The sequence below is a fragment of the Amblyomma mixtum genome, chromosome 10 (genome assembly GCF_055824585.1).
Source record: "Amblyomma mixtum isolate Tamu chromosome 10, ASM5582458v1, whole genome shotgun sequence".
NCBI classification, from domain to species: domain Eukaryota; kingdom Metazoa; phylum Arthropoda; class Arachnida; order Ixodida; family Ixodidae; genus Amblyomma; species Amblyomma mixtum.
The window spans coordinates 94,718,092-94,862,270 of record NC_143021.1 but is presented as its reverse complement, the minus strand read 5'-3'; the positions used below and the strand labels follow the sequence as shown (position 1 = coordinate 94,862,270).

The following is a 144,179-nucleotide window of genomic DNA, read 5'->3' as shown; positions in this document are numbered from 1 at the left end:
AGCATTCCCAAGGCTTACTAGCTATCCAGCGCCTCACCGACACCCGGTCAGTCGCGTCACCCGACTCAGGCCTTCGCTGTTCTCGGCTAGCCGCGCTGTCCTTGGCTATTCCTCATCTTCAATGCCCCCCCCCCCCCCCCCCCCCCCCCCCCCCTGGGTCAACGGCGCCCTGACACCGTTGCGTGCGGCAGTGCCTAACCTTCAGGAGGTCCGCCGACCTTTCGAACCAGACGTTCGTCGCGAGTTTGTGCCTCTTCTGGTTTCCGTTAAGACGAGGGTTTTAAGGTGAGGGGGGGGGGGAGGGGTGTCGTCGTGTGGCGGCTCCTCAGCCCCATAGCTGTCACCGCTCTTCTGCCTAGCCGGCGCGAATCGGCCCCGCGGGGCGAGGGACACCCTTAACTTCGCGCGCGGCCGCGTTCCGAGAAAGGCGACACAAAGGTCGAGCGCACCCAGCCGCCCCCCCTCACGGGGGAAGGGGGGGGGGGGGTCATTGAAGATGGCAGTGGCGGGGTGCTGAGAAAGAATTAACGGTACTAATGACCCCGCACGCACTACCGATCCCTTACAGTCCCCATCTATGTGTGTCGTATTCTCACACGCGGACCAGTAAAAAAGGTTAGCTATAGGCCAGCGTCCATTAAATCTTCTCTTATCCATCGTTCACCACGCCTCATTCTTCGGCTCGCCGTCACGTTACAATATGAAGAACTATAATTATTAAATAGTGCTCTTCTTTTTTGGCATGTGTCAAACAGCGGCATAAAAAATTAATTTTTATTATATGTCTAAAACGCGTTTACGTGCCTTAGAATGGTTACACAATTTAGAATGGTTCTTCTTATTTCATGTCGGGATTTCACTTGTTTCACATAGAGGCTGACTATGGGAGACGTCTTGTATACACCGCATGAGAGGCGGAGGCTTGAGTTATGCACTGTATCTTAATCTTTTCAGCTGCGACGGTCTTGCTGAGCCGGGCACAATGCTCAGGAGCTTAAAGAACATTTTCGGTTTACTTTGTGAGCACGGAGGTCACTCACTCTTCCACACGCGGCTCCATGGGATTGTAGCGCGCTGCGACGCTGTAAAGCGGAGGCGCTAACATCGGCGCTCCCAGCCGGCAAAAGAAAGTAAAGTTGAACGGCGCGTGCTCGGTGCGCAAGCAAGGCACGGGCTGTTCGGTTGGAGAAGCCTGCCATGCTGGACCTCATGTTCTGGTGCTCCGCTGCGGCCCCATAAATTCTTAAAGGTGCAGTGAAGAGGAATATGAACTCGTCTTTTTGCCGCGGGAACTTAATCTACATGTTTCAAGCATTCTTAGAAATTTCAATTTATTTCCCTGTGTAGTCGGTTTCCCTTATCAAATGCAATTAACGTCCGCCTCCCGCCTTTCTTTTTAATTCTTCCCGTACGGTGGGCGGAGTCGACCAACGCGTGGAGTGCCTTTCACTCAGTCCCGTGGCGGCCTGCCGCTCTGCCATCCGCGGAGTAATACGTAGTAATCCGTAGTAGCAAATAGTCCACGCGCCTTTCTATTTGTGCGGGTTTATTTTGCGTCTATATTATCTGCGAATTGAACTACTTATTCACGGAAACCTAAAAAAACAAAATAAAGCGAAAGCAAAGCCTCCAGGGAGCTGGCTGAAATGCACTCCACGTGTTGGTCGACTCCGCCCACCGTACGGGGAGAATTAAAAAAATAAAGGCGGGAGCAGGACGTTAATTCGATTTAATTACGGAAATCGGCCACACAGGGCAATACGTCGCAGTTTCTAAGTATGCTCGGAACGTGTAGATCGACTTGCCGCGGCAAAAAGAGGAGTTCAGATTCCTCTTCACTGCTCCTTTAACAGTGTTGACCCGGACGTAATGAGGTGACCGACGCCTCCAACCTACCGCCCTCAGGCGCCCTTCCTCCTGAAGCTAACTTGCGCCCACGGGGCGTCGCAGCTATCCAGATCCACCTGTTGACATTGAAAAGGCTGCGGAGAGGAAGACGAGGACTAAAGAGGATAGTAAAAAAACAAGTGCCCAGGCAATCGCGAGATTGACGTCATTCCACGTGCAGTACAACAGACGCTGAAACAGTCAGAAAAGAAAAGAGCCGCCACTTCCCCACCGTTCATGCACTGCAAGTGCGTTCTGGCCCCCAAACCAGAGCAGACTTCCTCGTCCAAGTTCCCGGAAGAAGCCAGCACGAGCCTGGCATCATCACAGCGCTCCTACGCAAAGCAAGGCCCCGGCAGGCCTCCAGACATAACGCCCACTAGCACCCGTCTAGGCCTCGCTCTTCCGGCGCCCGTCAGAGGATTCCTCACCTCGCTGATAGTGGTGAAGCTGCGACGGGGAGCTGCTTCAATGCGATCGGTACCGCATCCCATTTTAATGCTTTTGAGTGCTACTCCGTCCGAACCAGCTGGAGGAAGACCTGCGAACGTTGCCCGGTACACCATGCACCGGACACGACGTACCTCACCGAAACCGACGAATTTCAAGCTCAGCCCTTACACCGTCAATCGAGGAAAACTCAGGAAGCTACATTTTCCCTGGGATCTTGCGTGACATCCGCTTGCCAGTCTCCAAGGATTAGACCCGACATCTACGGTTAGACCGAAAGTACAGCCGTTGTCAAAAGTAACCAGGCTGCACGTTTTTCTTAAGAGACGTATATTCAAGCTATTATGCGAGCCCTTAACCTCTATATCTCTCTATGGTAAGAAGAACCCCTCTTCTCACCTTCAAGGAACTTTTTGATCTTTAGGGAGTCGTGAGGGTTCTGTTATACAGCATGAGAAGCAAACCATGGAGCCTGGTTACTTTTGACAAATACTGTACCTATCGGTGCGGTCGCCAGCGGAGCCGTGCTCGCTGCTCGACCACGTGGCGCAGTCCGCTCGCAAGGTGTTGCCATCGAGATGCTTGTTCCGTCTGAAGTTCTGTGCACGACGCGTGGCCTCGGTGACCGCCATCTCCTTGTCGTGCCTAAAGGGGTACCCAGCCATCAGGAGACCCAACCAGGGCGCTCGTGACGGGAGATCCAAGTCGATGCCATAGAAAATTCAAGCACAAAGACGAAGAATGCGCTTATTCTGAGTTTTTCCACGCTTCCGTACGACATGACTGCATCGTTGCACCTGGAACAGTATGCCTGGAACAGTATGCCGAAAGCGACCGGCTGGTCGACAGTGGCGCTTCCTGAAGGCATCTGCTGGGACGTGCTGGCGCGTGCATCGCCCGAAGCGGACTTGCGTCCTGCATATAGTGCACAAACAACAGGATATGTTGAATCCACGCCCATGCCTTCCCCGAGGTCATGTTGGTAGCACGCCCATATCTCCCTGGCAAATGTGACGGTAGGTCTTTGGCGATAGGTAGTATAGGACTCACACTTCTTCTCAAAGTTCGGTGACCAAGAAGGATGCTGCCTTGAAGCGTTTGCCAGCTGCTCAACTATAGTCTTCCAGGCAAAACTTTGCTGTGTCCACTTTTTGCAAGCATTTGCTCAACGCAGATTGCACTGTATTGGTCGTAAAATCACTGAGTTTTTTCATTAAGCTTTCATTTTCTGCGCGAAGTTTTCGAATTGATTTATTTTTCCTAAAAAGCTGCATCCTCAACCGCTTTAGTTCTCTTACATCTGAATGTTTACGGGGGACAATATCATCCCTTGTATGAGTGGCACATTCAACTATTGAAGTAGCTGGGCGATGATTTTCAAATTCCTGATGATTAGCCTGAAGAACGCAAATCAGTATTTGGCTGTTTACAGCAGGTAAGAGCAGATGGCTGCTTTCTTCATGGCCCTCGGTTATTTTCGAATTTTTCTCTCTAATGCAGTTTATTCGACTGAAAGCATCATTTTTTTGAGGAACTGCGCAAGATGGTTGCTTCCGCCCCACGCCCCAACTTTCGCCGTTTTTTTGCTATCTGCGGCTGCATATAGCTTGGGTATAAAGGAAAAATACTGGGACAGCCGTCCGCTTAAGACGCCCGATCTTTACAGATTCAGAACGGTAGTCATTGCTCGAGAAGTGCAACGAGCAGACGACACTACTCGCGCACATATCAGCCGGAGTAAAATCTTTCCTCGCTATAGCTTTCAGCCATCGTGCCGGCGAGTTTCATCAAATGGCAATTCGTGGAAGCTTAAGCCAAGCATTTTTTTGTGCTGAATTTGCAGCATGGCACGCAGCAATGTGCCATCTGCCTGAAAATACAAGAAATTATTCATGACTCCAAAGTCCCTGATTACCAAAATAATGTTTTGTCTGAATCGAAGTGATTTGAACAACGCGATAATACATAACACATGAGTGAAAGTAGCAGAGCCCTTCAGAAACGGCACTTGAGGACTGGGAAGCCTAGTCTCAACACCACTCATGTTCGCTTGCAGGTACGAAATGTAAAAAAAAGAAAAGCCATGCGTGGAAGGGCCTCGAGTATATAATTTGTCCAGTACGAGGCTAGACAAAATGCACCTCAAAAGAAAGACCCAGAAGACGGTCAGGGGCCACGTTTAAAGGTAGGCTCTGAAACAGTATTTTTTTTTTTCAAGGGAAAAGAAAAAGAGAGATAAAAAAAAGGAAAGCGAGCTAGGGGCAACGTTTAGGCACAGCGGCAGTGCACCCGCCAGAGAAGATATTTCAAGACACGTGCAATGCGGCACATGAAGTCACCGGCTGCGGTGGCTCAGTGGTAAGGCGCTCGTCTACCGAGCCGGAGTACCCGGGTTCGAAGCCGACCGCGGCGGCCGCGTTTCGATGGAGGCGGAACGCAAAAGGCGCCCGTGTGCTGTGCCATGTCAGTGCACGTTAAAGATCCCCAGGTGGTCGAAATTATTCCGAAGCCCTCCACTACGGCACCTCTTTCTCTTTCTCTTTCACTCCCACCTTCCTCCCTTCCGTTACGGCGCGGTTTAGGTGTCCGCCGAGATATGTGAGACAGATACTGCGCCATTTCCTTTCCTCAAAAACCAATTTCCCAAATGTAGTCATGCATCAACGAAGCCTTAGCTGCGTCTCGATCGTATTATGGTACAAAAAAACAACGTGAACTCCGTAAACCTGATTTAAGGATGTACAGCGACGAACCTTGATTTTCTTGCGGTTTCCTCTGGCTGCAAACACATTTTACAGCGAAGCTGACGTCTGATTGTACACGTGCACCTTCCGATGTATGCCCTTCTCCAAGCCATGCCGCCAAGCCGTCGGCAGGAGTGGGAACTTTTCCCATTACGCCTTCAGAATGGGGTGCGCGCTAGATGGGACGGCCGGATGTCATAATATATAGTTCAACATTCTCGTTAAATTATGCCGATACTTAGCACCCGCTCGTGCTGTCGCCACCGTCATTAGTGCTCCATCGGAGAGGAAAATGTTTGCTTAATATCAAGCACTAGGTGCACCTCTAGCATGCAGTTCCAGTTGCAATGCGGACTTAATCCTTCCTGCCGGCCACAAAGCACCCACAAAAAAAGGCTTTGTTGTCACCTGCATGGTGGTCCGCCATTTGCGTCAACAAATTATTGTTGTGAGTTCAACTGAGTCGCAGGGCCAATAGGAAACAAACTTCGCGATCTGGCGCATATTTACGCGCATTTTAGTCTATCTGGTGGATAAAAACATATTTCCGCTTAATTTATCAAAGCTTTAATAAATACTAGCACAGAAGGAAGCTTTCACGAATATTGGGGCCCGTAGTCGCGTCTATTTTATCGGAAGCTCTCGGCGCGTGTGACATTGTCGCGTAGCCCATTGGCCAAGTGCCATAGAATGTAATAAAACCATGTATATCTTGCTGTGATTCAGGCAGCTACCAACAGCAGAAAGGTACCACTGTCAGCCCTTTACCCCGCGATCTTTTTGACATGCGTGTGCAAAATAACAACTTAAATTGGCAGCGGTCATGCTTACATTCCTGTGCACGGAATGTGTTGAATGGGAACAAAAGCAAGCGCACGCATGGATGGTGAAGACGTGCTGCTCATCGAGGACACGCGCCTCGCCTGCAGGACCTTCAGTCTGCAGCTGGTCGATCCGCTTGCACATCGCTGCACCATCCAGTTAAACCAATAAATATACCTTCTTATTCCAAAATTATTGCAGATGCTAGCGCACGTTAAAGTCGGCAACAAACGACACCCCAGCACAGAAATCTGCTAAGTACCGTTTCCAGTCGGCACCCTAACCTGGTTGACTACTGTCGTATATAATCTTAGCGGGCAACAATTCGCGTCAGATAACCGCAGTACAGTTTGGTAGAGGGAAAATGACTGTAGTGATGCACAGCACACACCTACATACGTTAGGTGATGGAGCGCTTCAATGACGGAAGCAAAGGACTCGTAAAGACGTCTCCTACACCAGGCGCTGGCGTGACCTGCAGTCCACCGCGCCGCTCTTGTCGGCAGATGGCGACTGGTGTCGAGAGTTGAAGCGCGCTCGCGGCCTTCGTGCGAGGGTAAAAGAATCTTGTCCTAATCTTTTATCCTCGCACACAGACTGCAGCCGCGCTGCTACTCTCGACACCAGGCACCATCTCTCGGCGTGGGCTGCGGAGCTGCCATCCAGGGGACTGTGAGTGTTAATTTCTGCGTGCCGTTTGACCGGGTCGTTAATGAGTGGTTCGTGTGAGTAGCAACGATGTACAACAACAAATGGCCGGGGAAGCACTGCGCCGTCGTTGGCTGAGAGAACAACCGACGTAAACGCAAGCATCTGATGCATGAAAACTGCGCCGCGCATCATTGCAAGAGATGTGCGTGTATGTGCAGCGTGTACTTGTTGCAAAGATTTCCAGCTGTGCCTGAGAAGTGTGGGGAATGGAAATCGCCCTTAACTGCCCTTAACTGCAAGAACATCATGGCCAAGAAACTTTGCATGTATAAGTGTGCTCTCACTTGTGGCAGGGGACACTTCCTCATAGACACCGTGCCGCTGATGCCGTTGCGCGTTTTCTTCGTTAATTACAGGTCACGTTTGGTTGAAGCGATATGACATGTGCATTTGTAAATATGTGTTACAACATTTTCGAATATGCATTCAATAAATCTCCTTCCTCCTTACCCTCTGATGCAGGTTCTAAGGCGTCCTTCGGAGAAGGGACTGCAGCTCGTTCTTCCGGAGAGTAAGCTCTCTCCCTTACACTCAGTGCAGATATCTCAGAGGCCTATACAGGTGGTATTGGACCCAGGTTTCCTCGGCAGCCAGCTGCCGCACTTTCACTGGGTGCACACTGTGAAGAGCTCGATAGAGGCAGGACAGTTTGGGAATCCTCCATTAAGCCTCCGCCCTTAACAAGAGTTTTTGAGAAGGGAGAATTTCGAAGCAATCTTCGGAGTCTGCTTACTGTTTCGTCTTCGCTCAGTGAAACCAGTGAAACTGTTGACAAGGAAATGGAAACATGTAGTTTATGATCAGAATTAATGAACTTGCCTTCGGTGAGCACTGACACGGACGAGCAGGACGGAGAAATTGGAGATGTTGAGCCGTATTTGGTGACCATTACTTCCCCTTCTAATTCACACGGTGAGGTAGCAACCAAGATGGCGTCACAGATCTGCTCACGGAACCTTCACAGTGACCAAGCACTGTTTAAAGTGGACTGTAAATGTCTTTTCCCTCTGTTCTGCGCTTAGCTGTTGTACTGAGTTGCCCGACAATGAAGGAGTCAGCGGCCCCGGATCTGACCGGTGTGAGTTGAAATTCGGTGTATGCTAAGAAGCTGCGTTTCAAGAATTAATACAATTGGCTCTTTATCTTTAGTTGTTGCAGCCGGCACAGCAGCTTGTGCATCAGCACCCTCAGGAAGGCCAGGTGACGTACGCGCGCCTGCAGTACGCGGCCGCGGATGCATTGGATGCTGTTTTCTGAGAACTAATTTCTCGGGTTCATGTCCATCAGATCTAAAAGGTACTCTAGCACCTGTACGTTCGTGGCGTCGGGCGTCTTGCCGATTCTTCTTCTCGAGCACATGCCCTGGAATCATCTGAATCAGCTGCTGCAGTCGATTTAGCATCTTGTAAATAAACATCTTGGAATTCGTAACCTACTTCACATGCGCCTAGAGTAGGTGCCAACATGAACTCTTGAAGAATAATTGCTGTTGTCGTCCCGCAAAGGTCGTCTTTAAAACCAGAGATTACGTTGCCAACGCCCTTGATTTCGTCCACTACAGCATCTAGCTGTTCGGCTTCTCTATCAATGTCACAAGCATTATCACTTTTCTGTTCAAAGACCTCAGAATCCAATTTATTGAAAATGTTCTCATCAGATACTAGAAAGTAGCGCACACAGGTCTGGAGTAGTAGGTGTTGGAGATCCCGGTGGGTTTGCTCCATCAGTATATGTATTGCACTGATTTTCATCAACGGCCTCTCTGGCTTCTTACGTGTCAGTGACGTGGAAGACTTCCCACAGGTCTCCCGTGTCGGCAGTAGGGGCCAAATATTGAAACTGGAATAACTCGCCTTGCTCCTTGCAGATATCATGCACGACAGAGGAACTCAAGGTTGCAGCGCGCTTAATTTTTCCCTGAGCAGAAACTGAAGGTTGTGCTATTCTGGCCGCCTGAGACATATTTGACGCGGCTTACAAAAAGCTCCGAATCCATTTAATTTGAAAAATATTCCATATTTACAGACCTCAGTAAGCGCACTCGCACCTGTACTCGGGGGCGACAGATGTCTACGAGATCTTGCTTCACGCAGAAATGTATCGTCTTCAGCGTCATGAGCTGCCGCAGCCGGTGAAGTGTATTGCGCGTTAGAATCCTAAGAGACGCCAATGAGTGCACGCGCATTTGTGCCAAGTGACAACTTGGACTCAGAGGTGACTGTTGTCTTCGGGTAAATGTCATTCTAGGCCACGGAGCTCAAGAGTGAACCATGTTTTTTTTTTTTTCATTTTCCATAAAAAGTAGAGGTTCAGCAGTATTGTGAAAGCCACAAATATTTTAAGGGTGGTAAATAAAAGCGCAAATTCTATTTCAGCAAATTGATTGTCATAGCTGCTGGTATCCGGAAAAGATACTGATTGGTTTGTTGTCTCCCAGGTGACTGCTTTCTTTCATTTGGTTAGCGTGGCACGTCGCACACTTCCGATTTATGTCAAAGGCTACCTTCGTTACGGTCGTGCGAACGGCTGCGAAGAATGCCTTCTACAGGCGCACGCACTTTCGCACCTCTACCGTAAGTGCCCAGGTCGGACATCCCTAGGCTATGCTTGGCATTTCGACTACCAGACCATGTGGTGGCACCTGATAGCAGCATCGCAGTGTTTTGAGCGAGTTGGTTGCTCATAGTGGCTGGAAATTTTTCACACAACAATTATGGACAAGAAAAATGTCACAAACAGGCGCACAGACAAACAAATAGAAAAGTGTCCGATTTATTAGAAATATAATTTATCACCGCTGCGTTTCGAGTGGGTTCGTTGCTCATAGCGCTAAAAATTTCGCGCAGACAACAAACAATAATAAGAACGGAGAGACACACAGGCGCGAAGATAAGCACATGAAAAAGGCCCGATTCATTAACGATGTAGTACAGCATCGCTGCGTTTTGGCGGTGTTTGTCACTCATAGTGGCTGGAAATGTTGCACACAAAACAAACATGGGCAAGATAGGGGACACACACACAGGCGCAAGGATAGACACATGGAAAATGGCCCGATGCATTCGATATGTACTTGAGCAGCGGCTGGCCTGGAAGAGTTAGGGCGTTAAAGTCAAGTGCCTGGGCTGGCATGCTGCACGCTAGGAATGGTAAATTGGGCATCTGTTGCGAGACTGTTCGCTTCAACAACGAAACAAGCTTCATCGTCACTGCTATCAATTGTTATCGGGGATGCATCATAAACCTGGGGCGTCCGCGGTTCCTCACTACAATTTCGAACGCCGAGTGCATCTTTTATATCACCAGTGCCGTTATTAGGCCGACCAGAAACTCCATACTCAGTGTCCTGGTGAGAGCGCTCATTTACCTCCTCTTGGCACTGGCTGTTGCCTGCACGGGTCACACCATTTCTGTCGCGTGAAGCCCCAGCTGAACGATCTGATATTTTCACAGAAACCAAATGGCTGCACCTCTCAGGATCACTCCTGAATTCCAAACAGTCTGGCCAAAACAGGGTTCGATCCTCCGAGTTGCGGAAATGAGAAACAACGCACCCGGGCTCCTGCAGGGTTTGCGGTGCGCTCGTTTCAAAGGAAATGCCATAAAAAGAACTGCTGTCACAGAATGAATTCTCTTCGGGGTTGTCTATAATCTGCTGCGGACTGCGCACCGGAGATGTTGAGGGCGTCCTTCTTGCAGAAAATTCATCAAATATAGAAATAAATGTCTTGTCGCCGCTTTCTACTGCCGCCTCAGGCTCGTCGCTATTGCTAGACTGAGCATTTCCACTGGCCACTCCGAGCCCCTGCAAGCGTTGCGGTACGATGTCTTCAAATTCAAGGCCATAAAAATAACTTCTCTCACAGGATGCATCCTCTTCTGGGCTGTTTATATTTTGCGGCGGAGTCGGTGCAGCAGAAGGCGAGGTCTTCCGCCTTGCAGAATATCCATCTAGGCTAGCTAGTAATGTCTCGTGGTCGCTTTCTGCTGCCACCCCAGGGGCTTCGCTGTTGCAAGACTGAGCACTTCCACGGGCCACTCTCCGGTATTGTACAACACGGGTCATGTTTGAGGTTTCCGAGCTAGGCGTGTTCGGAGTCTTCAAGTGCTGTCGCTCTCCGCCTGTCGAAACGAAAGTAAACAAAAACAAGCAAGTTCTTGTTAGCACAAAAACTCTAAGGACACTAAATCTGCTTACGTGGAGGAATGCAAAATCATGTTTTTGGGAAAGGAAAGATTTTTGAGGAAAGGGTGCAGTAGCTCTAAAATTTCGACATCGCGATGGAGACCTTACCCGCGCCTTAAAGCATGCAACTGAAGGTACTTAAGTCCGCTCTGAACCCCTGTTGAAAGCTAGAATCCAACGTCACACCTCGACATGTCGGTGGACACCTAAACCGCACAGTAAGAAAAAAAATGTCTCGGAAAGCATGCAATTGATGGTGCTTAAATCATTCGACGGAACATCTGTCGCAAGCTAGCCTCCAGATTGATTAAAATATTGAACCTATATACAAAGAGAAACGCAAAGATACCACCCGGAATGCTGTATGACGAATGCTTCGTCAAACTTTCGGTGAATGTATTCGGGAATACTGCCACCCCATTGAGGTCAACCAGTGATGACATCACCTGGATTTCTTCTGCCGCTAGGTAGAATACAGCTGGCATATCTTTTTCTCCTGAGGGATGCTGCCAAATTTGCATTCATGATCTTAGAGAACCAGCCTAACCCGCTCAGCCCCTTTCTTATCCTACTTAGTCAATTCTCATGGTCCGGATGTGCGGTCACTACCTGCCTTAAGTAGACGGACCGACGCTTTCTGCCGTCTCCAGGCCAACCGCCGTGCTCGGGAAGACTGGGATGGCAACTGCCACTCCATCCGGTCTGTCCGGCAGTGGGCAACAGCCTGGCGCTTTCTGCGGTCCCTGCTTCAGGTCGGCACCAACCGGAGCGCGGAGCGGCCATCGACTGAGGAGTGCATTATCGGGCACTGGCGGAGCAGCTGGCCGACCACTTCTCCAAGGCAGCCAAACCGGGCCGTAGCCTCTCGCTGCCCCCCTCCCCCCATACCCAGACAACACAATGCTGCCCTCCCGTGCCTCCACGCTCTGTATGTGCGACCACGCTGTGCAACGAACCGATCACCAACAACGAGCTCTACAGGACCCTCAACCGGTCCAAAAAGAAGAGCGCTCCTGTGGCAGACGGGCTCACGTTGCAGATGTTTCGGAACCTGGATGCCCCAGAAAAAAACATTCGCTGTGGCTTAGCTTGGTTAAGCCCGGTATTTGCGAAAGCAATATCCGTACCTATGCCATGGTGCAGCTGGTAGTTTAGCTGGTGGTGGTGCTTATGGTTAGACTTGTGGTGATGCATCGGTTATACAATCCAATCCTATCCAATCCAATCCATTCCAATACAAACCAATCCAATCCCATCCAATACAATCCACTCCAATCCAATCCACTTCAATCCAAGCCAATGCAATGTAATGCTATCCAAGGCAATTCAATCCAAACCAATCCAATCCAATGCAATTCAATGCAATCCCCCACAATCCAATCTACTCCAATCCAATGCAATCCAATCCAATCCAATTCAATACAATCCAATGCAATCCAATGTAATGTAATCCAAACCAATGCAATCCAATCCAATCCAATCCATTTCAATCAAATCTAATCTAATCTAATCCAATCCAATCCAATCCAATCTAATTCAATCTAATCCAATATCATGCAATCAAGGTGAAATGAAGGTCAATGGTGGTCACCGCCGCGGCACGATGGTGGTCACCGGCCGCGGCACGGCAAAAGCGTGAAAGTACAAGTAGTATTGCTTTCGCAATAAAAGCTCGCCTGCTGGTCGTGTTCAACGACATCTGGACAGGTGGCACCTTACCGACGTGTTGTATCACAGCCTCATGGCCCTCATGCTCAAGCCCAGCTAGCCATCCAGGGAGCTCTCTTGCTACGGACCATCTCGCTGACCTCCGCCGCCTGTAAGACAACAGAGTGGGTGGCCCTCTAGCGGCTGACCTGGATCGCAGAGGTCGCCAGTTTCCTCCCCGAGAACCAGACAGGGTTTTGGAGGCATCAATGCACAGCATACTCTATCGCGGATGTGAAGGCCTCCCGCTCGGAGACGAAGCATCATGGAGACGTCCTCTTGGACGCCCAGTCGGCATTCGATTGTCTGCTTTACAGCATCATCGACACGGAACTGGACGAGCCGGGGGTGACGGGAAACCTACGACGCTTCATTACCTCCTTTTTATTCGATGGTTTTTTGCAGGTACGGGTAGGGGCCACCATAGCACTTTCCACCTCATCACCTCCGGGGTACCTCAAGGGATCGGTCCTCAGCCCCTTGCTGTTCAACCTGGTCACGGCAGGCCTCCCCATCTCCATCCAGCAAGGTAACTGCCACAAGGTTCTCTGCTCTGTATGCGCGGACGATGTGGTTCTCTGGGTTCGAGAACGGAGGAGGAAGATCACCTCAGCTAGACAGCTGCTCCAGCGTGCTCTCAGTGGGATGCAGAAGTTCCTGGTGACCAAGGGGCTGTCAATCTCAGCCACCAAGTGCAAGGCCCTGTTCGTCAATCTGAGGGGAGCACGAGCCACGGCTCAGATTGCTACAGTCAACATCAATTGGACTGACCTCCCTTGGAAATCCTAGGTGAAGTTCCTCGGCCTCACTACCGACCATTGGCTCACCTGGATCCCTGCTGGCAAGGCCCTCCTGGCCAACTGGATTGTGTTGACCGAGCAGCGCAACGCCTCCTCGCCCGATACAACGGCTGCACCCCACCTGGGCCATCCGACTGTTTCAGGCAACGCCCACATCAGCCATCCAGCATGTATTGCCTCTTGTCCCCCTCCGGCCTACCCGCCCTAATCACGTGACTCTCCCGCAGTAGATGAATTCATCGCCCACAGTGATCGCAGGCACTGGCCATCCTGGCAGATGCGGGCGTCCATGCGCTGAGCTCCCTGCTGCTCCAAAGAGGCCTGATGCACATGGACCCGCTCTCCCACGTTCCAGACGGTGGGGCCCTCCGTTAGCGTCTGCAAAGCAACCCCAACTCCAGGATGGGGAAGCTGTCTACATCCCATGTGGAGACACTTGGCACTCCCTCGGGGCGCCCGATCCTCCCTTCCCTGCTGAATATCCTGGGCCTTGATGGAGTGACCAAACGCCGCTCGCCTCCTACCGCACTCCGCTATAGCACCGCAATCTTCTCGAATGAGTGCAGATGTTCAACCCTCTTCTAAACCGACAGCTCGGTTCACCGCTGTGCACGGGGCAGTGACTCTGACGGTGCCCCACTCGGAGCAGACCCGGACATGCAGGCTCTCCTTCTCGGGCAGCTCCACAGAAGGTTATAGACCTTCCTGGCCCCGTTATTGACCTGTGTGATTCTCGACGAGCCCTCGAGCTCCTGAGCAAGCCCAACATCTCCCAGACCTCGACCCGCGTCCTTCGTTCCCAGCTTCACGCCCTTGATGTCGCCAGACGTCTCTCCACTGGCTACCTGCCCATGCCGGCTATCAAGGCTACAAGGATGCCGACACTTTTGTGCAGAGCAGCCCACAGCAACAGGCTGTCTGTGACTACGAAATAACCGCCACGACTTTACCCGTCCGCTACTCGAGCAGGTGGTTAAGCCACCCCGACAGGTGCATCGCTGCATACCGGCCCTTCCACCGACTTTCCGACAAGATCCCTCGCCGGGAACGAGCCCTTCTGCTGCGACTCTGCATCGGCTGCTCCTGGACGCCAAAGAGCAAGTTCGTCTTGGGCCTGACACCCTCCCCTGCTTGCGCATCGTGCGGTGATGCAGGCACTTTGGGACACTTCCTGTGTGCATGCCCAACATTTGATCTGCACCGTCGCCGTCTCTAGCAGGTTACCGGGCTTTCGGACTGTCAGCCGACACGGAGGACCAGCTCCTGTTCCCGGCTCGAACCCACCTCCCCGTCCACCTCGTCCTATTGGTATACCTCGAGGAGACCGGCATCAACGCCCAGCTCTAGGCCTACGCCCCCCCCCCTCCCCGCCTGGATCTGTGCCCCCCTAGACCTGCGGCCCCCTAGAGCTGTGAATCCTAGGACCTGGACCATGACAGCAGCAAGCAGCAACGAAGTCGACGCTGGCTGCACCCCCCTCTCAACAACCCCTCCACATCTCCTTTCCCCCTCCCCTAGATGACAAGAGGGATCCTACAACCGAGGGTAGCATAACCCGCGTCCAGTATACTCTCCCAAGAATACCCCTAAAGGCGTAGATATAGTCCGACGTAACGCGCGCGCGCGCGCGCGTCAGTCTCCGCGACGTTACGCTGGCGAAAAGCCGACGTCTATACTTCAACGCAACGACGCAGTGGACGTAACCAGCGCCACCCGGCGCAGACCAACGTCGCCGACGCGGAAATAGCCTCTCGGCTATTTCTCGCCGACCACGCCAGGCAGCGTCCGCAACGTATCCCAGCATTCTCTGCGCGCAGAGGCAATGGCGGCGTGCAGCTACAGCGGAAGCGGCGAGCCCTCGTGTATCGAGAATACAATGGACAGCGCCGAGCCGTCAAGTAGTGTTGTGGAGCGGCTACTGGAGGGTATCCGCGCACATCCCTGCGTCTACGATACGAAACGATTAGATTACAGGGATGTGGAGAGGAAAGCAAATGCGTGGGAGGCGATCCGCAAGCTATGCGGCCTCGACACAGGTGAGTGTCTCATTGACTCGACATTTGCAGTGCATACTGTGCACTGCCTGTCTTAATGCACGGATCGAAGACGTGCAATGCCTTTATTGTTTCCCTTATGCGTGCTGCTTTCAGTGGCCGATTGCCACAAACTGTGGAAGCGCCTGCGGGACAGGTACACGAGGGAGGCGAAGGCAATCGACTTGGCGACGCGGAGCGGCAGCGGCTTCGTGTCGAGGAGCACCTGGGAATTCTCCGCGGCGATGGAATTCTACAGAAATTGCGGCCGTCCAAGAAAGTGAGCCTTCTAGCGGGTGCTTAACGCAGTGGGGGAAATGACCGAACGCCTTGTCTTGTAGCTAGATTAGTTGATCAGAGTGCGAGATCGAGAAAAACACCTGCTAAGTCGTGCACCGTATGTCTGAATGTGCGATAACGAGAAATAGCTCGATTACCACTTTATTTATGTACTGGAACGCGGTGCCTAGATTTACTTTAACAGTTTCGCGACCCGCACGGAACATGGAAAGAATTTAAAAATGTTTGGGAATGCAAGCGAAAAAAAGAAATACTCACAAAAAGCGCACTCGATCTGGATCACGCTTTTATAGTTTTCAGTTGAAGTTAGAAAGTGTGCAAAAATTACTAAGCTCCACTGCTGTGCTGTATATGTTGTTTAGGTCTTGTTACTGGTGTGCATTACAGAAAAAAATGTGATTTTCAGTAAAATTTATAGCATTCACTCTTGGTTGCACGTTTGTGTTGTGGAAGAAGCAAGTTTTTCAGGTTCAGAATGGAATGCTATGCATGTATCATTTGAAAAGTTTGCCATGCTAACTGGACCTCACTAGGTGCACCACTTTTCGAGGTAATCAAAGGAAGTAGCTTGGGAAGTGCACGGCAGCTTATGTCACTTGTCTTTCTCTCCCGAAGAATTATTTGGTGGTCCCATCACTTCTCGACATATCTTCTGTCTGCCTGCGTTTTTAACGTGTTTTTCTTTGCTCGCATGGAGTCTATAGCTTGTCAGGGTTGGGAAGGAAAGCTGACTTGCCACTAAGCACAGCATTAGAAAGTTTTGTTTTAATTGCAGGCAGTGCATTTTTCTTTTTCATCCTAAAACATGGTGTCGAATTAGTGACATGTATATTTGTTCCTTTGTTGCAGAACTGTGTGCAACCTCCAAAAGCCCCCGGCAGTGGCAGGAGGGGACATAGATACCTCACCAGAGGTTATCTTCAATGAGATAATGCACGGCAGAGCATCGCCTGCTGAGAGCATGCCAGATGTGCCCGCAGCACCTGTGCCCGCAGAGCCGCCTAATCCCGAGGATGAGCCTGCTCCTGGCCGGATGGCACCACCCCTCTCCCAGCCAACTAGGGAGCCATCAGCAAAAAAAAGAAAAGGGGGTACTGATGCCTTCGAACAGCAGGTACTGTCCCACCTGCAGCACCAAATTTCAGAGACTGAGGCATTTGGCCTATCAGTTGGGCTGACATTACAAAGGATGGGGAGACAGGCCGCAGCCAGGTGCAAGGTGCGGATCATGGAGATACTGGAGGAATGCGACGGCTGATAAATCATAGCAGCTTTTTTTTTGTTGTTGTTGTCGGGTAACACACGTTAGCGTGCTCCATGTTGAAGATGTAAAAAACAGCGCAGCGACGACGGACAAGACAGCAGGAAGAAGGAAAAGCGGTGACTAACAACGGAGGTTTATTGAAAAACCATCTATTAATACCCTCCAAAAAAACCACCTGGACGCGTGCTACCCCACAGTCAGTTCTAATCATAGGAATCAAGATGCTTAATCTCACAGTCATGGAGAAGCACCGAGGCAGTGCTTACACACGTGTCACCATTCACGTGGATTTGATATGCGGCACACAGTTCCCTTGTTAATTTATCTCTATGCCTGCAAACAACTGTCGTCTCACAGAAAAGAGGACTGCACATTTTCTTATCGGGGAAAACCGGGATATCATTATTCAGGGGCAGTCTCTGTTATGTAACGCAAGGTTGGACGATGGGGGACCTTTTAGCGAGGTATGATGCTGGCGTAGGCGGGTGTTCACACAATTTCCGGTTTGGCCGATGTATTTCTTGCCACACGAAAACTCAACGTCATAGACTACCCTTTCAGCACATGGCACAAACTTATTTTGGTGTTTTATCTTGCAGGCTCTACTACCGGTTATTTTTTGTTTTTTAGCCTTTGCTTTCCTATCTACTATGGCACATATTTTTCCAAGTTTTTTCGGGGCTGAGAACAGCACTTGAATGCCATATCTGAGGCCTACACTCTTTAGTATATGGGACAAAAGATGAACATATGGTATAATCGCATGCCTCTTCATACCGGTCTGCTCAGATGGATGGTAATTCTTAAAAGACTGTGGTTTCCTCAGAAGTTTATTGCATGCAGGCAAGATTATCTCTTCTGGAAAGGCTGCTGATTGTAATCTCCTAACCTGCTGACGAAAAGTATTTGCCATTCCATGCACACAAGACTTTGAAAGTGCTGATCCTAAACATGCAACGGCTATTCCACATTTAACTTGCTTGCATGCACTTGGTTGCATGCAATAAAATTCTGAGGAAACTAAAGTCTTTTAAGAACTGCCATCCATCTGAGCGGACCAGCATGAAGAGGCATGCGGTTATACCGTATGTTCATCTTTCTTCATAAAGAGTGTAGGCGCCAAATATGGCATTCAAGTGCTGTTCTCAGCCCCGGAAAAACTTGGAAAAATATGTGCCATAGTAGATAGGAAAGCAAAGGATAAAAAACAAAAAACAACCGGTAGTAGAGCCTGCAAGATAAAACACCAAAATAGGTTCGTGTCATGTGCTGAAAGGGTAGTCTATGACGTTGAGTTTTCGTGTGGCAAGAAATACATCGGCCAAACCGGAAATTGTGTGAACACCCGCCTATGCCAGCATAATACCTTGTTAAGGAGGGATGAGGGTCTTAAAAGTGACCTTTTTATTTGTGGCTAGAATCTGATGAAATTTTGCACACAGATGTGTTTCTCTCTTCTGATTTCAAAAATGTAGTGATAATGGTGGTCTTAGATCAAAAGTTATCTTAAATTCTAGAGTGTAATTAGGTAATTTCTTATGCAGCTTTAATGAACTTTCTCATTGCATTTTGTTGCTTTTAATTACATGAACTGATAGCCAGCAAATTCCCATACCCGATGACATTCTTACTTTTTTTGTTTAGGCCAGGTATAAATAGCAATTTACAATTAGCTTAACGAGTTGCAGTGTAAAATACTGCAACCCTCGACATAGTATATCAGGATGACATGCCTTTAGAGAAAAACGAAGAATGTCATCGGGTATGAGAACTCTCTGGCTATCAATTCATGTGAATAAAACAACAGAATGCGACGACAAAGTTCATTAAAGCTGTGTAAGAAATAACTAATTACATTCTAGAGTTTGTAAGATCTAAGACCACCAGCTCAATTATTTATTTATTTATTCAATAAACCCCTAAAGGCCCTCAATCGAGGGTATTACATAGGGGGGAACAATGACACACAACGCAAAATAAGAATGAGCAAGCACCAAGGTGCAATACATAAATACAAAAAGCACATGTAGAAAACACAACAAGAAACAAACAAAAACCTGTAGTATACATTGTGATTTACACGAAAAAAGAACAGATAGCGTTTTAGAGGCAATAACAATTGCAGGAACAAAACAAAATAATAAAACAGCTCAATGTAGCAAGTGGTACAATCAATTAGTAAAGCTAGACAGACATTTGGGTTAGAAGGTCCTGAAACTTGTTAAGATCCCTTTCAGAAGCGATGTGTGATGGTAGATTATTCCAGTCGACTATAGTACGAGGTACGAAACAGTTAGCAAAAGAAGAAGTGTGGCATGATATGCGTTTAACTTTCAGCGGGTGTTCGCGACGTGGAAAAAGAGATTCAGGTGATTGAAAAAAATCGTTATGGAGCAGAACAGGATGATAAAGTTTATGGAAAAGGGTCAAGCGTACATATTTGGAATCATAAGAGAATAATGCATCTGTGTGCAAAATTTTATGCGATTCTAGCCATAAATAAAAAAGTTCGTTTTAAGACCCTCGTCCCTCCTTAAAAGGTCCCCCATCGTCCAACCTTGCGTTACATAACAGAGACTGCCCCTGAATAATGATATCCCGGTTTGCCCCGATAAGAAAATGTGCAGTCCTCTTTTCTGTGAGACGACAGTTGTTTGCAGGCATAGAGATAAATTAACAAGGGAACTGTGTGCCGCATATCAAATCCACGTGAATGGTGACACGTGTGTAAGCACTGCCTCGGTGCTTCTCCATGACTGTGAGATTAAGCATCTTGATTCCTATGATTAGAACTGACTGTGGGGTAGCACGCGTCCAGGTGGTTTTTTTGGAGGGTATTAATAGATGGTTTTTCAATAAACCTCCGTTGTTAGTCACCGCTTGTCCTTCTTCCTGCTGTCTTGTCCGTCGTCGCTGCGCTGTTTTTTACATCTTCAACATGCACCAACTCGCTCAGTTTTCGGTTCTTCTGCATATTCCATGTTTTATTTCGCTTCTGATATGGAACTGCTCCAGTTCTGTGATTTAAATGTGATAGCATGTTTCATATTTTATTTCGCTCATGATATGGAACTGCTCTAGTTCTGTGATTTTAAATGTGATAGCATGTTCCTATTTTTAGTTTGCTTGACCTGTGCCATCTCTGCTCACTAATTATACTGTGCTTAGTCCAGTTACAACACTGATGGGATACACAGTGCTTGTGCAGATTTAAAGGGACACTGAGGAGAAATTGAAGTTGGCTTGTATCGACAGAATACCAGCTCCTGATTACAAAAACGCCACTCACACTGACAACAAAGCTCTTGTAACGTAGAAAAGAGCGAGAACCAAAATACAGGTATCGCCGCCACAGGCCAAACTCGCAAGTACAAGCGTGATGTCGTCATAGGACAAAGCAGTGTTGCTAGAACCATTCTAGGACCCGAGAAGCCACAAATCCCTGAGGCGCAGCCAATGCATGCGCAAATGTCCTTGACCTCGCCAGATGGCGCCATGTGCCCGGCAACTACGCGCGCTCCTGAAGCATCGGGACCAATCAGCGCCTGTTTTCCGGCGGTAGACGGGCTCCCGGTATTCCGCTAGCGGTAACAAGGTACACGGTATGCTAAAGGTGTCTATTTGCGAGAACTTCGTTGCCGACTTCGAGAACGAGATCCATCGTAACGCTGGCAAAACGCCACTGCAAACGTAATCGAAGCGACTGTAGCGACGGCCGCAATAGCCGATAGATGCCTTCAACGTGCGGCCGGCGGTAGCTTTCTTTTCGGCTGCTGCTAGGCCGCACTATGCTAGCCACCATAGCCGCACTGCTGGCTGCCAGAAATCACGGAGTCTGCTTTACGTCATGCGCACGTCATGTTTCACGTCACTTAGTCCTGTGTCGTCATAGGAGAATCCCAAGTTTGAATCAGAGCGGCGGGAAAAACTTTTTCAACTTCGAATCCAAATTTCTTAGAAATACATGAATATTTCGCTGCCAGCCAAGTGGCAACAAAGCCATGACATGCCGAACTATCGGATTTTACTATAAAAAAAATATTAATAGTGCTCTCCTCAGTGTCCCTTTAAAGGATGGTTTTTATTGCAACCCATTGCTGCTACATCTAGTACCTGATTGTGTTTTACAGGTTTAATATTTGATTGGTAGCTGTTGTTCAGCTACATTACTTTGCTGCAGTGTAAACCCAGATGCGCATTTTAGCTACTGCTATTGGCATAGTAATATAATTTCTGAATCAACTGTGATGTTAGCTATGAATGTATAAAATATGCATCATACCACTTTTTCATTTCAATGCAAGAAGACTGGCCGCAACATGCTTCAAGTGCTTCTGATATGGAACTGCTCCAGTTCTGTGATTTCAAATGTGATAGCATGTTTCATATTTTATTTCGCTCATGATATTGCCACGTATCATTGTAGTGTTTGTATGCGAGACTAGCAGCTGCTGGGCTCTCTCCTTTTGCACGACGTTCGTGAAGGTCTTTAGAAGCTGCTCCTTGAAGGTTTCCCAGTTCGTGAGGTTAGCTTCCTCATTCTCAAACCAGACTTTTGCTGGTCCCTCCAAGGCGAAGAAGACGTACCTAAGTTTTGTGGCATCGTCCCAGTTGTTGAAGATAGCCACACGGTCGAACTGCTCCAGCCATTCTTCGGGGTCGGCGCCAGGCGAAGCGTCGAAGGTTGGTGGCACCCGGGGCTGGTGAAGAATGATTGGAGTCGTCGTCTGGGGCAAGCTCATGGTAGACGTTGCGGCTGGCTTCCGCTTCCGGGTAGGGTCCGGCAGATTCCCGAACTCTGGTGCGTCCCCTTGCAGGCGTCGGCTAGCGCGGTGGACTGGACTCAGGTCCTGCGGTTGATGACTCAGAGGGCTGGCATCACGGCTTGTAGGGGGTGTCCGGTACATGGAAGGCTACCCAGCACCTCCACCAGATGTCACGTTGTAGTGACGGCAGTCCAGCGGTCAGGAAGACACCAGAAATACTTGCAAACAAAGCTCTTTATTTGGGCTGACTTGCGCCCGCAAAAGAACTGACTCACTCGGTGGCGGCGTAAGCAACAAGCGTGCTCGTCAATCGTCGAACTACGAATGCCCGCAGCTCGCGGCATCGCTGAATTTAAAGCCGGCAAAGAAACTTCCAGATAGCAGGACAAGATCATCTACAGTAATCTGGAAAAACCTAGATGCAGCCTTTCGTGGCTGCGATCAATCGAGATTAGACTGGTCGCTTCTCGCGTCACGAACAAAAATGATAACAGCCCTTTCCTGCAGCCTTGAGCGTGAACGAACAAACACTACAATGATACGTGGCAATATGGAACTGCTCTAGTTCTGTGATTTTAAATGTGATAGCATGTTCCTATTTTTAGTTTGCTTGACCTGTGCCATCTCTGCTCACTAATTATACTGTGCTTAGTCCAGTTACAACACTGATGGGATACACAGTGCTTGTGCAGATTTAAAGGATGGTTTTTATTGCAACCCATTGCTGCTACATCTAGTACCTGATTGCCTTTTACAGGTTTAATATTTGATTGGTAGCTGTTGTTCAGCTACATTACTTTGCTGCAGTGTAAACCCAGATGCGCATTTTAGCTACTGCTATTGGCATAGTAATATAATTTCTGAATCAACTGTGATGTTAGCTATGAATGTATAAAATATGCATCATACCACTTTTTCATTTCAATGCAAGAAGACTGGCCGCAACATGCTTCAAGTGCTTGTGATATGGAACTGCTCCAGTTCTGTGATTTTAAATGTGATAGCATGTTTCATATTTTATTTCGCTCATGATATGGAACTGCTCTAGTTCTGTGATTTTAAATGTGATAGCATGTTCCTATTTTTAGTTTGCTTGACCTGTGCCATCTCTGCTCACTAATTATACTGTGCTTAGTCCAGTTGCAACACTGATGGGATACACAGTGCTTGTGCAGATTTAAAGGATGGTTTTTATTGCAACCCATTGCTGCTACATCTAGTACCTGATTGCGTTTTACAGGTTTAATATTTGATTGGTAGCTGTTGTTCAGCTACATTACTTTGCTGCAGTGTAAACCCAGATGCGCATTTTAGCTACTGCTATTGGCATAGTAATATAATTTCTGAATCAACTGTGATGTTAGCTATGAATGTATAAAATATGCATCATACCACTTTTTCATTTCAATGCAAGAAGACTGGCCGCAACATGCTTCAAGTGCTTGTGATATGGAACTGCTCCAGTTCTGTGATTTTAAATGTGATAGCATGTTTCATATTTTATTTCGCTCATGATATGGAACTGCTCTAGTTCTGTGATTTTAAATGTGATAGCATGTTCCTATTTTTAGTTTGCTTGACCTGTGCCATTTCTGCTCACTAATTATACTGTGCTTAGTCCAGTTGCAACACTGATGGGATACACAGTGCTTGTGCAGATTTAAAGGATGGTTTTTATTGCAACCCATTGCTGCTACATCTAGTACCTGATTGCGTTTTACAGGTTTAATATTTGATTGGTAGCTGTTGTTCAGCTACATTACTTTGCTGCAGTGTAAACCCAGATGCGCATTTTAGCTACTGCTATTGGCATAGTAATATAATTTCTGAATCAACTGTGATGTTAGCTATGAATGTATAAAATATGCATCATACCACTTTTTCATTTCAATGCAAGAAGACTGGCCGCAACATGCTTCAAGTGCTTGTGATATGGAACTGCTCCAGTTCTGTGATTTTAAATGTGATAGCATGTTTCATATTTTATTTCGCTCATGATATGGAACTGCTCTAGTTCTGTGATTTTAAATGTGATAGCATGTTCCTATTTTTAGTTTGCTTGACCTGTGCCATCTCTGCTCACTAATTATACTGTGCTTAGTCCAGTTGCAACACTGATGGGATACACAGTGCTTGTGCAGATTTAAAGGATGGTTTTTATTGCAACCCATTGCTGCTACATCTAGTACCTGATTGCGTTTTACAGGTTTAATATTTGATTGGTAGCTGTTGTTCAGCTACATTACTTTGCTGCAGTGTAAACCCAGATGCGCATTTTAGCTACTGCTATTGGCATAGTAATATAATTTCTGAATCAACTGTGATGTTAGCTATGAATGTATAAAATATGCATCATACCACTTTTTCATTTCAATGCAAGAAGACTGGCCGCAACATGCTTCAAGTGCTTGTGATATGGAACTGCTCCAGTTCTGTGATTTTAAATGTGATAGCATGTTTCATATTTTATTTCGCTCATGATATGGAACTGCTCTAGTTCTGTGATTTTAAATGTGATAGCATGTTCCTATTTTTAGTTTGCTTGACCTGTGCCATTTCTGCTCACTAATTATACTGTGCTTAGTCCAGTTGCAACACTGATGGGATACACAGTGCTTGTGCAGATTTAAAGGATGGTTTTTATTGCAACCCATTGCTGCTACATCTAGTACCTGATTGCGTTTTACAGGTTTAATATTTGATTGGTAGCTGTTGTTCAGCTACATTACTTTGCTGCAGTGTAAACCCAGATGCGCATTTTAGCTACTGCTATTGGCATAGTAATATAATTTCTGAATCAACTGTGATGTTAGCTATGAATGTATAAAATATGCATCATACCACTTTTTCATTTCAATGCAAGAAGACTGGCCGCAACATGCTTCAAGTGCTTGTGATATGGAACTGCTCCAGTTCTGTGATTTTAAATGTGATAGCATGTTTCATATTTTATTTCGCTCATGATATGGAACTGCTCTAGTTCTGTGATTTTAAATGTGATAGCATGCTCCTATTTTTAGTTTGCTTGACCTGTGCCATCTCTGCTCACTAATTATACTGTGCTTAGTCCAGTTACAGCACTGATGGGATACACAGTGCTTGTGCAGATTTAAAGGATGGTTTTTATTGCAACCCATTGCTGCTACATCTAGTACCTGATTGCGTTTTACAGGTTTAATATTTGATTGGTAGCTGTTGTTCAGCTACATTACTTTGCTGCAGTGTAAACCCAGATGCGCATTTTAGCTACTGCTATAGGCATAGTAATATAATTTCTGAATCAACTGTGATGTTAGCTCCAACAATGCTTGTGCATATCTCAATGTTTTTATTGCAGACCTTTATTACTTCTGCTTTTAGCTGATTCTTGATTTTTAAGAGTTTTATATTTCATTGGCAGCTGTTGTTCGCGTGCACTACTTTCTTATTTCTTGACTTGAGGTGTGTATTTTTTATGCTATGTGCCAAATGAAGTGATTTTAAGTCAAACATGATGTTAGTGATGGAACACCAGTGTTCAATTGCTGTACCATATGGATACTCAGTAGCCTGCAATATTTTTTCACTTGTACGGGTATACAAATAAAGGGAGACTGTGAGGAACCGACTTTGTAATTTGTACATAATAAAGCAGTATCTTATTGATGCACCTCATTGCATAAAAATATTTATTTAATGTCATTTTATTTTGGTGGTGTTACACTGCAAAATTAACCATTCAATCTTTCAAAAAATCCAATTAACTGGAAGGTTGTTAAGCATGTAATTTGGAAATGACCAACACGCCAGTACATCAAAAAGGCCCAGGTTTAGTGCCAGTGCTTGCTGAAGACTGTTAAAGCTTTTTCCATTGGAAAGAAGGAAACAAAAGAACACTAGTCTTTAAACCCCACAAGTAGACCAAAATAAACCATGTGCTACTTCCACCTAGAATAAACTTTCTGTTACCTGCATGACATGAAAGTATGAAGTGCACTTGTAGAAACAAGTGATGCAAATAAATTGTGAAGTCAAAACAAAATGTCAGTCATGTTTAATAGCACGTTTGAAAAACAGACAGCATTTAAGGAATAGAACAGGCTTAGCAACACTTGACAACAAAATGAGTTATTATTACTACTAAAAGACATGGAAAACAAGCTGGGAAGTGATGCGCTCGAACAGAACGAAGTCTGTCTGGTGCTTACACAAAATGAACGGTATAAAACTGCAGTAAGGCTACATTACTTTCGCTGTTTAAGAAAGATTCACAAGATGGTTGCTCATGCAACGTCGTGTAAAGGTTTAGGCTACTTTTTAGCTCCTCCGAACGACATTCAGCTGCCAAGGAAGGGAGCCTGCTGGAGATATGAAATATTCAGCGATTTCATCCCTCAAGGCCATGGCCGTTGAAGTCGACCGATTACTTGTTACTGTAGAGTGGTTGCTGCTGCTACCTACTTCCATAACTGTTCTGCGCCAATCACCATCTTGCACATTTTCTCCACACACACTATCACTATAGCCAGATGGGCAGTATGCAGAGTCCTGCATTAACAAATTATGTAAGCACACTGCTGCTTTAACCATATTGGTTAGGAGTTCAGGGTCTCCATCCACAGTGGAAAGAAAGGAGCGCCACCGTGCAACCAAAATGCCAAAGGCATTTTCAACGCACCTCCGTGCCCTAGACAACCGATAGTTGAAGACTTTTTTTTTCTCTTCTAAGTTTTTCCCAGGGTAAGGCCTAAGTAAGTACGTCTTCAGAGGGAACGCTGCGTCACCCACGATACACAGAGGCCACCTGGACGTTGAAGAAGGTAGACCCAGTGTTCCGTCTTCAAGCTGGTCTTTGATGGTGCTCTCTCTAAAAATAGCACCATCTGGAAATCGTCCTTCAGCTCCGATGTCAACCAGCACGAATCGATAATCGGCATCTACAACTCCAAGAAGCACAATTGAGAAAAATCCCTTGTAGTTGTGGTAATCAGAGCCAGTGTTGTCCGGACATCTCATGGCAAAGTGCTTCCCGTCTATGCTGCCAACACAGTTGGGAAAATTCCATTTCGTGCTGTAAGCTTGTTGGATGTTCTGCCACTGTGCTGATGTTGGGCACTTCAAGACAACTGGTGACAGGCAGTCCCATATCGCTGGCAAAGTTTCCCTTAATATTTGCGACACTGTTGAAGTGTGCATGCAGTACGACATTCCAATGTCTTGTATGCTGCAGCCTGAGGCAAGGAACCTGTAAGCATTTAGCAGTCATAAAATAAATGTTCAGCAATCATAAAATCGATATGATGAGCATAGTTTCGCAGAAAATGAATTTTGACTTGTTTTAGTAGCTGTTTGACTTTGTGACAGGCTCACAGCAATACAAAATGTGCGAACCAAGGCAAGCAGAGCAAATTTTTTTCACCTCAAGCAGTGATGACCTCGTGAGTTCTGGTTGTAACATGCCGTTCAAAATACACAGCCTTAATTTCAGCACCACACTCACCTCAGTGTAACAGCCAGCCTTTCACCTGGAGATATCGGTCTGCGGTGGTTGGGAGGATGCAAAATTTTGAAGTATATGAGGTCCAGCAGGCGGTCGAAAGATGCTTTGGTCATTCTGCATGAACAGACAAACTGTACTGAAAATCTACCTTACCGGTTTGCAGTGGCAATTACACACAGCCCGTGTTGCTTCAATTTGCGTCAGACCATATAAGTCGTTTCGATTATGGCAGAAGAGCGCTACAGCGCGCTCAGTAACTTTGGTACCTGAGCACTAGGTATACCACAAAAAAAAAAAGAAATGAATAAAGCTACTTGCGACGCACGCCACGGGTACGAACGAAAAACTCAGTGCTGAAGTGTCGCTACACATCACCTTGCCTCGAAACCCGATAAAGTAAATATAACACGTGGAACTTTTAGAAAACGCTACTGTATCGCGGGACAGGAGAGCAAGCTGCAGGACTAGTTGGTGATGCATGTCGTGAAGAAGTCAGCGCAAAAAACGGACGAGAGAGAGAAGAGATGACACAGTAGCACTCATGAACTTGATATGTATCTTCTCTGTCCCTCGTTTGTTGCGTTGACGTCTTCACGACATGTATTGCGGGAGCACTATAAAATTGTTTATGTTACCTGAAATACTTGAAATGGTACTCCGGGTCCACTCGCCGGAGCTCCTGTACCAGGTGGTGGTACTCGCCAAGGTCTGGCCTCTTGTCGAATATCTCTCTGATGTACATTGATCGCCTACGTTTGCGCCGAAGACGCTGCACTAGCAGTGCTAGTGCAAGTTTCTTTTTCGCCTCGTGCGTCAACGGCATACTGCGCGAATAAATTTGCGCGTTCTGCAAGTAGTGAAATTTGCGCGGTAGCAGCAGAAAAACAACGTGCTCGCCTGGCCGCGGTGAGCGCGAAAAAGGAAAAACCTGTTCTCCGCAGGCGCTGAGGCGCTGGGCACGTCAGACGCGCCAGACTCAAGACAGGCCGGTTTCCCGACGCGCCCGTCGTAGCCGGCGTAACGTAGCCGACGTCGCCCGCCGGCGCGCGCGCGCGCGTTACGTTGGACTATATCTACGCCTTAAATAACCGCCACCACCACAACGTCGGACTTCAAGCAGTGCAGAAAGTTGGGCGAGTTGGTAATACATTTTAAACTTAGCAAAGTGCAATTTAAAGACACGGATATAAAAGAAGAAGCACAGAGGACAAACGCTTGTGTCCTGTGTGCTTCTTCTATCTCCCTGTCTTTTATTTGCGCTTTTCTAAGTTTAACACAATGTCGGGCAGCCACGAATGTGGCATGTGACGCCGGATCTGGAATTCCGAGTAGGTGTTGTATCGGTCTGTCCTTTCGGTGTCTCGACTCCCTCTCCCTGGTCGCCACGCTAGCTCTTTACTCTTCCTCTCACAACGCTCCTCTCTTTCCCGATCAGCTGACCGTACTCTTCCTCTCCTTCCCTGCTCCTCTCCGACTACTCCGCCCAGATATTGCCATTTTCTCTTCCTCTTCCTCCACCCCAAATCACCGCTTCTCTCCACATCTCAGTTGTGAGGCTTAAGCAGGAGTGCGCCAACGCCAAACATTTTTAGAGCGCAGCTCTTTGGCGTCCGTTCCTGGGTTTCGCGTCGTCGTCGGCGTCGGCGTCGGCCTCGTAACCAGCTCCGCCCCCAATGTCATGCTTTTCAATTGGTCGAAATGCTCGTGACGTCACAGTGCGCGAATTTCAAATGGGGCCAATTGTACTTTGGCTAGTAACCATGCAACCAATCAAAGGGATCGTATAGTGATGCTGCAACTAAGTTGGACTGAGTTTAGTTAATTGCTTAATTAATCAATTAGCCTAATTAATATAGAGGAGAATGAAGAGGTCAGAAGAAAAGAAAAGAAAGACGCGCGCCGCAGCGACAACAGCGTCCGCGGAAGGAGACGCTGCTGAAAAAAAAAACAGATAAGTACGAAGCCGCGTTCCCACCACCACCACGCACTTCCCCACTCAGTAAGTGTTGTTGTTGTTGTTGTAACTGAGAGAAGGATGAAAAAAATTACCGACGATTACGTTACTTCCTAATGCGAAATTTGAGCGCAGCAAATAAGCTGTTTCACCTTTTCGATAGATTGAGGCAAAGAAATCGAGCAACACATGTATGCGCTATCACAGAGTTTTTTTTTTATTTTTCACACGTATTCCTTTAACAAAGATTCCACTAACAGTTCTTGACAGTCATGAAGGAAGCTTTGTGGTCGGAGAAATAGACTGATATATGTTCGACTTGGTACACCAATGCTTGATTCTCAAAGACGAGATCTATACAAGTGCCTCGCGAGGTTGTCACAGCCGTGGGACGCGTTACGAGCGAGAGGAACGGGATGTTCTCCCGCATAAGTGTTAGGAAATTGCTGTTTGTCTTTATGTCAACATTAAAGTCCCCCACTACTAACATCGGTGTGGATCGATGGACGGTTAATGCGAGTTGCAGGAAGTGCACGACGTCTTTCGTGAGTGCGGTAGGGGCGAAGTAGGCAGCTACTACCAGCAAGCCGTTGGGCAACTTTGCGGCGCACAGTTCGCCAAGTTCATGTGACGTGCCAAACATTTCGACTGGTATTGCAGAGAGACCTGTGCGCAAGTAGATAGCGACTCCCGCCGCTCTGTTGTGGTCTCTGCGAGCACCACAGCAGTATAGGAAATCTATGATTTCGAGAGGCTCTTCGGGATCCATCCAGGTTTCAGCAAAGCAAAGTACAGAGGAATGGCGCAGAATGTGATCGTGGTGTACGTCCTTGGCATGTGCGGCAAGGGAGCGTACGTTAAGAATGTGGTTGTGAATGATGAATCAAGTGCTGCCAACGAATGACGCGTCCATTGGCTGTCTGCGTGTGTTACTGATGTGTGGTTAACATGTTAAGCTTCGCCTGTAAGAGTGGAACGCGACAGCGTCTTGCAACGCTGCCAGGGAGTCCACAGAACGCCATCGCCAATTCGGCTGTACGCCTTGCTGGACGGTAAATTTATTTTTTGAGGAAAGGAAATGTATCTCTCTCGCATATCTGGGTGGACACCTGCACATCGCCGTAAGGGAAAGGGGGAAGATGGGAGTGAACGAAGACGCCGTATTAGCTAGACGCGCCTTTATTCATTCCAAACCATTCAGCTGGCATTACGGAGTGGCTAGCGTGCTCGTATCGCACTCCGGAGACCCTGGTTCGATTCCCCAACTCGACCAATTTCGTTCTCGGTTTTATTGATTTATGCGGTCTAACTAGAAAGGTTAATTAGGCTATTTCGTATTTATATTATTGTATTTCTATCCATCGTGTTCTGTCATTAACCTGTCAATTGTTGGAACTGTCTAGGATGTTCGACGCAACGTATATGAAACGAGCAACGTCTTACTGAGTGGGGAAGTGCTGGTGGTGGAGGGAACGCGGCTTCGTATCTGTTTTTTCCCAGCAGCGTCTCCTTCCGCGGACGCTGTTGTCGCTCCGGCGCGCGTCTTTCTTTTCTTTTCTTTTGACATCTTCATTCTCCTCTATATTAATTAGGCTAATTGATTAATTAAGCAATTAACTAAACTCAGTCCAACTTAGTTGCAGCATCACTAACGATCCCTTTGATTGGTTGCATGGTTACTAGCCAAAGTACAATTGGCCCCATTTGAAATTCGCGCACTGTGACGTCACGAGCATTTCGACCAATTGAAAAGCGTGACATTGGGGGCGGAGCTGGTTACGAGGCCGACGCCGACGCCGACGCGAAACCCAGGAACGGACGCCAAAGAGCTGCGCTCTAAAAGAAATTGCACGGGCCTGCTACTGGCTCTAGCCAAGCCACCACCGCTGCCAACGTGCAGATAGAGGAGAGGTAAGAGATCAGAGGAAAGAGAAAAGGCAAGAAAAGACGCGCGTCGCAGCAACAACTGCGTCCGCCGGAGCGGACGCTCCTGAAAAAGTCAGATAAGCGGCCGAAGCCGCGCTCGCCAAAGCGAGATCAGATCCACTCAGTAAGACGTTGCTCGTTTGACGTTGCTCGTTTCATATACGTTGTGTCGAACATCCTAGACAGTTCCAACAATTGACAGGTTAATGACAGAACACGATGGATAGAAATGCAATAATGTAAATATGAAATAGCCTAATTAACCTTTCTAGTTACACCGCATAAATCTATACAACCGAGAACGAAATTGGTCGAGTTGGGGAATCGAACCAGGGTCTCCGGAGTGCGATACGAGCACGCTAGCCACTCCGTAATGCCAGCTGAATGGTTTGGAATGAACAAAGGCGCGTCTAGCTAATACGGCGTCTTCGTTCACTCCCATCTTCACCCTTCCCCTTACGGCGAGGTGCAGGTGTCCACCCAGATATGCGAGAGAGATACATTTCCTTTCCTCAAAAAATAAATTTACCGTCCAGCAAGGCGTACAGCCGAATTGGCGATGGCGTTCTGTGGACCCCCTGGCAGCGTTGCAAGACGCTGTCGCGTTCCACTCTTACAGGCGAAGCTTAACATGTTAACCACACATCAGTAACACACGCAGACAGCCAATGGACGCGTCATTCGCTGGCAGCACTTGATTCATCATTCACAACCACATTCTTAACGTACGCTCCCTTGCCGCACATGCCAAGGACGTACACCACGATCACATTCTGCGCCATTCCTCTGTACTTTGCTTTGCTGAAACCTGGATGGATCCCGAAGAGCCTCTCGAAATCATAGATTTCCTATACTCCTGTGGTGCTCGCAGAGACCACAACAGAGCGGCGGGAGTCGCTATCTACTTGCGCACAGGTCTCTCTGCAATACCAGTCGAAATGTTTGGCACGTCACATGAACTTGGCGAACTGTGCGCCGCAAAGTTGCCCAACGGCTTGCTGGTAGTAGCTGCCTACTTCGCCCCTACCGCACTCACGAAAGACGTCGTGCACTTCCTGCAACTCGCATTAACCGTCCATCCATCCACACCGATGTTAGTAGTGGGGGACTTTAATGTTGACATAAAGACAAACAGCAATTTTCTAACATTTATGCGGGAGAAGATCCCGTTCCTCTCGCTCGTAACGCGTCCCACGGCTGTGACAACCTCGCGAGGCACTTGTATAGATCTCGTTTTTGAGAATCAAGCATTGGTGTACCAAGTCGAACATATATCAGTCTATTTCTCCGACCACAAAGCTTCATTCATGACTGTCAAGAACTGTTAGTGGAATCTTTATTAAAGGAATACGTGTGAAAAATAGAAAAAAACTCTGTGATAGCGCATACATGTGTTGCTCGATTTCTTTGCCTCAATCTATCGAAAAGGTGAAACAGCTTTTTGCTGCGCTCAAATTTCGCATTAGGAAGTAACGTAATCGTCGGTAACTTTTTTCAGCCAGCGTCCGCTTCGGCGGACGCGGTTTTTGCTGCGACGCGCGTCTTTTCTTTTCTTTTCCTCTTTCCTCTGATGTTTTAACTCTCTCCTCTATCTGCACGTGGCAGCGGCGTTGGCTCGGCTGGAGCCGGTTGGAATGCCCGTGCACTTTCCTTTTCATCCTTCTCTCAGTCGCAAAAACAGCAACATCTGTCCGAAATTGCGGCAGTCGGCTTGCTGTGTGCCTCCTACGGCTGCTTTATGTAAACAACGCTAACTGGGCAGGCATACTACGGAAAAGAACTTCAACAAACGTGTGGCTTTTGCTATGTTCCCTAGGGAATGCTATTACGGAAATGAATGAATCTGGAAGCTCCTCTAGCTCTCGTTCTCAAACATTTATACTCGGAATGGCGATAAAGAGTTGGTTTACTCACCAAAACGGGCGCAGGCGTACTAATTCTCGCGTCTTCGTATCTCTTCGGTGGCTCCCGGGAGCTCCACGACGACTGCCTTTCAGTGAACGTTCGCAGAGTCACGTTGATGATGATGATGATGATGTCCTCGGGCTGAATGGCACATACCCACGGCGGGGGATTGGCCAGGGTGCATAGCCAATCCCCCGCCGTGGGTATGTGCCATTCAGCCCGAGGACATCATCATCATCACGTTCAAATCGCCAAGGTCATCATCTTCTTCCTTCAGTGAGTGGACTTGTTCCAACTAGTGGACTCGTCTTCAAAAGCGTGGCGGATACACAAACAGAACAAAGAAGCGATCGAAAAACGGGTAAAAAGTCCTAAACGAATTTTTGGTGGGGTTGGGCTCACCAAATACTACCAAGACTCAATAAGTCACTTTCTAGGTGACGCTGCACCGTGGCGCCACCAGTGTTGGTTAGTTCGGCGGCGTTGGTTGGGCCGCCCGTTTTAAAATGCCCATTTCACGTCTGTCTGCTCCTCTGTCATTGGTCACTCAGAAATACTCGCGGATTTCAAAAGTCTGTAGAAAGTGACCCCGCCATCGGGTAGTTGACGACCAGAACCCACCATTGGCTGGCATTGGCTGCGATATGCAGCCACTGGTGAGCAACATCGCCGTTAGCTGTGAGAGCTGTGTCCCCAGCAGGCGAGCGGACCTGCCCGCTGGCATGACTGCGATGTGCAGCCAACGCTGAGGTCCGGTCGCTTCTACCCAGTGGCCGGGTAGCTTTCCACGGACGCTTGAAAGCCGCTGTTATATTTGAGTTACCAATAACGGAGGACCAGACTGACGTGAAATGGTCGTCTTAAGATGGTCAGCTTCTGGAATACGCCCCAGGTGCATCGTTTGCGTACACGTTCAACCTGAATCCCCTCACACTTCGTAAAGTAATGCCAGCCTTTGAATAATTGCGCCCCGCACACACCTTTCTGTCTACTCTCACCCACGCTGGGTGCGGCCGTCAGGCGCCTAAACGTGCACCTCGCCAGGCATGCGTTGCACGCTATTTTTGGTGCATAAATAGACGTTTCTGCATCAAAATGAGAGGGGGAAGCGGAGGAAGGGAGGCGATGTGTCACTACTTTGCCAAATTATAGGGGCATTTTTTCAACCCATCGTTGAGCGGTGGCGTCGGTGTATATGCTGTACCAGGCGAGCCACCTATTTTTAGACAAAGGTTAAAAATATCTCTAGGCAAGATAGGTGAAGAAAATACAACCAATTTTATCTTGCTGCTAAAGTGTTCTTGAACTTCATTCAACCGAATAATCGTGTTTTCAGCTGCAGTGTTCCCGGCGAGAATTCTGGTGCTAAAACATAGAGCGTCCGAAAAACGGACCTCTAATTCTTCACTTTGTGTATGTTATACGATTAAAAGCCTTATTTATTTTTCGTGCTGTGTGCTCTAGGTGAGTTTTGCTTGCGTTAAAAAAAGTACGTGAACACCCGCGAACATGCGTTCGCGTGTCACGACAGCAGCGCTCTCAAACGCAGAATTCCTGAACGTGGCCCCGTTCGAAGATGCCGCGAATGTGACTGGGCAAAAACAATGAAGTGAGCGCTGGCGGCAATGTTGAAAGTCACCTGTGACTTGGCGGCGTTCAGTGCGGAAAAAAATTGGCGGGGGCTTAGCTTTGGTTAAGCCTGGTAGGTTGCGAAAGCGCGCAGCGCCTCCAACTGAAGGAACGCAGAGCGCCGCGTCTACAGGTCACGCGTGGCTACCGGCTTTTTGAGGAAAGGAAATGGCGCAGTAATTTTCTGTCATCTCGGTGGACACCCTAACCGAACCGTAAAGGAAGGGAGGAACGCACCACCCGTTCGGCGGGATGCCTTGTTGTTGCGACTGAAAGAAAAAATTACCGACGATTACGTTACTTCCTAATGCGAAATTTGAGTGCAGCAAATAAGCTGTTTCAACTTTTCGATAGATTGAGGCAAAGAAATCGAGCAACACATGTATGCGCTATCACAGAATTTTTTTTTTAGCAGACGGAGGACTTCCATCGGTCGTCTCGCTCATGGCTCAGAAAGAACTGGCAGATAATTTAGCAGTGGCGAACGGCAGCGGCAATTTCGGCTCGGACGGTGCACATATACAGATCCGCCGCCACCGATCTGGCTCTCTGATTGCCACCGCACAGGGCGAACGGCAGCGGCAATTTCGGCTCGGGCGGTGCACATATACAGATCCGCCGCCACCGATCTGGCTCTCTGATTGCCACCGCACAGGGGTTGCATTGGAGGAGGAGCGAAGAAGGGAATTAAGTTCGAGCCGGCGCTTTGACAACCGGAGACTAGCAGGAAGAGGGGGGAGGGGGGCGGCGTGTACACCCAGCGGCAAACGATGGGGGCAGAAGCGCGCGCAGCAAGCGGACAACACGATAAAGGGAGGAGGGAAGCGATAGCAGCGACTGACTGATGCCGCTGACGCCGATAGTGAGTCAACCCCAGCTGCGGATGAAAGGGGGGCGGAGCTGGTTACGAGGCCGACGCCGACGACGACGCGAAACCCAGGAACGGACGCCAAAGAGCTGCGCTCTAAAAAACTTGTAGAACGCCGCCGGGCTCTGCGGCATAGGCGCGTTGCTTAGGCAACCGCTCTTGCCTTTCTCTTTCTTCATCTGCCTCCTCGGCACGGCGCCGGCGTCTGCGCACAGCACGTCGCTCCAGCGACGCCTTGTGAAACTCCTCAGACGTGACTAAGCGGAGCGCGCCTGCGGCGCCCAATGTATCCTCTCCTAGCGAGCGCCCTCACGCGGCGGGCCGAGGAGGCCGTCACGTGGTAGCCGCCGCGCCGAGCGAAGGAACGACTACGGCCGAAGAGACGAATTGGGGCACCTGCTCTCCTCTGGTCGTGAGGTCACACAGTCACGTGGTCGTGCCACGTGACAGCGAAGGAACGACCTCCGCCGACGGGAGAAAAGTACTAGCAATATTGCTTTCGCAATAAAACAACAGGAGTGCTAGTTCCCAGTTCCAGTCAGCAGGTAGCGTTCAGGGTCTGACTTCTCACATATGGCGTCTTTTAATTGCGACGAAAGGCCTTCAGTATGAAACTGGCGCTTTTTCTCCGGCCCGGTAGACGGAACGCCCGACCAAATGCCTAAATTTATTCAAAGCGCAGCTTCCAACTAGATTTCGAAGAAAAGGGATCGCCTTTCCTAGTTTCCAGCCGGAAGGAATGCCAGCCTGTTTGACAGTATAGTTTACCTGGTCTAATAAGGAGGCAGGAGGTTCCTCAAATAGAATCTTGCGCACTTTCGAAGGGATGCCATCGGGGCCGGGGAAGCAGACGCAACGTCAGTACAGCTTTACTAAGCACGGATAGATTAACGAGAGAGTCGTTATTGATTGGCGTCACTGGAGCGAACACCATTGCTCTCAGTTGCAGTAGAGCCGCGAAGTGCTTTTGCAATACATTGACAATTGATTAAACCCTCTTGATAGCTTCCCTTTGTGTCAAAACTAATGAGAGTAAATTTCGACAGGCCGTGAGCTTTCTCCCAAGGCCTTACAAAACCGAATAGCACACGTCGGTTTCCCGAATTTTAAAGGTAATCGGGATGATTATATCACATTTATCTTTCTCACCGGAAATTGCGCGTTTAAAGTGGCTGCGATGAGCTGATAGTAATTCTAGTTTTTTGGCATTGCTTGTGGAGAAGCTTGAAAACAACTAGAATTATTCCTTTTCGATGGCCGCTACACACAGGGCGACTTTTACGGCATTCCTCTATAGCCAGGGATATGCAAGATGGTTGGTGCTGCTCGGAGATATTTGGAAATGACGCAAGGGCACAGCGGAAAGTTCTGAAATCGGTCTTAAATCACATGTGACCGCAACTAAGAAGTCCTAAGAATGAAACCACAGTGTATCAAATACTTCAAGCTCTATGTTTACTACAAGTGCCGCAATTAACAGTCCACCAATTCCAGGACAGGCTATTAGATGTGACACAGATTGAGTCTCACAATTGTTAGGGACAAGTCCCGAGACCTGTTGTTTCTGTTTCGCCATGCACAGGGAGCACAAAACAGACACAAAACTATGAACTGCAAAGGCATTTAGTATTCGCTTCAGTGTATCACTGCCCTCTTCTCAGCCGCAAGTTTTGCACTTAGATTGTGCTAGCTGAACTTAAAAATGAAGCATCAGAAGGCCGTCCAGGCCTCGCTATGTAAGGCCCCAGCCCGCCTAGTGTCCGCGGTTTGAAGAACGAGTCTATTAAAACCCAGTGCAGGGCGAGACACCACGGAAACGCGTATTTTACGGCCCTGTATGACCTCAGGGGCGGAGCTGTCCGAGTTTTGGTTTAGGACGGAGCTTCCCGCCTGCATAACAGGTTTTTCTTGAAACTCCGCACAACTTCTTTTTATTCCTTTCAAAAACTGCTGAATTTGGATTGTTTTGATGGATCTCATTGGAGGTCCATTCACTTCTGGCTGTCCGTGTCTTTATTTCAGGGCCACTATGCTCCGTTTCATACATCAGGTGCAACGCTGTCAAAGCTAGCGCTCTTTTTTGCGCAGCCTGCATCCGTGACAGAAAATAGTGCGTTGCCTGTGGTGAGAGAAAAATAAGAAATGCATTGCCGACAGGCTTCGTGGATAATACATTTGTCATCAGCGTGACAGAAAACGATGTTATTGCGAGCGAATCGGTCGAGATCTGTGATTTTGTATTTTGCGTTTGTCGTCTTTTTCCATTTCACGTTTTCGCTGTCCCCGCTGGCCGCCGTGTTTACTCTTTCCGTCCGCCTCCCTTTCACTTTTGAGAAAATGGCGTCCAGCTGAGCGGCCGCGGCGAGCTCTCCTGTACGCATTTTCCCGAAGTTTCGTGCACGCCAAGCAAGTAATTGCGAATGTGTTCGGCCGCACCAAGATCCGTTTTCTGGAGAAGTCTGTTCGGGAAGTACTGTGTGCTCTGAGCGAGGACAACGGAGTATCTCCCCGTAGCGTTGCCAAAATCAAGCCGGAGCGTCTGTGCGGGCTTGTGGCGTCTCCGAATAAAAGATCTCGCTACGTGAAGATTTCAAGGTCACGAATAGTTAAGAATGACAGCTTCACAGTCCATGCCATCCGTCTGAAAGTGCACAGTATGTACGCGAAGAGGGAAGTCCCAACACTGGGCAGTGTGCTAAAGGCTGGCATTGAGGACGACGACCTGCCGAACTTCAAGAAAACAACGTTGTGGAGGTTGATGAAGGACATCGGATTCACATTTCATAAAAGAAAACGGAATCTTGCACAGATAGAGCGAAGTGACATCATTGCCTGGCGTCGCAGATACCTGCGGGCGATCAAGGCATTCCGAGGACAGGGCAAGTACATGTCGTTCCGTGCTTATTTTCTTACGCAGCACGTTTACACTGGCTTCAAATAGAGCTTGATGTTAGCTTTGCAACCTCGTAGTCGGAACAGTGAGTGTTTCTTCAGGATAACACGTTTAGAAGAAATCGCCCTAACCACGTTGCTCTTGCCGACCTTTTGCGTAGTGGTGATGTTTCACGACCAGTTTTGCGCTACGTTTCGGTGGGGCACGTGTCTGCATGGGTCAGATTAAATCGCTAAATCCCAATTGGTGCGCCAAGCAAAACCAGCAAAACTGCCAAAAATGCAGCACTGCAATGGGTAGTGCCATCTCGTCGTCGCCGTAGGAACGAATGGACATCCACTGTACACTGCCAGTTGCTCCGGTGGTGCGAGTTACTGGCGCTACTGCTGCGAACGTTGTCAATTTTTGTTCGCAGTCGTCGCGAGGGAAGAGATTTCAAACGTTGCCGAATTAGTCAAGTGCCCCATGCAAACATACAGTGAATATAAACTGGCTACCAAATGCCGCATGGGCGTGAAATATAAGCCCGAACAAGGGAGCAATCAAGCTGAGATAATTCTTTTTCTCGAGTGTCCTTGAGCGGCTGTTTGTGAGACAGGGGTCAGCAGTGCGTTTGTTGCAGTGCATTGCCTACTTACATGCTGCAACGTGTTTGTTTACTTACAAGCATTGACTCGTGTACTCGGTTGTTTTGCATTTACAGGTGCATCGTCTACCTAGATGAAACCTGGGTCAACGCAGGGCACACAAAAGAATACGTCTGGCAGGACAAGACTGTAAAGTCATCTCAGGATGCCTTCCTGAAAGGTTTAACAACAAGTTTGGCTGCGCCTTCGAACAAATGGGCCCGTTTGATTCTTTTACATGGTGGGAGCCAACAGGATTCGTTGAAGACACTGCTGACTTCTTCAGAGCAAAAAAGGAAAACCACGCTGACTACCACTCTGAGATGGATGGCAACTACTTTGAGAAGTGGTTCACCGACAAGTTTTTGCCAAACATTCTGGCCAATAGCATTGTCGTCATGGGCAATGTTACATATTGTAGCGTGCAACGCCAAAAAGAACACCCGCGCAGAGACGAAAAACCTGCGGCGGTCACCCAGTGGTTCGAGCGCGCGCGAGAGAGCCAACTAACTTCTTCCTCTTCTAGCGCATGCACTACTTCTGTCTCTTCTTCGAATACATGTATCACTGCCCCCCTCTTCTGCAGCATCGACACGATGCGGCTAGGAGAGAAAAGTCAGCGAAAGGGTAGAACACAGCTGCAGTGGACCGCAGTTCAGTCAGGTAGCCGGTCGTGGTAAGGCTTCATGCGAACAACGTGTACGACTTCAGTTCGGTGCGACCGGCGCGATGAACAAGCTGTCGGGGCGGGAGCAACTGCATAAGTCACATCACTGATGCGGCGCACTACTTCGTAAGGGCCGAAGTATCGGCGCAGCAGCTTTTCAGAGAGCCCGCGGCGACGAACAGGTATCCAAATCCACACAAGGTCGCCGGAAGCATAACTGACGAAACGGCGTCCACAGTTGTACTTAGTGGCGGCAGCCTCCTGTTGACGGTGGATGCGCAGGCGGGCCAGTTGACGCGCTTCCTCAGCACGCTGAACGAAGGTATCTACGTCGATGTCAGCGTCAGAGTCGCAGTAAGGGTCGACGGGCAACATAGCATCCAACGGAGTGGTCACCTGGCGACCGAAGACAAGCTGAAAGGGGGTCAGTCGGGTTGTTTCCTGCAGGGCGGTGTTGTACGCAAACGTTACGTACGGCAGAATGGCGTCCCAAGTTCGATGCTCGACGTCAACGTACATTGATAGCATGTCGGCTAGTGTGCGGTTGAGTCGCTCTACCAACCCGTTTGTCTGCGGGTGATACGCCGTAGCACGTCGGTGGCTCGTGTGCGTCAGAGTCATCACGGACTGGGTTAAGCGGGCCGTGAAAGCAGTTCCCCGGTCAGTAACAACAACGGCGGGTGCTCCATGACGCAAGACAATGTTGTGGACGAAGAACTGCGCCAATTCAGCAGCAGTGCCTTTGGCAAGAGACGTGGTCTCAGCGTACCGTGTGAGGTAGTCAGTCGCAACGACTATCCAACGCTTTCCAGACGAAGACTTCGGAAATGGGCCAAGGAGGTCCATGCCCACTTGATGGAAAGGGGTCTTCGGTGGATCGACGGGGTGAAGAAATCCAGCCGGTTTCAATGGAGGAGTCTTCCGACGTTGGCATTCACGGCATGTTTTGACGTAGGCCCGCACCGATGGGAGTAACCTGGGCCAATAATACTTTTGTCTAATCCGCGCGAGTGTACGGCTGACTCCAAGGTGGCCGGCGGATGGTGCATCATGACAGGCACTCAAGATCTCAGACCGCAGCTGTGATGGTACGACAAGTAGGAACACTTCTTCGCTGTTGGCAAAGTTGCGCTTGTAGAGAACACCAGACCGTAAAGTGAAGGTGTGAAGCCCTCGAAGAAAAACACGCGGAATGGGAGCTTCACTGCCTTCGAGGTAATCGATGAGCGGCGCCAACTCCGTGTCCGCCCTCTGAAGCTGCGCCATTTGGGTGGTACTAACAGAGCCCAGGAAAGGAAAATCATCGGTGGTTTCTTCGGTATTGATTGGGATAGGCGCGCGCGACAGACAATCCGCATCCTGATGCTTGCGGCCAGACTTGTAAACTACTGTCAAGTGGTATTCTTGCAAGCGTAAGCTCCATCTAGCCAAGCGTCCTGAGGGGTCTTTGAGGCTCGCCAGCCAGCATAAGGAGTGGTGGTCGCTTACCACACGGAAGGGGCGTCCGTAGAGGTACGGTCGGAACTTGCAGATGGCCCATATCACTGCAAGACATTCTTTCTCCGTCGTAGAATAATTGGTCTCGGAGCGCGTAAGTGTCCGACTAGCATAACTGATGACCCGTTCTGCACCGTCTTGCCACTGGATCAGTACTGCACCAAGGCCAACATTGCTGGCGTCAGTGTGGATGTCCGTGGCAGCATGCTCGTCGAAATGGCCGAGTATCGGAGTGCTTTGCAGACGGCTGCGAAGCTCGACAAATGCAGCCTCTTCGTCGGTCCCCCACAGGAAGGGCGTGTCGTCACGGGTCAGTACGTTCAGTGGTTCCGCGATTTTCGAGAAATCTTGAATAAGAAGAAGAAGAAGAAGAAGAAGAAGTTTATTCACATCACATTACATGATGCAGGAATAAAGCGCTTGAATAAAGCGCCTATAATAGGAGCACAGGCCTAAAAACCGGCGAACGGCCTTCTTGTCAGTTGGGCGTGGAAAACCTGAGACGGCAGCAGTCTTGTCAGGGTCCGGGCGAACACCTTGTGCGCTGACAACGTGACCAAGAAAGCGAAGTTCCTCAAAGCCAAAATGGCATTTCTCGGCTTTGATGATGAGTTGCGCGGATTTGAGCGCTTGTAGCACAATGCGCAACCGCTCCAAGTGTTGGTCAAAGGTGGGCGAAAATATAACGACATCGTCCAGGTACACCAGGCAGGACTGCCATTTCAAGCCGGAGAGGACAGTGTCCATCATGCGTTGGAAAGTAGCCGGTGCTGAGCACAGACCAAATGGGAGCACTTTAAACTCATAGAGGCCGTCAGGCGTCACGAAAGCCGTCTTCTCCCGGTCTCTCTCGTCCACTTCGATTTGCCAGTACCCGCTTTTAAGATCCAATGACGAGAAGTATCTGCCGTTCCGCAATCGGTCGAGCACGTCATCTATCCTGGGCAGCGGGTAAACGTCCTTTTTGGTCACGCTGTTAAGTTTCCTGTAGTCCACGCAGAAACGCAGAGTATTGTCCTTCTTTTTGACAAGAACCACAGGCGATGCCCACGGACTGGTGGACGGCTGAATGACATCGTCTGCAAGCATCTCGGCAACCTGATTCTGAATGGCTTCTCTCTCCACCGGGGAAACACGATATGGGCGCTGGCAGACGGGTCGCGTAGTCTCGTCAGTGATGATACGATGCTTGGCGAGTGGAGTTCGGCCGACCTTCGAGCACGTAGCGAAACAGTCCGCAAATTCTGCCAAGAGGGCCGACAGAAGATCCCTCTGAACCGACGGCAAGGCAGGATTTATTCTGACTGACTGAAGAACGTGATGTGGGCCAGCATACTCCGGAGAGGGTCCTCCCACGGTGCACAAACCTGGAACCTCAGCAACGTCGTGGAGGAAGGCAATAGCCATGCCTTTGGCCAGGTGCTGATATTCGTTGGCAAAGTTAGTCAGGAGGACGTGGGTGCGGCCGTCACGTAGTTGGACGAGACCTCTTGCAACGGCAAGTCCCCGCTTAAGCAGCAGTGGACTATGGCTGTCCGCTAGGCCCTCGTAGTCATGAAAGAGGTCGTTCTGCACGAGCACCAGAACACTGCACCGCGGCGGCACCGTGACGTCGTTCTCGACAATGCGCAGAGCGTTGCTGCAGGGATCGCGGGAGTCAAAGCGCGCCACGGCCTGTTTGGTCGAGAACGTGACACGTGCCTCCTGAAAGTCAATCACAGCGCCGTTCGACTGCAGGAAGTAGATCCCCAGAATCAAGTCTCTGGAACACTCGGGGAGTACGACAAATTCACCAACGTACGTAAAACCACTAATCCCAACTCTAGCCGTGCACTTGCCCACAGGGGAAATTAGGTGGCCACCAGCGGTGCGAATGTGGGTCCCCGTCCACGGTGTCAGAACCTTCTTAAGTTCTCCAGCGAAGGCACGGCTCATAACAGAGTAATCAGCACCGGTATCGAGCAGCGCGGTAATGTCAGTGCCATCAATTGTCACACGCAAATCGGATGCAGCGTATCTGATACTGTCGCTGCCTATCTCTGTCCGGGTATCGTCGGCTCGAGGGTTCCGCGATGGAGGATCTTGACACGTCCCGACGTCAGCGGCCTTGCCTCCAGAGGTCGCTGGTGTTAGTTTTCCCGACGCGGACTCGGCGAGCGACGGCCAGCAGAGCTACTCTGGCGGCCAGGGCTGGAAGAGCGATAACGGAGAGGCGAAGGGGAACGGGACTCGCGCCTTCCAGAGTAGGCAGGGTTCTGGCGTGCCCAGAGATGCTGTGCAATCTCATGCGGTCGTTCGCCGTTCTGAGGGCAGGGTGCGTCGGGATGGAAACCGCGAAGACCCACTTGGCGGTACGGACAGGCGCGGTAGAGGTGACCAGGCTCCCCACAGTGGTAGCAGAGAGGCCTGCGGTCCGGTGTACGCCACAAATCCGACTTGCGAGGGCGTGGCCCAGCTGTAGCAGATGCGGTTGCAGAATACGTGGCGATGTTACTCACGGAGGTCGACGGGGTCACACCGTAGCCAGGCACGCTTGCGTGACATGTGCCGATGTTGCTCACGCCAGGCGTTGGGGCAATGGGACCGTAGCCTGTCGTGCGACGTACAACAGATGCGTACGTGGGTCGGTCATCGAACCGGGATGGCGCTTCGGGGACAGGAGGTGCCTGCGCAGCCTGTCGTACCTCGTCCCTGACAACTTCGGACAGCGCTGCCAGCGGCGCAGGTGCAACCTGAGGCAGATGGATCCGTTGCAGTTCCTCCCGGACAACGGAGCGAATTAGTTCACGCAAGGTGTCTGCACTGCCGCCGAGACACGACGAAAAGCCTTCGGGCACCATGCAGTTGATGTCCCAGTTGTACTGGCGGGCCCGTTGTTGCAGCGTCGTCTCCATCGTGGTCGCCTCGGTTAGAAATTCCGCCACCGTGCGGGGTGGGCTGCGCACGAGGCCCGCGAACAGCTCCTGCTTAACCCCACGCATGAGATGGCGCAGCTTCTTCTCCTCTGTCATGTTGGGGTCGGCGCGCTTGAAAAGACGGGCCATGTCTTCGGTGTACATGCGCACGCTTTCGTTCGTGCGCTGATTTCGGGAGGCAGCGCAGCTTCAGCCTTCTCCCGGCGGTCAGCGTTGGGGAACGTAGCCAGGAGACTCCGGCCAAACGTCTCCCAGGTGGGAAGTGTAGCCTCGTGGTTTTCAAACCACGTCCGAGCAGACTCTTCCAGGGCAAAGTAGACGTTATTCAGCTTGCGCTCGTCGCACCAGCCGTTGTAGCGTGCGACCCGCTCGAACGTCTCCAGCCAGTCCTCAGCGTCTTCGAACACGTCACCGTGAAAAGATGGCGGTGTTCGCGGTGGGTGGCAAAGGATCGGCGCCAGGGGCCTGGTGTCAGCGGCCATGGCAGTTGGACTCGACGGTAGAGGCTGGATCGGCGGCTGGGTCCTGGTGTCAGTGGCCATGTCAGTTGGACTCGGCGGTCGAGGCTGCGTCGTCCTTGTTGGCGGGGGAAGGGGCCCAAATTCAGGCGACTCTCCGCAGAGATGGCGGCTGGGTCGCTGGTGAACCGGTGTGAGGTCCGTAGTGACGCTGTACGGAGTTTGCAGGTCGGGAAGCGTACCCCGCACCTCCACCAAACTGTAGCGTGCAACGCCAAAAAGAACACCCGCGCAGAGACGAAAAACCTGCGGCGGTCACCCAGTGGTTCGAGCGCGCGCGAGAGAGCCAACTAACTTCTTCCTTTTCTAGCGCATGCACTACTTCTGTCTCTTCTTCGAATACATGTATCAATATCATAGTGTGGCTCTTGAAAAAGCACCACTGGTTGTTTCCAGAATAAACAGTTTCTCACAAACACTGCAGGGTCAGCATTTTTTATTGTCCTGTCTCATTTATTGTTTGCTCTTTCGAAATATTTTTACCTAGCGTTGTACAACTTTTTCTGCATTCTTACTTGACGCTCCCACAGCTTGGAACTCTTTTACCTGACTGCATGAAAATCCTGCCTGACCAGCATCTGCTCTTCTAGGAGAGTAGAGAACTCGAGACAAGCTTTCTTGCCTCTGTATTGCCTTCATGTACATTTGCGCACGACAACGAATCTGACTCTTGAGGCAGTACTATTTTCTCTCACTGTGTGAATCAGCACTACGTTCTAAATTTAACACTTAACACGGGAAAACAGGCCATATCGAGGTGGTGTGTGTAAGAATAATTTGACCCGAAAGTTACAGACGGCCACTTGTTATTCGGGCCACGGCGGAGCACTCAGCACTGTGCTAATTAATTAAACCCGACGAATGAACGTCATATTTCGCAGAAACCTCGCTTGCATCTAAAAAGTATAGTCACAATGCTGCAGAATCGGGAAGAAAACCGCTACTGGTGACCAAAACCCGGTGCGAGCTCATTGACAACGAATTTCGGACGGCTCACATTAACGCGGTATGCATAAAATGAACAGATGCGTGCAGTTCATTTCAGAACACGCCATAATACTCAAGCGATTCTGAACAAAACGAGTTTTCTCATTCAAGTCACGCGATATTCAACTTGCGATGAAAAAAAAAATGTGCGAAAAAAAAAGTTTCACCACCGGGGATTTGAACCCACGCACCCCCACTGCCTGGCGACTCCCCGGAGCAACGCGTTAGACCACACGGCCACAAAACAACGCGGAGTGATACACTTCTCTTTATTTTTTTCTGTGGACTACTTCCGTAGCCTTCACAGCGTTGCACATGATGTATGAAACGGAGTATAAGAAGTTCAGGTTCGTGATCTTGATTTGGCAGTGGAAGAGCGTTTTTCAGACCTCAGAACTGACGTAACATCCCAGCAACGCAGTGAGCATTTCGAAAACTTGCAGATCAATGGAGGGAAAATCGAAGCTTGGGATCTTTAAGAAGAGCCATGCGTGGCACCGCATTCGTCTGACTTCAGCCGGCTGTACGCACGGTATTCTGTGGCTCCGTCTGGACGCCGGCATAGAAGCATTCTCTTCCGCAAGACCTGTTTTAAGCCCACTGCCCGGCGGCTGAGGCTGACCTCCTCCCTTCTCCCCGTATGGCTCCTGCCCAAGAAAATACCGTGTCACCCCCGAACAGAAGTACGCCGGCGACGAACGCCCCCCTCGTCGTTAAAGGCAAAACAAAAGTTCGTCGGTGGTATAGTGGTTAGCACAGCTGCCTTCCAAGCAGTTGACCCGGGTTCGATTCCCGGCCGACTCAGTTTTTTCCTGTTGCGCTTGTGTTTCGGTCTAGCTGCCCAAAAGTTTCTTTTCCTTTTCAATCCTATGCTTTTCCTATGACATGTTTCCAATGATCCATTCATAGATACGATCTAAACGTTTGTAAACTCCGGCATTTTATTTGATCGCTAAAATTGCTGCTAGTACACTCAGCCTTAGTTAATACTCTGTCGCGCCACTGCACATACAAACGCGCCTAACAAAGCGAGGAGCTGAATTTACTGTTTTCTTTCAGGACAACTATGAGTTAGTGTTGCCTTTCTTGAAGTCGGCTCTCTCATAGGTTGCTTTGCGCTGCGATCATGCAGTGTTAGGAAGTGTAGTTCAAACCTCCCGCTGCTCTATCACTTGAAACATGCTCGTCAGATGGGGCTTCCATGCGCCATTTTTTTTTTTGCTGTTACCACTAAACGGGCCACGCGTTAGAAACTGGGCTCGCATATATATGAAGTGCCCGCGTTTTGTGGCAATCAGACTGACTTTGCGCACGGATTGAAGTTAACTTCTAATCCACAGCTCGAGGAGATGGCAGTTTAACACCCTGGATGTTTCTCTGCGTGTAATGCCCCGGCCAACGTAACGCAACGGTTGCAGGTTGCAGCTATAACTTTTCAAAGTTCCCGCTACTATTTTGACACCACACGTCCTCGAGCAATCAGCGATATTTATCACGAATCGTTGCAGACATTTCTGCGATGTGACTTTTCTTGCTATCGTATTTATACACCGCAGATTCTACATGTTAATACACATCGCAATTGTACACAGCGCACAGTGCAGTTGATTTCATCAATGGCAAAGTGTAAGTCTGAATACTACTTCTGGCAATGTTTTTATATGGCACAAGACTAACAACCAATCAATTCGCTGCATTTCTAGTCTTCTTTCATTGAATGAAATATTTAAAAAATCCGCAAAAATTTGCACCCCATTGCTGCCGCGGTAACTCCATGGCGTAAGGCACCCACATCTGCGAGTACAGCAGAGAGCACAAAGAAAACTACTCATTACACAAAGATGAAAAAGCACTGGGCAGCATCGAAGAATGCTCTCTACTAACACTACAGATAGTGACAACACGCACAAACAACCACTAACAATTTCTGCAGCGGCTCTTATTGGGTCCTTCCTTCTCTTGCATCCTGCGGAAAAGACGATGAGAAACATTTTACCGTTCTCTGCTTACGCAGCCCCACATTCGTGTTATGTATTTTAGAAAGGAGTCAGTGAGCTGCAGGTTTACATTCAAAAAAGGAAGCTGTCTCTTTCAAGCTATTTATCAACTTTTGTGGCCCAAGCATTTTTTAGAGCCCGCAACTTTTCATGCTGGCCTACAGGTAAACAGTTATCACACAGTGATGAGGTTCACACGACTCAGCCTCAAACCTATCAGGAGTATAAGGCTATCAGAATATAAAGAAGGCCTAAATGCCAGCTTGGTCACCATAAGTAAACACCAGAGAACAGCACGCATTATTCATTATCAAAGCATAAAGCTCTAATATGTTTATAAACATCCTAACAAGAAAAATATCATTGTCTATTAACCAGTTCTGAAGTAGCAGGACTTTCAGTCGCCGATAATCAAAATACCCACTCGCTAGTAACGAAGACAAGTTAAAAACGAGAGAGCAACACAATGACATCAGATGGAGAACAGCGAATAGCCAATGAACTCTAACTGTAGCGAATGTTGCAAAGCTCATTGTAATTGCCCCAATGCCACTACTGATCACCGCTTATCAACGGTGAAAACATTGCGAAGAGCATGACCTGCATAACGAGGACTGTTTTATTCATGATAAAAGTGAGCGACGGTTTGCAACTACTGTGGAACTGCTCACGAACACACAAGGGTAAATCAGAGGTACTGTCCTGTGATGCGAGAAGCCATCTTATGTTTAATGGCAAAACACTCCCAAAATTCTGCAAGTGGCACAGTAAGCGGAAAACTCCAACAGCCAAAAGAATACAAAATTTTTTTTACAGCGTCTACATTCCAGAAAGTAATAAATACGCGCGTTCGCCTCATTGCAATAGGTTGCTGCATATCATCAACACGCATGCTGGCGACTATGAAAATAAACTCGGCTGTAAGAGTTTTACGTTTCGTGAAACTGCGAATGTATGGTTGCGCTCTCAAAAACGTATAGTATTTTTAGCAGTTTTCGGTACACGCATCAGTAATGTAGTGTTTTGGACAAAAATACCGGTAAGGAATGCCGTTGGTGTCCATCTTGTAAAAGAGCTAATTTTGCGCATGCGCACTGCATTTCGTTACACCTGCCACACTTCACAGATGCCTCATAACTGCTCAACCAGCTCAACAATTCCCTTTCGTAATCAGGAACTGTTGTACCTGGGAGAAGAAAAGTGCTCACTACGGTCACAAACGAAACACAAAGATGAGAAGTAGAATGGCACGGAAGACTAAGGAGTCCTCGTAAACATGAAAAATAACAATGCGAAAATAATCTGAAGGTCTCCTCTTCAGGTAGGTCCAAGGACGTGATCGGAACTTTGAAATGCTGTGGTTGAATTTCTCCCGATATCGGGCCAGGTGAACTCTGTGGCAAGCCGATGCTGTGGGCCGCACTTGAACGCTCGCCGGAAACGCTGCACCGCTGGAAGAGCGACGTTGCAGATGGCAATCTGGGAGGAGGAAAGGCGAGAGAATAACACAGGGGTTCGTCATAGATATCAAGAACATATCATGAATATGTTATGTGATGCCGCCACTCTGCCAAAATAAGGGATTGTGGATCCGTCAAGCTGTCCAAGGACAGCTTTTTTTCTACAATCCCCCCATCTGTATTTGATGGAAAATAAAGATTTCATTTCATTTCAAAATGTCCACTAAGTACATCTTTCTGAACAACGGTTACCAACCAAAACCAATTTTTACTTTTTACGAAAGGACGCGGGGAAAATCTTGGTCCCGTTTCGGCGAATGCAGAGCGAGCGCTGAAGGCATCCCCGTGCTGTGCGCAGTGCGCTTTAGAGAATGCAAGGTGGTGGAAATTATTCTGCTGCCCTCCACTACAACGCAACTTTCTCTTCCAATTTCTTACGCTCCTTTTCCTCGCTCCTATTTTTTCAGCGCATTAACACTTAGGCTGACATGAAATTTCCGATCTCTCCGTAAACAAAGCCTGTTATTTTGGGTGGCGTGACCATTATGAAGTCACCAAAATTGTATAACCCAGAGTGAGAGCAGTCGGAGAACAGAACAAATTTTGAAATTACCTGATTGGTCATTTGAGAGATGACGTCATCAGGGTCACCTGACCTCAAAGGAAGCAGATAGCTTCGACAAATTTCAATGTTTGAATGATTTGTCGAGAGATCTCATGACCTTGCGACGTCGGCACAACCTGGCCAGCATGGCACGTCGTAGCCTGCCCACGGCTTTGTGAACTACCGATGCCCTGTATCATATGCAAATGGAATCAATTCAAATACAGTCAGTGTAGTTGCCACCTGCCCACCCTGGCGTTTCCCATGAGCCTTACCGCAGCTCGGGGAAAGAAATGCTGCGCGACACGAGAACTGCGAGTTTAGGTGCTTCAAAGGCCACCTGCCGGGGAAGTGGGGGAGCTATGAAAGCCTGCACCACTGCGCCAGTAGTGTTATAAGGACCGCGGATTCACAGCGATCTATGAATGCGATTGAGATAGTTGCTACATCAGTAACACCACCTGATCGCCGCTACGCGAATCATAGTGCGCCGCAAACTTTCAAAATTTGCAAATGAACGCACCCGCGAAAGTACCAAGAAACCGCCAAATATTTCAGAATATTTTAAAACTGCGCGAACAAAAACAAGGACCGAGCAAGAACACAGTAACACACACAAGCGCAGTGTGTTCTTGCTCGGTGCTTGTTTTTGTTCGCGCAGTTTTAAACGATTCAGACCACCAGAAGATACTTTTGAACTATATTTCGAAGGCCAGCCCAGAAGATAGATTAAGGTGAATCAGCGTGAATTAGTTGCTGCATTATGGTGGAGTCGTTAATCAGATTAATGCAATCCCAGATGGTAACTTATGAAAGGTAAGGGAATGATCTAAGAAAGGTGTGACTCATGCATACCATATAAGGACCAAGAAACCGGTTCCTACAGGTTTTAGGCGGGGGAAATCGAGATAACATTAGACACTCCTTTTAAGCATCAGAGCAGGCAATCTAAATGCTCTCGCATTTGCTTTATAACAATGCGGTTAAGACGCCTCACTTAATTCACGGCGCGCATAGTCTCCATCGAGAGCTTCATAGATGTCATGCGTCAGTTGAAGCACTGCACACGAACTCATAGAGGTCCACAGAGAAGCAGAATACACTCGCCTAGCAACCGACCCCAAATTACCACGAATCGCCCGCCTCGTACACACACAGCTGCTGGTAAAACTCCTCCATCGGAAAAACCATGCCACCGTTCACTCTGCCCGCCGCATAGCCCATGCAAAGCTCTCTACAAACGCTGCAGTTCGGAAGTCGACGTCTTATGGTTAAAGCAGCCGGCACAAATGAATACTCGGCAAAGGCAGTCGCTAGAACTAGTTACTCAACCCATTGCCACTCTTCACGGAACACCCACACCACGTATCGTTCGCTCGGCACGGCTCATAGCCCGTGCAAAAGCTCTCCACAAATACTGCAGGTTCTAAGTGAACGCCGTATTGGTGGACGCAGCCTGCACAAGCGAAGACTCGGCAGTGGCAGTCGCTAGAACTACACACTCCAACCCATCGCCACAATTCACGGAACATCCACTGCACCCATCGCTCGACCCGCCTTAGCCCGTGCAAAAGCGCCCCCCAAATACTACAGTTCGGAAGCCGACGCAGTACAGGTGGATGTAGCCTGCTTAAGCGAAGACGCGGCACTTACAGTCATTAACTGCACACTCCAACCCATCGCCACTTTCCGCCTTCATGCCTCCACCACGGAATCCTCCGGAGAAGCAGCACTAGCGCTTGTGCTTACACTAATGCCTGGTGTGTCCTTACCGATTCAAAATCTCCACTCTTTACATTTTGCACGAGAGCGCGTCCGTGAGATCGCATTCCGCAGCCTTAATCTCGCCCCTTTAATGTATCCGCCCCCATGTGGAGCTGATATGGGTGCCTGCTCACTCTGGGAACCAAGGCAACAAAGCGGCCAATGACCACGCCCGAGGTCTTAACCGGGAGGGGGAGATGAAGACAGTTATGTAACCACAGGGAAAGGTGTTGGGGATCATGACCAGAAGGGTCAAGTCCTTACAACAACCAGGTGGGATGCCTATTCAGGCACCCCATTGGTGGTTTCCGCAGCCCGGGCGCGCTGTGTTAAGGCCCTTTAGGCCTCGAGGGCACAGCGGCTGTGCAGGCGCCTCCCAGTCCTCTCAGATGTGGTTTGGGATGGCGGATAGTGATTGGCTCTGCTGGAAGGCCCACACTATGGGGTAGGTCTCAGACAACTCCCCACAGTGGGAGCACCGCCCGTCGAATTGGGGATCGAAATGCTTCAGAGATGCCAGGCACAGCATCGTGTAAACGAGCAGGCGCAGGAGTTCCCGCTCGTTGGCCTTCCTGAACCCTTTGCACGGGCTGGGAAGATTTTGGTGCGTGCATTGATAATAATCGCATATTTATTTAAAAGTGTAAACTAGATTTAAATCGGAGTCCTGGTCAGCATCGGGTCCCTTGGGCATTCTCCGGAGGGAGAGAGCACGGGTGGCGCCTACTGCCTTTTTTCAGTGCAAGCCTTGGTGACCTGGAGCCCAAACGAGAGATCGGTGCGCGGGATCCGACCCTCGGCAACAATTTTAGCAGATGCGATAAACCAGACGAGTAGCCTACACTTGCTCGACGTTTCAACCAGCCCCTCACTATCCGGTGATTATGTATTTGGAGGAGGAGTCAGAGGCTACCAGGGCGATGGCAACCACTTCTACGTCAATTGCTGACTGGGCCTTGAAAGTAAGGGCATTTACTGTTCTGCCCCCGTTGAATATCGCTGTCGTGTGCCGTCCCCTGGGCTCTGGGACCGAGGCGTCCATGTAGAATACTCCTGGTTTGCTCCCAAAGCGACGGTCTAAGGCTTCCGACCACGCCAGGTGCCTGCCCATGTGGTCCTTTTTGGACATGTTGGTGGGGAGGGGTAGCACGTGGAGGGCGCGTCTCCAGTGTACAGGAAGGCAACACCTCTCCTCTGTGAATTAGGTGGGCTGGATGTAATGTCGGGCTAGATGGCGGCGATCGGACCCTGTCTTTGTGAGACGAGTGTATTGGTTGTTTAGGTGGGATTCCTGAAACTCCGTAAAAGTGTTCACCACCCCCAGTTCCATTAGCTGGCTGGTAGAGGTAGAGACCGCGAGGGCCAGCGCTCGTTTCATGATTTTGTTTTCGCATGCGGATGTAGGAAGTCGAATACAAGATTCGACTGGTCACGAATGTCTTCGTCAGCCGCAAGGTGTCTTTGCATCGAAACCCATCGCGCTTGTTGGAAACCCGGTGGACCATGCGGGAAGCCTGGTCCCTCACCTGCGGGAGCTTGGCGAGTGTTGTGTCGCAGCGTCGTTGGTTGTGCGTGAAGAGTCCGACTACTCTAATTCATTTGGATACGTGAACGAGGCTGCTTTGCAAGGAGAGATGGCGAATTAAAAATCGGGCTCTTCTTGGGAGTGCTAGCATTCCTTCAGCGAGCTGACTGAGGCAGATCGCGCCGAGCGCCAGCGATATCCCCCATCCCATTAATTCCTTGACAATTACCACGAAATATTATGGCACCACCTTCAGACCTTCACCCTTCCCTCCTCCTCTTTGCTCTTCCGCATCCAGGCGGGGGCATACACCTCATCCCTTACCCAGTGCACCTACCTCCACACTACACTTACAAACACTAACCCGCATTTGAAGTTTATTTTACCGCAAAGCAAAAATTGATGCATGAGACGTGGTAGGGAAGGTAGGAAAAAAGGTACACATTAGTAGCTTGGCTAGCCCCACCTCCCGATAACTGACAGCGGACGCTTTGACAAAGGTAGGTAGCACAGATGAAGGCAACAAATATCCCGACTGCGAAGTTAGGTTGCAAACAATAGACATCAAATGCAAACAAATCGATTACATAAGAAATTGGAATTAACAGAGAAGTATTGGCAAGCATTATACAAAAAGTGAATGCAAGTGAAGTTTAAAAAGTGAGCGTAATTTCCTGATTGTGAGGTGGTATTTATTTAAAATCTGTGGAATGCTAAACTGAACCATCTGAAATCCATAATTTGTGCGAGATCTTTGAAAATTCCACAGTTCTGTGTGCCGCATTAAGCGCAAATATATGTTACTTTTCAAATTTCCCAATGTTGTGAGGGTATGAGTGCCTTTACGTATTTCCGATTTAAATGTTGACCGTAGCTTAAAGTCATACAGGTTCTGTAATTTCACGATTTTGAGTTTAGTGAATAATGGAGATGAGTGAGCATCACAAGGCTGGTATGAAATCACTTGCAGAGCTTTTTTCAATTATTATTTCTTTATACATTGCCTTCATGCTTCCATTTCCCCAGACAAAATGGCAGTAGCGCAAATGTGATTCAAACAGGGCTACATATATTAGACGGTTTTGGTGGATCGGGAGAAAAAACATACACTTCATTAGCATACCTAAAGCCTTCCACAATTTAGTGCGTAGGTAGTCAGTGTGATGGTCCCAAAGCATAAATTTATTAAATATCATTCCCAGGGATTTAGCATCAGGAGAAGTTTCAATACCAGAGTCATTTATGTGCAGCATCTTATCAAAGGTACGTGGGACAGTTTTTGGACGGAATAAGACAACTTTTATTTTAGAACAATTTATTATAAATGAATTAAAGAGTGACCATGCACTAAGTTTACTCAGAATAATGTTTCAACGCTTTATTATGTCATTAGCGTCTGTTCCTGTTAAAAAGATTCTTGTGTCATCTGCATACATAATATAATTCGCGGTGTTTTTAATGTTTGGAAGATCTTTTATATATATATATAATGAAGAAGAGCAGCCCCAGGGTACTGCCTTGGGGAACGCCACATTTATTATCGCGGACAGTTGATTATTCTCGGTCAACGCAAACGGATTGATACCTTCCTCATAAATAGCTCCTTAACAAATCAGCTGTTATACCTCGAATTTCATAACAAAAGAGTTTTTCTAACATATTAGTGTGATTTATTAGGAAAGGCTTTAGAGAAATCGATAAAAATACCTAGAGTTAGCAGCTTATTCTCAATGATGCGTAGTATTAATTCCTTTTGGTGTAACATAGCTACCTCCGTTGATAAACCAGCTCTGAAGCCATACTCAGCTCAATTAGTAAGGGAATGCCTATCGAGGAAAGTGAGCAGCCTGGAGTGAATGATTTTTTTCCAACGGTTTCCAAAAAAACGGCAAAATAGATATAGGCCTATAGTTATCTAAATTATTTTTGTCACCGCTTTTGAACAAGACTATTACTTTTGCTATCTTCATTTTTCTCTGAATGCCCTGCGGACTCTCCTCCGTGGGCCCTGGAGCCTGCGACCCGTCGGGAAAAGTGGGAGGTCCTACTGCGCTCTGTGGACCCGGCCATGCAGCAGATCGCCACCGGCCGGGTCGCCCACGTTATGAAGCACCATGAACTCAAAACGTATAGAACAGTGGGGTCTTGCGGGGACATCCGTGTCCCAAATCCTTTTTGTCAATAAAGTTATCTCGCTCTCTCCATCGAGAAGTCTTAAAATTTCCTTTTCCCACAACCCTTATTTTGGCAAGGTAGTGGTGGTGAAAAACATTTGTTTGATATTATTTGCATGTGTGAGAAAAGAGGGTGCAAGCCTTAAAGGCCAGCCCCTTAGAAAAGGCTAGGAGATGTCCCAGGTCCGACACACCTGTGCTTCCTTGGGCCCCAGCCATGAGAACGCATTGGCTCTATAAGGTAGAGCAGCCGAACAGGGCAGCCTGGCAGCTTTCTCGGGTAGGTGAAGGGAAAGGGGGTTGGCGGGATCAGAGGAGCAAGCCCACATCATATAGTACGCTTGCGAAGAGGCGCACCCGCAGTGCGGGCCTTCTCCGTTAAAAGCCGGACTGAAATAGTATACTAATTTCGGGCACAGTACTGTATTGGCGTATAAACGCGTCAACGCTTCTGAGTTTTGGTTAGCCCTTTTTCGAGGGGTGAAGAAGGCTGTGTCGGGTTTTGTACAAGTTAGCAATTTCTTTGTATGTAAGGACCTGATGGCGTTCTGGTTCCTCAAGCGGCGGGGGCGGAGGCCATGCCAGACGGTTAAACGCGCGGGCTGAGGCATAGAAGGACTCGCTCCCCTCTAGTCCCGCATGTGCTGGGGCCCAGATGACAAGTGTGTCCGGTCAAACCCGGTACTGGCATCCGTGGAGGATTATCTCGCCGCGCTGAGAAATGCACCCTTATTCTGAATTTCTACAAGCTCCCTGCTGGAGTCAGTGATGATATAACCCTTTAGTCTGGTTCTGCAGTGGCCAGCGCTATGGCGACTTCTGCCTGTGTGATGTTTGAGGCGCGGAAAGTGATTCCCTGGATGTATGTGTTTTGGTGGATGACCGCGGCCGTGTACCGACCCCGTGGTGTAGGCCCGTACCATCTGTGTGGAAGCTTCCGTAACGAGAGCCATAGCGTTCGTTGAGGGCCGCAACACGTGCGGTCCGACGTCCCTGGTGAGGCTCCTTTGTCATGTTTTGTGGCAGTGGTCGAACTTTGAGCGCGTAGCGCCGGTCCGCTCAACTTCGGTTCGCTCCTCTGTTTGAGTATTGTAATCAATGAGCAGGCGATCTAGAAGGCATTTGCCTGCGGACGTTTTTAAGCCTTTGATTACACGTCGTCATGACCCAATTGTAGTGACCACAAAGAGCGAGGTAATTGCTGCGGCTTCTTTTGTGCCACTTTACGCAGCAATCGCTCTTAAATACTCTGTTCTTCTGTAGTGCTGGATGTTGTCACACGGACACCCAAGCGTCCGCTTGGGTTTCGCGCTGATAGAAGCTGTCTGATTAATGGCCAGTGATAAAAAGCCTAGAAGGACAAACTGAACAAACAGACGATGAAGCCGGTAGGTTCTTATAGGCCCGCTTTCCTTACGTCTTTGCTGCCTTCTCCATGAAATGTAGTAATGAGAAGCCCCGTTCCTACATTTTCGAAAAGATTTGCATCGTCTGTGCCTCAAGCGCTATCCACTACCACACTCATGGAAGCATAAACTTCTCCATATGTAACACGCAGAAATCGGAACGCATGTCCTTCGGATTTGCAGGTTCTGAAAGTTTGCGTTTATACAACTTCTGTGCTTGAGTCACGTTCCTAGTTTTCAGTGTCGAACATGGCGTCGCCAGGGGAAACCTTTTCTGACAGTTATATAAAAAGGTCAGGGAGATAATAAAGGCCCTATAAAATGTGGACCTAAAGGTATATTTTTGTTGTGTATAGGCGAGTATATATCGACATGGAGAACACGCAGCTTTGCCTCTGTCAAAACATCCAACACGGCATTCTATAAACCCGTAAGTCTTGTGGCATACAAAGTGTTCTGCACACAGTAAATACAGCGGGTGCTGCTGATAGCCCTCAGCGACTATAAAAAACGCTATTCTCCTGGGACGCGAAGAAGTAGGGAATGTCCCAGAACCAGAACGACAACCCAAGCCGTTCACCGTCGGTCTATAAAAAAGCGTCTGTTAGACGGTCCACCGAAAGACGCTAAGATGTTCACTGGCGTCAAGTGAAAGTGGGCGCACAGTTTTTTAATGGGATAGCTTTTAGGTTGCAGTCTGACCAAAAATTTCCCTGCTGTCTGACATCCCCGATTGTTCGGTACAAGTAACAGGACCTTGTGACGTCACACAGCCTGCCCAACGTGCAGGTGGCAACCTGAGAATGAGAACATCGGAACCAACTGAAATGCACTGTGTATCGGTGGGTGGGTATCACATGTGGACTAAAGTAATTAATGCCAACAGTATCGCAGCCGCAATACGCCGCAATAAGCATAGGTCCTAACGATGCTCATTTCATTAATAGGCGCCAACCACGCGAGCAAACTACTGTTTGGAAGGAGTAAACTAGAATAAATGAGAACAGTCAAACATTAGGATTTAGAGAATGGTTCAGAATCCTACGAAGCCCTAGCAAATGGCTAGCGTAAGTCGTGTAGAATCGTTTTATTTTGTTAGAATGCCCGGGATCATTTATATATATATCCGTGGAAGAGCATACGTAAATTTGGAAAAAAAATTTAGTGCGGCAACCTACGTACAGTGTAAATAACATTTTGAGATTTAGAATATAGCGACAAATGATGGTGTCAGGCTGACAGACGCAACACAGCTGGAATAACAGAAATTCCTCTGGAACCTCCGCATAATACTCGGTGTCGCCCTATTGACTTTGGGGGCCAAGAGGAGCTGTTTTTTATGGCGGCTAAGTTGAGCGGTAGGCATAAAATACTAGACATGAAGAAAACCACATTTTCAAGCTTAGCATGTATAGTTACCGAATGACGATGAACAATAGGACAACGGAAAAGTGTATAGAGGGGACATCAGCTGATTGCATGTAATAAAAAATTATGAATATCGTAGATCAAAACTGCAGGTAAAATATGAATTGGGTGGAGAGCATATTGAGGACAAATGGCTGTCACGCGGAAGAGTTGAAGATCACATCTACACCTACATCTACATCACACCTACAGCATCACATGTACAGCACGACAATGACGATGCGGGTTGGCGTTGCTTATCCCCTACAAATTTCGCTTTAATGTTTAACGAACACTAGGGTCCGCAATGTGACCTCAGCGAAGACGTGAATACTAGGCACAAACCTTCTTCCGAAGCTCGGGGCCTGCCGCTCCATAGTGAGAGGAGCACAACAGGTAGAAGAACAGCTGGTCGAGCGGGAAACCCCAGAAGAACTTCTTCCCGTCCTTCGAGAGGCCAGCGTCGCCGCCAGCGCCGGCGTTGGTCTGAAGGTCGGGCACGTTGCTAGCGGTGAGCGCCGCGTAGCTAGCCGGGTACCCCTCGTGGAACTTCTGGGGACTGGCGTCCGGCAACAGGCCGCTAGCGTTCAACGCTGTCTTTAAGCGCAGTGTGTCCACGTACAGACGCAACGCACCTGAATCGATGGTTTTAGGCGGGTATGGCTGGACACGCAGCGGGAAAAAAATTTCGAGCAACACTAGTTACATTGGCAACAAATCAAGGGGATTCATTCATTCATTCATTCATTCTTATTTTCTCCCAAACATATGGGATCGCAATGGATCACATGCGGCGTAACCTACTTCAATGTTTATGAAGACATTTTGTGAGAACTGGGAGGCGCGAAACGACATTAACTCCAATCTTCAGGGTCATCTGTAGTAACCCATGAAGGAAACGTCACGGGAGATTGCACTATGAATGAATCACGTAACTGAGGGCATATTAGACTTCTAATGAATGAACTTAGCCGAGCCGATTAAACGACCATGCTCCTTGTTTAAAACCTGTTGGTTTATGAGATTTAAAAAGCAATTTTATATGGCTTGCTACGCTTCTGCCGTTTCTCTGTTCAAGTAGGATGCTGGAAATTGCTGGGATGCTTAGAATTCTAAAGCATTGTCTTTTCGTGAGGTCTGTTGAGAAGTTCATTAAATTTTCCTTCATTTCTTATTGCACACAGCCTGATTAATATGCAGTCGTAAGGAAACGCATACACTGGGTTCTCCTTTATTCGCCAAGAATTATTATGGTTTTGTGGCCCATGGCTTTCCCCCTCGCCTATCAATCACAATGTCCTTGACTCAATTGTCCGCACCATCAGAAGAGTATTTATTCTGCTTTTCTGTAGGCGCCACTATCTCATGGTCGACTGATGATGTCATGTGAGAAAGTGGTGACGTCAGTGAGGGGTTTTGGTTTGGTTTGGTTTATTGGAGTTTAACGTCCCAAAGCAACTCAGGCTATGAGTGACGCCGGACAACAGATGCTGGTCCACTCTACCAAGTTTCGTTCCTGATGAGAAATGCTACGCTTTCGTATTAATAACATCTCTGCTCGGATTTCGGTGTCAGAAGATCCCCCGAAATTTTCTGAGCGCTGCATCCCCCACCCTTCTTTTCGGTCTTTTTTCGCCGATGTTATTTACGGAGCGTATCGATACATTAATATGTAAAAACCAGCATAACAGGAGTGGCCGCGGAAGCATTTCAATGGTTGTGGCGCTCTGCTGGTGACCCGAAAGACGCAGGTTGGATCCTGGCCACGGCGGTCGAATTTCGACGGAGGCGAAATTCCAGAGGCCCGTGTACTGTGCGATGTCAGCGCACTTTTCCGCGTCACCGCTCGCCACGTAGAAGAGACATTAAATCGACGCTGTCTACGTAACCATAACGGGTATGCATGATTACGCACGTTGAAGGCAGGCACATTAACTCTTTTAGTTCAGCATATGCGAAGAGACACACAACAATAAGCTCAGCCTAGTGGCGCCATCTACTTTCATGGACGGGAAATATTACTATAAACAAACCGGCGCTCCTCTTAAGCCTAGTAGCGGGCAAAAGCGGGCAACATCTTCACTGTAAATAAGAAATAAAGCGAAGTTATCACTTAATTGTTTTCTCATAGGTGAGGTGAGATCAAGCGAAATATCGGTGCCGCATTTCTGGCCAATGAACGCACAGAAAAAAGGCAGCAGCAGCGACGAATCTAGTCCGAAGTGAGGTGTCCTGCTTCGAAGGGCGCCGCCATGTTTGTCGCCGTGCTAATTTCCGCCCTAGTCAGCGTCAAAGGCGGCCGAATCTGCTTCGCTCGAAGGATTTTTGACAAGTGTGAACGGGCCATTAGCTCTGCCGCGTTAATAAATTATACAAATGTGTTGGTGCAAGGTGGAGCTGTATTTTAGCTTCTCCGCGCGCTAGAGAGGAACACCATCTACAGACCGGCATATGTACCAATTATAAGCACTCAATGATGAATTTTTGCCTCTGTATAAGACATTATTTCCCAGTTTACGCAAAAAGACCAGAAAGGGACCGCAATGATTAAACTCGCCAGCCCCAAAATAATATTTCCATCCATGTCCGCGGATTCTTGGCCGCGCTGAAGTGCCATCCTGCATGCAGGTTTCGTTCCTTCATAACCTGCAGCGCCTCGCAGGGCTAATGGCAACCGAGTTTCCGAGCTAGGTGGTTCCAAGCGTTTCTCCTCGCAATCTCGTGTATGGCTACGTTTTTCACACCGTAAAACAGCGCGCTTACACGGGACGAAGAAAGAAGACACGCACACACACAGCGCTGAACTAACAACTGCATGATTTATTGCATTGCTCGCAATAAATACCGGAAAGGAAAACAAAAAACAACCAAAGGAAGGCGGGGAGATATGCTCCTGTCGCATCATGTCGTCAAAGGTTATTCAAGATATTTAATCTCTTTTCTTGTCAGTGCCATCGATGGAGTGCTAACGCATGACGCGCCTTTCCTGTCTATGATGAATGCTTCATATAGTTCACGTTTGTGCTGATGATTGTACCGCCTCAAAATCTGGCTTCGTCCAAGGTTAGGTGTGCAATGACAGGCAGATACGTGTTTTGCCAGCGTGCTGCCGTATCCCGTGCGGATGTTAGTGGCGTGCTCTCGTAGACGGTCGTTTATGCAGCGTCCACTTTGGCCCACATAAGATGCGCCGCATGACAGCGGTATCTCGTAGATTATCTCCGTGTCACAGTTGGTGAACATTTTTTCATGTTTCTTACTGCACCGCGCTGGTTTTGGGGCATCTTCATTCACCATTCTGCAAAGCATATTTAGCTTTCTGGGTGCGGTTAGGACCAAGTTCACTCCAGCACGCCCTACTATCTTCTTCAACGAGTGGCTGATCCCGTGCAGATACGGCATAACAGCCATCTTCTCTCTTTCTTTGCGTGGCCTCATCGGGAGGCTAGATAGGCGGAGATCCTTCAGGAGCTTGAAGCCGATCCCTGAAATGAGGGCATCCGGGAAACCCGCTTCGCGTAGACGTTTCAGCTGAGATTCCATGCTAGCTTGCTGTCGGTGATGGCACGATCTTTTGAGGGCATTGTTCAAGGCGCCCAAAGCTATTGCTCGTTTGACAAGCTTCGTATGCGCGGACGAGTAAGGCAGAAGGCATTTCTTAGACCTCGGAGCATAGACATAGCTAGACATAGCTATGACATAGACATAGCTAGACATAGCGGAGCATAGACATAGCTAGACATAGACATAGCTAGACATAGCTAGACATAGCTCCGAGGTCTAGACATAGCTAGACCTCGGAGCATAGCTAGACCTCGGAGTGAGGACCATCTGTGTTGGTGCTATGCTCCGAGGTCTAAGAAATGCCTTCTGCCTTACTCGTCCGCGCATACGAAGCTTGTCAAACGAGCAATAGTTTTGGGCGCCTTGAACAATGCCCTCAAAAGATCGTGCCATCACCGACAGCAAGCTAGCATGGAATCTCAGCTGAAACGTCTACGCGAAGCGGGTTTCCCGGATGCCCTCATTTCAGGGATCGGCTTCAAGCTCCTGAAGAATCTCCGCCTATCTAGCCTCCCGATGAGGCTATGCAAAGAAAGAGAGAAGATGGCTGTTATGCCGTATCTGCACGGGATCAGCCACTCGTTGAAGAAGATAGTAGGGCGTGCTGGAGTGAACTTGGTCCTAACCGCACCCAGAAAGCTCAATATGCTTTGCAGAATGGTGAATGAAGATGCCCCAAAACCAGCGCGGTGCAGTAAGAAACATGAAAAAATGTTCACCAACTGTGACACGGAGATAATCTACGAGATACCGCTGTCATGCGGCGCATCTTATGTGGGCCAAAGTGGACGCTGCATAAACGACCGTCTACGAGAGCACGCCACTAACATCGGCACGGGATACGGCAGCACGCTGGCAAAACACGTATCTGCCTGTCATTGCACACCTAACCTTGGACGAAGCCAGATTTTGAGGCGGTACAATCATCAGCACAAACGTGAACTATATGAAGCATTCATCATAGACAGGAAAGGCGCGTCATGCGTTAGCACTCCATCGATGGCACTGACAAGAAAAGAGAATAAATATCTTGAATAACCTTTGACGACATGATGCGACAGGAGGATATCTCCCCGCCTTCCTTTGGTTGTTTTTTTGTTTTCCTTTCCGGTATTTATTGCGAGCAATGCAATAAACCATGCAGTTCTTAGTTCAGCGCTGTGTGTGTGCGTGTCTTCTTTCTTCGTCCCGTGTAAGCGCGCTGTTTTACGGTGTGATCATGTACCAACTGGCCCGGCAACTATCCTTAATGATACGTGTTTATACTAGCTAGAACGTGAGATTGCACTGAAATCCATATTCGCGGGGTGCGCGCACATGCCCACGCGTTCTATTTAAACATTCTATTCTTTTTTATTTGAGATCCATCTGAACTCTGCAATGATCCTGAAGTGCTTTATCCTGATGTGATATTCTTCGTCCACGGCGACCACTACCCCGTGATGTCTTTATAACCTACATGCATTGCTACGTATTTCGTCGCGGCGCAGAAAAAGCAGCAGCCTAATGAGTTCGTTTGGTGAAAACAAGAATGATGACCTTAAGTGCACCTTTTATTTAAGAGACACAAGCGCTCCCTAGCTCCCTTCCGCTCCCCTCCCCCCTCCCCGATCTCTTCTACAGCGACGGAATTGCAAACAGACCCATGAAGCTTCAGGACTGAAGTGTGTGCGTTTGCGGGGCAAAGGGGTGTGAGTGGAAGTTGTGAGAAGCAGACATGGGCACCTCGTCCTGACCTCATGAGAGCTTCACTCATTAAACTGAGGGGGAAGCAGGGCTGTCGAAGAAAAAGCTTTGACGGCGAGGAGGAAGATGCCGGAGATAGTGAGGTCAGGGTGAGGAAGGAAAAAAATGCACAGGTGTGCCACAGTGTTTCTGCCTGTGCTGGACGTTGTTTTTTTCCCGTACAGGGCGCATCTGAATTCCAAAACACGCAGGAACGCGAGGATGACTACGGCAGGAAAACAAGGGAACTAGGCAAGGTAAGTTGCTGGGCGTTGTGTTGTGTCGCTGCCTGTGTCCTTCCTCTTGTCCCGTTCGTTGCGCTGTAGTCATGGAAGAAAGGGAACTAGAACGGTAGTGTACCTAAAGGCAAGTATACGAAACGCCTTCTCAGGATGGTGCAAGATGTCCTCTAGCGGCTCCTACGCAGCTGAGAGCAGACGCAGTTGACTACACTTAGTGACAAGGCACGACTAAGCAACATCGGAACATATCACTAATAAGGAAAAAAATGAATCGAATATTAAGACCGCTCATTGTGAGGGTAAGGGAGGTAGGAGAAAATGAGAGTGATAGCTAGGGAGGACCAGCAAATTTTAGGATTTGTGGGTGATGGAAACAGGGGACCACAGAATTTTGCAAAATTAGGGTGAGGAAAGGTCACTGAGTCAAAGATCAGTGTTAGAAAGAAAAGGTAAAACTAGGGCATTTGCCCACCCTGGAGTAAACTGCCAATAACACAGCGCGCAGGTTAAGTCTTTCTGAACGCTAATCGTGGCCGGTTCGATTAAAAATACAGCCCGCTGTGTTTTCCGGTCCTCCCCTACCGGTTCTCGCTGCACCTGCTATTTCGATTTCGGCTCCTTTTCTTGACTGTCAACCGTCCGTTTTATTTCCGTTTAAGCCTACACCACGTTTTCCTCCCGTTTTGGTTGTTTTTATAGCCGATAAAACCACTACCATTTCTTTCAAGTGGTGCAATGTGTTAGTGCGCGCTTCACCTGCCGTTACGTCCAGAGTCGAGTTTGGTCATTACGGGGAATCTGTCACGGAAGTACCAGAATTTAAACATGCGTAATGCCTTGTTTAATTAAACGCGCGAATGCTTCTCAGGTTCTTTAATATATTTTGCAAATTATGCATTTTGCCGCATTCTGTTCGTCCTGCACGTGTACACGGGCACGTAGTATTGGTCATTCATATTTCCTCCTGTCTGCTATCCTGATATAAAAAAGGCTATACGCGAAGCTTTTTACCAGGCCCACAAGAATGTTTTATTTCCAGTGGATTTTAAGCCAGTGCGACATGACATGACAGGGGTGAGGTAATTAGTGTAGAAAAAAACAGTGTCCACCAGTGCCTCATGCATTCGCTAGCAACGCCTATAAACGGAGGCCCGACCGTCGCCTACTTGGCCCGATCCTTCGGGTGCAAAGCGCCTCCGACCACTTCCGAAACCCCAAGCCGTTTACCACACCCCGTTTCGCTCGCCACTCGCCTGCTCTTGCGCCACAGCCTCCGAGAATTTCTGTCGCTAGTGCTTAATTGAAGTTAGGTATTGGCGTACTCATACTGTGTAAGTATGCGTATATAGCTCTTTTAGTAAACTTTGCCTCGTACTCCTTGAATGAATGTAGAGAGTTGAATTCGTCTGCATGTATTGCAAATAGCGTAATATTTTTTTATGTCTTAAATCGCGGCTCTGTCTTGTTCCCAACGCTGAGCATAAATTGGCCAACCGTGGACGTGAAACACCGCCCTATATTGCCTCGGTTCGTGCAGGCGCCTCGTTTTTTTCCGGAAGAGTGACAAAGTTGTGCATTTTGTTCAGGCAGTGCAGCAGCGCCTAGGAGAATTATGTCGGAAAATATAAAAGCCAAATAAGAAAAGGTGCACAATGGTGCTGGCGAAAACAAGAACATAAATCAGACTAAAAAATTTCGACCATTTGGAAAAACGAAAGGAAAAACGTTTAACAAGAGCGATAAAAAACACTGAAAATAAAAACTGAAACCTTAGCATTATTAGACTAAAATAGTTGCCTTTCGTGGAGAGCGACATTTAAATTAGAATTTCTGTATTCTAAGTGAAGTTGATACCGCTTTGCCTAATAGCATAAGAACACTAGAAATAAAATGTTCCCCTAAAAATGCGTCTACAAATATATTTCTATACATTTAAAATGTCCGCTGCAAGAGCAATAGACGAAATTCAGCCATGCTACACAATTCTCTGCTGTCAGCAGAAAGTGAGCTGCCCCTCGAAGATACATAATTAATGTGCATCCTAACATATAAAGGAAGCGAACTAGTGTTTTTACACGAATTATACCATTTTTTGTCGCCCCAGTTTGATTAAAGAGGTTCCAAATAACGGAGCCATGGTTTAGCAGCCGTAATCAACCACCAGGTGTTAGCTCTTTTAGGAGTGGATCATAATGGATTATAAGCGCTGCGGTCGAATTTCGATGGAGGCGAAATATTAGGGGCCCGTGTACTGTGCGATGTATTATAGGGAACCCCAGGTGGTCGAAATCTCCGCAGCGCTTCACTACGGCGGCCCTCACAGACTGAGACGCTTTAGGACGTTAAGCACTACAAGCGCAAAAAACACGGACAGAGAAAGAGACTTGGACACCACGAGCACTTAGTTCCAACTGAAGATTTATTGACCCACAAGCACAAATATATACACCTTGCTTCTTTACAGTTTTCGACATTTAAAAATTAATTTTTGCAATCACTTCCTTGTTATGAATTCTGGTAACCAAGGCGGTCTCTTCGGCATTTTAATATCATTGAACCGTGTTGGCATATTTGAAACCATACCTTTAAATCAAATATTGATCAAACTGAGAGCTTAAAATTCTTACCGCGTGGTTATAGCCCTTAGATATTGTAAAAAAGTGCGAAAAAATCGCGACCAAACTAACAAACCCTGGATCAAAAGGGTTAAAGCAGCAAAAGTTGTCATTACTTATTTAGTATGCTAATTAGATGTTTAACATATAAGTAAAAAAACACCGGATGCCCATTCATTTAGCTCCTAAGCATACACCTCGGCGCATTAGCAAAAACGTTTTGCTCTCGACCTAAAGTACTCCCAGGAAAAAGACAAAGCTTATTGCTGGCGAATGCCAGCCATCTTGGAATTGCAGTCACCCGCGATCGTCACCTTGCTGAGACAGTGGAACAAGAACCCTGCAGCCTTTCCCTTCGATTTGGTGGAGTGCTGAGGGATCTTCTAGAGCAGGATATCTCGGATGAGGCGCCTGCTGAAAGCTGCCCTGTACTTCTCCAAGGGCTCAAGGTAGATGTTCTCGCTGCTGTCCCAACCTTTGCACACGTGCCTGCGTATACAGAGTTACCCGGCTTGATGGCAAATATTTCTTCCTTCTACCCGTGTACTGTGCGATGTCAGTGTGCGTTAAAGAACACCAGGTGGTCGAAATTTCCGGAGCCCTCCACTACGGCGTCTCTCATAGCCTTAGTCGCTTTGGGACCTTAAACCACATAAACCAACCAAACCAGCCATTTCTTCCTTTTAGTGGGGTACGTCGGTAGCTCTTTTGTCGCGTTCAGTAATGAACGACGTCCGCTGCAGGAGAGTTGGCTACACACAGTGTTGACATGCGTAGGACGCGCCATTTGTGATATGGTGTCTGGCATTTCGTGTGACCAAGGTGCACATGGGCGACTACACTCTAAGAACTGCTACTCCTGCATTAAGAGTAAAAGAGCCTCGCTACTCCTGCAGGTCTCAATCTACTCTCTCTACAAACGAGAAAGAGTGAAAGGTCCTGTTCACTCCTCTTGACAAAAGAGTAAAATGGCATTTCCACTCCTGCATACCCCAAGGGAGTTCAGTGCTTGTTTTACTCCTCCGCCAAAGGAATTAACAAACAAATGATAACGTTCATGCGGCTCCACAGGCTGCACAATAAATATCATTGCTCATCGTAGCAAGCAACTCGTATTATTTTCTTATGCCGCAAAGAATAATCTACAGCGAGTACGCGTTGTTCATTTTGCTAAGAGCGCTCGCCGTGCATTCCTTCAAACTTGCGTTTAACTGTATTTTCGCGGAAGCACTTACTATATACGTATACGTGAACTACGTATACATGCGTATACGTGAACTACGTGAACTAAGGGACTCGCTACTGCAAACGGGCATTGAATGCCCATTCACACTTGCAAGTAGCAAAGGGCATGCGACCAGCAGTCGCTTGCGACCAGGCAGCAGCTCCACGACACCGTTCCTCACACCTACAAGGGTGACCTGCGGGTCGCCTGCTCGTTTGATTCTCACGTGAAATGAGGTGTCGGAAATGACGTCAGTCACGCGCTTTGGCCCAGGCTCCTGCGCCCTCGCACTCGGTCTTTTAAAGTGGTCTGGTTCCTCGTTATTAGCAGTGTGCTGCTACAACCTGAGCGAAGAGGAGAATATCGTGGCAGTTTTGATGTGCGCCACGGCCATACAATCGTAAGGGCGCGCTAGCTTCTCGGGGCCGGCCTGCCAGCCTGGATGCCGGCTGCCGGCGTCAGAAAAATGCACTGGTACTGTTTGTTCACGACCAAAGCTCTGGGATAGAGTATCATTAGCCAATGTCGAGTTGTTGGTAGAAGCGATAACAGCCATACAAATTACCTCCCATAGCCGCTTTGCTGCTGCTCTGGAGTTCGCCTGGGTCGCGGAAACCGAGCATATATTTATTTCCCTATGACACGGGGTTCAGAGTAAAACGGTGCCGAGGCTAGCACCTAAGTGCTGGCCAGTTTCGAAGCGCATTCAGCTACAGCATCTATGTGAAATCGGCTAGGTTTAGCGACGACAAGGGCAGCCAGCGAGCAGCGCACAGTTCGTCGCCCGGCGCGACCGCGGGCGGCGTCGTTGCCGAAAGCTCGGCTCGCTCAATGATTCGCTCCGTAGCTTGCGAATCGCGCACGCAAGGCTGGAAAATCGAGCAGCGACTGGCCTGCGATTGAGCGAGCCTTTATGCCCACGTTTGCAGCACAGGTGAACAAATTTAACACACTGTATGCATGGAATATCGGCTGCGTTGCGGCGATTCTTAAGCTCGTCCTCGACGCCATCATCACCGTTCGGGTGGACCCGAGCATATCTTTATTTCACTACGAGACATAGTTCACAATAAAACGTACTTCCAATGCAAAGAGTAGCACCTCAGCGCTAGCCAGTTTCGAAGCGCTCTCAGCTCTGGCATCGAAGTGAAACCTCCTAGGCTTAGCTACGAATACGGCAGTCAGGGAGCAGACCGAAGCTCGTCGCGCGGCGCGCTCGCGAGCAGCGTCATTGCTGAAAGCTCGGCCAGGGAGCAGGCCGAAGCTCGTCGCGCGGCGCGCTCGTCATTGCTGAAAACTCGGCTCGCTCACAGATTGGCTCAGAAACTTGCGAATTGTACTCGCAAGGCTGGCAAATTGAGCAGCTAGCGGCTGGCCTGCGACTGAGCGCACGTTCGCAGTACAGGTGAACAACAATTAGCGCACGAATGCTTGGGATACCGGCTGCGTTGCGGCCACGTTAAGGCGATTCTTAAGCTCGTCCTTGACGCCATCGTCACCGTACGTGACACACAGGCTGAGAACTTGAATTCGAGTACGTGCTAAAGTAAGCTGCTCGTATTTCTCGGAACAATCTGAACTCGAAAAGACAGTTGCTTCTGTCGGCTTCCATGCATGTGGGCTCTTGCTAGTGAAAGTACACTCGAACAGGATGCGGCGAGTGCGGGCCGCTGTTACATATAAGCTAAAGTGTGAAGCAAGTATCGTCGTAGTTCCGTAACGCAGTTGATATCACAGTAATCCGCTTGTACGGGTCACATTTATGCTCTGTTTCATGTAGATCTCCGTCGAGCATGCCAGTGTCGCGTAGAGTAATGCATCGCAGCTGCTCTTTGTCCTACCGCTCGCGTCGAACATATCCTTGATATGGACCAGTTTGCGATACGATGCGTTTCTTTGCCTTTTTTGTCGCATTTAAGGGATTTTCGCTGCCGTCAATCGAAATTGCATTCCGTCAACAGCGTCATCTGCGCCGTCGTCTGCTAGGACACCCGGGGATGGGATCACAGGATCGCAGCTTCTACAAACGACATGTCAGCAAAAGTATCTAAAAGCGCTTTGGTATTCGCATTTAATAAAGAAATAAAATGAAAAAATATAATTTGTTTTTGTTGCTAACACAATTCAAATATTAGTAATAAAAAAGCGCATTTGTAGGTTTTTTCAACGAAGCAAAACTGCAGCCGTCGTCAGACTCGTCACGTTTTGTGTTATTTGGGTTTTCGTAGCATTGTTTGAGTCGTATGAGTGCTCGTGCGGTGGACGTGTATGAAGAACACAAGTGTGTTTTGGAAACCAACGACGAGAATTACGCCCTGTCAACACTGGTGATTTTGAACGGGTAAAGCCGTGAAGAAAGGTAGCGCTACGACTTCTTGTCATCTGGAGAGGCAACGAAGAAGAATGTGCGGTTTTGCTAAGCCTTGATGAGCCGTCTGAACGGTGAGTCCCGTGAACGTTTCTTTACTTCTGATCTCTATTCGCACGCGTTATTAGTGTGCGCCTATATAGGGATGGCAGTGCAGGCAGTCTGCGTGCGGTTGCCTCAGCTATAATGCGTTAAGGCCTATTCACACGACGATCCGTTCGCCCGCGGCCCGCGCACTACGTATTCATGCGTCACCACATTGAGAGGCGCGCTGTCGGCCGCGGCAGCGGGCGAACGGACCGTCGTGTGAATCGGCCTTTACCAGAAAAGAACGGGCGTATAGGCCGCATGGCAACTGTTGCTCCATAGTCTCTATCTGCGTTTAGTACTCGGGTGCCGCGGTGAATAAAAATGCCACCAGTTATCACAACAGAGTTATGCGGTCGCTTGCTAGCGCTGCGAAAAACAACAGACAAAGTTTACTACATTCCAATAGCATAAATTTGTGCTACGTAGGAGAGGATGATGAGCGTGCAGTGCCACGTTAGAGAGCGCTCTTGCTAGGCCAGCTGCGGACAGACAAGGGAACTGACAACGTGCGAGTTGCCTCGCGGCTGGTGCCCGTCGGATTGATTTGTGCTACTTAGAAGATGATGATGAGCGGCAGTGCCGCGCGACAGAGCACTCGCGCTAGGCCAGCTGCCAACAGACAGTGCTCAGTGTGTGTACTCGTCGGATTAGTGCTTACGCCTTAATATTTGTCATACAATTTTTTCGGGGACAATGATCGCGTGTAAAAGGCTGGGGCATATCCCTTGCCTAGTCATTTGTAAATTTTTATCTGTGCTTCCCCATGGAACAGAATTTGACACAGTATTATGTCAAAGTTAGATCGTTCTTGCGTCTGCCCTGAGGTGTAGGTGTCGATGCTTCCTCGCCTTCAGATTTTGAGAACTGTTTGGGATGCAACTGCGCACTTATTTAGGATTTCAAGCTTTTTGCTATATCCCTCGTTTGTGCGGCCCGCTTTCAAGTTGTTCGCTATATCGGTGATGGTTTGTTATCGATTTTCACTTTCTCTTATTTATTCTTGGTTGACTGCCACCAGCTGTGCTGCCGGCGATTCTCCGCGCTCGGAACTATTCCCAGGCACGAGACCCTACCCACAGACCTCCCTGCACCACACTCACCAGTTTTCTTCGATATTTTTTTCCCTTGCTCTTACTTGCATTGCCACTAGGCAGTTTTTATTTCTGTGCAGATTTGTTAAATGCAATACCAATTTTCGTTTCATGCTGTGATGTGAGATATCGTGCTTCTTGCTAATGAATGCATGCCTTTTCCATCCTCTCGTCATTTGTGCAAAGCAGACGGGTCTACTGGTCGCTACGTTCAATTTAAAAATACCTTCGGTGCTGCAGCAAAGCACCCTAGTAGTAAGAATTAAATCCTGTGCATGCTATATTCGAATAGTTACGCTCTTTTCATCATGCATAAAAATAGTGGCATTCCAGCCTGCTCAACTTTCTATGCAGTTGTGACAGTCATGTAAATCTACTGAAAAAATGTATATTGGTGCATCACATACAATCTGTTCATTTCTTTTGTCATGGGCCATCTCATTGCTTTTTGTGTTCCTATGTTAACACCTTATTCTAATTTATGAAGCAGTAGACAATTTCTTCTCTTGTCATTCATGACATTGTTACGGCCACTGACAACAGTTGCTCTGACATATTTATTTGCAGTTGCCAGCTGCCAGTATCTACTGGGCCATTCGTGCTTCCAGCTTTTGGCTGTGCTATCTCTCCTCAGCTGTTTGTGGTAGGTATTGTTTTCCAGTGATGCATACATTACCTGCCTATTTAGAAAAATTTCGTAGACATAGGCTCACAGCCGGGTTTAGAAATGCACGCAGAGCTCTACGTGCACTTAGCAGCAGTACCTCCCTCTATAATCACATGAATCTGATCCTGAATTACATGAATGTAATTGAATGATCTGTATGAAATAGTCGCTCATGAAGCTTTTGACTGCTGCTGTTAACATAATGGAGTTTACACTGCTTCAGGTGCAGTGACTATTTCACACATGTTGCCTCTTATGCATATGTGCCCTCTGAAAGGGCGAACATATTCCTTTATCCCTTTAAAATCATTGTGTTCTATCATGATGCTTTACCGGTATTTCTAGTGTATAGACCAAAATGTCACTCAGTATTGTAACATGAAGCGGGAACTCAGTTTGTCCAATGTTTTAGAGGTAACATTAAGTGGGAACTGAGTTTGTCCAATGTTTTAGGGGTCCTAAAACATTGGACCAACACAGTTCCCACTCGAGTTATTGATCACTTCGCTCTCGCCCTACCATAAGCTTGCCGTCCAGGTTGGACAAATTGGTAGAGCGACTGCTCCAGTGAAGTGGTGGTTCTGAGTTCGAACACCGGACCAGGACGAATCTTTCTTTAACTACGAAGTTTCTGTGAAAGCTGTATAGCTTTCCTTTGTAGCCATTTGGCTGTGCTCGAGTGGATGTCAATGAGTAATTACTCCTTATTACAGATCTTTTGTCAACGCCAAACTGATTCAGTAGCAACAAATAGTAGAAGCGTAAAAGCATGCTGCTCCCAAAAATTCGTTAAGCATGTTATAAAATGTATGCTGTATTGTTTTAACTGCTGCAAAGAAATAACGGTGATGTTAGATGCCCATCCCCTATTAGGTAAACATAGCTCGCAATTAACACAGTGGATAGAAAAGAAATATGGACTTCAACCCTCACGACGACCCTCACCCCAGTAAAACAAAAAGTGCCAGTGTTGCCATACTTGAGAGCTTTGCTCTTTAAAAGTGCAGTAGACTGCCACTCAAAGTTGCCAAAAAATGCGTCTCGTTTTCTGCATGTGCATTCCACAGTGCTGGTGCCATTTTCACTGGCCATTGACATTCAGTCGCATGATGTGCACCCCGCTCCTCGAGTTGATTTTGTTTGTCTTGTGAACCTGCCGTCAAAATCAGTGCAGGATAATGCTTCCCCAGTTGATCTGCAGTTAACCTTGTCCTTTGCCAGCTGCTGTCACCCTTTCTCCACAGAGAAGGGCGGTGGGAGTCGTCCAAGCCAGGTGGAGTTGAAATATTTGACTAGTAGTGGACAGGGATCCTGCGGTTTGTTGAGGACACAGGCAAATTGGAGACTTATGGAAGAATTGTTTTACCAGCCAAAAAAGACATATACACAAGAGAGAACCGCACAGGACAAGGGCTGGTAAAAGCCGTAGTCCTCTGTGGTTCTCTCTTGTGTATGCGCGTTCCTTGGCGGGTAAAAAAATTCCTCCGTAAGCCTCCAATTTGCCGGTGTCCTCCACAGATTGGAGGATCCCTGTCTGTTACTAGTCAAATTTCACTACTCCACCTGGATTGGACTCCCACTGTCCTTCTCAAACTTTTGAAATCCTGTTGCCCTAGCAGATCATCAGCTGTCGGTTGTATTACTTTCGCTTCAGTGAAATTTGAGATGTAGCGGGCAGGGATCCTAGAATTTGTGGAGTACACAGGCAAACTGGAGACTTATAGAAGAATTTTTTTACCAGCCAAGGAAGACGCATACACAAGATTCGTTGTCTGTGTTTCACAACTGAAAGTTCTAAATGCGTGCAAAAGTGTATCGTGCATTCGCACGTATTTTTAAAACTCAATTTTTGTAGCGTTAGGTTTTCGGAATTGGAGCTGTAGCATTGCCGCCACAGAATCCCGCTCGTTAACAAAGCGCACACTTATTTGCTAGGTATATATTCGGTATACCGCAACCAGTACACTTCACTGTTTGGAAGGTTCTGTCGCGAAATTTCTGATTGTGCAAGGTAGCTTTTCTTTTAAATTCAAGCGCTCTCTATTTGCTTTTTCCTGTGCATATTCATCGGTCGTTTCAATTCGGAAGCGTTGGTGCTGCAAGACGTGCATACGGAAGCTACGTTTGTGCACAAAGCTCCTGAATTTTTGAAAGCGCAGCTCTGACAGTTCTCGTTGTCATAAATAAGTACAAAGCAGCCTAATCTTTTTGGACACACCATTTCATGCTCTTAGCTGTTGCTGAGAAACAGGCTGCCTTTTTTTCTGTTTTTGGTGTGAAACATTCCTAACAACTTCTTTCTTTCTCCATGCACAGATAGCCTATGCATACACGGGCAGCTTGATTGCAATATTTAGGGCAATATTTATAACAGGTGCAGTGAGCCTTGGTGCATGTGGACAGAAATTAAGCTAGGGTGGGGTGGGGTATTTTCGCACAGGGTAATGTTATGCGGAGGGTTTGGCGTATTGAAACCGAGTCTTTCTGAGCTCTTATTAGACATCCCAGCACCAGGACAGTAGTTGAGGCTTTTCTTCTTTGTTGTCTAGTCAATGGTTTCCATCACATAAAATAGCCTTAATTCTAGCTATCCCGTGGCCGTCTAACAGAACGATGCAGATATACTGAAGTGATCAGTGTTGCATAAAAGTAGTGAGAACATTGCAAATGCAAGACAACTTCATTGGTTTGCAGTGCACTATTGTGGCAGTCATAGAGAATTACACATTACATTTGCAAATCTAAATTGTGCATAATAGTATGGACTGGCACGTAATGTGCGAAGTAATCACAGTTATCTCGTTCATGCCAAATGCTAGTGTCAAACATTGTCAGTATTGCATATTTATAAAGAGCAGACATGCTGCGCCTAACTTGTCGTTGGATAGATTTTATTACTATGAAAGCAAAAAGTTTACACATGGCTGTCGTGTTCTTGCGTGGGAAGTAGTATTACCTTAAATGAGTATAAACACCAAATTTTTGGTTATGTGTGTTCTTTGTAGCGACGTGCTGGGCATTCGTATACATAGAATTGTTGCATAGTATTCGTCTCCAATCGCTAAATAATTACAACCAGATTTCTTTTCTTCCCTGTTTCAATAGCATAGCAATCGCTATGACATCAATGTTCAGTATAGGTTATGGAAGGCACAAAAAAGCTACAATATCGCTACTTCATCGTTTTAATTAGTTACAATGCTAAAGCCAGCCTGCCTTAAGAGTCGGAATCACAATGAATGACGAAGCCGCAATTATATTGCAGTTTTCCTCATGCCTCCCCTGGCTTATACTGACCTTTGATGCCATTGCCATTGCTCAGTTTTTAAAAGTGAAGCAGGAGAGAGAAGATATTTAATTACAAATTATTTAGCAGTCATAGGCGAATACTGTGTGGTTATCCGTGCATAGTAATGCCTTATGCATCATTAAAAACAAAAAAAAATGTGCAACTGAAATTTGCTCGGCGGCTGGCCCAAAAGACGCGGGTTCGATCCCGGCCGCGGCGGCTGGAATTTCTTTGGAGGAGAAATTCTAGAGGCCCGTGTACTGTGCGATGTCAGTGCACGTTAAAGAACCCCAGGTGGTCGAAATTTCCGGAGCCCTTCACTACGGCGTCTCTCATGGCCTGGGTCGCTTTGGGACGTTAAACCCCATAAACCAACCGAAACCAAACTGAAATTAGTTGTCTGCCTCTTTGAAATGAAAAATTTTGAATTTTTCCTTCACTATTTTAGAGCATGAAATTCAGTTAATGGTATCTGAGAAACAGGAATTGCAACAGCCATTTCTCTTCAGCAAGAAAACTGTCATTGGTTTAAGTGTTTTCCCGATTCAAGGTTACCCTATATTTTAAACTGCACAATGTATTATGTGACAAGAAACCGTCAAGCACAATAGGTGTGGTTTTAGAAATGGCTGGAAGTGATAAGGGAATACATTTACTTAGAGCAGGTAGTGACCGCTGATCCGGATCATGAAGGGTAATAGCTAGAGGAATATGAATGGGGTGGAGTGGATATGGCAGGTTCTCTCAGATCATGAATGGCAGTTTTTCAATACCCCTCAAGAGAAAAGTATACAACAGCTGTATCCTACCGGTATTCACCTATGGGGCAGAAACGTGGAGGCCAACGAAGAGGGTTCAGCTTAAATTAAGGACAACGCAACGAGCTATGGAAATAAAAATGATAGGCGTAACGTTAAGAGATCGGAAGCGGGCGGAGTGGGTGAGGGAACAAACGCGGGTTGAAGACATCCTAGTCGAAATCAGGAGAAAAAAGGGTGCTTGGGCAGGGCATGTAAGACGAAGGCAAGATAATCGCTGGTCCTTAAGGGTAACGGAGTGGATTCCAAGAGAAGGCAAGCGTAGCAGGAAGCAGCAAAAAGTTCCATGGGCGGAGGTTTGCAGGAACACGGTGGACATAGCTGGCGAAGGACAGGGTTAATTGGAGAACATGGGAGAGGCCTTTGCCTTGCAGTGGGCGTAGTCAGGCTGATCATGATACTTGCAGAAGAGCTTGCTCATGTTAAAATTTTCATTTGGTAAATATGTGCTTGTTTTACATGCACACAGCTTTTGAAAGGACTAGCATAGTGATAATTGTATTGGGCTTCATAAAATTGTAGCTCTGAATGAAGGTTTGCAATGAAAGGTGTCTGCACTTGGTCACAATATAGGTACACACTAGTGGCGACATGACACACACGATCAGTACATTCTAGTTGTATTCTTTCTTTTTTTTTTCATGGGGTTATATGCAGGATAGTAGGAAAAGGGCATTGGAATTGACTCTTACTTGCATTATTTTCATTCATGTTTGCAGGCACCCGGAGAAATGCACGCATAGCCAAAGCTCCTTCACTCAGCCGAGCAAGCTACGGCATCATCCAGCATCTTAGTTTCTTTTGAGCGCTTACAGCTCACTGCGGTGGATTTGGTAGATGGGTTTACTTTGCTTTTGGCAGTGTTCTTGGCATTTAATGTCAAGTACACCCCAAAAACAAAGCGGGCTTGTCTGCTGCTTGAGACACTAATGGGGCTTGATCCTAGCGAGCGCCTCCCGAGCGTGTTTTGGGCACCAACAGCAATCACAGCAATGACTTGAGAAATAAAAGTTATCAGTCTTGTACATTTGTGTCATTATTTCTTGAACCATTGTTATTCCCAACGTAGACAGAGCACCATACTAATGTGCAAACTGTAGTGTAGCCATAAAGTAGTTGCATGAGCAAAAATTATTCTACTCAAAGATTATAATCCCTTTTGCTCATTACTCTTTTGTAGATGTAGCGCACGTGGATCCTGCAAAACATATGACCAACTTGCTCTGAAGAATATGTGAAATAAGAAAATTAGTAGGATACATTGAAAACACGTGAAACTCCTTTTGAAGGAGTAAAATAAGATCTGGGCTGATACTCCTTGAAGGAGTATAGTCACTCTAACAAACGGAACTCTACCTGAAAGAGTAGTAGGATGCTGTTTCAATGTGGTAGCTTTACTCCCTCGGAGGAGTGCCTGTACTCTATTGCAGGAGTAGTACAGTACTCCTTGAGTAGATGATGGATCACTCTTTGTCCAGAGGGAGTAATTTTATTCTGGAAAAAGGAGTGGAATATGGGACAAGCGAATACTCCTTCAAAGTGTGTTCTGGGCACTCCTCTGCACTCCTTTAGTTCTAAGAGTGTACAAACGGAGCAGTGGAGGATACTGAATAATTTTCAATCAATCGAGGTATTTAACGTGTACTTATAACACACACGAAAAGGGATTTCTTGAATTCACGTCTAATGAAACTCAGCAGCTGCACAAAAGAATCCAAATCAGACAAATATCGGCATTATATTTTGTTTTATCTGCAATCCATGTGGCCCAGGTACGTGGTATTAGACCAATCCGAAAGCCTCATATCTAGGGAACGCAAGGACGTTTGCTCCTCTGGCGCCTACTGGCCAGTTTCGACATGTACCTCAAGCAGGAGAATAAAAGAAAACCTTCCAAACCTGATGCGGTGGTAGGAATTTGCTAAGGTTTGCAGAAGACTATATGTAGTTTATCGGGTCTTGCGCAACGTCGGTGAAGCTGGCTTTGCCATTTGAATGTACAGTCTTTGCCAAAAGTAACCAGGCTGCATAGTTTGATTTTCATTTGTATAGTAGAGCCTTTAGAGCTTTCCTTAAGATCGAAAAGTTCTTTGAAGGTGAGGACAGGGGTTCTCCTTACCATACAGAGATTTAGAGCTTGAGGGGTGGCATAATAGCTTTAATATACGAATGAGAAGCAAAACCGTGCAGCCTGGTTACTTTTGGCAAAGACTTTACATACTTTACCAGGTAGCCGTGAAATTAAGCTAATACGTCGGATCATTTTAAAACACATTGCCTATAAGAAAATTTTTTGATGTCACAACCACCAGCTGGACCTTGCTTTATTCCCGCTTTGTTCATCGCTTGAAAACGTAAACTGGAATCCCGTTTGTTTCAACTCGTGGTACTAAGGTGCTTAGTTATATGCTTATGTTTTGAAGGAAAGTTTCAAGTAGTTTGCTTCTCTTCAGGTACACTACGAGTAAGTACGAACAAAGGAATTCACGGAGGCAATAGATGTATAGAATGCGCCGCGTCCAGGATCCTGCAAGCTAAAGAAGCGCTAAGAGGACTCCCGGATTTATTGTTAGTAAAAGTGTTCGGCGGAAAAATATGAGTTTCGATTTTGTGTCTTTTCAGAAATTTGAATTTTGAAATTTGAAATTTGAAAAACGGCGACATTAAGAATGAAAAGGACACTGAAATCATGATTTCAAAGCGAATGGTGCCGCAGCATAGCAAGGACACCCGCGGAATAAGTTTAACCCTCTCGTGAGGGCGTAGCGAGCATCATCGCGCCACAGCGCCATCCCGGCATCGCGGCGCCTGCCGCGCTGGCGAGGGTGTGCTTGGAACGCTTAACTCAGGCGAGCGCGAGCATCGAAAGCTGGATAGCTCTCGAAGTCGGTCAAGGGCTCCTACGCACCGCTCCTATGCTGGCTAGGCCTTGCCACACCGGTGACCTCCATCCAGTGAAATAAATGGGGCCGCCCCCACACCCATATTTCTGGCGTCCACCGATAGCCACCGGGGACCCGCTACCCGCAGATCGCAGCCCGATTTCCTGATTTTCGGCGCCCCACCTTCGACCGCTTACACCAGGACACAGGTACTGGATCGGAATGGTGGAACTCGCCAGCCCGTGGTAGTTTTTTCGGCGTTCTACGAAGACAGTCCAGCCGTACATCAGTGGCGTTGAATCACGAGCAGCGCAGGCTGCTGATAGGCAGGCACATTGGTCAGGCTGGTGGGACCAAGGTTGCTCTTCCCGAGGAACCTCTCGAGACATATCATTTGTTTGGATTGATGGCGGAAACTTCATCACAGAGAAGAGAGCGTATGAGCCCCCAAGGGTATCTTCAGAATAGGTGACGTCCTCAGTCAAAGAGGTCTTAGAACATTACCATTGCTTTGGCTCGCGCAGTGAGGGCCTGTTGGAGCCCCCAATAAGAACAGCTAAGGAAGGTCGCCTCCCAGTTCTTCCGGGTATGGATGGGGAAGGAGAAACGACTGTTTTCTTCTGGCAGGCACACACCATCTGGTAGACATCACTTGTCTCTCCACAGTGCTTCTATCTGCCAGATACCGCTGGGTCAGAGTATTGTAATATAGCCGGGGAGAGCAACGTGTTTGTTTGGAGTCGGCGTAGATTTTGTTCTCCTGCCTTAACCATAGGACTCAAATGAGGTACCCAGGGATGAGCGCTCGTGCGGCCGCGTCTGCGGCTTCGTTCCATCTAATTGCTTGATGACCTGGTGCCCTAACCAAGCATTTCGGTGCGGGGCAGGCGACCCATGCAGAATTTATTAGGCGAGGGGTGAGGTCTCCCTTCTCATGTAGCGCGCGCAGGCTTTGCTGTGGTCGGTAAGAATTACCTTCGAATTTTGGGGCGAAAGTTAACCCAATAGCGACCTCCTCCACCTGTGTTGAGTTGGGGGCCTTAAAGGAGAGGTCACCTACCAGCGTTCCCCCGTGGAGCACTGCTACCATATAGTATCCCCTCGTTACCGGTCCGGCAACGTCCGCGTAGCGTACCCCTGAGTTATTACTCCACGGTGTTTCTAGAGCTCAAACGCGCGTTTCCCGTCTTCCTTGGTGTAGCTTTGAATGTATAATTCTGAGAACAGGCTGTACTCGAAGGTTGCGCCTGTAAAGCTCCTGTACCCTGAGCGGGCCCGCTGTTTTGTGGTCGTGTTGTATTTAGCAGCGAGCGAGAATTATCCGACCTTGAGGCATCTATGCCATTCGAGTATGCGGATTTAGGAGAGGGGCTTCCGTGACCTCGTTGATCTACTTGATCGCACCTAGGGTGGTCAAACGCACATTGAAAGTGGCCCTGGGAGGCCCAGAGTTCATTTTGTAGCCTTCCGTATTACTGCGTCTACGCGCTCGCATCGTGTTTCATGAGCGGTGGTGGTGGTGGTGAAAAGCATTTATTTAGTAATTTACAGAGAGGTGCTCGGGAAGAGGCCCCTAATGGGTCTCACCCCTTGCAATACTAGGCGGAGTCCCTCATTCCGGGATCCCGTTGGTCGAGACCGCTACACAAGTCCGCCGAACCAGTGCCTGTTGGGCCGATAGTTCCTGGCAGCTGAGCAGGGCCGCCTCCCAGTCCTCTCGGGTAGGGGATGGGGTGAGTGGGGGGAGAGAAGGATTTTTTCTGCATGCCCAAACCATGTGGAAGGTGTCGGCCGCCTCCCCACAGAATGAGCAGCGGCCGTCAAAAGAAGGATTAAAGTGTTTGAGAACCGCCGGGCACAGCAGGGTGTTTGTAAAGAGACTGAGGAGAATTCCTTCGCCAGCTTTACCCAGTCCTTTCATAGGAACTGGGTAACGCCGGTGTTCGGCACGATAGTACTCAGTAATTTCTTTAAAAGAAAGGAGAGGGCTGTGATCTGGGTTACGCTCCTCCCAAAGGACGCCTGGTGCCCGGTGAGTGAGTGCGCTGGCTGCCTCATGGGCGGCTTCGTTACCTTGCATGCCTTGGTGGCCGAGGACCCATATGATTGAGCGATGAGTTGGATCGCCGTCGCGAGTACTGCGGTGTATAATTTGGTGAGCGAGTTGAGTGATCCAACCGAGCTCAAAGTTACGATAGGCTCCGCGAGAGTCTGTGAGGATGAATTTAGAGTCGGGATGGGAGGCTGCAAGGGCGATCGCCACCTCCTCCGCATGCGTTGAGTTGGGCACTCTTAACCAGGGGTCTTCCACCTGTTTTCCCTCGTGTATGACTGCAGCCGTGTACCATTCCCCCCTGGAGCGGTAGGGGCCTGCAATGTCGACGTAGAAGACGTGTTTCTTTGAGCCATAGTGGCGGTGCAGGGCATTCGCCCGCGCCTGGCGCCGGCCATTATGGTCCTCCTTGTTCATCTTATTCGGAAGGGTTCGAACATAGAGGGCGCTTCCCCACAGTTCTGGCACTCGAACCCGTTCCATGGTATGATGATCATGTCTGATATGTAACCGGTCCAAGAGGCGGCGACCGGACACGGTCTGGGCGAGACGCGTGTATTGGTTAACGAGATGCGCCTCGCGGAGTTCTCGATAGGTGTTCACCACTCCCAACGCGAGGAGTCGCGCGTTGGAAGTGGATATCGGGAGGTCGAGGGCTCTCTTGAAAATTTTGCGGAGTACAATCTCCAAGTGATCTTCGTCATGTTTCCGTAAGCGGAGGTAAGCAGTCGAGTACAGCACTCGACTAGTTACGAAGGCATGCGCAAGCCGCATCGCATCCTTACTTCGCAACCCTCCTCGCTTGTTGGAAACGCGGCGAACCATTCGGCCCACCTGGTCGCCGACTTTGCGGAGTTTGGCAAGAGTTGTGTCTGCCTTACGATGTTGATTAATGAAGAGACCGAGTATTCGTAGCTCCTTCGCTTCACGGATGGGACCGCTTGCGAGAGAAAGCTGAACGGAGATATTGCATTTCGGAGAAGATCGAATATGCACAAATTCAGACTTGGACGGGGAGCACTGGAGGCCGCAGTACGTGGCATAGTGGTCAACTATGCTCGCCGCTGCTTGCAGGCATTCCTCCATCTCTCCTATGTTTCCCGTAGTGGCCCAGATGGTGATGTCATCGGCGTACAGCGCATGGTGAACACCGCCGACAGCCGCCAGCTGTGCCGGGAGATACATCATAGCAATGTTAAAGAGAAGCGGGGACAACACAGCGCCTTGTGGTGTGCCCCGCGTTCCCATCTCAAACGGGCCGTGCTCGGTCTCTTGAATACGTATATAGGCCAAGTGGTCTGTTAAGAAATCTTTGATGTAATTGAATCTACGAGGACCACAGTTGGTCTCGCTAAGGTGCTTTAGTATAACGCCGTGTTTAACGTTGTCAAACGCACCCTTGAGATCGAGTGCTAGGACTATTTTATCATTGTGTGGGTGTTCTATGGGCTCGAGAACCTTGTGATGAAGCTGCAAAAGGATGTCTTGTGCGGACTTGCTGGGTCCGAAACCGAACATGGTGTCGGCAAAGGAGTTCTTGCTCTCGAGATATTCTGAGAGGTGGTCACGGACCATCGTTGCCATCAGTTTTCCTACGCATGAAGTGAGGGAGATGCGCCTGAGGTTGTCTGTGTTTACCGGTTTCCCCGCCTTTGGGATAAAGGTTTCAATGATGTCTTCCAATCCGGTGGAAACGAAGTGTCCCCGGTCCAAATGACGTTAATATATTCGAGTAGGGTTTCGTATGCCTGATCAGGAAGGTTCGCCAATAATATGACTGTGACCTTATCCCTCCCGGGCGCCGTCCCCCTGCACATTTTGGCAAGAGCCGCGCGAAGGTTGTGAAGCTGGAAAAGTTGATCCAGTTCCAGATTATCGCAGCCTGCATACGAATAATCCTGCCCGCGCAGGTCTTGATCCTGATTGAGGTATTGTGAGCGCAAGGTGTTCGCTAGCTGTTTCGTGTTTCCTTGGAAGTTGTGTATAGCGCGACTGATGTGTTTCTGCGTCTCCGAGCGTGTTTGTGTGGGGTCTATGAGACTCCTGAAGAGCCGCCAAGTGTTGCGGCCGGACGTCTGTCTTGCTGCGCTGTTGCATCGATCTACCCAGTTAGTGTCTGCGAGCTGGGCAGCATACTCGGCAGCTTGCTGGGTGAGGTCAGAGATGTGAGCGCGGAGTTTACGGTTGTGTTTCTGCCGCCGCCATCGCTTATTGAGGCTGCGGCGAGCTTCCCAGAGGTGCAATAGGTGGTTATCCACGTCAGGTGCACGCTCCGTAAGCTTGATATGCTTTTCGTGTGAACGGAGTGTTTGCATGAGTCCGTGTACCCAAGTGTAGTAGTTTTGTTCCATAAGAGAAGTTTCTGGGAGGGCCTGGCGGAAAGCGTTCCAGTCGGGAAGTTTGGCTTGCGCAAGGGGGCGATGTAAGGTCCGGGTGTGAATGACAGTGTTCAGTATGCAGTGGTCGCTACCGACGTTGTCCTCGGTGTTGATCCACTCTGCGTGTTGGATGTGTTTCACGAGGGTAAGGTCGGGGCAGGTGTCCCGAGAGACGGAGTTCCCTACACGTGTTGGGTGAACCGGGTCGGTTAGAAGAATGATGCCCAGCGTAGATATAAGTTACACCAACTTACGACCACGCGTGTCTTCCTTACAATAACCCCACATGAGACAGGGCGCGTTAAAATCGCCCACTATCATGAGGGGGTCGCGACCCGCGATCCTTAACGCTGCGCTAAAGATGTTAGAAAAATTGATGTTTTAGAGTTTCGGGGGGCAGTAGATATTAAGTATGTGTGCGGGGCTATCTGTTCGCCGCAGGGGGAGGACAGAGACCATCACGTACGAATATTCCAGATTTAGGTCGACATTAACCTCCTGCGCTGCGTAACCCTTATGGACTAGGATACAGGTGAACGGGTCTCATTGAAAAGTGTTATAGCCCGTAAGATTAACCGCATCCCCGGTTTCTTGCAACGCAAGGACTGCGGCGGGGTGTTCGAGGTTGTCAATGTACGCCCTTAAGTGGGCGCGTTTGCTCCTGTTTTTAAACCCCGACAATTCCATTGCATAAGGGAAAAAGCTTGCTGTCTTTGCGGGGGGCGGCGCCCTTTAGGGTGTTGGTTTGGAGGGGACGCAGCCATGTTGATATGAAGGGAGACTGCCTTGGAGAGCCGGCACAGGTACCGTCACCTGCGGCTGGATCGGTTCCGGCTCTTCCGAGAGTTCGGTTAGATCGATGGGGCGGTTGAATATTGATGGGCGGTTTGTGTCTTTGAGGGGCCCCATTCAGCGTAGAAGCCTGGGGTTTGACTCCAGCCACGTCTTAATATTGGCCGTCACGGTGGCCGTAACCGTGGCCGTGACTTACTTGAACAGGTTTTCTTGAATTTAACCGAAATTTGACATCTGAGTCGCTAATGCGGCAAGGGCGTTCTCGAGGGCGGTGAAACGCGCGTCAGAGCTAGATGGTGTCGGGTCCACCGGCACTTGTTGCATCGGTTCCGGAGCTACCTGGGCAATAGACGGGGAGGACCGAACCGTTTCTAGCGCATGAATTTTGGCCTGGAGTTGAGCATTTTGAGCCCGGAGAGTCTCGAGCTCACGGCGGACGTCCGCAACCTCAGAGTTAAGGGGGGGAGGAGGAGGAAGGGTTGGTGAGGAAGAATGTAGGGGAAAGCGAGGGGGGGGGGCGGAGGAGGCCCGTCTCGGCTGCCTACCTTTGGCTGTGGTGTCTTCTTTGGTGTACTAAGCAGACGGCCCTCGAGAGGCGGAAAATCCCCGTTCTGGAATACGGGTGCGCCTGGATCACGTGACGACTTTTGGCTTGTTGATGGAGGAGACTTGGAGGCACGCCCGGGCAACGCGCCCGCCGGTGGCGCTGGTCCGGATGTGTCTTGCACCAGCTTGTTGCCAGGCGGGGGAGCTTTTGGAGTGGTGTCAGTTCCCGGGGGCACTGCACACTGACGTTGCTTTCGTTGACCGGTTGGGTTTCCCGGTGGTTGCAGCCGCCAGAATTTTGCTTTGCTGTCTTGGGAGCCCGTAAGGTGGCCGCCACCAAGGACGATACAGGAAGGAGTGCACTCGTGTGTCTCCAAGTTGCCGTCTTCGAGGACTGCGACCGTTTGGCCGCAGTGTCCGCAGCGATTGCGTTGAGGATCCGGGCATAAGTCCACACGGTGGCCGATGGTGCCGCATCGGAAACACGAGGGAATAGTCCGCTTGTATTCGCGTACCAAGGTCGCCACACTGTTGTAGTGCACGTAACGTGGCACTTTACGCCCCACGAAGGTGAGCAGGGCAATCGTCGACTTCCCCAGCTTGCGGATGAAGGCTATCTTTCCTCCGCGCCCCTTGACTTTCGATTTCACGGTGGTACAAGTTTCCTGCTCATGGACGGTAATGATCCCCCTGCAGACTTCACCGTTGACTTTGGCGTGACCGACCATAAGGATGGAGCCTTTGGAAGCTTTCAGAGTAAATTCACGAGCGAGCGCGTTCGCCGCATTCACGTCTTGAGTGGTGGCGATAACGATATTCTGGTCCCAGGTGGGCCAGATACTAAGAGTGTCCACCGAGGAGGCATTAGCATAGGTGGAAAGCAAAGCACCAAGCTCACCGTTCTGCAGAACCGTCTTCAGGGAGACCGTCATTCTGGGCTTGATGGCGATCGTGAAGCCTTCTTTGCGGAGTCGAGGCATAGCGGTAGGCCGCCATTTCGTCGATCCCGCTGTTTGCGAAAGCTGATGGTTAGAACTTGAAGTATTTGGATGCACAGAAGCAGGGGCACTCACGGAGGGTCCGTTCAATGCCGAGGTGTTCAGACGCTGCTGACGTTTGCGAAGTGCCACCAACGAGAAGAGGCCTTCATCCACGATCTCCTGCGTCGGAGTGGAGGTTTCAGGAGAAGACGGGGCTTCTGCGACGACTTCTGTCCATGCCATCGTCTCGGGATCGTACCCGCGGCGAGCGGAGACCGCCATGGCGTCCGCGGAGAACGCTGAAGACCGGCTGCTTGGCTTCAGGCCTAGCTAGGGCTCCCATGAGATGATGACATAAATGGACCTAAAAGGCCCAAAAATTGGCCCACCCGGTCGAGAGCGATTTCTTCGGGTGCTGGGTGATGTTAAAGGTCGAGTAGAAGCAAAAGTTTCGCGGTTGCAGGGAATTTTTCGGTAATCCGGACGAAAATTGCCGGAGCCGAAATGAGGCGCGTCCGCTCGAGACGCGGCCGGCGATCGCTCTCCTCATGAGCGGCAGACAGGGGACAGAGTACAAGACTCTGCTGTTAACGAAGGCCTGGCAGAGGCGAAGCGTATCCCTACTTCGCAGTTTTCCGCGCTTATTTGAGGCGCGGTGGATCATCCGGCCAAACAGGCCGCCGGTTGTCGTCAGTTTGGCTGTAGTTGAAATAATTTTGAGGCGATTATGAGCGTACAGGACGAGGATTCAGCATTCCTCGGCCTCACGAATGGTTCCCCATGAGAGGGCCCGGAAGATGCATGTCTTGTTTTCTAGGTTGGTTTTTATGTGGACAAACTTGGATATAGCTCACGCGCATTGGAGCCCACACGCCGACGCATATGAGTCGACAACAGAGGCGGCCTGTTTGAGAGAGGCCTCCATTTCTCCCAGGTTCCCCTGTGTGCTCGCTATTAAAATGTCACCGGCATACAGCACATGTTCGATGACTGGCATCCGAGCTAGCTCTCTCGGAGGACATATCATGGTGATTTTAAAAAGGAAGCTGCGAGAGGACCGCGCCTTGTGGTGTGCCTGTCGAGCCCATAAGGTGGGGACCGTATTCGTCTTCCCCATTGCGCGGAAGGGCCTGGAGAAGAAATCTCGTACGTGGGAAGAGACCCTGCCTCCGCATTTGGCGGGTCTTAACTAGATCCTACCGCGCTGAGGAGATTGCTCACAGTAAGGCGGGAGGTTGTGGTAAACTCACATGGTTACGCTGCCTAGTTGGCAGGTGTGCCACCTGTTTTTCGTTCACAACGCTGCCGCCACCAGCGGCTAAAACGCGAGATGTTCTGCACAGCGGGAACCTGGAAGCTGTCCCGTTAACAAAGAGGGTTAACGTTCACCCATAGAAGTCGTCGCACGGGTGCACGCTGCTGTCCAGGGAGCGTCTGAGATCTTCGTCCAGGGTTAGGCAGCCGTCCCGACAAGTTTTAAGGCGACTGAGAAGTACGACGGACGTGACTACCAGCGTCGCCGATGCGGCTGCGGCCAGGCTGACCACGAACGAGGCGTAGCGATGCCAGCGACCCGCGTGCGAGGCATCCTCTGGAGGCGAGGACTCGCGTTCAGCTTCCCCTCTGAGTGCCGGGTCCCGCCCCTGCTGGTGTCGCTCGAAGTACTCCACCCCGGGCCGCTCTCTCTTGGGCCAGCTGTAAGTCTCTTGCCGCTCGTTGAGGGCGTGCCGGTAGACCAGTAGGGTTATGGGCTGCATGGGAGCCAATAAATGTTTAGCTTCTTTTCAACTAAGGGCGGGGGAAGCACAGTAGGAAACCGCGAAGCGTTGTTGTTGTTGTTGTTGTTGTTGCCTTGGTGGCATGGCACATACCCACGACGGGGGATTGGCCAGGGTTCAGTGAGGAGAGCCCAATGAAGGCAAATTGGTGCCAAGCTAATGGATTACCTTTTGGCGCCAGGCTAATGATTAACTTTGGGTACGTATTGCGAGGAATTAAATATGGAATTTAAAAAAATTACGGGAAGAAATGAATGAAAAAAAACAACCGGCATAAAGATTAGAGAATTGAATACCAGAAAAAATTCTGAATGATTTTGCAATGCGGACATTTTGGGTACCATTAGCAAGGGAACCTGCCGGTAGCAATTATGTAATTGTGGAGGAAATCGCAAACTTGATGCAATGCGAAACCTCTGGCGCTAGCACCGAAGGAGAGAAGAAGCGGAACCGACAAAGTGAGTCCCATTCGAGAAATTGGAATTTCGAGATACGTCCTTCTCTGAAGTGCAAACCTCCGGCAATAGAGTAGGAAATGCTCCAGTGTTTCCACCTCTCCACAAGTCGCACAAAGGTTTGAGGGACTGAACCCGCATCTGCATAAATAAAGATTTAAGCGGGGAATTCTGCACCGCAGGAGTGTCATTCCAACCTCACACTGCCGGGATTTACAAGCACGTACCTTCCATGGGTACGTGAGATGGTGGTAGTCAATTGTAGACAGCAAGGGATCGTTGCACATAGTGGTAATATGTTGATAGCGCTGAAAGCGAGACATTCCCAAAAGGATCATATTAGGGACGTTACAGGCGACCGGTGCATTGAGAGCAGATTTTGCTTAAAAGTCTGCTGCATCGTTTTGAGAAATACCGCAGTGACCTGGGATCCAGACGAAGCGCACCGCTTTCACCCATCCAGGAATGAAATACTTCAATGAGCGGCTCAATAGATCGTCCCGTTTAGAATCCAGCGCCAACAACACAGAGAGGCAATCTGACAGGAAGATCACCTGGGAGCAGGGTGTCGAACCGGAACCGGAACCGAACCCGAACCCGAAACCGGAACCGAACCCGAATTTTCGCCCGGAACCGGAACCGAACCGAACCCATAATTTTTTCGCCATCTTGGAACTGAACCCGAACCGGAACGATTCAAAGGAACCGCTCCGAACCGGTTCGGGACCCGGTTCAGCCCCACTTTTTTTTTTGCATTTCGGCATACTTCTTGTTTCCGGACAAAGTGAGATGATCTAGCGCATAGATTTAGCGCAACATTTACTTTTGTAGCCGCTCATTGTCTCAGACAGCAGGTTCTAAATAAAACCCCTCATGATGTAGGGCAACAAAGAAAAAAATGGCTCAATGGCTGCGGAGCTCTGCTGCTGATTTCAAAAATACAAAAACCAGTGTGCTCTGTCGCATGCCGCAAATCCTCAGCTGATCTCCGTTAATCTGGAGCCCTCCACTACACCGTATATCCTATAGCCTCAATGTCTACTGGACACGTTAAACCCGCGATACTACTACTAGTATTACCAAAGGAAGGGTGTATAGATTGGTGCAGCTTCTTTTTTTTTTAGAACATTCTTGTTTGCACGTGACGGAAATAAGCAACGAAACGCGGGTTCTTGGCAATGGTGTAGATGATCTAATAAGCAAAAAATTAAATACCGGATAATCAGAAGGGCAATGAGGAAATATATGCGCTCGCTGGGATGCGATAGTGATTACGCCCAGAAAGATGCTACTGCGATTAAATGTAACGGCGATGAAGTGATTTCATTACGCCCATTCGCTGAAATCGTTCTGCTTCTGAGAAAAAATTGCTGCCAGTCGCCAGCGCGCGGCTCCATCCGCTGTTATCGCAGTGCTCGACCTTGAATTCTCTGTCTGGCGACTCATATCTACTTCTTGCTGTCATACTTCCGGTTCTTAGTGTCTGACATGACAGGCTTATGATTCTTGGTGTTTTTTTCGCGTACAACGCTTGGGCGACTCGATACTTTGAGCCTTGACAACAATCTGCCTCGGCTATATCGCGTACAGGTGGGTGATGGGGGGTGGGGAGATGGGTGAAAGTTTTTTAAGGTGCATTTTTACCAGTGAATGCCCGGATGTGCGCCAACCGGAGTGGGCATCAAGGATGGAGGCTGCACGCACGCACCCCCCCCCCCCGCCCCCGCACACACACACATAGTGCGGTTATTTTGGGAAAGCAAGCTATACTATAAACGCAGTAAAAAGAACAACTATAAGAGTACTCATACTCTATTCTCTCACTCCGAGTGCGATTTGTACCCATGGCGGCGCAACAGAAAACTCTCTTTACAGATGCCTTAGGCTACTCGGCTGTCTTCGGGGCTTCTTTTTATGGTTGTTGCATGGAATATTTGGAACCTCTCTGATCCTCCTCATGCCTTACTTGACAGCGTCGAATACAGCGATCTCGGCATAAGGCCTCATGAACTCCCTTTCTCCGCCCGCACATGAAAATTCCAGACGGTGCACACGTCAAGAAAAGGGAACCAGTCAGGAGGTCGAACTTGCGCAGCGTATTCCTCCTGCGCTAAAGTGCACTGTTGTCTGAACAGGAACCTCGTTGAACGCGGCGGTTCTGCGTGTTCATCCATCATGCGTGTTTTCCACACGCTAAGCGGTCCTATCAACAAGAACAGTTCGCATGGAGTTCCGGAGTTTTTCATCGCAGATAAATGTTTTAAAGAAATGTATGATGTCCATGGGTTTTTTAAGATACTGCTTAAGTATGTCCCAAAACAACACAGCATTACGACAAAAATATCAAATTATTTCTCAAATTATCTCTCGTTGCTCGCACAGGAAGAAATGCACTGACCACGGCACAAACTTCCCTTTGGCCCGAAGGTTCATCCTAACATGCAGGGTCCATGTCTGAAGCGTGGAAAAGGTTTTTGTGACCGATTGAAATTACAGTCGAGCCCACTTATAACGAACCTGACGGTCACGCGGCTTCCGTTCGTTATATCTGATGTTCGTAGCAAGTGGATTCTTCGTACAACAGCCAAAAATACTAAGGCCGCTAAAAGTGGCGTTTATTATAAAACTGCGTTATGCGTGCCTACTTGTGCAAAGCAGAGCCTGTCGCTGCTCTTTCCAGGCTATCTAGGGCGGTCATTTAATCGTCGTCGAGACCTTGCTGCCAACTATCAAATTTAGGGACGGGTATAACTAATCATGGATGAAGTGTGCATAGCAACTGGTGGCAGGTCGGTCACATAAATGATTCCTGGCAGTAGGGAGAGCTCGCACTTGGTGTTCAACGTCTCCGTCAGAGCAGGTGCTTCTGCGATTTTGTGGTCCGCAGGAATGTAGTTATCCGAGGAAACATCTGGTCGGCTATGGATCAACGATGCGTTGCCAGAAATCTGCATACGTGTGTTTCGAGCTTCTTCTGTCGTTCCTGGGCTGATGCAGCGACGAAGTAGCGCAGCGCTTGTGGAGCAGAATGCATCCGTTGCACTGTCCGCTGTATGACAATGCGTGCATATGTTAGCGGCGCAAAAGATGGAGACGACTGGGCAGGCTATGCTTACCACGTGACCGGCATGGCCAGCAAGGATTTCAAAAGTATCAAATCGCTGCTGTTAGTTGATCTTCGACCATGGTCAGTAGCTTCGTTCTCGACGATGCCCCCGTCTCACGCGCACCGCGCTTCTTCCATTCGGGATGCCTTGCCGAGCCGGCGAACGCGTAGGCAATGATTGCCCTCGTAGGCCATCGACGCGGTTTTCCTCGCGAGCATGTCCAGAAAAGACAGGCGAGCACTTAGTCGCCTATTAAGCATAGATGCCAGAAAGAGGCCGTTTGTAGTTTTGAAAATAAATGCCTGAAACAAGTTGGTGGACAAATGGCGCACGCCAGATTAACCACTTTTTATCACTCTATCAAGGGCGCAAAAAATTTTGTTAACTCAAAGGTTCCCTTTGATAGCGCCCCATGAAAAGTCGCATTTGCCAATTTGGTTTGTTTGTTTTGGTTTATTGGATTTTAACGTCCCAAAGCAACTCAGGCTATGAGAGACGCCGTAGTGAAGGGCTGCGGAATTTTCGACCACGTGGGGTCCTTTAACGAGCACTGACATCGCACAGTGTATACTGTGCGATGTCAGTGCTCGTCTAAAGGCTTGTATAAGCCTTTAGAATTTCGCCTTCATCGAAATTCGTTCGCCGCGGCTGGGATCGAACCCACGTCTTTCGGGTCAGCAGCCGAGCGCCGTAACCACTGAGCCACCACGTCGGGGCTGTTGACAATTCGTGTCCGTGCAAAAACGAAGCGTTCTCAACCCATCCAAGCGCGCGTTTTTCATGATACTATTTTTATCAGAAGAGAGGAGGTTGACATCATCATAATAAGACAATATCGTAATTTCTTACTGTACTGTAGTGAGAAGCCACGATTAGCTGTGTTTTTGAAGATACTGAGCTATAGGGGTTCGGGATACATAACGGGAGTCACAAAGGCGATGTCGAATAGGTGATTTAAATAAAATATATTTCGTAAGTTCTGGATGTTAGGGAGAACCTGTGCTCCCACGAGGCTCTCGTTGGGCGGCAGATGGGCGGTCGAGGGATTCTCGCACATTTTCTTACCATTTAGTAAAGGAGGGGGGACTGGCAAGTCGGTTTTGAGGCTACGGAAAGGTGTCCGTCTGTAGGTAGGTACCGATACATGGCAGTTTCGTTTCTCAGTGGTGCGCGGGAACGTAGAGGGCGCGTGCGGCGGCAGTCTTGGGGCCCCGTAAGTACACTGTGCACGAGAAAGTCCCAACTAACTCCAGCTTCAAGGGAGGCCTATTAATCGCGCGACGGGGTCTCCCGAACTGCTCAATCAGGAGGGTCTTGTAGATGCAAAATCCACCGGCTTTTCGCCTTACACCCCACAAGGTGGATTACAGCGTACACATAGCCGATTTTCATTAATTTCGAGTTCATTTCATTTTACGGCTCTTGCCACAAATTCGTCTTTGCTGCGGACAATAAGTAAAATGGGTAAAGTGAGAACACCTCGCATTAAACAATTTTTTCATGCTTAAGTCACGCAGTAAACACGACAAAATGAAGACGGGAGATGACACGAGCGCTGACTAACAGCTGGTTATTTTATTCTAGGAAAAGTATATAAAGGCGTTGGACGCAGGGAACAACCCCAAAAACAGAAGAACAAAAGTTGAAATTTAAAAACCATACTACGCATGCACATCACAGTCGAGTCATGACGTCTTTTTCAACGAAATTCGAAGACTACCTTCCATAGTAGACGGCACTCCCCTATCTCCTGGACCTCACACAACTGCCAAGAAAGCCTTACTCCTTGTCTGCCAAACTGATAGATGGTGAAGCAACACACTCATCTACTTCCTTCCTGATCACATAGGCCTCGACCAACTCCCTACATATGCAAAAATGGTTATTAAACACGACACTTGTCTTATCTACTGGGGGAAGCAATCGTTGCACTCGCTGCAATGCTAAGCCAAGTTGTACGACACCGCTACTTTTTTCACCCATCAGTGATGTTCGAACAAATGCTCATTGCTTCCCCACTTAGAAAGACAAGTCTCCTGTTTATTCACTCAGATAGAATTTGTAGAGAGATGGTGGAGGCCTTTATGATCAGGAAGAAAGCAGATGGGCGTGCTGCTTCACCATCCATCAGTTTGGTTGAGAAGGAGTCAGGCTTTCCTGGCAACTGCGTGAGGTCCAGGAGATAGCGGAGTGCTGTCTACTATGGAATATAGTCTTCATATTTCGTTGAAAAAGATGTAATGACTCGACTATGATGTGCATGCGCAGTACGGTTTTTTAGTTTTAATCTTTGTTCTTCTGTTTTCTGGATTGTTCACTGTGTCCTGCGCCTTCATACACTTTTCCGAGAATGTAATAACCAGTTGTTAGTCAGCGTCTGTGTCGCCTCCAGTCTTCCTTTTGTCCTGTTTACTGCGCTGCTTAAGCATGAACTCTTACCAACTATCACAGTTTTATGTTCTCGTAAACAAATCTTTGCATTTTTTATTTTGTATATCGATGTGCCAGAAAAATGAAAACGCATAGCAGGGTTGACTGAAACTCATCTGCGTTTTAATTTTTTTTTGTCCTGAACCCGTTTGAACCCGTTTGAACCGGTTCGGGACAGTCCGAACCGGTTCGAACCGGAACGGAATGGCCCTTTGGAGCCGAACCCGGAACTGAACCCGAAAGGCGTGAACCCGAACCCGAACCGAACCCGAAAAAATGCCGGTTCGACACCCTGCCTGGGAGACACTGGGGGGAATCTTTAAAGCAACCAGCCCAAGAGCCATAAACTCCGCTAGAAATATGGGAGTGTAATCCGGGACTCGAAGTGAATAACTCCAAGAGAGATCCTCAGAAAAAATGCCAACGGCTGCGTTCTGGCCAGCCCCGGACGCATCTGTAGCAATCACACTGTGGTGGGGGAAAGAGTCAAGGTGTTCTGAGAGGAGACTAAGTAGGGTCCTGGACGGCAGATGCTTTGCATTAGGTGGGAAAATATAATCAAAAGCAATATCCGGAGGGGACGTTACAGAACCTACTCTACACACAGAACTGAGATCTATACCAATGACCGTTAAAAGGTTTTGAGTAAAAATGACCTGAGGGAGGCGAAACCTTGGCCAATGATGACTAAAAAAGAGAGCCGGGTGGGAAACAAAAATAGGTGTAGCCACACCAGAAGCAGACTCAAATGCCCGTAAGAAAGTCCTGACAGTTAATAGCTGAAAACGAGAGTTAAGGTCGGGAATACGAGCCTCCAGGTACAGAACTGCGGTGGAAACTGACTGAGGGAGGCCAAGGCAGAGGCGCAGGGCACGCCTTTCTAACAGCAGCAACGGACAGAGCTTGTATTTGGCGGACCCAGAAAAGAGTATGCAGCCAAATTCCAAAATGGGTCTGACATAGGCTTTGTAAAGGAGTAGGAGTGTGTCCCGACGCATGCCAAATCTCCTATTGCTTATTCGAAGTAGCCGACCCAGCGCACGCTCTCCTTTCTCAACGTTACTCTTGATGTGGGGCCGCCAGTCCATACTAGCATCATAAATTACGCCTAGATAGCGCAAGGATTCCACCTGCGGTATACTGTCCGTGCGATATTGTAACGATATATATAAAGGCATGTTAGATTGAAAAACTAACTCACTGCTTTTATGCACATTTAACACCAGATTAATGTTATTAAGCCAAACCTCGAGAGCACTGAGGTAAGCCTGAAGACAACGATACAGGGCATGGATCTCGGTTGCCGAGGCAAAGAAGGCAATGTCATCTGCATAAACGTAAACTGCAACGTCAGGGTGGATGGGAATGTCACACATCAGAATATTGAAAAGAAGTGGCGAAAGCACAGAACCTTGTGGCACACCTCTGGTCTGGGCGTAGGTGTCTGAACTGAAGGAGCCGTCAGTGCAAAAAAACTGCCGTCCTGCTAAAAATTCACGGATCCACGCATAAACGTAGTACGGCGGGTGTAGTGTTGACAATTTCGTGAGAAGGATAGAATGTTCAACACTGTCGTATGCTTTAGCAATGTCAAGCGTCATTAACGCTGGGACTTCGTTTTTGCGCATAGCAAGGCGGATTCTGCTCTCTAAATCAACATGGGCAGACCATATTGAGCATCCGCGGCGAAAGCCAATCTGGGCTGGACACAATGCATTAATTTCTGAAACATGCTTTGACAGGCGCCTGTGCACAATTCTTTCCACGAGCTTTACCAGATTGGATGTTAGATCTATCGGCCGAATGTTATCAAGATGGAATCCTTTTTTTGAATCTTTTAAGAGTAATACTATTTTCGCCACCTTCCAGGAGTGCGGCAGCCATGCAGCTTGCAATGAAGCGTTGACCAGATCGAGAAGGTCCTAAGTGAATTCTTCAGCTAAGATTTTCAACATACCGACCGTAACACCGTCTAAACCCGGAGCCGAAGATTGCATCGTAGAAACTACAGTTAGTAGTTCTGATTTATCAACCGCCACATAGTCTGAGCTGGGGAAGGGGTCGAACAGGGGCACTCTGCGCTGCTCCTGAAAGCGTAACGCGAGCCCTTGTGCGATTCGCTCTAACTCATCTTTCGCCTCATGTGGAGACAGTACAGCCGAGCTTGTTAACTGCATTGATGAGGAGTGGATATTCCGTTCCATAAAACGGTACTGAGCCTTCCTATTGTTTGGGGCTGACAAATAGGTATTCAAATTTTGATTGTAGTCATCCTTTGCCTTTGCTATTGTTCTCTTAAACGAAGCCGAGAAAAATTTATAGTTGATCCAATTAGCAGGGCTCTGATTATGCGAAAGGCTCTTCCATGCTGCTTTCCTACGGCGGAAGGCTGTCTCACACGCAGCGTTCCACGATGGGGATGGTGATTTATTGCTAACACCCGACCGCACAATGAACTGTGAACTCTCTGTAGCCTTCAAAACAGAATGAAACACTCGCTGAGCCCTGTCGTTTCCGTTGGAACAAACATCAGATGAAAGGGAAGCGCGCAAAGACGATTTGTAGGCTGCAAGATTAACTAACTTTCGGGCAGAACCCTGCCCATGGAGTGAGCGCACCAAGATGGTGAAAATAATTTGCAAGTGGTCACTAGACGTACCACTGTCAACTGTGTACCATGCCCCTATACCTACCCCACCTGCTGCCAAAGACAAATCGAGAACTGAACTCGAATTTCCACGGATGAAGGTTATGGCCCGAGAATTGCAGCAGCGCACATTATTTGCCGACATCCATGTCCATAACATCTGACCATGAGAGTCAGTGTAGGTATCCCAGACAACGTGATGTGAATTAAAGTCTCCAGCAATAATGACCCTATTATAGTTGCCAAGCAAGCTGTCCAGGTGGTCTGTTCTGTTTACTCCTGCTGGATAATATACCTTAGCAACTGTGACAGGAGCACAGTGCGGCAAAATAAGATCAACAGCTAAGAGCTCGCAGTCGGGAAGCATAACCTTTTTATTAATTGATGCGCGGTGACACAGTTTTGAAGAAATCAGGGTCACTAACCCACCGCCCCTACCATGTATGCGGTCCGCTCGAAAAACACGAAACCTATTTAATGAAAATGATTTTACAGATGAGAGCCACGTTTCTTGTAAGAGCACTAAATCTGGATTATGAGAAGATAAAAGACGTTTTATATCTGTAAGAGAAGAAGCAAGAGATCGGCAATTCCATTGTAGAACCTTTACACCAGCCATGATAACTAGTCGAGAATAGAGGCTGAAACAGCCTCCTTTAGCATATCAGACTTCGAGGAGACTTTAGCAGGCCCTTTTCTAGTCTTGAACTGGGGAACGGAGGTCTTAGAGGGAGAGGTGGAAGCACGACGCTTCTGTGTAGGGCAGGTCATTTCCACATCAGTAGTACAGACACTGCTGCGAGGAAGACTAACTGGGACGCTATCGAGAGGTGCAACGGGAGTCGGTATATTGGAAGATGATGGTCCAATCGAACTTTCAGCACACGGTTGAAGTGAAGTTGCCACTGGCGGCACAGCAGGTGGGGGATGACAAACTGCCTGACTCGCAGCAATCTCAGACAAAGCCTGAGTAAAGCTGCTGAGCATACGCTCTACCACAGTTGACAGTGCTTTTTCGACGCTTGACACAATCTTTGCAGACAGCGTGGCTTCAAGGTCGGGAGTAGAGGAACGCACAAGGCTGGCGTAAGAGTGATTTCTGCGGTTAAGGAGCGCATGAGCGTCTGCTCGGGAACATCTATTTTGCTCAATTAATTCCAATAAACTCTGCTCCTGTGACCGTTTTTCGCAAGCGGCATCATCAGCACTGTGGGCGTTACTGCACAAGCAACAGACGGGTTCACCAGCAGTGCAGCTGTCGGAAGAGTGACCTTCACCACACACCCGGCATCTAGTCGCCGACTTGCAGGCTTTACCACTATGTCCAAATCGCCAACAGTTTGTGCATTGCAGAGGACGAGGTTGCAACGGGTCCACGCGATAAACAATGGGCCATATTTTCAGCTCAGAGGGGCAGGTGCGACCAGCAAAAGTTGTAATTACCGACTCTGTAGCAACACGCACTCCTGCGACCTCGCGCGAGCAGCGGTATACAGAAATAACCCCAGCTCCTGCGTCCTGGAATTCCTCCAGAATTTCTTGTACGGATGATGACGGGTCCACTCCACGGACAATACCCTTGGTGCACGCAAGCTGTTCCGGAATGAAGGCCTTAACCGGAACTGCAGTAAAAGTACGACACCGGAGCAGATCCGACACACACTCAATGTTTGCCGACTTGCAAAGAATACCACGCCTCCCGAAAGGTCGCACTTCAGAGATGTCGAGATAGTGATTTGACAGACTCTTCAGTTCGTGCTGGATAGCTTTGGAATTCTTCATTTTTAGTACTCCATCACCTAACGGTACAAGCGCCACCGGAATTGCATCTACACCATTCCTCCCAAATGAAGTCAGAGGCAAGCTTTCGACCGGCAGACTGGCGAACCAGGCTGCCGAGCCCCCACCCGGGGAGGTGAAAGCCATGCCTACAGCCGGCGCAAAGGCAACCTCACATTACTCAAATCTACAGTGCTACCCTGAATCCTGACCAAAAAACCCCCGAATGTGGAACGGCCTCACCAAACAGAAACGCCCGGCACCACCAGGAACCAAAGCAGATAGGCAGGCAGTCCGAGGTACCGCAGCTCGCAGCTTTGGGTGGGTCACACGGGATCAAGTACGCACGCTTCGTGGAAAATTTCATTCGATGTGTCTTTTTTGTGCTTGCCTGAATTGAGAGAAAACAATAATGCCTTTATATTCAGATGCATAAGTCGAGACGACGCAGGGCCCTCACGGACGAGGAGATCCAGGAGATATTTTTTTGCGCGAAGCGTTCTGCGGCCAGGCATGTTCTTCTTACTCTTCTTCTGCAGATGCCAGCTCGCTGCAGGTGCCATAAGTGCACGAGATTTCAATTTCATACTAAGTCCAGAGTACAACATGGCGAAAAAGACAACTTATTACAGACACACATAAAAAATGTGTGCAGAATTGCATGATGCGATGCGACAAATTAGGGCTAACTGTATTGGTTGAACATTTCGCTTTTACGTTAACCTTTTGGTGCCCAGCCTTGCTCTGGAGCAAGTCAAAAATCTTTTTTTTTTCTGTGGGACATCGCGCGATTTTGGTATAGCAGTGCCATCTAGCACAACTATCAAGATGCGTTTGCTTGTATAGTTAAAAACCAGAGGGCAGCACTCATCCAGTCTTCACAACAGCAGCTAACTTTTTCGACTCCGAGGAGCAAAGCGCACTTTGCTACACAACGTGAGATACTTTGTTTCTTATCAGCAACTAGACTTTCTTTGTAAACTTCATAGTATGTGAAGCTCATCAGTTGTGAGACGGGAAACACTTGTGCGCAATGAAATCGATAAATTGTTTACAGCCTCGTGGCGCACGGCGCGCAAACTATTATGTTGCTCAGGAGCAACAACGGCCACTTGTGGGTGACATGTGAGTGCGCCAAGCTCTCGCAATTTACAAACTCCTCACAGAGTGGAAAATTTCATTCCATGTGTCTTTTTTGTGCTTGCCTGAATTGAGAGAAAACAATAATGCCTTTATATTCAGATGCATAAGTCGAGACGACGGAGGGCCCTCACGGACGAGGAGATCCAGGAGATATTTTTTTGCCTGTTGGCAAGTGTCCGATATAGACGTCGACAGCGAACCCGACGATGCAGACTATGACACGAGGGATCAAGATTATTATCTTGATAATTGCCCTTCAGAATTTATCACTAACCTTCGGAGAGACAATGCACCAGAACTCGAAAACAACGGAGCGCAAAGCGCACCCCCTAAGGTTCTCTCAAGCACCTGTCAAAAATCTATGGCCGCTATGAAACGAAAAAAAAAAAGAGAAGCCAACGCTGAATTGGCCACGCAAAGACCTGCAACTCATGGATGCTTCATGGAAAAGTGAGCTGCCCTCCCCCCCGATGTGCTCACTCCTTACGAGTACTTTTCAGCATTCTGACGCCCGAATGGTGGATGCTTTGTGCTACTAAACGAATTCGTTCTCTACGCAAAAGAATGGTCCTTTCATTGGCGTCACATTTTAGCAGATGCGGAAGTATTTATCAATACCTGTGTTATTAGGAACAGTACGCATGCCCCACTTCCGCATGGTTTGGCAGAACGGAACCTGTTTTGCTGCGGTGGCTGACTTGATGTCAAGAAATCACTTCGAGGCCATCCACCAGTGTTTGCACATGAACGACAACTTTCAAGCGAAACCGAGAGATGTACAGGGCTACGATCGTCTGTACAAGGTGCACAACGTTGTATACCTTCTAAAACGAAATATGAAAAGTGTGGTACGAGATGAGCGCCAGAGAATTGATGACCATATCATCCCCTTCATGGGGAGATCCCCTGTGAAACGATACACGAAATTAAAACCCAACAATTCGAATACAAAGTCTTCACGCGCGTAAGTTCCTCTCGAATTATTCCCGACTCCCGTATTTATGAAGGCAAAAGCACAACAAATGAACATGGATTTGGCATATCTGGAGATGTCGTAAATGACTTAGTGCACGCCCTGAAACCGCATGTCAACGACAAACTATAATTTTATAATTCGTTCAGCCGTCTGCGGCTTGTGGAGGAGTTGAAATCGAGAGGGTTTCAAAGTGTTGGGACAGTGCGAGCTCACCGGTGAGAGAAATGCCCTCTTACCGCCGAAACAACACTGAAGAGCCAAGGCAGATCATCCGTTGATTTTCGGGCAGACGCCAAATCAAAGACTGAAGTCAAGCACAATGCGGCAGTCGATTCGAACGACATCACTTGGAAGGCGTTCGAAACTCCCGTGTAGCAGGGGTATTACTTGGCACGGATCGTGATGTTTTTTGTCGTTAACATTTGTTCATATGTGGAAATAAATCTGAAAATTGACTTGGAGTAATTAAATTTGCGAAAAATTTGTATTTTGTAGGTATTTTCGTGAAATAAAAAAGAATTTCTTAAAGGTGCTCCACATCCCTCGCCACTGCCATCATTTCCAGTTTGCACTCCTTTTTGCCGCGGGGCAGCGCGCTCCGAAAGTGTCATTCGTTCAAGAGAAGTGCACTTCGTAGTGTCCCTGTGTGACAAGGCACTTGGCTCATTATGCGAAAACCCCGAAGTAGCCAGAAAGCCGGGGCAGGCCAGAACTGCCTAGACTGGAAGGCACGGTGTGGCAGAGACGCTGCACGCGAGTGGTGTCATCATCATCAGTGCGACTTTCCCCTTCCGAGAAGGGCAAGACGACCTCCGTGATGAATGGAAACAGGTTTAGGGGCGCCCCACCGCATTCTTGGGGTCGTTATGCAATAACCCTCACTCGTATAACAAAGCAGACCAGGCTCAAGATGGGAGCGGTTGGCCCCTCTGCTACAGGCACTGAGCGAGATGCCACTGTACCGCCTGACTTGATGTGGTATATGTAAAAAATTGCGTGTCGCCTCCGCGAGATACGCTAAGAAATACGATGTGCCACTGTCGTATTCATGTAAGCGCGGCTAGATATTACACAAAAGGGCAGTCCCCGCCGCCGCCGACCTTCAGCTTTCGGTGAATGAGGATCCGTTGCTATGGAGCCTCATCAGCCAAGTTGAATCGCTCGCGTCAACATCGACAGGCGAGACAGCAAAGTGTGGCCGGAAGCGCCATTTCACTGCCGATGAAATACGCGACCAACGCAACGCAGCGAAACGAGCTGCTGAAGCGAAAGAACGTTCAGCCCCGATGTTCCCAGCAACAACTCAGCGAAAAGCAGTCCTCTCGCAGTTACACATCATAAGAATTACTTAGGTGCCCCTATAATTTTTTGTGTGTGTTTGTATGTCGTGTTTTTTTTTGTTATACCGCTCATTTGCGGAGAAAGGTCTATGGGCACACGGTTTGCTCTTCAAGACGCGAGGATTGTTACCCATTAAATGTCTCTCCAATGGCGCACTCGGCTATGCATTATGCTAGTTTTATTTGTGTGCATCTTTTTTATAAGATAAATATTTTTCGTTCCACCAAATAGGAAGAGATGAAGGCCCAATGAACGAAATCTCTTGTGGGAAGTGCCTGACGACGTGGACTGGTGGAACGAAAAGCTGAAAAATAGAATCAGCGCAAGAACTACTTTCGGAACTCCTTGAGGGAGCGCACGGAGCTACCGGTGATCCAGATTGCACCGACCACGAAGGTACCCTGAGAACACGACCAAAATTTCAGTCCAAGTTTTAAGTACCAACTCCACGGGCCCTTCCTGGGCGTACGCCAGAACCAATGTGGGAATGTGCACTGCAGGAGACGCCAGCGAACCTCGGCGAGGCGCCGATATCTGTCCGTGCTAGATATCAGCGCACGGGCGCCCGCGTACGCGTCGGAAGCCGGGTCCGGTTTGCAACAATTGGAGGACCGCGGGAGTTTCGGTGACTCTTTTCTTCATGGCTTGAGCCTCTTTCAGGTTCCCCGAACCTTTCTTCGCGGTTTAATTTGTCCTTTCAGCGCCCCCAACCCCTTTTCTTCACGGCTTGAAATTATTTCCCTCGACTCGAGAGGGGTAACGAGCCAGCACCAGAGACATGGAGATGCATGGCTCTTTTCGACGCCAGTTCCGACGTACGCCAAGAGCGCCGACGCTGAGCGCGTGCGCCCAGGATGTGTCGTTGGGGCTTTACACTTTTTCAAGAAAGCTTTACACTTTTGCAATCCACTTCTCAGCTTACCCAAACGCAAACACTGGACGAAATTCTGAGACCTGCCTCATGCTTCGTGGAAACGAAATAGGGAGGAAGTGAGTGCATGGTATGACTCGCAACAACGCAAGGCGTCGCCACGCTCCTTCAAGAGCCCCTTCTCCTCCCTCCTGCAACCGGTTGCCCCCCCGCACCACGTAACAATTGTGGCGTAGAATGCCCAAGACTCGTTCCTTCCTTTCTCACTCGCATCCAGAGCCGCCTCTGTGTGCTGCGCATTTCCATAACTGCTGAGGTAGGAACCAAAAAAGAAAACGTCCACTTCGAATAGACCTCTCCCGGCAGGCGTCATCGGCGCACGTGTCTCTGGTGTGGCGAGCAAATCATGGGGCTTCTGACCGGGAAGGGCAGCAGGTGCTACTCATACCCTCTTCATACCAAGGCGTCTCTAATCGGGAGAAGAAAGGCGCGGGGAAAATGAACGACACATACAAAACCAGTTTAGAAGCAAAAGTGGGCGATTTTTCCCACAGTGACTTGTCCCTTTGACGTCATGCTCTTTGCCCAGGAGAGTTTCTTTTTTTTATTGCCCATCCTAACATATGTTTCCAGTTTTCATTCTTTAAAGATTCTTAACATAGTATTTGTATTGGCTTGGGCAAGACTGTTAAGTGGTACCTTTTCTTCCCCTTCGACATCCTTTGACCTGGCTTTTCGCGATCAATTTTTTATTCGTTTTCATTGCATTTTGGGCAGGAAGATGAATCGTAAAAGCAAGCTGTGAGCGATAACGCAACTTATCTCCAACACTGGTAATACAGAATAATTTATTTTTTTAAAAATGATTACAGCTCAGCTTCAAGGGTACAGATGCAAACGTTCCTCAAAGGAGACCCTCAAGCCAATGCCGTCAGCCGACTGACATGACTTCGCGGCTAATCCTGTTCATCTGCGGTTAAGCCTTTTGCACCTTCCAGCCCCTGCGTTGTAACTGTTGGAGGTGCGGTGGGATTAACCGCGGCACCATGACAATCGGCTGCTGCCATTCGCTAGAGGGTCTGCTTTGACGGGCATTTGCCGCTTAATTCTTGAGCTCTATCCGACTGTATGCAATCTCCCGACAGGCAGCGTAGCGAAATGCTACAGCCGCTATATATACCATTTATATCTGCCATTTGTAAACTACATTCTTGCAGAGGCCCATTAAGAGCGCTTTTTCGAAGGACAGAAGTCGACAAAATTAAATTCACCACTTTCTTCGCAACAATTAAACAAAGTTGGTGGTATCTCGTGGTACAAGAGAACTTTGGTGACTCAAAAGCGCAGCCTCATTTCTGCAGTGACACCCCACAGATAGGATCCTGGCTATACGTCATGCATGCATATGAAAGAAGTTTGAATGAAAGAGCACCAAAAAGAAGTCGCCTATAGTTCTTTAAAAAATGTACGAATGGTTATAATGCGTGAAATTGTTCATTGATATTCATATGTTTTCGAGGTGATGGAACGAAAACTCTATATTAAAATCGGTTGACAAAAAAAAGGTTCTGAACAAAGGTTAAAACCCCAAGTCCAAACCCCAGTCACCTTATTCCGACAATGCTACAAATCACTACTTTATAAGCAGATGGAAGCGACAGTTGACCTTTTAACCGGAGGCCATTTGCTTCTAGACTTATAATTCTCTATTACTTCCGACGACATGTAATAAGCTGTACAGGTACAGAACGTCTCCGAGTAAAGCTCCATCAAACTTCTTACACCAGCATTATGAGAATAAACTCAAACACTTCCAACCGACATCACTTTCTGATGCCTGCCGTTTGGTTGCCGCTACGCTCTTCCAAAGTAACATGAATATCCAACTTCAAACTAGCTAGCTCTCATGCCCTATTCTACCATAATCACAGACGCAAATAAACTTTTTGAATAATAGCACAGGGCTGACAACTCGCGAAGCATTATGAACACCCACAAATACTTTTTGTATCTACGTTAATTTTCACCCTAGTAACTTTCTTTGTTTAAAACTCCGGTTCATACACTAGGTTCGAACTCTCGCACGTGTTCTTTTCTATAAGGCATACGTCTCCTGACAAAAAGATGATCATCAAAATGGACGGAAATTCATCGCTTCGAACTATTTCTGCAGCGCAACTAGCAACCAGGCGCCATCTTTCATATGTTCGGCATTACCAGGTTTCAGATATAAAGGCCTCGGGAAGCTTCTGGATCAAAGCTATGAGAGGTCGACGCACACCATTTTAGACAGCATATGTTGGGGTACCTAAAACCCCGGGTCATTTTCGATATCTACCTGTGTTACAGCGCTATACAGTTTTAAAGTTCGAAAAATGGGCAAAATGTGGCCCTCTCCGATAGGCCGCATCGTATAATATTCAAACGCGCTGGGCAGCTTGTGTATTAACAGCACAAAACTGAAACTTTGGCACAATCCTTATCTAAGTCTACACTATACAAATCCCCGGGGCATTTTTGTGCGTGCTTTTGTTCACGTTTTATGATTTTTTTGTACCCCTTCCCATTCAGTTACGCGCCGTGTCGCCGCCACTGCCGACAGATGGCGCAGGTAGTACATGTTTTGGAAAGCTGGGCATGTGACGCCCGAACCCGGTAGTACAACCTGCCACTTCGAGTGCTGTCTGCAAGCTCCTAAGTATTAAAGCTGCAAGCGGGGATAACCTTTGGGATCTAATACGTGAAATTGCTCGGGAAGAACTGCGCCGACTGCTGGCATCACAAACCAGAAGCCTTAGATCGCGTCACTCCAATGTAACGTGTACTTGGCTCCCGTCACCGCCGACACAAAGGGAAGCTGAAGCCAAGACTTCTGTCGTCGCAGTGCACAGTCCTGTGCTCAACGCGACCTCCCCCCACCCCTCCCTTCTTCTCAAAGCCTTCAATGGGCACCAAGAACTACGCCTCCTAGCTACCGCACACCCCTTTTACGAGCGACGAAACGACTGTAGGAAATGCAACGAGTAGAGGACTCCCTAGATATGCTCACTCTGCTCCCACTGCTCTTATGCCGGACATATACTTCGTCACGGGCTCTACAAACAGATCGCCCTCCGTGGTTTTGCCATCGACGTCCCACGAATGCTCTACTGCCAGAGACCGCGGCAAATGGACGACTACCTATGGAGAGCGTAGTACTTACCGTCCAGCCATCTGTCTCCTCATAGTCACCGTCCACCACATTTTTTGATCACAGGGTCGCACCTACGCCGTGGCTGTTACAGGATTGTGTCCCAGCCCCCGCAGGGGAAACTGTGGAGGTGAGGTTGCTTCCCTAGGAAACCACTCCCTAGGAAACCACTTCCCTAGGAAACCACTTCAGCCTTCAGCAACCACACCGCATGAAGACGCCGCACCCACTAATGCGATGCTGAATAAAAACAGGAGCTCAACAACGATGCTATCTGACTTCAGAAAGACGCCGTCAGCCAGAGAAGCATCGACAAAACGCTCCACAAAAGATTCACATACCGGGACAAGACGCCTAGGAACCACGAAGGTCATGCTAATATGCTAGCGGGATGATGTACTGCGAGACTGACCGTCAAAGAAAATACATATCATTCGGTCTTCGCAGTGCTACTGCATTGTTTCCGCGAAGTGACCATGGGCATAGATTTCTTTAATAAGTATGAGATCACCATTAACCTGCGATCCAAGCTCATCACACTTTCGACAGACAAGGCCATTCCTTCGATGAAAGCTCTGGAGCGTCACGTTGGCTTGGGCGTCCTGTATGAGAGAGAGCGCCTCCCTGCCCGCTCAAGCGTCTTCATCGCCACAGGTGCCATGTAAGCCAAGTAATTCGACGCTGTCATCTAGCAGAACACAGAGTTGCTTCTGGACCGAGGGATAGGGATCGAAAGAGGCATCGCTCATTTCTGCAATGGCCAAGCTGAAGTCATGCTGATGAACTTCAGCGAAGGATCCGTTACGTCAACAAAGGACGCAATATAATGAAAATAATGAAATTAGACTAAATATAACATGTTCACGACGCCTTCGACCTTTCCGATGGAGCTCCAGCAGGCTCCCCTCAGAAAGGTCACGAGCCTGTTTTCGCCGCGAACTGAGCCCTGCACAGAAACAAACAAAATGAGACGCTCGGACTGCTTCAAAGTTACAGCGAGTTATTCTTGTCACCACCCAAAGTACGACAAACGCCGATTGCCAAACATGCATTGTAACCAGGTAGCACACCCGGCCTCTCCGCCAAAGCCCCTGCCATTTGTCGCCGTGAGCTTAGGAAGCCATCCGGGACCGAGCGGGAGAAATACTTCGCGACGAAGTCATACAGCTAGTCCCCCTTTTGAAGAAGGAAGGTAATACCAGGTTTTCTGTCGATTACCACTGATTAAACAGTGTTGGTCAACACAGTGTGACGAAAAATATGTCTACCCCCTTGCCCCCCTCCACGATACACTGGACCGCCTGTGCGATGCCAGATACTCCTCACTCATTGACTTAAAAATCGGGTATTGTCAGATCGAGGTCAATGAAAGCGACCGTGAGAAGGCTGCTTTCATAATGCTCGACAGCCTCTACGGATTCAAGGTAATTCCACTCGGATTTCGTGCTGCTCCAGCAACGTTCGTTGTTGGACAGAGTATGGGCATGCCTCAAGTGGCAAATTTGTCTCGTGTAGTTAGATGACGTGGTATTCTTCTCATCGACCTTTTACGATCGTCTTAAAGGGCTGCGAACTGTGTTAGAGGCAATGAAGACACCAAGGCTGACCTTGAAGCCAGAACAGTGCCAGTTTGCTTACGAGAAGCTGCTGTTTCTAGGGCAGACCGTAAGCAACAAGGAAATACAACTTGCCCCGAAGAAAACCGCCGTTTCCACAGCCAACTGATAAGAAAGCTGTGCGGCGATTCACGAGGCTTTGCTCGTATTACGGACGATTTGTAAAGAACATTTCTTGCATCGCCGGGCCCTTGACGCAGGTAACGAGGTTAGATGTGCCATTTTAATTGGAAGCTGGGCAACATCAAGCTTTCCATGAACTTAAGCGTTGTTCGCTGTAGCCGGCATAGCATAGACTCAGCTCGAACACTCATCAGCTCGAGCACTTTTGCTCAGCAGCAGCGCTTTGATCTCCAGCCCCAACACTTTTCCGAGTACTATCGAATTTATCAAAGCTATCAAATTTAATAAATAAGCGCAAGGTAGCCGTCATATGAAAGTTGAATATGGAGACAATCGAGCACGCTCCAATGAACGGAGGGAGCCTAAAAGTTGGGAAGAGCAAACTAGGCATGAGTAAAAACCACCTCTATGCGTCAAGAGACAAAGAGGGCAATGCGATTAGCAATATGGATGAAATAGTTAAAATGGCAGAATAGTTCACAACTCTGTACAGTACCTAGCGCAGTCAGACAGGATATGAGGGATGGCAGAGTGCAGGGCTCCGGAATTTCGACCGTCTGAAGTTCTTTAACCAGGAATTAAAGAAACCAGTAGGAGCAATACAAAGGGGGGAAATAGTTTGTGAGGATCAGGTAACACAAGATTTTTTGAAGGACCGAGGGGAGATTGTGCTAGAAAATCTCCAAACCCTGTATACGCACTGCATTGCGACCTCGAGCGCACCAGAAGCTTAACATTATCTTAATTCATAAGAAAGGTGACGTCAGTGACTTGACAAAATTACAGACCGATCACCTTAATCTCTGTTGCGTGTCAAAGTATTTACTAAGGCAATCGCTAATTAAGTCCGCACAACCATAGACTTCAATCTTCCAAATGATCAGGCAGGCTTTCGTAAAGGATACTCCGCAACAGACCATAATCACGCTATCAGTTATATGATAAAGAAATGCGCAGGATATAACCAACCGTTGTATATAGCCGTAGTTGACTACGAGAAAACATTTGACTTAATAAAAACTTTAGCTGTCATGCAGGCATTGTGGAACCTGGGTGTAGAACAGTGTTATGCAAAAGTATTGAAAGGTATCATTATCAACAGCACAGCTACCACTGTCCTCCATAAAGTCAGCAATAAAATTACGAAAAATAAAGGTGTCAGGCAGGGAGACACGCTCTGGCCAACACTATTCACCGCCTGTTTATTGGGTGTATTCCGAAGCCCGAATTGGCAACAGTTGGGGATAAGAGTTAATGAAGAATATCTATGTAATCTGCAATTCAACGCCCGTTTACAGAAGGTGATCCGACGCCTGGATTAGGAACAGTTTGGGGTAAGAGTAAGGGCAGAATACTTTATTAACCTGCGAATCGCAAATGACATTGCCTTGCTAATTAAGTCACAACATGAACTGCAAAGCACGATCAATGTGTTAGACAGGCAGAGCAGAAAGGTGTGCCAAAAAGAAATTGCCGACGATTACGTTATTTCCTAATGCAAAATATACGCGCTGCTCATCAGCTGTTCCAGCTTTTCGATGTACTGAGGCAAAGAATTCGACGGCGGCGACGATGAGCTTCTGCTTCGGCGGCACGCACTTCTGGATACTGGCGGCGACGGCGCTGTGCCTCTACCATTTCAGCTCGTTTATCAGCAGCCGCAGACGAAGGTAGGACTTCCACCGGTTGCCTCGCTCTTGGCTCAGAAAGAACTGGTAGAGAATAAACTGTTTATATAAGCAGGCTGTTCGCAGTGGGGAACAGCGGCGGTCATGCCTTTCGGCTCGGTCGGTGCACATATCGAGATCCGCCGATCCGGAAATGATGAAATGATGTCTGTTCTGTATCGGCCAGCCGGTCTGATGAGATTGTACCGGAAATGACGTGTGCCTGACCGGCATGCAGCGTTATCTATAAAAGTACGCTGCTGCCTCGAATAAAGAGCTTTTTGCATTGCTGCCACAGAAGCGTCTGTCTGTTGTTTAGAACAGAACAATGTCCAGTGTCTTAGCTCAGGCAGACAGATGTAGAGAAGCTGGTTTCCCGTATTCAGTCATCTTGTCGAGTGCTGCAAAGTCCTCCGTGCGCTGAAATCGTTTGCAAACACCTCAGGGCTGGAAAAGGGTTCGGAAGAAGGAAGAAAGGTAGTGGTTATGTCATATGTTCACACGCTGTCGCACCGGAGTTTTCTTGAAAGGTAGAATACTTTCTTGTACTGCACGTTCATCGTACATTTGGTCGCCTTGTATCGCGGAAGCAATTTCTCAGTCTACATCTGCGTCGTGCTTTTATGTCTTTTGTTTGTGCATTTTATTCACTGCTGAATCAGTACTTCACGCCCCCAGTGACCAGCCACACACACAAGAGATAACGCTTACGCGGGCTAGAGCATGTATTTACGACCTGAAGTGAATAAAATATATTATTATGCGATAAGTGTGATTCTCATTGCTTTCCTCCCTGTAGCCCGCGTTTCAATGGAGGCGAAACCCAAAAAGGCGCCCTTGTGCTGCGCGATGTCAGTGCACGTTACAGATCCCCAGGTGATCGAAATAATTCTGGATACCTCCACTACGGCACCTCTTTCTCTCTTTATTTTTTACTCCCTGCTTTATCCCTTCCGCTACGGCGTGGTTCGGTTGTCCACCGACATATTTGAGAAGTAACTGCGCCATTTCCTTTCCTCACAACCAATAATCCATTTAATATCTACAGTGAGGTGATTGGGTAGGGCCCTATTGGCCCCTTCTCCTCACAATAATATGCGGAGCCCTATTCTGGGGCTCCATTGGCAAGCAACGCTGCCCGTGTTCGTTGAACCAAGGCTTTTTTGGATTTGAGGTCTTGACAACCGAGCAAAGCTGCCGCCCAGTTCTCTCTGGCGGGGTTGGCGAGCGGAAAGGTGAGCTTGGCTGGCACGCACAAACCATGTGGAAGGTGGAACGGTAATATTGCGGTAGCACTGCGATGGTCACAAGATAGGTATGTACGTTGACGGTCACTCGCGCAGAGCAACGCCCCTATGGTGTAATAATCTGACCTCCAGCGGTGCGGACTGATGGGCCGTCTCAAGCAGTCATGACATTCCTCAGCTGCGCAATGTTCCAACCATCACCAAATAAATGGCTCCTGTGTCGACTCATGCGGGGACTTCACGCCCGTCCATAGCTGGTTTCAAGTCAGATGTCCTGGCTCTTCCGTTGTACGTCATTCTCGGTGCTCGGTTACAACTTCATCGAGTTTGTGGATGGTGGCTTTCGCGTGTCCGCGGGGCTTGTCTTGGTGGTGGCGTCGTTCTCAAGTTGGTTCTCGCCGTGGTCGAGCTTGTATTTCTACCAGGCGTCGGCGTAGTGGACGCGGTGTCTTCATGCGAAGTGGTCTGTGGAGATACTTCGTCGCATCGTTGGGAAGCAACCTGACCTCCACAGGTTGCTTTGTTTAGATTCCCTAAAAGAGCTTGGAAGCCTTCCACGGGCATTCGCTGCGTAGCTGCGGCGTGACGATATAAACCGTGCAGCTGACGACGATGGCGTTCTAGGACGATTGGATACGTAATATTTATGGCGTAGGTAGTTGAGAATCGCGCCAGGTCATTGGCCGGGGTGAGGTGCCGGTTGCATCGCATGCGAAGCCTGCAAGGGCCATTCTTTGGTACGGAAGACGCCATGGTGGCTAAGTTCTTATGGTGCACGGCTGCTGGCGCAAAAGACGCGGGTTAGATCCAGGCAGCGGGGCTTAATTTTCGATGGAGGCGAAATGCTAGATGTGCGTGTACAGTGTGATGTCAGCGCATGCTAATTAACCGGAGGTGGTCAAAATATTTGGGGCACTCCAGGACGGCGTTCGTCCCAGCCCTCTTACAATAGCCCTACAAAACTAAACTAAAACCGTTCTTAGTATGGGCAGTGACGTATTATATGCGTGGATTCACCGCAGCAGAAGCGGTGAGGTCGGCCTGGTCAACTGAACTTGAAATGTCAGACGTGGCTGGCTGAAGCATGGGTGGGCGGGTGGTTGGCCGTGGACGTGAAGGTGATGCGTAGGGCACGAGGCTGGGACCAAAATTACGCCTTTCGCTGCGCAGCGTGCCATAGTGTCACAGCATAATAAATAAGTGCCATAGCATGAGGCACTTATTTTGGAATCTTTGTTTGTATTCAACTTAACGAACCTGTCCATATGCGACGCAACCTGAAGCGGCAAAGAAGACAGCAGCAGGTGGTGAAGCTCCTCCCGCACGTTCTCGCGTATGATGTCCCGTAAACTGTAATTGGTGGTCATTGAAGTATCTGCTTGGCTCGTGGAGGATGCTGCTTGCATTTGCTCATAGTCCCGACATCCGTTGTAGAAGGTTTTCGAGCTATCGTACGAGCACGGATAAGAACCTTTATAAGTTGTTCTCTGATGCCCCTCATCAAGAACACATCTTATTTTATATGTTGTTAAGGTCTGGGCGTCCAAATAGCTGGCACAACACTTCTATGTACGTAACGTCTGTTTCATCTGGCTGTTGGATACGGGACAGAAGAAGCAGCTGCGCCCTTTCTTTGCAGAATATGGCCGTAAAAGTCTCCAGGAACTCCTGTTAGAATCATATCCGCGTCGCCAAGGAGTTTCGTAGTCGTGTACTATGTCCAGGCTGAGCCTTTTAGATAGAAGAAGACGTGTCCCCCTTTCGTCCGACCATCGTCATGATCAGCCTGACTACGCTAGCTGCAGAGCAAAGACCCTCCCATATCTCTTCAATTAACCCTGTCTTTTCCAACTGCGGTCTCAGTATCCCCACAAACTCCTTAATCTTATCCGCCCACCTAACATTCTTCCACCACTTACTGCGCTTGCCTTCCCTTTGCAATCCAGTCCGTTGCCCTTAAAAACCTGCGGTAATCTTGCCTGCGCTTTACATGCCCTGCCCACACCCATATCTTCCACTTGATTCCGAATAGCATATTATCAACCCCCATTTGTTTTGCTCATCCACTCTGCCGCCTTCCCTTCTGTTAACGTTACTCCTATAATTTTTCTTTCCATTGCTTGCTGCGTTGTCCTCAACGTAAGCTGAACCCTTTTCGATAGCGTGTACGTTTCTTTCCCATAGGTTAGTACTAGTAATAGCTCTTGTATATTTTTTTCTTGAGGGATGTTGGTGAATTGCCGTTCATGATCGGTGAGAGCCTGCCATATGTTCTACATGACATTCTTATCTTCTAGTTATTTCTCGCTCACGTTCCCAATCAGCGGCCACTATGTGCCCTAAGTAGACTTAATATCTCACCACTTCCAGCATCGCGCTACCAATTGTGAACTGCTGTTCTCTTGCGAGGCTGTTGACCATTGCTTCGATTTTCTGCATAATATTTTAAAGCCTATCGATTTGCTAGGTATGGCGATACCAACTTTTGAATCCGACCAAGCGTTAAAGTTTGTCCAGCCATTTTTCGGGATCGTCACCCAGTGGACCCTTGAATAATAGCGACAATCAGGGCTGGTGCAAAATTAAAGAGGCTAGTATAGTATTCGTTTACGTAAGCGGTGTTGAGTGCTTCTGTGCTCGCTTGCGGTCCCGAAGTCGTCCGTATTTACGCGAACGCATCTGGAGACAACCTGATTCGCATTTCGTATTCGCTTCAGACAGCTTCTGAGGCTTTTCCGGATTCCCCTGGTTCTGAATAGCTCAGGTTGCTTCGACGGGTGTGGGGTGGTGAAGGTGACGACAACATTCGTTAGTAGATCTACCAGATATGAATAAGGGGCGATGGGAGTCCGGCTGTGAGCAAGGTAGCGGGCTGTGAGGAAGGTAGCGAAAGCTGCTTCCAATCATAAACTGTTTATGGGCTGACCTAACTTCTCAAAGAACTGAATGACTCTGCGGGCGCCCTAGCAAGAAGCATGCACGGAAGTCGGCGATCAGAATGGCAGCAGTTTTCAGCCGCACTGATATAAAGCTGACAACGAACTTTCGAGATACGATAGTCAAGCTAATCATAAGTGTCGCGCAACGTAGCATTGGTTTCGCCTTGGTGCTACAGTCGTGCCTGTCTTGCAAAGCGTGTTTGGTGCGTGTAATGCATCACAGGAAAGCGATAAAGCCGCCTGCCGGCAGCTTTGAGGAATGAAGAAAGAATCATTGTAATACTTTTTGTCACCATGAAATAATTTCATAATATAATGGCGACTACTTTCAGGGCAGCAATTACTTATGGCGTAGTGACCGGATCTTTCCCATACTGAAGGGACATATCTCAGTTGTTTATGAGAATAACAAATCTCAGATTTCGTTTTTTTCAGGCTTTATGATCAGTGAATTGGATTCAGGGCACTGATGAAGAAAGTGCGAAATTTTTTATCTTGTTTACGATTTCCCTCAAGTCCAGATGAGAAGAATGGAATGCGGTCATCTGTAAATGCCAGATCTGGAATATTCCATGAGCTTTAGATGTCATCAGCAAAATTCAGGATAACATGGGGTTTTAAAACGTAATCCAGCTGAAAGGCAGAATTGATATGAGTGAAATACGATAAATCATTGTATACTTGTCCTTGTTGGACGCGAGAGCTAAGGTAGGTTGTCATAATCTGAAGAGCCTTTCTGAGAAAATCTTACTGCTAGAGTTTTGCAAGCATTGTTTTTTGGCTGATGTGAACGAGCGCTTGACGTGAGCGAACGACTATGCGAGACGCTTCTGCTCAGGGTACTCTAAAATTGATTCTCTTTGGGTTAGAAATCCATTTTCTGTCGACAACTTGTTCCTAAATCCAAGGTGACAAAGCTTTAGTAGGTTATTTCGATCCGCAAAACTTCACATTTGCCGGTTTGCCGGTTGCCGGCTTTCAAAGCACTTCTAGAAACTGGGCAGAACAGATACTGGGTGGCAGTCTGATAGATGTTCATACTATCAGCCCTTATGAACAGTGATCCGAGGAAACAAAGTAATGCTTTCAACTTTAGCACATTACACATACTGAAAGTTTTCATTAAAAAAAACAAGTGTAAGCTATGTTCCGTTTCCTGCTACTTCTGAAAGCAGAAAAAACTTTTAATTTCGCTGGAATCCGTTGATATCACGAATAGAGCGTAGAGACTCCAATGACAAGGCACTTCACATCCCTTGGGTCATGTTGCAATCTTCAGAGACCCAAAGTAATCAATGCATTTATATGCTGATATTCTACCACTCAGTGGTTTGTTATTATCCAATATATCAAGCATGCCGCTAGACACATCTTATTAAGACACGTCTTGAAACGTCATCGACAGATCATGTTTGGATTTTGCTGGTTTAAAAAGGTAATTTTTTGTATAGTGATTTGAAGTTATTCCTCTGCTATCCACACTTTAAGGACTTTGCAAGGCTTTTTAAAAAATTACCGACGATTACGTTACTTCCTAATGCGAAATTTGAGCGCAGCAAATAAGCTGTTTCACCTTTTCGATAGATTGAGGCAAAGAAATCGAGCAACACATGTATGCGCTATCACAGAATTTTTTTTTATTTTTCGCAGGAAGAGGGGGGAGGGGGGCGGCGTGTACACCCAGCGGCAAACGATGGGGGCAGAAGCGCGCGCAGCAAGCGGACAACACGATAAAGGGAGGAGGGAAGAGATAGCAGCGACTGACTGATGACGCTGACGCCGATAGTGGGTCAACCCCAGCTGCGGAGTTGGTTTCAGGGACAACGCCGCCGATGCCGACACAAACAATATGATACCCTCGCTTCCGCAGCGCTAAGAACCAGGTCTAGCCGTGGGAAGGTGGTCACGTATTCGTCGACGTGCCGGGGCCTACGTGAAATAACCGGCGCGTCGGTAACTGAAGAGCACCCTATCTGCCACACAAGAACGGGGGGGGGGGACCCTTTCCTCCTCTTTCTGCATGGCGGCGACGGTGTTCTATGCTGTCACGTTATCTTGACTCTCTAGCGGCGTCAGCGGCATCCAGCGGTATCAGTCGGTCGCTGCTAGCGCTGGGGGGATGAAAGGGGGGCGGGGCTGGTTACGAGGCCGACGACAACGCCGACGACGACGCGAAACCCAGGAACGGACGCCAAAGAGCTGCGCTCTAAAACTTCAAGAAGTGATATTTTATTGCGAAAGCACTAATTCGTGGGGTCTAGCCGGCTCACCTGGCTTGTGTGAAGCTTGTCGCGATTCGGTTTCGAACACTCGGAGGCGCGAATAGATCAGCTTCGCTGCCCACTTTACGAGGAGACTATGACATCACCACAGCCAATTGCGCCTCGTGTTAAACTGCAACACGCTCTCGCGCTGTGCATTACTTATTGTCTTCTTCATCAACTTCCATCTGCAGAGGTAACAGATCAGTTAAACTTAACCACAATCAGAGCTTAGACGGAGTCTGATACCGTTGTCAGGCGTCCCGACGAACCAGCAAATCAAAAGGGTAACCCAAAGAGGCTAAACGCATGCTTTCGCGCTTCTACTCTGCTTAGCTTTGTTAAAAGCCTACCACTTTTTGATATTAACATAATTAAATCAATGAATGAAGGAGTATTTATAAGTGTCTTCTGCATTACTTAACCAAAGCCTAACATTCCAGCCAACGATCGTTCATACACCTATATAGCACCGCAACAAACACACGTTGCTTTTTTAAGGGATGACTGAAGCTATAAACTTGAATATGGCAGGTGATTATTTATCTAGTCCTTAATGACTCCTTAATTATCAGGGTTAATTTGACAGCAAAAAAATAAGACATTAATTGCTGCCACTGCCGGCACTCGTGCCCGTTTATTTATGATATTGGTCATCATCTAAATCTTCTCTCTACAGTCGGTCCCGCGTGTACGCGCAGATGAGGTAAAAAGTCTCCGTTAGAAACGCTACCTAAAGCTAGATTACGCCTGTTTTCCCTGACCCATTCGAGAGATTTATCAAGAGAGAAAACGAAGTTCAAAACAGTGCTTTAAGGAAGCCGGTAGATAACGAAGAATGGATTCTTGCGGCTTCGGAACGCCTCAGTTTTATAGTTGTAGTCGGCAGACAAGGGAAAGGAAAAGAGCGCCTGATTTCGACATACATGAGGGTACTCAGCAGTCACCAAAATCAAATAGCATACAGGAATGGTTCCTTTTGTAATTTTCGACGAAAGCCAATCACGAATGCGGCATTTGAACGGGTTTTCCTAAGGACATGAAGCCGTCGCCCCGTTTATCAGTGCAGTTCTGCACAGTTATATTGCTGCGAGAGGGGTTCATTGCTTCGGTACTGCTTTTACACCAAGTTTTGGCAATCTTTATACTGTGGAAACGAAATTTATTTGTGCAGAAATGTTTTCCCACTCCTCACATTTCGTACGCGAAATTTGCACATAAAATAGAAGAAGGACGCAAGTTTTTGTTTTCTGAGCACCTCTCTGCTTGGAGGGAGCCTAACCGACTCTGCAGGCTTTCTAAATAAAAGTTGTTCTCTCTCTCTCTCTCTCTCTGAGCACCTGCCGCTTATACCTAAGAGGGCAAGAAGAATTTAACATTTTTTCACATCGATTTTCGGATAGGGATGGGTATTCGCGGCAACTTGACATCAAGGCTGTCTTATCTATGGTTGCTATGCAAGTGACACCAACAAGTCTCGATGAATCAGTTTTCTTCGACACAACTTGCCCATTTTGCGTTGTGGCTAATTTTCACGTCTGGTGCATATCCAATACTTGATGTACGTCCAGCAATTTCTTCAGTATTGGACACAAGTGTACCTTCAAAATAACAGGATGCGAACAACTATAGCCAACATTTTCTGCTGCAAGTTTTTCTCCTTGTTTTCACCAGCACGGTGTCATGCTTTGTTCGAGTTCTGAACTGCGCAACTACATTCGTGCTAGTCTTGTTCTTCTTGAACACGTAGCATCATGAACACCACCTTAATTTCAGCGTTTTTGTTCCAGGAATACTGTGGCAGAACTGCAAGCAGTTGCTCCAGATGAGAACGTCGCTTCTTCAGTGCATCACATCTGGATTATATTGCAGTGTTGTGACATTCTTAGTGCCTTATTTGGCTCCTCGGAAAAAAGTTTAGATTTCAAGCAAATAACATAACTTCTTGGCGCAGTGCTTATTCCTTTTAGTTAGTTTTCGAGAATATTTACATAAGTCACGTTCTACTGCAACGAGCTGTTCTAGGCTGCATAGAAATACCGTCCCCATTCAGTGCCTCTGCTTCGCAGCAATGGCGGCCGTATGAGCACTGGCTTACTCTTTATCTTACATACTTGCAAGTTAGTGTGGATTCTTCCTGCGGGGGAATTGCTGCTCATTGTCGCTGTCGTGCGTAATTCACTGGAACGCAACTTACGCGTCACTGTAGTCTCTTTCCGAAATTATTTTCTCAGTCAGTGTCGAGGTTTTTCGATTTTTACAGACATAGGAAATTGACTATATAACTGGCACGTTTAGGAAAGAAAGCAACACAATGTCAGAGTGGCTGCGGTGATAGTTACAAAACGCAACAAGTTCCGCTTAACACAAATGCTGTACGCTAATCTCCAAACATACAAGATACTCGTAAGGCTCTGCTCAGAGTGCCGCCATTGCTGCCAAGAGGGACCAAGCAACGACTTTCTTTTTATGCAGCCGAGAATCCGCTCGTAGCGCTGGCTAAACAGGCTAGAGCGCAACCGCAGGTGGTACAATCGGCGTAGACAGCTTTGTAAGCTGAGGCGCTTCTAAGTAGCTGCACAACCTTAGGTAAGACGCTCTCCAACGAGACGATGTGCCACAAATGTAGAAGATACCAAGTTAGACCATGCTTTCAGCAACATCAGTTCAGCCTGAATGAAGCCTACAGGTTTATTTTTGCCCTTGTTGAGGACTTTGATAAAAAAAATGACCTTCTATCGTTAATTCGCAGGTTTACGATGAAGTCGAATGCCGAGGTAACCACTTCACTAGTAATCGCCATTTACACAAGGGTGGTGAAAATATTTTTGGATGCTTTTTCTCCAAAAAACCTACTGACATTTTATGAATGTTGGCAAAGGGTAAATAAAGGTGCTCAATGAGTGTTAATGATAATGTTTCTACTGGAATATTTTGTATCATAGAAAGTACCCAACAGCATGCAACTATCAGTCTGCAGATTTTTTGTGGCAATAACTGCTTCAGTCTTGCCTATTCCGATCAGTAGCGAGAATGTGTCTGTATTTAGGTGGATCGCTGGGAATACAATTATGAAATGAAATTTTATTTTTCAGTGCTTTATATTGTTAATGGCCGCATTGACAAATATTTAGGAAGACGGCTTAACAAAGCCCGTAAACAATTTTGGCAGTAGCGTCATTTCATACAAACTGCAATGAATAAAAAATAGAACGAATGCAAACGACAAATGCAAGCAATAAAATATATGCACTCGGTTCATGGACACAATTTTCCTACAAAGTAGCAAAGGATGTTATTGAATATAAAACTACTCTACGAACATAAGTAAATACTACATCTGAAATTGCCTGGGGGCGATTTTATCTGCTTCTTTGAGCGAGAAGCCATAACTTATATAAGCACAATAGCAGGCTAATGAATACTTCGAGAGCACCTTATTTATTTGTGTCTACATTTGCCACAACACAAAGTACAGGTATGGGACATAGCATATGTGTCGGCTTAGTACATTTAAATGGGCGAACCTGAAGGCGACACTGAATGCTTATCACCAAGAACAACCTAAACCCCAGACATAATCTGCGCCATCTGTAGCGAACACTGCAGAATCAACCTGATTCTTATGAATCACAGCCAGCAGTTCATCAGGCACGCGCAAGATAAAGTTATTCCCATGACGAACAGAAAGAAGGCAGCGATACGACGTAAGCAAGCATGAATCCAGTTAAAACTAATAACAAAGTTTGGTTTCGTGATTTTATAGGATTTTACTTTCCAAACAGACTGAAACCATTAGGGCCACCGTAGTGGATGGCTCCGGGTAATTTCGACCACCTGGAGTTGTTTAACATGCAATGACACGGCACAGTACACTCCAGCATTTTGCCTCCATCGAAATACGACTCCCGTGGGCAGGATCGAAACGAGCCTTTCGGGTCAGCACTCGAGCACCATAACTAGTGAGCCACCGCAGCGGCTAAAAGTGCCATGAGCATAAAAAAGTATTCTTACGTGATATGGAAACTCTTTGTAATCAAACGTTGGGTGTTTGTGTGGCCGTCCTGGAAGGCATCGTCAGAAATAAAATGCTGTAAATTGAGCTGATATCTTCAGCATAGACTCGATAATGCGCACCTTGCATAAGGTCAGCTTTGTCTTCTACAAACTGGAGAAAGCTTCCGGATCATTTTGTCAATATGATCACTTGGAGTACGAATCACTAGAAAGAAGCACCATGAGGAATAGTTTCATTCACGATGAGATCTAATGCCTTCGAAGTAAGACATAGATTATGCGTTTTCATCACCTGCTATCCGATGTACCTCAACCTCTACGTGCTGCTGGCGTTGTGGCCTCCGGTATGCTTCATCCAGAAGCCATGCAGCGACGCGGTAGACCATGACGAACTGGCCGGGCGGGAAGTCCGGCGCCGGCGCGGAGTCGTCGCTCAACTCGCCTCGGAGAACAGCGTGCACTCGCCGCCGCAGCACTGAGTCCAATGAGTGGAAAGCAACAAGAGGTCGTCCATGCCAAAGGACCACGTACACGATATTCAGCTGCAAGGACGAGCCTTCCTGGTATTCCGCCAGCAGACAGGCATGGACGGCGAATGTATCGACAGCCCAAGCGAGTACCGTGTTATAGGGGCCGATTCGCAGAGCAGACGCCAAGCGCTCCAACCGTGCGACGCAGTCGCCGAGCGTCGGTGCTGCGCGGAGGCGGTACAACTTCCACGTCCATAAATGCAGCAGCGGCAGCAGCCAGCCATCAATATACGCTACGCAACGCAGGAACTCTTCATAGGGTTGGATTAAGAAGATATCTTCGCATATCGTCACTGGGATCCTTTGCACGGACGCCTCTTGAAGGAATATTGATGCTGCTCAGAACCCACCGTTGCACTGGTGTCAGGGTGTTGAGCGCCATATGTAGCCTCATTAACAAGTTGGCCGCCATTGTGAGTGACAGCTCGTCCTGCACCTTGCGAAATGTTTAGAGATGGCAGTCCTGTTCCAGCTTCAGCGAATCGCGGGTAGATTTCATCAATGCCGGAAAAGACGCTGTCCGGTCGATCGGATGATGACCGCTTGCCGTGCAGGCTGCTTGAAAGTGGTCCTGTGAGCGTTTTTTTTTTTACGGGCAGGTTTTTAATGTAAATTCATGAGTCAGCATCGGTGCTTTCGCCGGGTCTGTGATACTGCTTACTACTGCGCTCGCACGCTCATGACAACCCCTATTTCAACGCAGGAATGCGAGAAATAAAGCCTGCTTTATCAGACGATATCTTGACGTGTCATGCCGATTTCAGGCTCGAAACATGACTGCTTCGTAGACAATATTGCAATATTAGAAGGCAAAAATCCTATGCAAGGTATAATAGCAGGAACTAATTGAGTATTTAAGAAACTTCCTCGACCGCATGCTGCCGGGAACCGACACATGGCTTGGCCTATGGCACCTGCATATTTCTGTACATGTGTCCCAGTTACAGTTCATACGGCAGTGTTAAGTTCGGATTTGAATTCTGTTCTCGGCAAAAAGAGAAAAACAGCACTGTTATTTACCTTCAGAGCACGTACGTCCCCTTCTTGTGTTTTTCGCACCTTATGAACCAGAGCTGTGCCTAGATGCTTATCAGATGCATCTAAAAGAAACGCTGGTGAAGATGCAAAATTAAAGGTTTTTATATTTTTTTAGCTCTATGGTACGTTGAGCGTCAAAGCACTTGTTCATTGCCGATACGTTAGCTGATGAACACTGAATATTCTTTCTCCAACTTTTTTAAACATCTTGGTGTCGATAACGGTGCCGAAAGTACTTCGGATCCTTTAATCAGTGATTGCAATGGCAAAGCGATGTGGTCTAGCGGCATGGATCTCCACATAAAGCCATCAACGTAATCGCAGCTCTCGTGTGGAAGCCCATGTGTGTCGTTTAGTGTTATAGGTATTGCGAAGGGTAAGGCCGTTACCTACACGTGATGGGCGGCACTGGCGTGAGCTGTGACTTTCGATGACCAGACAAAAGGCGGTAGCGCGCACCTTGCGTATCCAACGCTTGCTTGTATTTTGAGCGTAATTCGGGATATCCCGTCAATATTTGCTGCGGCTGGTTGAGCCACAAGGCTGAAGAGACATCGCGGCAAAGGCGTCCACAACTTTATCACTGTGGCGAAAGCGATGGGCAGCGCCCGGGGAGCGGGATCATTTCGGGAGCGGGATTGGCTGTGCGTCTAGTATTTCCTGTCTGCATCTAAGTGCGATAGTTCGTGTCTCTTAATCCACAAGGTTGATCGTTAGTCGCTCAGCAAACAGTAGCAGAGTCATCGGCTGCCAATGGTTCCCGTTTTTTCGAGCTCTTATTATGAGAAGTTTAGACGCACTATTCCATGTGCGTGTGATCGTAAACTGAACGGAGGGGACGATTTCAAGATGCCAATAACCCGGACTATATTCCAGGCGCTCTTCGTGCTAAAAAAAACAGACACACAAAACTGATGCTGCCAGTCGCCTTTGGCGGTCACAGCGAGCCACTAAGCGCGACGTTTGAAGCAGCACTGTTGTGCGTACGCACGACGCACGTACGACGCATATTTTGTGTTATTTTGAATTTCGTTAGCTTGAATAAGTGTCTTATCAACAGGGATCTTAGAAAACATTCTGCATCTCGGCAAAGTGACGCAGTGTTATTTCTGAGACTCCTTGAATTTTTCATTTATGGTGGATCAGGACCTGGCGAAAAGAGGAAATATCACAATAAAAACCACTTTTATGCAGCAGAATGAGGAGCGCTCATGTGTGTAAATTTTAAAATTAGCAGAATCAAAATTACTTTGCTGGGCAGAGAAAAGGAAAATTTCATTGGAAGCTTGAGCAAACCGTCTCTATGTGTGTGGTTGCAGCTCTGCCAAAGCCAAGAGAGCTGTTAGGATTCTTGAGGATAATTCCTTTAAAGAGAGACCTGAACTCCTATTTATTTATTTATTTACAATACCCCTAAGGGCCCTCGCGCGAGGGTATTCCATAGGGGGGGCAATACAAGCATAAAAATATGGCACAGGCATTTGAACAAAATACCCGTAATAATGAATTAAAACTAGTAATGCACACAAATAACACAACAAACAACGCAGAATAAAATAGTAAAAGCACATAATACAACAAAAATACCAAATCTGTTAGTACATGGTTTGCTTTAACGATTGCTGAAATGATTGTATGTTAACCTCAGTAGCTATGTGTGATGGCAAGTTATTCCAATCTATTATAGTGCGAGGAATGAATGATTTCGCGTAGAGCGATGAACGGCATGTGATGCGTTTTATTTTGTTATCGTGGTCGCGGCGAGGAAAGACTGCAGGGTGTGGCAAAAAGAAGTCGTCGTGGAGGGTGGGATTGTGGTAAAGTTTGTGAAGTAAGGTTAGGAGAGCAAAATGGCGTCAACATGATAGCGGTTCCAACTCGGCACGTTGTTTTAATGCTGTGACACTGGTGAAGCGTGAATAATCTGAAAAGATGAAGCGAACAGCACGGTTTTGCAGGGATTCAAGGTTGTTAATGATGTAAGCTTGTTGAGGGTCCCATATGACAGAAGCATACTCAACTTTCGGGCGGATTAGCGTGATGTAAGCAAGTTTTTTTTAAGTGTGAAGGCGCGTGTTTGAGATTACGCTTAAGAAGGCCGAGTGCGCGATTTGCTGATGCTAAGATTGTGTTAATATGGAAATGCCAAGTTAGGTCAGACTGAAAGTGAACTCCTAGGTACTTGTAAGTTGTTGTAAGTTCAACTCTATCGTTATTGAGGAAGTAGGCTGTAGCAATTCGAGTGGAACGGTTAGTAAAGGACATTAACTTTGTTTTAGATGCATTTAGAGACATTAGCCAGGAGGAACACCAAGTCATTACAGCGTCAAGATCAGTTTGAAGTGAACGGCGGTCGGTTTCATTAGTAATATTACGATATATTACACAATCATCCGCGAATAACTTAATTTGAGATGATACACACTTGGGTAGATCGTTAATAAAAATTAAAAAAAGCGGAGGGCCAAGTACACTTCCCTGGGGGACTCCAGATGTTACGGGGACAGAAGACGAGTTAAAGCCGTTGACAGAGGTGAATTGTTTTCTGTTATCGAGGAATTGTTTTATGCATGAAATAACGTTGGGATGGAGATTTAAGTTTGTCAATTTGGTTAGGAGCCTGTGATGGGGAACGCGATCAAAAGCTTTAGAATAGTCTAAAAATACTGCGTCAACCTGTAAGCCAGCGTCTACTGCGGAAAATGTGTCGTTAGTAAATCCAGCGAGTTGTGTGTCACATGAATAACCCCTGCGAAAACCGTGCTGGTATTTGAAAATGATATCGTGCTCCTCTAGATAATTAATTACTTGAGTATGAATTATTTGTTCCAGGAGTTTACAGATGTTGCTGGTTAATGAGATAGGGCGATAGTTAAGTGGAATGGTGTGGTCTCCGGATTTGAAAATGGGTATTACTTTCGCTGTACGCCAGTCGTCAGGAATTGTACCAGATGATAATGATTGTGAAAAAAGTGATGTCAATACTTGATAGAGGTTTAGAGAGGCATTCTTTAGTATTTTGTTATTAAATCCAAGGTGGTCAGAGCTAGTAGTAACTTTGAGGTTATTTAAAAGGGCAAGAATGCCTGATTCACTAATGATAATTTCTGGCATGGAAGTGACGGAAGATGGCTGTAACGTGGGTGAGGAAGTGGTGTCTTCATGGGTGAACACTGAGACGAATGCGTCGTTAAGAAGCTGTGCACACTCAGTTTCAGTTACTGGATCACCGTCAGGATTAGTTAGTACGATTTCGGGGTGGGAACTCGGATTGATGACGCGCCAGAATCTATGAGAGTTATTGGTTAACATGGTGGACAGGTCGTGACTGAAGAAATGATTACGAGTTGTTTTAAGCAGTGACTGACATTCGTGATCGCAATGCCTGTACTTTGTCCATGATGATGGAAGACCTGTTTTGACTGCTTGGCGGTACAAGCGTTTTTTCTTATTATTAAGACGACGAAGGCGATTTGTGAACCATGGTGCATTTTTATGATATCTGATGGTGATGACTGGCACAAACTTGTCAACAAGATTAGTCAATGTGTCTTTAAGTGATTTCCAATTTGTTTCGACTGAGCGAGATGAAGAGTGAGCTACGAAGTCCTCCGAAAATGATTGGAGTGCAGAGTTAATCCCATCGAAATTAGCGCGGTTGTAGCAATGAATTCGCTTAGTGGATGTTTTCTTTCTACCGAATGGACGAGTGATGTACCCGGTGATGATGTCATGATCGGATAGGCCTTGTAAATGCAAGATATCGAAACAAACCTCAGGGTTATTTGTTAGGACGAGATCAAGAATATTTGCCGTTGTGGAGGATTACAAGAAAGGTCTATGTAATCAAACAGAATAAAACATTTCAGTTCGTTGCGCACTCGACAAAGCTCCAAAGAACAGACAGAGCGCACTTCCACACCTTATTCCAAGTAACTATATCACTGTAGTGCTTAGTAATATTCTGTGTGCAATGCATTGAAGTGGCTCGGCGTAAAAAAGAAGACCATGACAAGTTTCTTCATGTGAAGACCCTGCTGCGAGTCATGCATGCATTGGTGCTATTTCTTTCACTCAGCTACCGGGAATTCCGTATCGGCACCAAAGTTGAGACTCTAGACGATTAGTTCCCGTATATCCCTTGAACTTTGTACCTACCTCCTAATAAGTGAGCATAGCCGCCGTCCGTATCCGTTGCTTCTAACTAGGAGAGGAGATGGAAGCCGATGCGCCGCTGTGTGACGTAATTTCGTCCGGCGAACATGCTGAAATAGTCCTGTACATCTCTCTGGGCATCAGCAAAAGTGCTTCTGAACAGAAGATAGGCGCACGCTTTGAAGCATTCGCGTACGCGAGTTGAGTTCGAAGCTAGCCTCGCGTGGCGCAGTGTAGGCATGCTGTGTTGTAGCCTACACCCTGCTTGGGTCGCGACAGCCCCTTACAAAAATTTTTAGTAACATTCTTTAGAAAGTCTTTCGACAATTGTTAATAGAACCTATCAACATTGAATAGAAAGTCTTTTAAACGCCTTTGTACATTGTAGTAACAACCTATCAACCGTCTTCCGACAATTGGCCACCGATATCCAAAAGACTCAAGTACATAGAAAGTCTTTATACTTCCTATCATCCCCTTATCGAGTTTGTATACACTTCCTACTGACCCCTTACCGACAATGTCTACCAACACCCTATTAACGGTCTTCCGACAATTGGCCACCGTTATCCAAAAGACTCAAGTACATAGAAAGTCTTTATACTTCCTATCATCCCCTTATCGAGTTTGTATACACTTCCTACTGACCCCTTACCGACAATGTCTACCAACACCCTATTGACGGTCTTCCGACAATTGGCCACCGTTATCCAAAAGACTCAAGTACATAGAAAGTCTTTACACTTCTTATCAACCACATACCGACAATGTCTACCAACGCCCTATCAACGGTCTTCCGACAATTGGCCACCGTTATTCAAAAGACTCAAGTACGAAGAAAGTATAATTCCTACATCAACTTTTGGAAAAGTGTATGTTAACTACACAGTACAACACTTTTACCAACATAGTTTTATCACTTCAAAATCATTTTGTGAACACTATCCTGGAGTGCTTAAAGAATAATAGAAGCAAAATGCAAATTATTACATTTATTGTGCACAAGTGTACATACGCGCTACAACACATGCATGATGCATCAAAATATTTTATGGAGAACAATAGAGGAACAGAATATTGCCTTCGGCACGCTTCCCCTCAGTTCCCTCTGAGTAACAATGACTGACACACAGCAATTGAAAAACATAACAGGTTTTAATTCACGATGTTTCGGCTGGAGGACCAGCCTTTTTCGAGTATAGTATAGCATTCGAAACAAAAGCTGTGCGCTTCAAATGCTGTAGTACACTTGAAAACGACTGGCCCTCCAACCAAAACATCGTCAATTAAATCCCGTTAGGTTTTTCTTACATATATACGAGGTGTTTCAGGGAAGACTAAGTAATTTTCAAAAAACAGGTATTTTGAGATGAATGTATGGCTTTTTCAGCATAGTATTACCAGTGTTGGCAGGCACCAGAAAACTTGTGAAGAGTCTTACGTAATAAGCTGGTTAGCTAATTTTTATTAATGAACCTTTTCACTATCAGAAACCTTGTTAAAACATTAAGTTGGGCTAGTTGGTAACGGCTTGAAGGAATCATACTCTTAGCGGTAAGAACACACACAACACCAAGACACACACGCACAGGACACCCGCTAGACTTCAACTATCTTTACTGGACACTTATACGACATAAATATGTATCACTGAGCACACGCAGGTGCCTCGTCATCGGCATCAGGTCTAACTACGCCCTCCCCTCTCCTCCAAGGCATACGGTTGCGCCGATAAACAATCCCTTTTTCTGCCAATGCCAGGGAGGGAGTGCTTACACACATGTCACCCGCCTCTTGAATACGAAAGGCCTGGGAGCCGAGAAAAAAGAAAGAAAAATTATCGAAGTCTTTCGTATTCAAGAGGCGGGTGACATGTGTAAGCACTCCCTCCCTGGTGTTGGCAGAAAAAGAGATTGTTTATCGGCGCAACCGTATGCCTTGCAGGAGAGGGCAGGGCGTAGTTAGACCTGTTGCGGATGACGAGGCACCTGCGTGTGCTCAGTGATACATATTTATGTTGTACAAGTGTCCAGTAAAGATAGTTGAAGTCTAGCGGGTGTCCTGTGTGTGTGTGTGTCTTGGTGTTGTGTGTGTTTCTTACTGCTAAGAATATGATTCCTTCACTATCAGAGTTAGGCGTCTAGTTGCCATTAGAGATTTGTAGCAGTTACATGCACTGAAGGGGTTTCTTTCCCTGTGTGCTTTCAAAAGCGCATGTATTTTCGCACGATGCAGCCAAATTTTGTCGAGCCACAGCGGCGAAAGTAATCATGTTTTGTACATTCCAGAAACTGATATGGCTACTACGAACAACTGGCTAAAAGTCTCTAACTGCAACGAGTTGCAAACCTGTGTTAGTTAAAAAGTTAATTATCAGAAATTAGTCAACCAGCTTACTAAATACACCTCACCGGCTTTCTGGTGTCTGCTAACACTGGTAATATTATGCAGCAAAAGCCATATTTTTGAAAACTACTTATTCTTCCCTGAAACACCTGGTGCATATAAATACTGCTCACTTTCCTGTACAACACAGAAACGAAATAATTTCTTCTGTAACATGAAAGTTCCATGAGCCACATAACAAACCCGTGGAAAAAAACTGCATGCATACACACACATCTCTCCAAAACAGCTAAAAAATCACACACAGTGAAACAATGCTTACACTGTCTTAAGACCAACATTAAAGGCTGCAAACACTAGCGAATTAAAAGTCAAACAAATGCCAAACATATGCTAAATGTCCCCATGGATGTAGATATTAAGCTATGAGCTGATTTTAATAAAAATGCATCAGCACAGAAATGCTTAAGAGACTTTGTTGGTGCACTATCCTGACACTTGTCCTCAATATCAGGCAGCCTGCTTGTTGTTCATCATCATCATCAGCCTGACTATGCCCACTGCAGGGCAAAGGCCTCTCCCATGCCTCTCCAATTAACCCTGTCGTTACTTGTCTGCATCACCAGTGGAAGAGGTAGCGTCCTAGTGATGAGACGTGTGCACGAACAGGTAGCCTTCTCCATGGCAGAATGCAGCAGCAAGAGAACTGCACAAGAAAACATTCAAAGTATACAGTTATAGTAACTTCTAATAGAATCAAACACGGAGCAGCAACAATCAGTTAAATGTGCACTAAAATGCAGCACTCCGAGTGAGTTTGGTAAGGCTGCTGAGTAATAGCATAAGCAGCAGTCACAAGACTAGAACTAAATGTAATGCGTCCTTGAACAAGAAAAAGCTGTAACATGCTGTTGTGTTCAATTCTGCCCCCACATTCGAAGACAATGATATTCACAGGAACTGACATTAACGTGTTACACCTAATTAGGCAGGCTCGAGACAAGGCGGTAGGTGACTATAGGTTCTAGGAACAGTAGGGGAGAGTTATTAGTAGAGTTCGCAGATAGAAATAGTTTACGGATTATGAATACCTTCTTCCGCAAACGAGCAAACAGGAAGTGGACGTGGAAGAGCCCCAATGGTGAGACTAAACATGAAATAGACTTCATACTGTGTGCACAACCTGGCATCGTAGAGGATGTGGATGTCCTCGGTAAGGTCCGTTGTAGCGACCACAGAATGGTAACGTCTCGTGTTAGCTTAGATTTGAAGAGGGAACGGAGGAAACTGGTGAAGCGAAAGGCTATTAACGAGTTAGCATTAAGAGGGAAGGTAGAGGAATTCAGACTGTCGCTGCAAAACAGATTTTCCGCTTTAACTGAAGAAGACGACCGCAGTGTTGAAACAATGAATGATAATCTTACAGCTATCGTTACAGAGTGCGCCGCAGAAGTAGGTGGTAGGATGGTTCGACAGGATACCAGCAAACTATCTCAGGAGACTAAAGATCTGATTAAGAAACTCCAAAGCATGAGGACTTCTAACTCCACAGACAGGATAGAACTAGCAGATCTATCGAAGTTAATAAATAAGCGCAAGGTAGCCGACATAAGAAAGTTTAACATGGAGAAAATCGAGCATGCTCTAAGGAACGGAGGTAGCCTAAAATCAGTGAGGAGAAAACTGGGCATAGGTAAAAACCAGATGTATGCGCTAAAAGACAAACAGGGCAATGTCATCAGCAATATGGATAAGATAGTTGAATTAGCCGAAGAATTCTACACAAATCTATACAGTAGCGAATGTAATCATCAAGTTACTGAGGGAGGCAGTCAAGCACAGCAATGGGACATCCTGCCAGTAACGAAGGAGGAAGTAAAGAAAGCCTTAGGAGCAATGCAAAGAGGGAAAGCAGCTGGTGAGCATCAGGTAACAGCAGATTTGTTGAAGTATGGAGGAGAGATTGTGCTACAAAAACTAGCCACCCTGTGTACGCAGTGCCTTGTGACCTCGAGAGTACCAGAAGCTTGGAAGAACGCTAACATTATCTTAATTCATAAGAAAGGAGACGTCAAGGACTTGAAGAATTACAGACCAATCAGCTTATTGTCCGTTGCCTACAAGGTATTTACTAAGGTAATCGCTAATAGAGTCAGGAAAACCTTGGACTTTAGTCAACCAAATGATCAGGCAGGCTTTCGTAAAGGATACTCGACAATTGACCACATTCACACTACCAATCAGGTGATAGAAAAATGCGCGGAATATAACCAACCCCTATATATAGCCTTCATTGATTACGAGAAAGCATTTGATTCAGTGGAAACCTCAGCTGTCATGCAGGCATTGCGGAATCAGGGTGTGGAAGAGTGTTATGTGAAAATATTGGAAGATATTTATAACGATTGCACAGCTACTATAGTTCTCCGTAAAGTCAGCAATAAAATTCCAATACGGAAAGGTGTCAGGCAGGGAGACATGATCTCGCCAATGCTCTTCAATGCCTGCTTACAGGAGGTATTCCGGGGACTGGAATGGGAACAGTTAGGGATAAGAGTTAATGGAGAATACCAGAGTAATTTGCGATTCGCTGATGACATTGCCTTGCTAAGCCACTCAGGACAAGCACTGCAAAGCATGATCAACCAGTTAGACAGGCAGAGCAGAACGGTGGGGCTAAGAATTAACATGCAGAAAACCAAAGTAATGTTCAACAGCCTAGCAAGGGAACAGCAGTTCGCAATTGGTAGCGAGGTGCTGGAAGTAGTAAGAGAATATGTCTACTTAGGGCAGGTAGTGACCGCAGATCCGGATCATGAGAGGGAAATAACTAGAAGAATAAGAATGGCGTGGAGCGCATATAGCAGATTCTCTCAGATCATGATTGGTAGCTTACCAATATCCCTGAAGAGAAAAGTATACAACAGCTGTATCCTACCGGTACTCACCTATGGGGCAGAAACGTGAAGGCTAACAAAGAGGGTTCAGCTTAAGTTAAGAACAACGCAGCGAGCTATGGAAAGGAAAATGATAGGTGTAACGTTAAGAGATCGGAAGAGGGCGGAGTGGGTGAGGGAACAAACGCGGGTTAATGACATCTTAGTTGAAATCAAGAAGAAGAAATGGGCTTGGGCTTGGGCAGGGCATGTAATGCGAAGGCAAGATAACCGCTGGTCCTTAAGGGTAATGGAGTGGATTCCAAGAGAAAGCAAACGCAGCAGGGGACGGCAGAAAGTTAGGTGGTCGGATGAGATTAAGAAGTTTGCGGGGATACAGTGGCGGCAAGTGACAAAGGACAGGGTTAATTGGAGAGACATGGGAGAGGCCTTTGCCCTGCAGTGGGTGTAGTCAGGCTGATGATGATGATGACCAAATTAGCTACCACGAAGAGATATTTAGCCATTCCAGTCATATGAAGATAACATGCAGGCCATAAAATATAAAAATTATTTTGTGTTTCTGATTTGTCTGCACGAAAATTCAGGCAGCTTTTGTTTTCAAAAGTGATGGCACAAAGACATTGCAATATAATGCACATGTTGCTGTGGATAATATATCATTTGGAGCTATACCAGGTGTTAGGGGAAAATGTATGAACAAAGAGTACAAAGGTGAGCAAGTTCGTCAGGGCAAGAGTGGCACACTCTGAAGCAAATGAATCAAAATATTAAGGCACACACTGCGTCAGATACAATACTTGTAAGTAAAGCTGCATAGAACTACAAGCAATAAAAGCCTCAGAAACGTGCCCCTAAGGGAGCAGCTGGACTGGTAGTTTTTTATTTGTCCCGCAGCACATCCCTCTAGTGCTGAGGCCTGCTCATATCTGTTTAAGTTAAGAATACAAGGGAAACAAGCAAACAAGTGTTCCAAAGAAGATAAAAATGTGCACTTAGGTTGTTCTTTAGGAAATTACCTGTCACTAATTGCAGCAATAAATACCTCGAGAAAGAAAATAAGTTATTTACACAGCTTATTACAAACCTTGATGGCACGGGAGAAAGGCAACATCAAATGCATCGGTTCAAGTAAAGCCAGGGGTCTTGTTAAGGTCACAGCAATATTTGTTGACTTAGGCTCAGCTAGTGTAATGCAATCAGTAACTGAACGTCGGCATGAATAAAAAAAAACAATGCACCAATACTCAATTCCAAATGCATTTCAACTGTACAGTGCAGTCAGTTGTGACAAAGGGAGTGTGAAAGAAAACCTCAGCAATGCTCATGACATCGAATAAGCACCTTTCTTCTGTACAGCTAAAATATAAGCTTTGCAGGGTTTCATGTAATGCAAGGATAACCTGGTAAGGTATCAATTATTGATGCTAGCAACAAATATGCTTCTAAAGCAGAGTGCTCCACTTCAACGCCAATATTCAATTATGCATTGCCCGTTAGGCCATGCCTATCACATCACTGGTTCACTTCAAACATGCCATACCTTGTAAGAGTAGGTACTGCTGAAGTAAACCTATAAAATTTATTTGCTGCTTTTAGACTGCTGTATAAAGGTCATGAAGCAGATAATTGTTTTAATTTGGTCTATACAGTGGTCAAGATTTCCAAGCACGAGAGGCATGAGGGAAAAAACTATAGAAAGCATTTCACACTATAACACAATGCACTTGACTAGGGGAGTGCTTTCATGACGCCCGCAATATCTTTTCCCTTTGTCTTGGTCCTCTTTTAAAAGAAAAAAAAAACGAAAGAGAGAGGGAGCCTGGACCAGAAGATTTTTGGCAGGCTAAAAAAGACAAGGAAAATATACCCACTTGTCTACCTATCCTTTTACAAGTGGCACATGCTTGATATCCAGTGTCAATGGCTGATAGGCTGAACCAGCAGGTCTTGATGTCATTTGCCTCTGGTTGAGGTAGCATTGGCTCGATGACAGATGAAAGCTGGTGCAAAAGTAGCGTGATGATACCGGTGGAGCAGCTGTACAGGGCTTGACTGCGGGTGCATTTGAAGAAAGGCTGCATTAGAGCCATGCTTTCATAAACATCACAGAAGCCACATCCCATTAAAACCTCTAGCTGTTCAGTCCAATGTGTTCATGAGTGGAGGCTAATTATTAATTACCTATGCCTCCAATAGTTAGCAAAAAAAATGGTTTACAAAGCTTGTCATACGTTTCTTAAAGCTATTATTCGCGAATCACGTTATACTTTTATCGCTTCAGACTGAAAATGGGGGAATGCCATAAATGTAGTGAACGTAAAAAAATAAAATGACAACAAACCTTCCATTGTGCGATTACCTCAGATGCACTGCAATGGAATGGTTCTGCTATTTTTAATCGTCGTTTCGTTGACCAGAACTATCAAGAAACACAGCACTTGATGTGACTGCGACGTAGAACGGGCAATGCTCCTTGTCCAGTAAACACTCAGGCAGCAGAATCAAAAGACGCACGCCGCTACAAGCACTTTTCGTTCTTATGGTCTCCTTTTCACGCGCTGCTCCTGTTCAGTCGGAATAACGAATCAAGCAGCACCCCATAGTTCTCGGCGTGCAACCAAATTCTATCACATAACTCCTGCGCCGAGGAGCTGACGCAAACAGCGTAAGGCGGCGGGTTAAAAGTTGCATAGTTGGCAAGCGAGCGTGTCAGAACACCTTCTCTCTGCAAACGATCGCGTGGTGCCCGCATTTTGCACCTCACTGCGAACAAGACGTGAAGACCAACCCAAATGCATTCGCAGCCCTCAATCATACCCCCGACCATGGAGGAAGGAAAGAAAGGAGAGGCCCTGACGTCACATTTTGTGAAGCTGCCCAGCAACCGGAAGTTGGCTCGGCTTTCCTCACTATCTTCCTTCTCCACCGAGCTACGGGGCGGGTTTCGCGCCCGGCTCGCAAGCACTTCGTAAAAGAAAGGTATCAAAAAAAACCGCGCCGCTTGCCGCTACACTCCTACACCTCCCTCCCCGCAAACACGCACCTAGACACAGACCGGCGCACAGGTGCGGTGAACCTTTGGCGAAGAAAGACGACATTGCGCGCCGCTTACAGCTCAGCTCACCATCCTCCTCGGGCTACCGTACACCCGCCGTGTGGCCTTCGAAACGCAGCTCAGCATCGCCGAGAGCGGCTTCATGTTTCTGTGCTGTTTGGTGAGGTGCGAAAGTTCGCTGATCAAAACAATCAACACTTCTTCGCGTGTCGAAGCGCGGTTCCGGAGTGCCACCTTTTCGCGAGATTCATTTCAATGCATCGATCGCTCCGCGTAACGACACCAAGTTTGACGAACAAAATATCAAATGAGCGGTTATTTAAAGCAATCCTAGATGCGTGCGTAACGTCACGACGCCAGGCATGTAGACTTTAACACGCAAGGCCGAACACACCGTGCCGAAAGCCCGTCCACCGCCACCGAGAAACACTCGGGCCCCTAGCAACAACGACGCTAACGACGCCGTACGCCGTTGCTAGTGGCCCGAGTTTTCTTAGCACCAACGACAACGTTGCTAGTGGCCCGACTTTTTAAGCCTAAATTTTGACGTCACTTCCGCCACATTCTTGTCAATGCATTGGGAATACGAAGGGCCTCTCCTTAGTTTTCCTTCCTCCATGCCCCCGACACATCGCAGAAGTCATTTTCCAGTTCTGTACTTACATTTGTCAACGTTCACGGCAAGCCGTTTCTTCTATCGGGCATCGGGCGCCGGCCGCTCTCGGCGTGGTTGCGTGCAGTACGTCAGAGCAGTTTTTGAGCACTGCGTGCGCGTAAGAACGTCTTCCGCAGCACTGGAGCCATCTGTCACCTTCCGAGGTCAGTCACACTACCACAACACTAACGAGGCCGCACATTTAACACAAACAAACTGAAGAAACGCACCCACATCACAACCGTCGCACCCCGCCAACAAAGAGTCGTTTCAGCGTCCTAAAAAAGATAGTGTAGCGCGCGGCCAACATGAGACTCGCAATCCGCCGCCAGCGAACGGAAAGGTAGCGCTAATGTCGCCTAACTTTACACGCGTTAAAAAAAGAATTGATAAAGCCCTTTTTGCCACAAACTTGTTGCATTAAACGACAAAATATTTTGTTTCATTTACAAAGTCAGCAAATTGGAATGATTGCGGTGAAAAAATGCGACTACTCACAAGCATCTGTTTCTGGCGGCGCTGCGAACGAAAGCTTCGAAAACCGGGAAGCATGCCGGGCAGCTACAGGCGACACATCTGGGGCCAGGAAAGCCGCAGCCGCTGCACGGCTGCACCCTCTGCCTAGTTCTAAGGCTATAACTCAGCTCCCGGTAACTGCGTCGCAGAATAAGGAATGATGATGATGTTGCCAAACGCTACTGGTTTCGGTTTTTATTTTCGCATATTGTGTGGCTTAGCGTACTCTACACAGCTTGGCTCATGCGATTTAGTGTACGTGTGTGTACCTAGGGAACACGAGCGTTCGCACGCCGCTCTAGCGTGACGCGCGAAACTTTCAAGGCTGCGCTGCAGCATCGCCTCTGTTTTGTGTGTGTTTATATCACGTCATTGGACACCTTGCACGCTCTCTGCTCGAGCGAGCCCCGCCGACAGTCGCGGTACCGTAGTCTTTTTGTGTGCTTCCTTGATTGCTTTTTGCCTCTGCCTTATGCGGTCCTCGGCTCGGCCTCACGTCCGCTGATGGCAGTAAGAAAAGGCGAAGACTGAACACATGCTTTCGCGCGTCTACTCCGTATGACTACGTTAAAACCCAACACTTTATTCCAGGATTCCTTAGTCATTGCATTACGGGAAGATAGAAAATACAGCTCTCACCACGTTTTCCCTCGCCACAGCTTCGTACCGTGTTTGCGTTGAAGGAGATGCAAGTGAAGATGCGGAAGAGGCACTGCGCCTGTGTTTTAGCGGTGCTCAAAGTGGGGGCTGCTCTCACCCTAGCTTTTTCCATACTGGAAGCTCCGCTGTGGCTCAGTACTACCGAAAAATGTAACAAGTCAAGAATGAGGGCTTATAGTGCTCCAATTGCCGTGCACCTTCCTCATGCAAAGCCCTTGTTACCGCAGTTGAGTACAGCGGGCCGCTGTTACCTGTTTTGTTTCTCTATACTTCTCTTTATAGTATCGCCCGCCGAACATGAATAAAAATTAATATTGCCTTGCCTGAAATATCGCATGTACAGTCGCTGAGGAACGAAGCAACTTGAGTTCTCGAAGCTGTAAGCCTGCACACGTTACACAGAATTTACTCAGAGCGCGAAGCGGTGCGGCCCTTTTCGCGCGGGGTTTTTCAGTCCCGTGCGATCAGCCATTGCTGGTCGCTTTGAGGAGGAGGGTAGTGCGAGAGTTTAAATTGGGCGCTCCCACGTGGAGTGGCATAGTGTACCGGGCACTTTTGCATGGCGGGCAGTGTGCAGGGAAAGTGTGCTTGCGGTGCAGGTTCAGGAAGCTGGTGATATAATTTGGGCGCCATTTGGGCTAGCGAGAACGTGTCATTCAATGAGTGTGGAAACACATAGGTGCAATGCTAAACTTGAATTTTTTTGTAGCTCGCAACAATAATCCCTCTGAAACCTCAGAGCGAAACGCTCTTAATGCTAGTGTGTTTTAGCACCGTCGTACGGTACATCACTGTTCAACTGCACGTTAAAATATGACCTATCAAGAATTACAACAATATCAACACCAACGTGTTTCGAATTGGCAGAGTTGTTGTACAGCTCTGCTGAAATTCTTTGTTAGTTCTGAAATGTTAAATCTGTTTAATGACTGCCTGAGTACAGAATTTAAGGACGAATACGCAGCAGAAAGCATTGTTTTCGTGTAGAATGAGCCATCAGCGAAACTGATTCGCTGTAACGAAGTCATCATTGCGCTTATGTAACACAATATGTCACTAGCTCCTATTTTTTCTTAAAGTTCTTTTAATTTCCTTGAAGTGCAAGGCAATAATACTTGAGTATTCTATGAATTCATTCACTTTGTACCAAAATTATTTCGTTTGCTGGTAACTTTTTTCGTAGACTTTATACAATCAAAAATTGTCACTAAATGTCTTCAATTCAAGGCACGTTTCTGAATTTCGGGATAAATGTTCTGTTATGAACTTTGCCCTTTTCCCCGCACTCGAAAATGCGAAAGCAGTAAATCTAGTATTGAGAAAATTGAACTGAAGTTTCTAAAAATCCACAGCGTGCTCGGCTATGGGAATGTGATTGCAAATTTTTGTTTCGTCTTCAAGGTTAGTTAAGTTGCCGGTTTGAAGTTGTCGGCTACAGTACTTGATTATTTTTGGCTTTTATTTGTTTATTCGCATCACCAAAATGCTTTCTCGGTTCGTAGTATATTTCTATTGACAGCAGTATATAAGCAGTAAGAAAATTGTATGAACTTTCTATCAACAAATGTTGATAAAATATGCCCTAAGAAAATGTGTCTGCAAATGTTTGTTTCGTGTTCAAGGTTGCTTTAGTTGCATTGACATGTTAGGCTAGAGTATTTAATTAATTTAGGCATTTATTCTCATTATAAAACGTTCTGTCGGTGTCTATAGTATGTTTCTACTGACAGCAGTACATAGAAAGCAGTAAGGAAATTGTATGAACTTCCTATCAACGAATGTTAATAGAATATGCTTGGCTAAGGGAATGTGACTGTAATGTTTGTTTCGTGTTCAAGGTTGTTTTCATAGCTTTGAAGTGTTCGCCTACAGTACATGATTTGAGGCATCTATTCGCATGACCAAAAATGTTTTGTCACTTTCTAGAGTATTTCTGCTCACAGCAGTCCGTAAAGAACATAAAGTATTAAAATGGAATATATCTTCTGTTTTAAAACGTTTTCCCATATCCTGATTACATTCCAAACGCATTTGCTGCGAATAATGTTGGTCGCTTTTCGATATGGTGAAATTGTTGACTAGCTGCAACAGATTCCACCATGCAATCAGGTAAGATGTCGTCACGATTATGCGAACAAGATAGCGTTAATCACCTCGAACACCATGCAGTTTGTTCATTTACTTCTTTCAACGTGTCAAACTGCACCCAGCTTTTCTAGTAACTTTCTATTGACAGGAGTAAATACAAAGAAGTAACAGTCTACCAACATTGTATTGACAAAGGTACATAGAATGTAAAAATTATTTTCTAGTAACTTTCTATTGACAGGAGTACATACAAAGAAGTAACTTCTATCAACGTTGTATGAACAATTGTTGATAGAATGTAAAAGTTACTACAAGGTTACTAGAGTCAATAGAATGTTAATACAAATTCTAAAGAAAGTTGATATCCATTTTTGTAAGGGGCAGCGCCACATTGCTTCAGAATTATGACGATATTATATGGGTATGTTCGGTGATTTCCTTTTTTGTCTAGTCTAGCAGAGTTGGACGCGCTCTCGATGCCCACAAACCGTTCTGTCTAAATTGTGAGGCAATCGTGATAGTCTTAAAAAATCCTTTCATAAAGTGAATAAGCCGTGACGTTTCTGCCCCCCAAAGTTCTCAAGAAAAGTTGTTTATTCTGTTTAAGGAGCCTGTAGAGTTGTCTGCGCATAACGTTGCTCTGGTGGTAGGTTACAGATACGAGAAGAAAAACTGATCTTTGACATTAAAATCTAAGCTCCCAATGACTATGGATGCATCAGATACCCTCAAAATTGTTTTAACCTCGACTGAAGGATGGAGAATTCAGTAAATCTGTAGCCTCCAAAAGAAGTTACAAGTCGGACCTTATTGGCATCTCATTTAATTGTGAGGCAACTGCGCCGTATTGTATGATTCTCCCATCGACATCTCTACTGGAATGCTCCAAACTGCAATGGTAAAGAAAACTAGGTTTTTAACTTCGTCCTGCGCCCTCACCGTCTAGTTAAAACTGCCATAGAAAACAAATCGGACACGCTCTTGGCAATTAACAGCATATTGTAGTGCAATCTTCACAAATGCCAAGAAATACTAGCGATGAAAAACGTTTGTTTAAAACAACCCTCTTGACTCGGATTTCAGGGTGTGTTCCTATGCTTAATGTCCTTAAGGGCAGGCTGGAGCCGTAATAACTTTAGTTACTTCATACGAAGCTTCCTTTTTTGTGGATTCAACACCTTTTTCTGAGCTTTTAAGCCCGTCATGTAGCGTATTTAGCCGATTCTAACGCCAACTTTTTACACGAAAATCGATCCTCGAGGCACCACTCCTGCAAGAGTCGAATATAAAAGCGCGCTAAGAACTACGACATAGTTTAGATAGTTTAGATTTCTTGTCTTTGTCTCTTTTGCGCAGTGATTAGTGATGATGTTGTTGCGCATGCTCTGCTGGCCTTGCTCGGACCATGTATTTTCCAATAAACTTCAGTTGTTAGTCCAGTCGTTGTGGTGTGTACACTCTTCTTGTCCGTCGTCTTGTGTGACTGGTTTTTTCTCAGTTTACAATGTACCAACTGGCCCGCATTTCAACCCTTCTACGACATTGGCGTTAGCATCACAAGACGGCTTTTAGGCTTTTCAGCGTTTGCATAGTTACCATCTCATAAATAGACGCTCAGGCCTAACTAGTATACTTCTGTGTGCAGTCATGCTTTATTTTCGAACAACTATCGCTAATCGATGGACCGAGCCTCGAGACGTACTCGCCGTACAGCCTTTTGGCCCTGCTAAAAGAAGTAGACATCTAATTGTACAAGAAGTATTTCATGTATTTATTAAAATAAGCTGCCCAAAAAAGTTAACCACGCGTCGTATACGCGGCTCAATCGATCTGACGGTTGCTTTTCCTGACGAGCGCTCGGTGTCGTGAGAGAGAACTTCCTGTTAATGAGTGTAATGTCCCCTGAAATCGGTAGCGTATATCGCTCCGGAATCTGCAGTGACAGGACCGCTTGCAACTTGGTTTGCCGCAAATCAGGCCATTGCGACGTGTCGCTGGCGACTGCAGAAAGCGTTGAAGACGCCAGAACAGCAGCTTGGGCTTGTTGGTGATCCATCTCACAGTAACAACGCAAAAACATAGACAGGACACGTAGAATAAGAAGACACCACGAGCGCTGACTTCCAACAAGTTTATTTCGAGGTTGCCTGCTATACTGCCTACACTCAGCACGTCACACAGTTACGTGACTTCTGCCGCCCGTGTCATCACTTCCCCCCAGAGTCATCACGCGTACAACAGCTCCAGTTCTTTTGTTGTCAAAAGTACAGATGGCTTGCTGATATGGCTGATATGAGATGGCTTGCTCGGTGGCGGCGTAAGCAACAAGCGTGCTCGTCAATCGTCGAACTACGAATGTCCGCTGCTAGCGGCATCGTTCAATTTAAAGCCGACAGGGAAACTTCGAGATAACAGGTCGAGATTATCTAGAGTAATCTGGAAACACGTAGATGCAGCTGTTCATGGCTGTGAACAATCGAGATTAGACCGGTCGCTTCTCGCGTCACGAACAAAAATGATAACACCCCTTTCCTGCGGTCTTGCGCGAACGAACAGACACTACAATGATACGTGGCATTACCCCCCTCTCAAAGAAGCATCGTCTCGATGCTTTAAAATGAAAATGAACACGGAGAATGAAAACTTCGAGTCCTTTAGCGTTCATAATATGGCTTCAGGCGTACGACATGTACGACTTCCGGGCGTGTGCGGCGTCGCTGAGATGCTGTCGTTCCGTCGGGGATGACTTCATAGTCCAGGTCACCGATGCGGCGGAGAACCCTGTACGGGCCAAAGTAGCGTCGCAGCAACTTTTCGCTCAATCCACGGCGGCGAACTGGCGTCCATATCCAAAACCGATCACCTGGCTTGTAATGCGTGTCTCGTCGGCGCAGATTGTAGCGTCGGGCGTCGGTGTGCTGCTGGTCTTGAATGCGAAGCCGTGCATTTATTTCTGTTTTATTTCTTTATCTGGTCTGACTAGAAAGGCTAATTGGTTAAGTAAGTCCCACTAACTTAAAACATCACTATACGATCCCTTTAATTGGTTGCATGGTTAGTAGCCAAAGTGCAATTGGCCCCCTTTCAAATTCGCGCACAGTGACGTCACGACCGTTTCGACCAACTGAAAAGCGTGACATTTTCTGTCGACAACTTCTGCTTACAACGATGAGGCATTAAAGGCTTCCGCCTTAAAATTTTTTGTCGAACAAATTCTCCTGCGACACGGCGCCCCCGAAGTGCTCATCACAGACAGAGGGACGGAATTTACAGCGGAGCTGACGCAAGCCATTTTAAAGTACAGCCAGACAAGCCATCGGAGGACAACTGCCTATCATCCGCAAACCAACGGACTGACAGAGCGTCTGAACAAGACCATCGCAGACATGCTCTCCATGTACATCGACGCCGAACACAAGACGTGGGACTCTATTCTGCCCTACGTGATCTTCGCCTATAATACTGCCGCCCAGGAGACAACCAGGTTTACTCCATTCCAGTTGGTATACGGCAGGAAGCCCACGACAACACTCGACGCAATGCTCCCGCACGTTTCCGACGAAGACAACCTCGACGTCGCTGCCTACCTTCATCGCGCCGAGGAAGCCCGAAGACTTGCGCGGCTTCGCATTCAAGACCAGCAGCACACCGACGCCCGACGCTACAATCTGCGCCGACGAGACACGCATTACAAGCCAGGTGATCGGTTTTGGATATGGACGCCAGTTCGCCGCCGTGGATTGAGCGAAAAGTTGCTGCGACGCTACTTTGGCCCGTACAGGGTTCTCCGCCGCATCGGTGACCTGGACTATGAAGTCATCCCCGACGGAACGACAGCATCTCAGCGACGCCGCACACGCCCGGAAGTCGTACATGTCGTACGCCTGAAGCCATATTATGAACGCTAAAGGACTCGAAGTTTTCATTCTCCGTGTTCATTTTCATTTTAAAGCATCGAGACGATGCTTCTTTGAGAGGGGGGTAATGCCACGTATCATTGTAGTGTCTGTTCGTTCGCGCAAGACCGCAGGAAAGGGGTGTTATCATTTTTGTTCGTGATGCGAGAAGCGACCGGTCTAATCTCGATTGTTCACAGCCATGAACAGCTGCATCTACGTGTTTCCAGATTACTCTAGATAATCTCGACCTGTTATCTCGAAGTTTCCCTGTCGGCTTTAAATTGAACGATGCCGCTAGCAGCGGACATTCGTAGTTCGACGATTGACGAGCACGCTTGTTGCTTACGCCGCCACCGAGTGATCCAGTTCTTTTGCGGGCGCAAGTCAGTCCAAATAAAGAGCTTCGTTTTCAAGTCTTTCTGGTGTCTTCCTGACCACTGGACTGCCGTCACTACAACGTGACAATATACTGCCTACACTCAGAACGTGACAGAGATACGTGACTTCTGCCGCCCGTGTCATCACTTCCCCCTAGAGTCATCGCGCGTACAACAGCTCCAGTTCTATTGTTATCAAAAGTGCAGATGTCTTGCTGATGCACTCGTCTCCAAGCTTCATTATTTCGGCTGCCTCAATTATCTCGCGAACGAGCTGATCGGTGTGCTTTTCTATCACATTGCACTGTGCATACTCAGCCGAGCAGGTTTTTGATGGGCAATCTCTTAAATGAATTCCAATATGCCTGCGTGCTTGTTCGACGTTAATTTTATGTTCTTTCAGCCTTTGGTTGGGGCATCTGCCTGTCTGGCCTGTGTACTTCTTCCCACATTGCGTGTCTCGTCGGCGCAGATTGTAGCGTCGGGCGTCGGTGTGCTGCTGGTCTTGAATGCGAAGCCGCGCAAGTCTTCGGGCTTCCTCGGCGCGATGAAGGTAGGCAGCGACGTCGAGGTTGTCTTCGTCGGAAACGTGCGGGAGCATTGCGTCGAGTGTTGTCGTGGGCTTCCTGCCGTATACCAACTGGAATGGAGTAAACCTGGTTGTCTCCTGGGCGGCAGTATTATAGGCGAAGATCACGTAGGGCAGAATAGAGTCCCACGTCTTGTGTTCGGCGTCGATGTACATGGAGAGCATGTCTGCGATGGTCTTGTTCAGACGCTCTGTCAGTCCGTTGGTTTGCGGATGATAGGCAGTTGTCCTCCGATGGCTTGTCTGGCTGTACTTTAAAATGGCTTGCGTCAGCTCCGCTGTAAATTCCGTCCCTCTGTCTGTGATGAGCACTTCGGGGGCGCCGTGTCGCAGGAGAATTTGTTCGACAACAAATTTTAAGGCGGAAGCCTTTAATGCCTCATCGTTGTAAGCAGAAGTTGTCGACAGAAAATGTCACGCTTTTCAGTTGGTCGAAACGGTCGTGACGTCACTGTGCGCGAATTTGAAAGGGGGCCAATTGCACTTTGGCTACTAACCATGCAACCAATTAAAGGGATCGTATAGTGATGTTTTAAGTTAGTGGGACTTACTTAACCAATTAGCCTTTCTAGTCAGACCAGATAAAGAAATAAAACAGAGTAGGAAATTTTCCGAGCTTGAGAATCGAACCCCGGTCTCCGGAGTGCGAGACGAGCACGCTACCACTTCGCCATGCCAGCTCGATGATTTGGAATGAACAAAGGCGCGTCTAGTGACTACGGTGTCTTCGTTCACTCCCATCTTCCTCCCTTCCCGTTACGGCGAGGTTTAGGTGTACACCGAGATATGAGAGACAGATACATTTCCTTTCCTCAAAAAACCATTTTCAAAGGCGAGTGTACTGAATATGGTGTCTTCGTTCACTCTCATGTCCCTCCCTTCTTCGGATGAGGTTCAGGTGTCCACCGATATATGCGAGACAGATACATTTCCTTTCCTCAAAAAACATTTTCAAAGCCGCGTGTACTGAATACGGTGTCTTCGTTCATTCTCACGTCCCTCCCTTCTTCCGGTGAGGTTCATGTGTCACCGAGATATGCGAGACAGATTCATTTCCTTTCCTCAAAAACAAATTTGCCGACGAGCACGGCCAAGTTCCGCCACGGCTTGACTAGCAACCCAAACCGCAGCCTCATGGACGAGTTCAGGCGTCTAAACGAGCATCGCTTGACTACAATCACACAGCGGTGCAATGAGATCATGGAAGCATCACAGCTTCCACTAGCTTGTGTGAATGTACGTTCACTGTCGCTACACTGTCAAGACGTCGCACATGACCATAACTTGGCTCAATGCAAGGTTCTCTGTCTAACTGAAACATGGATGAATCCCTTGGTGGCACCAGTTGAGATCAAAGGCTTTCACTACGTTACAGGAGCAAGTCGTGCTTCCAACCAAGCAGCGGGAGTTGCCATTTACGCGCACCCAGACGTCAACCTAACACCGCTACAGTTTGACGACTTGCACTTTGATGTGGGGGAAGTGTGCGGTGTCAAGCTCGAAAGTGGGCTTAACGTGGTGTGCGTCTACTTGTCACCTCACATATCTCAACGGGCTGGCCATGAATTCATGGGACGAGTGCTACCAAGCTGGTTCAAGTTTGGCCCAATGATAGTGGTAGGAGACTTCAACCAGGATGCCACAACGCATCAAGACTTCCTAGATGGAATGCAGAAATCTCTGGGTCTGCACTTGTCTACTCCACGGGACAAAGCTACCACCAAGTACGGAAGCTGCTTGGATTTGGTCTTCAGAACCCACCCCAGCGTCAAAGATCTAGACTACATATCACTCCACTTCAGTGACCACAAGGCGGTAGTAGTCGACGTAGACCCGATCAAACATAAAGAATTCACCGGGCATGAGCCATCTGCGGAAATCTCCCCCGACCTAAACTTTGAGGAAGTCGTGGATACAGCCGAAGTCGAAGCAGATAAAGAGACGCACTAGGGGAGAAGTGAAATGCGCCTCTGACAGTGTGTAGTTTTAATGCGCAGTTAAAGTATACAGCCAAATAAAACACTAGTCAATAACAAACAGTCTCTCAGTCAATGCCTAACAGTGCTCCAGGAAAGGCTTCCGCCTTGAAGCAGTTTAGTGTGCCAAAGTGCCCCCTGAACTTTTGCTCTTGCCAATTGTGTCAAACGCAGAAAAGCAGTGCGGTCTATGACCATTGCAGTGTTTCTTGACTTGAAGGGAGCATTTTACAATGTCACACATGAGGCAATTCACTCAGCTTTACAATCAATTGGCATTACCGGACGAATGTATAACTGGCTGTGCGACTAACTTCACGAAAGAGAAGATATACTAAGAGGGGTATACTAAGTCCCATCCTTTTCAATCTCTCACTTGTTGGCTTGAAAAAATGCTTGCCAACGACAGTTGAAATCTCCCTTTATGCAGATGACATCTGTATGTGGTGTTCCGGACGCAATAGGCGCATTGTGCATGCCTGTCTACAGAGGGCAATAGGCTGCATTGAAGCAAGTGCTGTCTCGCCATGTCGTCAGATAAAATCTCAGCAATTGCATTTTCAAGGCGTGATCTCTCGCGCTACGTGCTGAAAGTTGCTGGCACTCCAA

At 47.7% G+C, this 144,179-nt stretch overlaps 2 protein-coding genes, 1 long non-coding RNA gene, 1 other non-coding gene and 1 pseudogene across 5 annotated transcripts; 2 read left to right on the top strand and 3 right to left on the bottom strand.

The window, feature by feature from the left end:
* Window positions 1-9,368: 9,368 nt before the first annotated feature.
* On the bottom strand, window positions 9,369-13,833 carry LOC149326462 (uncharacterized). Of its 2 annotated transcripts, none has more exons than XM_089562763.1 (2): window positions 12,520-13,833; window positions 9,369-10,736 (listed from the first exon to the last, which is right to left on the bottom strand). In XM_089562763.1, the coding sequence occupies exons 1-2, from the start codon at window positions 12,725-12,727 to the stop codon at window positions 9,727-9,729; spliced, it is 1,218 nt and encodes a 405-aa protein (XP_089418889.1). In that variant the 5' UTR covers window positions 12,728-13,833; the 3' UTR covers window positions 9,369-9,726. The 2 variants fall into 2 exon arrangements, 1 of the variants encoding a protein (XP_089418889.1); XR_016286103.1 differs by lacking the exon at window positions 9,369-10,736 and adding an exon at window positions 10,793-11,851.
* Window positions 13,834-14,900: 1,067 nt separating this feature from the next.
* On the top strand, window positions 14,901-16,904 carry LOC149326461 (uncharacterized). The gene is made up of 3 exons (XM_089562650.1): window positions 14,901-15,343; window positions 15,458-15,620; window positions 16,490-16,904. Exons 1-3 carry the CDS (start codon window positions 15,130-15,132, stop codon window positions 16,896-16,898), a joined length of 786 nt encoding a protein of 261 aa, XP_089418776.1. The 5' UTR covers window positions 14,901-15,129; the 3' UTR covers window positions 16,899-16,904.
* Window positions 16,905-46,262: 29,358 nt separating this feature from the next.
* TRNAG-UCC (transfer RNA glycine (anticodon UCC)) lies at window positions 46,263-46,338 on the top strand. The gene has a single exon. It is a non-coding gene; the product is annotated as a tRNA-Gly (tRNA).
* Window positions 46,339-48,848: 2,510 nt separating this feature from the next.
* Window positions 48,849-86,956, bottom strand: LOC149326459 (uncharacterized; annotated as a pseudogene).
* A 39,628-nt stretch (window positions 86,957-126,584) lies between these two features.
* LOC149326458 (uncharacterized) lies at window positions 126,585-133,742 on the bottom strand. The gene is made up of 3 exons (XR_016286579.1): window positions 133,474-133,742; window positions 131,627-131,807; window positions 126,585-127,561 (listed from the first exon to the last, which is right to left on the bottom strand). It is a non-coding gene; the product is annotated as an uncharacterized LOC149326458 (long non-coding RNA).
* Between the last annotated feature and the right edge of the window lie 10,437 nt (window positions 133,743-144,179).

Coding starts and splice junctions, on each gene's coding strand:
- LOC149326461 (XM_089562650.1), top strand. CDS start 15,130: ATGGCGGCGTGCAGCTACAGCGGAAGCGGCGAGCCCTCGTGTATCGAG. Junction 15,344..15,457: donor GCTATGCGGCCTCGACACAG/GTGAGTGTCTCA, acceptor TGCTGCTTTCAG/TGGCCGATTGCCACAAACTG. Junction 15,621..16,489: donor AATTGCGGCCGTCCAAGAAA/GTGAGCCTTCTA, acceptor CCTTTGTTGCAG/AACTGTGTGCAACCTCCAAA.
- LOC149326462 (XM_089562763.1), bottom strand. CDS start 12,727: ATGCTGTGCATTGATGCCTCCAAAACCCTGTCTGGTTCTCGGGGAGGA. Junction 10,737..12,519: donor GGCTGTGATACAACACGTCG/GTAAGGTGCCAC, acceptor TCGTTTCGACAG/GCGGAGAGCGACAGCACTTG.